General features: G+C 39.4%; 1 protein-coding gene and 3 non-coding genes across 4 annotated transcripts; 3 read left to right on the top strand and 1 right to left on the bottom strand.

Moving 5' to 3' along the window:
- The first annotated feature begins 2,487 nt into the window (after nt 1-2,487).
- Nucleotides 2,488-2,561, top strand: trnai-aau (transfer RNA isoleucine (anticodon AAU)). The gene has a single exon. It is a non-coding gene; the product is annotated as a tRNA-Ile (tRNA).
- A 31,862-nt stretch (nt 2,562-34,423) lies between these two features.
- trnai-aau (transfer RNA isoleucine (anticodon AAU)) lies at nt 34,424-34,497 on the top strand. The gene has a single exon. It is a non-coding gene; the product is annotated as a tRNA-Ile (tRNA).
- Nucleotides 34,498-58,248: 23,751 nt separating this feature from the next.
- On the bottom strand, nt 58,249-131,358 carry LOC145657964 (uncharacterized). The gene is made up of 17 exons (XM_081714844.1): nt 131,345-131,358; nt 105,670-105,823; nt 105,457-105,576; nt 105,185-105,331; nt 104,154-104,351; nt 103,824-103,970; nt 103,429-103,665; nt 102,368-102,472; nt 102,147-102,283; nt 61,839-61,992; nt 61,626-61,745; nt 61,348-61,500; nt 60,312-60,509; nt 59,982-60,128; nt 59,587-59,823; nt 58,524-58,628; nt 58,249-58,431 (listed from the first exon to the last, which is right to left on the bottom strand). The coding sequence occupies exons 1-17, from the start codon at nt 131,356-131,358 to the stop codon at nt 58,249-58,251; spliced, it is 2,556 nt and encodes an 851-aa protein (XP_081570970.1).
- Nucleotides 72,137-72,210, top strand: trnai-aau (transfer RNA isoleucine (anticodon AAU)). Its single transcript has one exon. It is a non-coding gene; the product is annotated as a tRNA-Ile (tRNA).
- Nucleotides 131,359-144,179: the final 12,821 nt, after the last annotated feature.

Below are 144,179 nucleotides of genomic sequence, written 5' to 3'. Positions count from 1 at the left end.
GGATCGGTTCGTTATAATCACCATTCTGCATTTTTTAACAGCAGCAACAGCATAAAATGGTTCAGGTAAGGGTGCATCATTGGAAGACTTTCACTAAAATATGTCCTCACCATGTCTCAAATACAGCAATACCTCATAGAAGCCATTGTACTGCACACAGAATGGACAGTCTCAGCAGTTTCTGTTCTCATATGGAACCTCAGTGTTTTGATTACAGAACCAGCAATTCACAATGACATGAACTGGTTTCTTCCCATTGAATAGGGAGTTTATATATATAACTGAATTTGATCAAACTATAGCAATGATTGTGAGCAAGGAGCTTTCATTTTACAGCCTAAAAATGAAAGTGGCAAATAAATGTATGTTACAAATAAACCAAACTTGAAACGTTATATGAATAGCTTCATGTTGAATAAACACAGTTAATCAGTCATTACAAACTACATTCTATTAATACAGAATGTTTATGAAAGTTAATTTAATCTAATTAACAATAAATGAACAGTCGAATATTGTAGTTCAAACAGTCCGATAGCTGTAGTAATGGCTTAACTCATTTTGCTTATTTAGAGAGAACGATACATTTGAAAACCCACAGGTTTGTGAATTTGGGTCTCTAAATCATACAAAAGTAGGTTTTCTATTGCTGAACAGTTAGCTAGCTAACAAACTACCAGCACCTAAACGATCAAAGTTGAAAGCTGAACAATGAAATGGTTCCACAAGGAATGGTTTATAGCCCCGAGTTTCACACTCGCTGACCTCAACTGTTAGCTAGCTAACTAGCGTATCGCTGTGATAAAGCGATACAATCTTTAGCAATGAGGACATGAATAAAGTATCCTTTACAATTTTCACAATATTGTGAAATTTAATTTGCTGGCATTGGAGGTTATTAAATATTCACAATATCAATAATAATTCCTTGGCTCACAGAATCAGACATTACATTTTTGCTGTTATGGCAGCTGTTATAAAGATCATATTTATACAGAACCCTGTTCAGTTAGTGCTAGTATTGAGGAACCATTGCATAACTAATAGCGGTACAGAGACAGAAACATCATGTGTTCAGATGAATAACTGGATGTGTGTGAGACAGTCTGTGAGAGGTTTGCATTTGTGTGTTGCATGACTATGAGTGGGAAAACCATATAAAGGTAAAAACATTACCTCTGCAACAAGGATCTCTTCTATTTGAAGGAAAGGTTTAAGTTAGACACAGTCTCAACAGAGTAAGTTAAATCTGTCTGTGTTAAGACCAGTTGACATATCAGTGGTTTATCACTGATTATGTCTGCCACTGAGATACCACAAATTAAGCTTTCCAGATTCCAAGACATACAGTTGTGCAGTGTGAGCCATACATCAATTTGAAAACTTCAAAAGTCACGTAATGTGTGCATGGCATAAGCGTATTAGCAGGTCCCGAAAACATTTGCTATCAGAAAGGATTTCATCATAGAAAAAAAACTACAAATTCTAGACTTGAGAATGTGAGCATCAATCCCACTAACACTCACATACTAAAAGAGCACTCTACCACTTGACCTAGTTCTCCTAGAGTGGGACTTGTTTGCAGATCGGACAAAAGCTGAAGACACAGTGGAATGGCAATTCTCTAGGAGATCATACCAAATCCTGCATCCACCCTAAATATTTCATCTAGCTGTGAAGTCAAAAAAGCTTATTCCTGAAATGATAGGAATAGTTCTTGCAGATTCTGATATGCTATGCAAACACTATAAAATGTGAGCTATGTTAGATCTGGCAGCCATTGGCTCTAACTGTCTCTTTTTATTGAGTTAAGCAATGCTTACAGAATAACTTTCTATGGCTTCAAATACTTCCAAGAATTAAACCTTGCAGAGCTCTGTAGCTAGACACATTGTCTCTGTAGGTTTGACATGTTCATTTGACAAACTAGCTAAAATAGCATCTTTTGGTTTGAATAAATTGCCCCTTAGACCCAGACAAAAAATTGCTCAAAATCTTTCTGCTTATTCATGCAGCAATGACACAGATTTCCAAAGAAAGAGGACGTATGGTTAAAGCTAGAAAAAAATGCCTACTCTGTGCTCAGGCAGAAAATCTGATATTTTAAATATGTCCCTAAAAGGTTTATATTCCTTGGCTCACAGAATCAGACATTACATTTTTGTTGTTATGGCAGATTTCATGGTGTAATAGACAGCACTATGTAACTCGCAGCAATAAAGCTCAGTGGACTTTGCAATTGATGATTTCGTCACTGTGTACAACTGCACTGAATTGCTCTTTAACAAAAGCTTCTCCACATTTGCTTTTGAAGTTTAATTCAAAAGTTGGCTACAGAATAACCATTTGTCAGAGGGAACAATAAGTGTCAACTTTCACCTATGCTCGGTCGAAAAAGTGGCCGTAATCTCGTTGACACCAAGTCTACAATTTCATGGAAAGGTTCCCTTCAGTGCTGCACCAAAAACTGCGAAATGAACGGAGAAAGGCCGATTAGCCCAGTTGGTCAGAGCGTGGTGCTAATAACGCCAAGGTCATGGGTTCGATCCCCATATGGGCCATGTGGGTTTTGTTTGATGAATGACCCCTTGTCAACAAACCACCTGTTTGAACTTGTGTTGCTTATAACATTGCTTGTAAATCACAATCTGCTAAGACATGTTCCAAGTACATGAGAGTGTGTTCTTGATTACAAAACTTTACCCATGGATTTGTGCTTGTTTACAAATCTTGGACAATGCAGAGAAAAGTATGAAATCAGAGGGACTCTGGCATTAGTGTAAGGCTCTCGATCGCTGTGTGAATAGGTCAAAGAAGCAATTCCAGAGGCATGCAGACAACCTGCATCCTCCCCATCAAATTATAGCCAGTTAGGTGTCTGGCAGTGCCAGGGAGTTCAAATCCTTTAGTCTGAAATGTGTTGGGATATGATTATGCCTGCCACTGAGGTCTGACAGCTCCACAGTTGCCTTGTGAAAAGAATACAGTATAGACCGGCACCCACATACATTACTGTACACATCAGAGATCAGCGCAGGAATATCAGTTTGTAAACCCGCCAAATCTGCCCCCACAGGCTCCCTGAGTTCTACTAATCGCTCCAACACCTTGTTTCAACCTCAGTTTCTTTTTTTTTGAAGCGCATGAGGCAGCTTCAGCTATTTCCACAGGCAATCATATTAGATGTGCCATCAGTAACCAGACATGTGACTTTATTTTATTCCCCATTGTTCCATAAGAGAGGATTTCACACAGGCCAAATTTTCAGCCGTATGCGCCTGCAGGAATTTCACAACACCAAGTAGTGTAGACTTCAGAAATGTGTTGTCATCTATAAAATGGCAGGTCACAGCCAAGAAGGCATCCACATTAAGAGATGTCCACATATCTGCTGACAAACTCATTGCAGGAATTTTCTGGACCTCAGCTTTGGCCTTCTCTTTCTCTTATTGACATTTGGCCTCAACCATGGCCTTTACAGTCTAAAGGGAAGGAAGAAAATAATTATATATATTTTTAATACTACTCTCATAATGTATCCATGTCACCACACATACCTTCCTAGTTAGGAGAATATAAGTTGAATCCAATTTTGCTACCAAGTCCCTGAAGCTTTTATCCTCAACTATGCTAAATGGCTGTGTGTCTCTAACTATCATGGGGACCAAAGCCTCATCCAGGTCTTCCTTTCTGGTCACTGCTTTGTAAAGATTAGATTATACTTTGTCACCAAAAAATATAGTACTCACCAATGAAATTCACTTTATAATCCAATCCAAACTGCAAATAACATGTAAGGTGCAGAGAATAATGCAATATATATATATATATATATATATATATATATATATATATATATATATATATATATATATATATATATATATATATATATATATATATTATGTATATAGAGTATATACACATTTTATATACATGTGCATAATAACGTTAACACCTTGTGACAACTGATAAATAAGCCAAATGACATTGGCAAGGGTGACAGTAGGAAAAACTCACTGGAATGGTGGAAGGGACTTGGAAGGTGTCAGACTCAAAAGGGAACTCATCCTCCTTCGGTTAACCCTGGATAAACCTGGGCAAAGATGAGTTGGGTAGAGGATGGCTGACAAATTGTAAGCATGAAAGATACACTACAGCATTCCTACACAAAGACATCATAGGAGATAGAAACAGAGCACAGTTCACCTGGATAGAACACCTGGGTAGAAATACAGTAACTCATTATTATAACAGTACAAAGAAATGAAATGTGGATCATCCAGGTGAGGTTCATCTGCTAATCTGCACATAAATATTGTTTGTGACAGTGCAGAATGTTGCAGGTAAATGGAGGGCAAGGTGCTGTCATTTTAAGCATTTTAAGGCAGGTCCAGGAAGGAGAAACCCCAGCAGGTAGGAAAAGTTAGTGGGGAGCACAGATAGCACAGCACTCCAGAATCATGTACTGGAGCATGGTGTGTCCACTGGGAGGAGGTGGGGTGGTTGGAAGAGCATAAAAGACTGTTGTTACTGCAAAGATTCATTTAGACCTTTCAGTTGGACTGTTATTCTTTTTTTAGGGGGCGGGGGGGGGGGCATGTATTTAATGAAATAATAACGAAAAATTAATAGATGAATTCATACCAACTCAAATTTGCTGGTAAAGAAATCATTTGTAAGGTAAAAGTTATTTTAAGAGTGATGTTAAGGAATTTTTTTAAATGTTAATTATAATTTCATTAGAATAATTCTAACATCTACGGGATGATCTGAGGGTTAAAGAAAAAAGAGGTGGACCTTATGGGCAATAAAGCAAAAGTCGTTATTGTAGTACAAGACCCTTTGTTCTAGCTAAGTGATCTGCTGCATCTCAGTTTGAGTCATGTAGAATTCTAAAGACAGAAAGTCTTTATTCTGGCATAAAATAAAACTGAAGGGGGAAACATACTTTGAGTTAGTACCAGTAGTTATTGATTGTACACAAAGTCCAGTATGCATCCAAATGTAATCAAGAGATATCTGTTGGAGCTGAACATCTCCAACTCGTACAATGCAATGTTTCTTCTTTGTGTCAAATGAACTTAACAATTCAAACATCCATAACTGGCCGTGTTTCTTGCCAACATACTGGTGTTTGGACTTATGGGATTACATGTCTGTTGCCTTCAATAGCTTAGTTGGTAGAGTGGAGGACTGTAGAATTTAAAACTGTTATCCTTAGTCTGTCAGTTAAAATCTGACTCAAAGGAAGTTTGTTTTTTCACATACAAGCTTCTTTTTTAAGTGAGCAAAAAGAGCGTCCCCTGACCAGGAATCAAGCCCAAGTCGCAGTGGTGAAAGTGTTGAATCCTAGCCACTCACCCACCAGCAATAAAGCTCAGATGCTTCTGACAAACATTTTTCAAACTCTGTATTCCTAGTATACTGACGATGTTTGTATGCATACTGGACTTGGTATGCATGAGCATTAGGAGGTCATAAAGAGAGGTATTCATATTTCTTTTTATTCCACATAAAAATTAAGTTTGAAAGAGAATCCTAGCCACTAGCTCACCAGGGATAAAGGTGACAGTTTCCTCTGACATGAACATGAGCTACATTCATTGGTAACATTTTGATCGAAACCAGGCAAAAGTATTTAGTCACTAGCTGAAATAGCTCAGCTGGGTGAGTGTTAGATTGAATATCAAAAGACTCCTAGTTCAGTCCTGGGTTTTGGTAGCTGTGCAAGACCAAGCTCCTCATCAAACTGTCCTCTTTTTAAGAATATTTCATAAACTTTTACATTCCTTTCCTAAAAACGAATGACATTACTGTTTTTACGCTATTGTTAGAAGTCATAGTGTAATAGTGCTCTAGACTTTGAATTCAGTGATCCTACTTAAACTTTAGTGGAATTTGCACTTCCTTATGATATGTTTCCTCACTGCACAGAGAGCCATTTGAACATTGGCTTCTGTATAAACGCTTTTGAAATGTTTTTCATTAGTTGTCTACTGGCCAAACCACTGGACAAGGGGAGGGTAGGTGTCAGCTTGCATGTATGCTTGTGTTGGTATCCTGGTTCACACACTCCCTGTGTTTTCATGGAATGGGGCCTACCTCAGCTTCCTTTGGCTCATGGATGGGCTTTGTCCTACCAAAAAAGGTGATGCAAATAAGTCATCTGCTTACTAAAGTTCTTGAAAATCACACTCTGCGAAGAGGCATTGCATAATGCAAAAAAACCTTCAGAAACAATACACTCTAATGACAGCAACCAACATACTTAATACAGGAGTGACCTCAGGGGTGATCTCATCCAAAGGCCACAACAGGAACAACAGGCTTAAGAAGGGACACATGAAATGACCTCAAAACACAAAAGTGAGCAGGTAAGTTGAGTTGATATGTGACTTCATTAATGTGCTTGGTCATTTCATATGGACCGATATACTTGGGACCTAACCTGCGACATGACCCCGGCTTGCGGTAGTCCTGTGTAGAGAGCCACACTCTGTCACCAGGTTGGTATATCGGGTTCTCCCCTCTGTGCCTGTCCGCAATTTCCTTATACGTTCAGAGAACTCATACAATACACTGATCTGTTTCCTCCCATACCCTTTCGCTCCGCTGCATCCATTCATCCACAGCGGGGAAACCAGCTGATATGGAAGTCCATGGGACATTTGAGGCTGATAACCTAAAATACAATAAAAAGGAGTCAAGCCAGTGGATGAACTAGTAAGTGAATTTTGGGCCATTTCTGCCAATAAGAGGAACTTGGACCGGTCTGATGGATTGTTCATATAAAAACAATGTAGGAATTGGCCATTTGACTGTGGATGTAAAACTAATAGCTACCCCGATGTGTTCAATATAGGAAGCCCAAACTCGAGATGTGAATTGATGTCCCCAATATGATATTATGTCCTCTGGGATGCCAAATATACGGAACACCTGGTTAAACAAGGCTTCCACAGTTTGGCAGGCTGTAGGCATACTCGGAAACACAATGAACCACACACCCCTGGAGAATCCATCAACTACAGTGAGGACAGAGAGGTCAGTAACGCAATCTAAGGTGATGTGAGACCAAGGACTTTCTGGTACGGGAAGAAGCATGAGCTTTCCTGTGGGTAGGGTCTTAGGCATCTTGCTTTGACTGCAAATTGAACATGAAGAAACATACTTATAAATATCGCTTGTCATAGCCCTGAACCAGCGAAGAATGAGCCCACTTCAACAGATGGTCACAGCACAAGGTAGGTAATGTTTTCCCGACAGACATTCCATTGGGATGACTGTGTCTTGTATGGCTTGTTTATTCCATCATCTATTTTATATACACTTGTCTATTTAATCATCTATTGTAACTTGGACTTGTCGTATCGTTGTGAAAGTACAGCTCCTACCCCGATGTTAGCAGCATCAGCTTCCACGACAAATGGAATGGAAGGATCAGGATGTCGACGTATGCTAGTCGTGGTAAAAGCTTCTTTCAGTTTCCTGAATGCTTGATCAGCCTCCTGATTCCAAAGTAGCTTGGTCATTGCTCCTTTCAGGAGGGCTGTGAGAGGAGCTGCAATGCTGCTAAAATTCCATATGAAGCATCGGTAAAAGTTTGCAAATCCCAAGAATCTCTGGAGTTTTTTAACTATAATAGTAATGGGCCACTGGAAGATGGCTTTGATCTTCTTATCATCCGTAGTGATTTCACCATGGCTGATCACGTATCCTAGAAAAGTTATAGTTGGAAGGTGGAACTCACATTTCTTTCCCTTTACAAACTCAATAAACTTTTACTCTTTACTACTCAATGCATAAAGCTGTCTGTGTTTGATGTGCTCTCATTTTCCCACCACATCCATTTAGCAGTACTTCTGAATAACCGAAATGGCTTAAAACAGCTGAGGGGATGTTTGAAACTGAGTGATAAGATGTTCAGCAATTTATATATCATAATACAAGGCAGTAAATTAAATTGGGCTGAACTGGACAATAGTACCTGGCATGAAAAGTATGTCGTAGAGAGAGTAACAAAAAACTCAACCTCTCACCTCGCGCTCTGAGATGTCTCCGTCACTGTCTGTAGTGTCCTCTAGGATACTGCTGCCCTCACTAAAGTGTGTCACCCTGACCGGGTCAAACATCTCTTGAACATAATAACTACACAATGGAAAATCAGCTTCAAGTGCTGCATTGAGCAAGAGTGCACTGTAAATGGCCAGATATAAATGGCAATGTCAGTAGTAAATTTATATATGCAGTCATGGAACAGGACCTAGCTGTAGAGCACAGCTTTAAGGTGCATATTATGATGTGCTCTTACCAATCATCCTCCTGGCTGTGTCTTGCTCTTCTGGCTAAATGTTTCTCTTCCAAAGCAGACAGACCAGACTCACTGCATATTACTCCGTGCACTATAAATAAACCACATGTATAATGCCTTGTAAACAATGGAAGAAGGGAAATTTGAATTGTGACTACTCTGTTAAAGGGGCGGATAAGGCACCCCACCCAAACCCCCCGAAAGCTGTTCTGTTATCCCTAATTGCTATGCAATAGTCCTGTGATTAACTCAAAGGCTGGAGAAGTTTCACCTTTCTCTACTTGAATCCTGAAGGCTGTTTGGTTCTGTAGCCCACAATCCATCCTGTGTAATTAAACATTCACATCATAACTCGACCCCGTGCAATAGGGCAAACTCACTCGGATGGGGGAAAGGATCACAGACTACCTGTACTGCTGCCGCAACTCTGCGGCCATTCCAACAACATCCACATACATTCCAGCAACATCCTATTATAGGACACAGTGGGCTTAAGTACACCCATTTAATAGCATGTTGGACCTTCTTTGGCCTCCAGAACTGCAGAAATTCTTTCTGGCATAGTTTCCACTATGTGCTGAAAATACTCTGCAGGAATCTTGGTCCAATCTTCATAGGATATTTTCTCTCAAATTACATGGAGGGACTGACATGTTCTAAACTGCCTGTTATACTCTTACAGCCGCTTTGAAATACAAAAAAAACATATTTATCTTCCACTCCACTCAAGGATGGCCACACTTGGAATTTCCCTTGGCACATTTAAAACATTGTGTGAGCCAGATAGCTTCTGATTTCAACCTTCCAATGCTCTGAGTATTAGTGTTCCATGCATATGAGTTGCTTCAACACGTCCATGCGTGTTGTAAAGAAACACAGTGTAAGCAGTATTAATGAAAGTGCATCTCTACCTCAACAGTGCATCTCTACACTTTCGAAATGCGCTGCAAATTTAGAAAACGCATACAACTTCAGGAACAAAGTATCAAGCACAGATGAAGACGTTTCTATGGTTATCTCGGTTTTATAAATATTAGCCTATAGAGTTGGGCTTAGTACGTGAATAAAAGATGGAATTAAACATGCATAAATTACGGTGTCCTGGAAAACCCATCGTGCTGCAAATAAACAAAGCATATTCATCAAAGTGGTAACACACTTTAGAAATGCGGTGCAAATTTAGAAAACGCATACAACTTCAGGAACAAATCCTGTCACAACATAACGGAAGTGCTGTTTCCGGAGGACATGGAAAGGGGTGGACTTCTATGAGATTAGCGTGAAGTCTATTGGAAGTAGTGACAACTGAGTAAAAAGGGTTGTTTTTTTCCAGTTACCACGGTGTTATCAAGGGTAGGTATGTGATACAGAATTGAAGACTGACCTATTCATGCTCTGCATTCTTGCATATTTATTTATATATAAGGCAGCCTTAAAAACATGGGATGGAAATCCCATTTAACACAATATGCACTGTTTTACAGTCAGAGTGAAATGAGTAACATTCTCCTTTTAATATATATATTTTAAATGTTAAAATTCTTAACTATGTCAGTTAAGCTGCCAAAAATGCCCCTTTTGAAATTTGTATTTCTAATGTCACAAGAACACTTTATTGACCTATCTCTGCCTATTCAGCCTATAGAGGTTTAGCACACCCACTTAAATTGCCTTTCTCAGGCATTTCAGCTCTGAGTACCTTTTGAATGAAGCACAATACAGGGCAGCCAATCATAAAGGAGCTCATTTATCTTACATCCGTCTTAAAGGTGCAGTAGCAACTGTTGAATTCCAAGCGATATATATAGAGAGGTTGGAAATTGGTTGTGCAAAAAAAAAAAAAAACCAGGCTGAAAACGAGTCGTTTCCGCTCTGTGAATTGGGAGAAAGGGACAGTGTGTGGAAGCCCAACCCCAGTCATATAGGTTTGCTTCTAACAGTACCATTACCATCACCCACTCTGGTGCACTAGTTTGAGTGTATTAGAACTAGTAGCAATGCTGAAGCATTACATGTATCTATAACAAATATTCTGACCATGATGAAGTGATAGGTTTGTTAAGGCAAACTGTGTATGCAATACATGTTGCTTAGGTCACTTGCTCTAATTGTACACAACTCTAAAGCTACACAACTGTACATTAGTTAAAGTCTACACAGTGTCAGTCATGTGAAGTACAACTGAAAGTTCCCCTGTTGTATTCTTCCAACAATCAAGTTCTGCGTAAGTTGGGGCAAAATAATATGAGCTTCACATCAAAGAACATTTTAAACAAATGGACTGTATGTACATCTTTTTTCTAATGTTACAATTGAAGTCTAAAGTTATATCTCTTATCAGTGGAGGATGCACTTGCTCAAGCCTTTCCTTTAGATTCCTTTTGTACACACTACAGACTGTGACCTCGAGATGCTTGAATGAATGTTGAACATTCACACTTGTGTATGAGTGCCGACTGTTAGCTAATGCATCATGATGAGCCTATCCTTTTTGAGTTACTTATTGAGATCATTCTCATAGCGAGTTCATTACACCTTGTGTACTCGATGTAGTGCGGTGAGCAGTTTCAATCTTAGTTACAATCTTAGTTATCAAAGACTCACTCCACCGACCAAAGCCTCTTCTCTTAGACAACATGACAAAACCATTGCAGCTTGAGAGCAAAAATCGAGCCTTGTAAGAGGTGTTATGTTCCATAGGCAGATTGACATCTTAATGCGATACACATGAACTCAATTTTCTTTGCATACATGTACATTGCACTTGTAATGTTTCTGATATTGCTTCTATCCTGAATAGCTCAGTCAGTAGAGCATCAGACTTTTAATCTGAGGTCCCTGTTCAAGTGAAAATATTGTTCTTTGCCACTAAAGTGCGCTTGAGAAGTTTCTTGAAATACCTCTAGATCAACCTAAGTCAAGGGACAGGACCCTGTTGCCTTGAGCCTTGTCGGTAGCCGACAAGCTCGCAAAATACACCAAGCCCGTTGTCATAGCAACCAGCACTTAGCTTGCTCGGACTAGCCTAGCTAAGATAGCCTTAATGGGCTAACAAAGACTCATTTCTACGCCAGGCGCACATACTACAAATGCATATTAGCTACATAACTGTTCCAATAAATGCGTGTATTACCATGCTATTCATTAATTTTCCTGTATGTGCACAACTGTAGACCGGGGGTTCTTTAACGTAATCCTCTTCGCAATTAGCTTAGCTAGCTAATAAAGCTAAGCTAGTTAGCCAGCCTAGCTAACTAACTGATATGTTTCAATGTGGAGACGCAGTAAGAGTGTCTCTAATAATTTGAGTTTGTTTTCAGTCGGTACGTACGCTCAAACGGTGTCATACAGTTATTGAATAAATCAGCAGAAGCTGTTATTAAAATAAATTTCTGCGTCTTTTCGAGGTCTTATCTTGACAGTGGTGAAGCTTAGCAGTGGTAACCTACATACGATTCGCATTAAATAAATTAAATACAAAAAAAACACAAACATCTTTCTACGGTCAACTGAGAAGTCCATGTCTTTGTGAAATTTATTCTATGAGAATAATTTAATACTACTTGCTTTGGAAAAAGCAAACACTTCATGCCAAACTTAAGGTGTGCACGGCACAGTAATTGCTGTAGAAGACACATACATGTATTTTCACAATACACAGGCTGTTCATGTCTGTTCAGTACATGTGGTTATATTACACCTTGGTTATGTGTAATATGGATATAAATGTTAAAATGTTCTATTACAGAACACGACACCTGTTGCGTTTTATATTGGTAAATCTCTGATATGACCACTGTAACATAAAGTTGCGGTTATAAATACGTGAAACATTTTTGATCGACTGAAATGTAGCTGTATGTACATGCAATATATTTGTGATTATGTAAATTAAACAGCTATTCTTATTCTTATGGCTAGCTAAATAAATTGCAATTTCGTCGTCTTCAAGGCATGGCATGGTGTTTATTCATTCTTCGGCATACAAAATGACGCCTTTTCACGTTGTGGAACTACAAATATGGCGGCCTTTTTTCTTTAGCATTTTAATGACGTAAAAGCAGAGTCTCACCGTAAAGTCGGGCAGGAGGAGCTGGACTCATTTATTTCTTCGTATCTTTCCCCATCTAGCGGTCAATAACGGGTAGTCTTGAATTGATTTCTATCGCGTAATACTTTGGATATAAATGTTTAAATTTCCTGTTGCAGGACAGACAAAGTATAGTCAACCAGTTCTAACCTTTTGATAAAAACTTGAACTTCAAAGTAGGTGAATCTATTTCCTTAAACCAATCAGATCACAGTTCATTTACATAACATCAATGCTTTGAGTGCTTTAGATATGAGAACATCACAGTGATCTTTCTGCTCAAACATCAGTCAGTCTCTAATTCTGTATTATGTGTTTTTATAGCTTCCAACTTTCATGAGTTCCTTGAATCTGTGGAGAAAAGTGCAGACCAATGTAGTTTCTTATTTGTGAACATTTATACATTCATTGTAATTTATTTATCATTTAAATGTTTTATTACTTTTAATTTATAGACATAAGGACACAGAAAACAGTTCATATACTGAATGAATTGTTACAAGGTAATATTTTCTAGATTGTGTTTACCATATGTTTTTATTTCTAAACGTTAATGCAGTGTGTTAATCTGTCACACCGAGGCAGAAGGGGTGAATCTGATATACCCCTCTTCCATTGTCAACTATTCAGAGTCCTCCAGTGGAGCTCATACAACTAAAGAAACACATACAGAGGTCACTGGAGGTTCTAAGTTACATCTAAAGTGGTCTAGTTGTGACGTTGCGAGGATAAGCAGGATGCGGGGACGAGGCACGATGAAACGCACTTTTATTTTTGCAAACATGCAAAACATACAACAAAGCTCAAATACTATGCACATCTCAAACACCAACACACGTACTATGACACACGAGACATATATACACCCAAGCCGATTACACATAACAGAGAACAGGTGAACGACACGAGAGGGTGTGGCAACACAGACGAACACACACACACCAAGATGTTTGAGGAGGGGGCGGGGCCACAACATGACACTAAGCCTGTACAGCCTGTACACACTGTTCCAACACTACCCTGTAGGGCACCATCTCCATGGAAGTATATTTTTAAAAGCATGTTTGATAACCATATTTATACTGGAACAATTTAATCAAATGAGTTGTGTTTTTTGTTCCTCTCTAAGACGGTTCGGATGCCGATATTGAGATTTGAGTCTGAGCAAGTTGAGAAACCCACTGTGAGGGTTTCTGGGTGCTCTGGAGGAGCACCCAGAAGTCGTACACCTGCACCAAGCCTGAGACCCCTCTGCCCCTGACACAATTGCCCAGGAATGCGGGCATGTACCTAGACTATGAGGATGGACAGCTGTCTTTCTATTACATACTAACATATCTACATATTTATCGGAAACCTCCGGGAGAAGAAGCTGTATCTCCTCTTTGCGCTGCTGGACAGACACACTTATGACACTGTACTCATCAAAAGCAGCACCAGAGATGCACTGAGTCATATCCCGCTACACACCTCTCAGGCCAGCTTGTTTGCACATTTTGTCATAAAACTTAAGCTGTCATTTGTTGCTGTTATATATAAAATTACCAAATTAAAAAATAAATAAATCAAAAAGTACTTGTGGCTAGAGAAGCACAGCCAATCACATAAACAAGATATAATGTCAGTAATGTTTGCGGCAGGTGTTTCAAATGTGCCCAGACTCATATTCAAAAATATCCATGTTTCAACAGTTTGAAGGTGGCCATGACACTAACAGTTTGGTGGAAATTCCACAAGATATCAAACTCCACACTCACACGAACTATTCATTCTCCCATTTGGAACAATCCAGGCTTTACCATGAACAAAAATATTAAACTTTACATCTTGGACAGAAAAAGGCATTACAAACCTTAAACATATTTATCCTAAGACTTGTTTCATGTCACGCCCACAACTAGCCCCAAAATATGCTATAGAAAGCCCCCAGTTCCTACAATACCATCAGCTAAGATCACCTATGTGTTCAAAAATCAATTCCGATACCTACATCCATATCAGAATTTATAAACAAACATTCTTAATACAAAAAACCTATTATCTAAGATATACAAAATAATAGTGAAATCAAATCTCACAGTTACTCTCCCATTGAGACAATAGGAGGAACATTTATTACTAGCCCATGACGCTGCAGTTTGGATTAAAATGTGTAACAATAATTACCACATGACAGCAACACTGACCTACAATGCATTCAGTACAAAATAATACAGAGTACATTATACTACACATTGGATGTTTAAAATTGGTTTCACAAGCTCAGCAATCTGTACATACTTTACTCAAATCACAGTTGACGATTACATTCACGCCACGTGGCAGAGCACACCTATCAAGCAATTTTGGCAAGTCGTCATCAAGTTCGAGTTCAAGTGGTTTTATTGTCATTTCAGCTATATATACAAGTACACAACAAAAACGAGACAACGTTCCTCCAGGGCCATGGTGCAACATAAAAACAACAGTGCAACAGACAACATGCTACACAAGTGCAAACAGTCCAATATAGTGCATCACCAACATATCCCATGCTTTAAATAACCATATCCATCCAACACCCTCTTTATGTCTCCTAGGAGACATATCATCAACCAATATGACAGGATACTATGTATAACATTATTATATTGATATAATAAAAATATTCTTGCAAAAAAACAACAAACAAAAAAACATATTCATGAACTGGAAAACAAAAAATAATATTAGTGTCACCCAATAGAAAAATCTATTGATAGAGTATATATATCAATAGAATAATTCTCAGAATTAATCAATAACAGAACCAATAATCTAGAGTGGACACCTTTGATAAAATCCATACAGAGCCAATCCATAAACGATAAATATCACACTCTAATACGTGTACATATACAATCCAACATACATGTACTCACACATAACCATATACATAGATACATACATACATACATACATACACACACACACACACACACACACACACACACACACACACACATCATTCCTGTAATGGTGCAGATGGCGAATACTTAAAAATATTATATATACATTTTGCGTTTGTCTGTTCATCTGTCTGTCTTATTTTTAATAATAAAGCTCTAAAGGTCCACTGATGGGGGGTAATAAATTCATATATTTATTTCTCCAGATTTCTAACTCTGAGAGAAAAAAAACGTCCTTTTACAAATTGCACCTCGTTGTGGACCTCGGCTAGGTTTACATTCCAGGTGATTATTTTTAAGTTATAAATAAAAAGAAATAAAAAATAAAGTGTAACAGTTCCCGATGAGGCGGTATGGTGGAAGCGGGCCAAAAAAATCAAAATCTTCAATATGTCGCATGTAATTTACTCTAAATAAAAATATTTAGATATGATTTACATACGAGTTATATTTTTAGGCCTACTAAATGTATACTTTAAATACGTTTATTAATTAGCACAGATAATATATCTGCTCTTTATACTTGGATTTCTAACCTACATATTTAAAAATTTAACTGATGTATTTATTTCTGCAGATTTCTATCTCTGAGAGAAAAAGACGTCCTTTTACAAATTGCACCTCGTTGTGGAACTCTACTAGGTTTAATTCCAGGCGAGTATTTTTAAGAGGCTAGATTTGTGCTCACAAGCTGCGATGGTGGTTTTTTCATAGCTTCTAAAAGAAGAGGCTGTGGTCAGGGTGGAGTGAATCTTTGATAACCAAGATTGTTGTTGTTTTGGCCTTCGAATAGACAATGGCATTATCCAGTGTCAGGTCTTTCTCAGTAAACTGCAGAGAATGATATAGTGGGCAAGAAATGGTCAAGCACAGTTTAATTGGTTGTGTGTTTGTGAAAAACACTAGAGCTCTCTGATACATTTTTGGTTCAAGATTTAATAATCATGCAAATGATTGTGATTAATGCTTTGTCTGTTTAATTCAAATATTATACTATAAACCTAATATTTTAATAGGGTTGGCAACTTTCTAGATCCGATTACTACATGTGTTGTTCATGTAACTGTGCAAATAAACTGCAAACACAATTACTTTTAGAAGTATCATCCAGTTTGTTTTCACAATTGCCAAAATGTAATGAATCACAGCCAGTGTTCTAAAACAGAGCTGGAATGTATTCCTGGTTGATGTGCCCTGTTTCTGGTTATATATATAAAAAAAAAAATAATAAAAATAAAAATAAAAAAATTGGTGGATGAATTTTCAATGAAAGTGCTTCACTCAGCAGCCATTAATGATTCTTATATCCAGTATGAATAAATTGAAATTCCTATCCTTGTATCAGGTGCAGCAATTATGTGTAACAATTGTGAAGCAAAAAAGCAAAAGCAAAATTGTAATATAACAATATAGGTAATATAGAACTTGATCTAATGATATTAATTAGGCTATGCAAATAAAACAACTACTTCGGTAGCACATCATTCATGCCTGTTGAATAGGCAGTTTTTTGCTTTGCAGATACTTGAAATCTTTTACTAATCTTTCCCCAAATCCAGTAGGAGCTGCCTTTTACATTAACATGCCAGGATACACACTCACTGGATGTTTAATCTTTCTAGTGGTTAAGCTATATTCTTATAGTCAAGAAAGATATTTTTTAATTATTAATCAGTTAAAAGGATTTCTTACTGTAGGCCTATTATAAACAACATGGAGGAAATTAAAATAAAAATACTTGAGTTAGACAGTGGACACAGGTTGCTAATAAATCAAGTAAATGAAACTGGATGGACTGCTTAATTATGTAACAACACAACATTTATGGCGACGAAGATGTTTCACACATATACATTCTTACGTGATGCTGACCTCGATATCCATATTTCACATTGATACTGTAACACTATAGATGAACCTAAACCTCACATTCTCGTCACGTTGATAAGCTTTTTGAAAGTTTGATCATGATCAAAGATCATGATCTTTGTTTTCTAAGTGTGTTTCCAAATTGCCTTTGACTGCTGTATGCCTAATTGCGGCATTTAGCACCTCATTTCGTCTCTAATTTTTGACATGTACTCTTGACATAAGTCTTGCATAAGTGGAAAGTCAATCAGCCCCCGTTTAAAAATGGTAAGCTTTTACTGTCACGTTAATAACATCACACACACGCACACATAATGCTTCGACTGTCCTACACTTTAAATATCTTTTGCACATTATGGAGGGTGAGCATAGTTACCAGTTCCCTTCATGCAAAAGGGTTGTCTTAGGTTACTGTAAAGTCTAATGCACATTTGGAATTATTAAAAGTAGTTTATAATCAATACGAAATTTTACTGGGAGCTAAAGTAAAGTAGCTAAGATATGATTGATGTGATCAAATTTTCTAGCTCTATTAAGAACTATGGCTGCTGCATTTTGAACTCGCTAGGCACTTTAGGCACTTAATAGCACAGCTAGATAGTAAGGGATTACAGTAGTCCAATATTGAAGTAATAAATGCATGGACTACCTTTTCTGCATTATGTGTGGCGAGCATGCTCCTAATCTTTGAAATGTTTCTAAGGTGGAGAAAGGGGGTCCTAGAAACATTATTTATTTACGTGAGCTTCGAACGAGAGACTGGGATCCATAACTCCAAGATCTTTAACTGTTAGAGAAGATGTGATTGGGAGACCATTGAGGTTCATTGAGTAATTAGAGAGTGGAGACCTAGCTGACTCTGGGCTTAATAGAAACACCTCTGAATGTCTCTGAATGTTAGAAATTAATTAAAAATACTAATGTCAATGTATTTACAACGCATGTATTTAGGACGTAATTTTTTCAATCACAACAAAATATGTTGTTGTATTTTTTGCATTATGCTTACTACAGAATTAACAGTCAACTGTTCAGTGACTGCATGTAGAGTTGTAACACTGCTTATTACTAGAACTGTGGCTAGAATCAAAATCAACGCTAGTGTCGTTCCTAAATCCCCAATCAGCTAGTCGTAAAGTTAACATTCAAATAGAAAATAAAGATGCAGACTTCAGAATTAGTTAAAGAGAATAGCTGAGAGAATAGAATAAATTATCCATTACTACCCCTGTCTTTTATCATCCTTCCATCCCTCCATCCCATGCCATCTTCCTCTATTATTTGCTTTTCTATTTTGTTCTGGTATCTCCTTATCTCTTTTTAAAAAAGACATTGGCCAAAAGACTAACTAAAACACTGACATACTTAAGACCTTTAATATTTTTATAAAATATAACATTAAAAGGAGAATGTTACTTATTTCACCCTGACTGTCCACTTATATATCTGTTTTGAGTATGATTTTCCTTGTTCAAGTGAAAACAGTAACAAATGTAGCATGTCACAAATATATACATTACTATGTATGAAAAATGAAAGACATCAACATGAAACACCGGAGCTGATTTCAGTTAAGCACCTAGTTATGGAAACTATAAAGACTAACATTGTCATAAAAATGTTGTGAAAGTTAATGCTTAGAAGATTACAAGTGGCTAAGACATACGTTGTTATAGGCTGTGCTTACTGATGTACACCAGGTGGACATAGTGTCAAAGCAGAGGGTCTGATGGAGCAGGTGGAACATCAACATTTAAAACAAAAATGAACTGCTTGTACTTAGTGAACTAAATAAAGCATAAGCGTCCTATGCATGGCATACAGATCCATATAAGCTTTGATAAAATCCATCCTCATGTAAAAGATGTATTGTCCCAATCATAGTAAGTGAAAACTATGACATAAAAAACTTTCCTTACCTAATACAAGCAGGCAATTATCTTTTAATTTGACCTACCCCAGTAAATCACGGTACCTAAGTTGATGAATAACAGGAATAATCACAAACTTCTAATGAAGCAAAGTAATATATAATTACAATTATAAAGGACTAATTTGGTTTGTCTCCCCCAAAGGCATTAGAATGTTCTTTATATAACAGGTGAAAACGACCTACACCAATGTGATATACAAACCAATCCTGCTTTTATTACACAGAAGAGCTGAGCAATTATGGGGAGGCACCCTAAAAAGTTGAGGGTGGAATTACCTGTCAATAAACAAAGTACAGAATAGATAAGCAAAACTATTCTGTTGCATCATCTTTGAAATGACTCTGCAAGCAAAATGTTGATATGAATAAATGCTTGTATTCCTTTCTGATACAAGTCAAAAAATATCTTTAAAGTGGCTCAAACATGAGAACTATGTGCATTCCTTCACAAACATATACAAATCAATGAAAAAAATCTCCCCTATGTTTATATACACAAGTGTCTGTGGGAGCCCCAAAGCTATATTATGCATTCAAATAACAAAATATATATCACAGTCCCTACAAAAAATGAAAGTAAAAAAGCTAACAAACAACAAAAAGGGGAAAATCATAAATGAAAATATCCCATTTACTAATGTCATGTTTGTAAGCAGCCCTGCTTTCCTGCTTCCTAAAATGGTGACATATTTTAGGTACTCAGGCCACTGGAAACAAAAATATACACAGCAGTTCTTCCACACATTTAGAGGAACCTGATTTTTTTGTTAGATAAATATGTGTCGGTTATGACCGTTAAAAAGACCTGAACAAAAAAAATGTTTGGATTTTTATTCGCTGTCACCTTTCATCACGGGCAACATAAAAATTCACACTACTGCAATATCGCTAACATGTTACTGGCATGCGAATAAGACACCTGAGCACAGAGAGAAACCCAGTGTTATGAGTACAGTTGACATTGGAACTAGCTAGATAGCTCATATTAAGACACTTCTTTGGAGAACACGTGCTAAAGTGTTTTCCCCACAATCTATATGCACAATTTATTTGCCAACTGTGACCAGAGAGAGAACATACCTTACTCACAGCCTAGGACATGCATGGATTTTGATGAGGACTGCATATGCCTGGGATCAATTCAAACACGTCATGACGATGATATAAAACCTGATGAAACAAGCTTGACAAGCAGCAGTTCCGTTTTTCCGTGAAAGTATCAAGCACAGATGAAGACGTTTCTATGGTTATCTCGGTTTTAGAAATATTAGCCTATAGAGTTGGGCTTAGTACGTTAATAAAAGATGGAATTAAACATGCATAAATTACGGTGTCCTGGAAAACCCATCGTGCTGCAAATACACAAAGCATATTCATCAAAGTGGTAACACACTTTAGAAATGCGGTGCAAATTTAGAAAACGCATACAACTTCAGGAACAAATCCTGTCACAACACAACGGAAGTGCTGTTTCCGGAGGACACGGAAAGGGGTGGACTTCTATGAGATTAGCGTGAAGTCTATTGGAAGTACTGACAACTGAGTAAAAAGGGTTGTTTTTTTTTCCAGTTACCACGGTGTTATCAAGGGTAGGTGTGTGATACAGAATGGAAGACTGACCTATTCATGCTCTGCATTCTTGCATATTTATTTATACATAAGGCAGCCTTAAAAACATGGGATGGAAATCCCATTTAACAAAATATGCACTGTTTTACAGTCAGAGTGAAATAAGTAACATTCTCCTTTTAATATATATATTTTAAATGTTAAAATTCTTAACTATGTCAGTTAAGCTGCTAAAAATGCCCCTTTTGAAATTTGTATTTCTAATGTCACAAGAACACTTTATTGACCTATCTCTGCCTATTCAGCCTATAGAGGTTTAGCACACCCACTTAAATTGCCTTTCTCAGGCATTTCAGCTCTGAGTACCTTTTGAATGAAGCTCAATACAGGGCAGCCAATCATAAAGGAGCTCATTTATCTTACATCCGTCTTAAAGGTGCAGTAGCAACAGGTGCCTGTTGAATTCCAAGCGATATCTATAGAGGTTGGAAATTGGTTGTGTAAAAAAAAAAAAAAAACAGGCTGAAAACGAGTCGTTTCCGCTCTGTGAATTGGGAGAAAGGGACAGTGTGTGGAAGCCCAACCCCAGTCATATAGGTTTGCTTCTAACAGTACCATTACCATCACCCACTCTGGTGCACTAGTTTGAGTGTATTAGAACTAGTAGCAATGCTGAAGCATTACATGTATCTATAACAAATATTCTGACCATGATGAAGTGATAGGTTTGTTAAGGCAAACTGTGTATGCAATACATGTTGCTTAGGTCACTTGCTCCAATTGTACACAACTCTAAAGCTACACAACTGTACATTAGTTAAAGTCTACACAGTGTCAGTGATGTGAAGTACAACTGAAAGTTCCCCTGTTGTATTCTTCCAACAATCAAGTTCTGCGTAAGTGGGGGCAAAATAATATGAGCTTCACATCAAAGAACATTTAAAACAAATGGACTGTATGTACATCTTTTTTCTAATGTTACAATTGGAGTCTAAAGTTATATCTCTTATCAGTGGAGGATGCACTTGCTCAAACCTTTTCTTTAGATTCCTTTTGTACACACTACAGACTGTGACCTCGAGATGCTTGAATGAATGTTGAACATTCACACTTGTGTATGAGTGCCGATTGTTAGCTAATGCATCATGATGAGCCTATCCTTTTTGAGTTACTTACTGAGATCATTCTCATAGCAAGTTCATTACACCTTGTGTACTCGATGTAGTGCGGTGAGCAGTTTCAATCTTAGTTACAATCTTAGTTATCAAAGACTCACTCCACCGACCAAAGCCTCTTCTCTTAGACAACATGACAAAACCATTGCAGCTTGAGAGCAAAAATCGAGCCTCGTAAGAGGTGTTATGTTCCATAGGCAGATTGACATCTTAATGCGATACACATGAACTCAATTTTCTTTGCATACACGTACATTGCACTTGTAATGTTTCTGATATTGCTTCTCTCCTGAATAGCTCAGTCAGTAGAGCATCAGACTTTTAATCTGTGGTCCCTGTTCAAGTGAAAATATTGTTCTTTGCCACTAAAGTGCGCTTGATAAGTTTCTTGAAATACCTCTAGATCAACCTCAGTCAAGGGACAGGACCCTGTTGCCTTGAGCCTTGCCGATTAAACTGACATTTCACATCCGTTTCCCCCAGCTGTGATGCTGTGCATTGGCTGTCATCCCAGGTTAGGCTAGCTAGTTCTGCTGGCAAGCTTGAAATATCAAAATCCTTCCTACTTAAAAAAAAAAAAAATCACTTCTGAGCCTATCCTTTTTGAGTTAATTACTGAGATCATTCTCACAGCAAGTTCATTAGACCTTGTTCACTCATTGTAGTTCGGTGAGCAATTTCTATATTGGATGAGAGAAGGAGCAGACTTGTTCAAGTCACAGAATCCATTCACACTTAAACAACAGGAGCTTGTCAGTGGAGGGTATACTTGCTCACACCTTTCTTTTCAATTCCTGTTGCAGAAGGGAATAAGGGACAAGGGAAGTCATTTTGGAACAAACCTGTGAGGCAACTGTCTTTGAGGCAAAGTGTCTGTATCCAGGGAAGAACATGCACATGTTCAAGTGCTTGCCCTGTACTTCATTCTCTGAAGTTTACTGAGAAAGACCTGACAGCAGTTGAACACGTTTGGTTGTTGTCTGCTACCTTGTCTCTGTCTCTCTCTGTGTTCGCATGATAGGCACCACTGCATGCCATGCACCAGGCCTCCTTTCTTGTGAGGCTGTCCCTCATGACATCTATGGAGTGCATAATTGAAGACTAAGTGAAAGGATTCCCTTAAGATCTGAATACCTTTGGTTGTTGTCGTACATCGTCTCTGTCTCTCTCTCTATGTGTTAAATGCAAACTGCTCAGGTCATGGTTTTGACAGCTTCTAGTATTTTCACTAGATCCAAAGCAGTGTCAAACCTGTTTTTACATTTAAATGTTTTCACTTGGTTTTACATTTTAATGTTAACAAAATAAGAAACAATACACATTATAAATGTTAGATAGCTACATATTTGTACTTCTTGTACAAACTAAGAAAATAATAGAACACTAATTTAGTTATGTGACATATTGACACCTGAGCAAGACATGGGTGAGGGATAAAAAGGCAGGATATTAGTCACACAAAGCACTGCCAAAAAGTTTTAAAAACACAGATGTGGGGAAGCTCATGAAGACAGGCTCAGCTTTAGTCCACAGTATGCTAAATGGGAAACACTGGAGGATGGTACATGAGGGGTTTAAATAGGGAGAGAGTTAATTAGAAGCAGGTGATCGTGATGGTTGATAAGTGTGTGATTGTGAACCGAGCAGTGGTCGTGGTAGGTGATTTGTGCGGATATGTGTGTACATGTCTGTGTCTGCGTTCCTGGTTCGGTGCGGACCAGAACCTGACAACTTGTTTCCACTTGATATCAGAATTAGTTGAAGAGAATAGCTGGTCCTGTCCTTTATTGCAACTTAAATATAAACATGCTTTTGAGGGACCCTCTGGAGATTGTCTGAGGGGTACACAAGAGTTTAATTCTTATAAACTTTTTCAAGGGCAATTATGTAAACAACCCTCCTTTTTTTTCCATATTGTTCTTTGAAGTTTCCACCATTATGCTCAAATTACACATGACATTATAAAAGCTAGTCACCTATGAACCTGCGGGCTTATATAGAAGGGAAAATAAACTATGGACTATTTGTGCTCTGCATTCTTGCGTATTTATTTATGCTAGGCTGTACATAATGCAGCCTTAAAAACATAGGATAAAAATCCCCATGTAACACAATTCAGGTTCTGTCTAAATACATGGCTAGCTAGTTAGTTATTTTACAATCCCATTTAGAACATATATCGTCGTGAATGTCCTGAACAAAACACGCTGTACCTAATCCCCATAAATGACATATCTCTCAATGAATAAAAACTTGTATGCTTCAACAGTATACAGTGGTAGAAATGGCGATCACCTTTAAAAGGATTTCTTACTGTAGGCCTATTATAAACAACATGGAGGAAATTAAAATAAAAATACTTGAGTCAGGTGTCTGTTGAATTCCGAGCGATATATATATAGAGGTTGGAAATTGGTTGTCTAAAAATGAATTGTGATTGTTAAGTTACATAGATGTAAGTGGACATGAAGGGAAAAAATAGTGTGGGTGCCAAGTATGGTGATTGTATTTTTAAAGCTGTAGGAAATGTTACATTCAGAATGTTTGTGAGACAAAAAAAAAAAAGATATAATTACTATCCATGGTATAATTGACTGTGTTGCAGACAACATAGGCAGGGATTAGACTGAAAAATGTCAGAGTATTTTTAATGCTCTTTATTGCTGTCATCAGAGGTTATGCAGCCATATCCTCCCGAGCAAGTACGGCTTCTAATCCTAACAGTTTGGCCGCCTGCAGACACAAATACCGTGTTGAGCAATATTTAATTACATCTACTTGAAATGCATATTTAATTGCATTGTTAGTATTTATGGAAAACAAGTGTTAGGATTGCTCTGCTGCATTGCAGACTTTCTCACTCTAGCAACTGTGGATTCCATCTCCTCAATCAGTTGGCCCATATCATGTTCACAGGAACCATATTCCATCTTTATAATAGAATTCAGTTTCACCTCCAACTATGAAGAGAAACAGTGTTAAGCAATATTTAATTACATCTACTTGAAATGCATAGTTCATAGCATTGTGAGAATTTATGGAAAACAAGCGTTAGGATTGCTCTGCTCCACTGCAGACTTTCTCACTTTAGCAAACACGGCTTCCAGGTCCTCAATACACTTATCCCTCTCGTTGACATTCATATCTTTAGGTTCCACCTGTAGATATGAGTAGAAATATTGTTGAACAGTATTTAAATACATTTAATTCAAATATGACTTTAATTACATTTTGATACATTTGTAATTTATAATTTGTATTGGACTGGAAAGGAAACAAATACAATTTTTATCGCATAGCCGTTATCACATAGCCTGCAGGCCTAATGATGTAAAAATGTGCCCCCAAACATCAAATGTTCAACAGAAATAACAGGACCTGACACACTAAGGTACCGTAGACCCATTCAAATTGTGCTATTGGAATAATAAATTCCAATGCATTCAGTCATTTTAGCTAGTGTTGATTTTGATTCTTGCCACAATTATACTAATAATCAGTGTTACAACTCAGCATGCAAAGTCACCGAACAGTCGACTGTTAATTCTATAGTAAGGAGAATGTAAAACAAACAAACAAAAAACCCACCAACAGTATTTTTTTTTCCTGTAACTGACAAAGATTGCATATGCTAAATGTATGCTTTTAATAGGACAAGACAATGAAAGCCAGCCAAACAACCAAACAATCAGCTCAGAGCTTATTATGAGGGAGGACTAGATGAGAGAGAACTTTGACCTGTGGAGTGGATGACGCGAAGCAGCGGCCTGCAGCCGATCAGGGGCTCGGGCTGTGGGACTGAATGGCTTACCTGTGGAGCAGTAGGGGTAGTGCAGGGACGTCCCACTGGTGGGCTTGTGTTCTGGGTAATGCCTACTCCTGACATGATCTCCTCTGTGATATCCTTGCCATCCTGGTTAGGGTCTCGGATACGGATCTTAGCGAACAGCAAGTTATTTGCATCTATTAAGTCAATCTACAATTAAATTAATTCCACCTCTGAGGCAGGGGGAATACTCACTGTTTTCTTTACCCTCTTAGTGGGTGGAGGCTGCTGAGCTGTATGCACTATTATGGATGGAGATTTGGTGTATATGGTCTGGCCAGGATAGTATGACGGCCCTGCCACTAGTGGTGACCAAAAAAAAGCACTGGTTTCAGTTAGAGAGCAAACGAAAAAGCAGTTTCAGCCAGCGGGAATACCCAGAAGAAAGGTCTCTTTATCGGTGAGAGCACGCGTGTGGGTTTCCCAGGTGGGGGTAGAGAAAGGGAAGTCCAAACTCACCATATGCTAGTGGGCAGTCTGCAGGAAAGAGCCCAGGGTAGAATGTACTGGGTCCTGTGGGCTGGACGGAGTACTGCTGGGGATATCCCACGTAGGGAAGGCCACTGTGGTGATACTGAGAATGAAACAGAACAGCAGAGGTAAAGGGCCTAGCACCAGACATGGCCATTCATATAGGACACTCCTAAAAGAGATATTCGAAGCAGTAAACAAACAAAAAATACAAAAACATTTAGTTTTTACACTGAAAAAAAACTAAACTAGAACTTCTCATTTCTGCTTCCAAGATAAAACATATTTTTATCTACACATTTTAGGAGCAGTTTATTTATTGCTGGCCAACCTGTTTATAGACAGATTTTCAACCCATTTGCTACACTGTGTACATATTTGCACAGGCGCTTTTCTCTGCTCTGGGTACCTGAGGCACGTAGTACTGGAGTACGTAGTACTGGCCGGTCTGGGATGAGGTGAAGGGCATGGGTGTCAGGAACATCATGATGGGCTGGCTGGACACGGGTCGAAAGGAAGCGCTGTTAATTGGAATGGCAGGCTGGGCTGTCTGCATCTGAGGGATCTGGAAAAGCTGGGAGAGGAGAGGAGTGGAGAGTGAGGGTCACAGAGCAGCGTGGCGTATGCCGCAGCAGCCGGCTCAGACGCTCGGAGTGAAGACTTTAGTCAAGAGTTGAGTCGTGGACTCTACAGCAGTTGTACTGGGAATGTTGAGGAGATACATACATAAAAAAAAAAAAAGTTTAAAATTTAAGGGATTTTGAATGTCCTATTATGCTAGGCATGCAAGATACAAAAAGAAAACCTTTCAAGAGTCTGTTTCACATGAATGGCACTAATACAAGGGTGACTGAACTAGCATGAAAAATTAAACAATTACAATGACGGATGCAGCTAATTAGCCATGATTGCAGGAGAGGGGATATATATGTAAAAGACAACTTATCTTGAATGTAAATTTGTACCGATAACCTGAGTCTATCAAAGCCAATGCTGACAAAATATGACATGAGCTAGAATTCAGAATGTGACAAACCCCCATCCCAGTTGGCTTTGATGCTCAGAATGGGAACATAGTGAGGGAATTCCTTCTACATGAGAAACAGTAAAATGAGCCTAAGAGGTGATTCTCACATACTGTCTCCCACCGAGCTGTTGCCATCTTAACATTTTCTGGACATAAAATCCTCCCTCCAGCAGTTATGCAGGCAGGCAGAAATGAACCTTTGTATGGGCTCCTGGGTAATGGAGCAGCCATACCATGTCCAAAACAGATTATTAAAAAGCACTGGAGTCCAAAGGAAATAAAGAGAAACAGACTAAAAAAGACTAAACATAAAAGACTAAACATAGGTGCTGGCATCCTCCGAACTGGGGAGCAGAGTGGAGCGCAGGTGCACCACTGAGCTACTGGAATGTCTTTCAATGCATTTTTTGAAGACTGCAAAATTACCTGAATGGATCTCAATCCTCCCTTGAATATTGAAGCAGGAACGAGAGAGAAGCTAGTGGAAGAACGCACTAATGGGTGTGGAGGGTCAGAGAGACTGTAACACGCTCACATACACTGGCACACACAATTTAAACAAATCTTTAAACAAATTTAAACCAAAACAAGTTTGTTTGTTTTTTTTAAATGACGGAATTGAACACTGTTGTTACAGTGGAATTGTGAGGTCAGAGGCAGAGCAAATGTGTTCCACTAACCTTCCTGGCCCTTTAAGTGCACTACTGCAGATAGACTGAAAACAAATTTCACCTAAATAAAATCACACTGCAACACTGAAAACATAAACACAGACAAGCACTGAATGAGTGGTAAAGGGCATTAAAGCCTAAGTATTACATGGAGATCACCGCTCACATTTTCAATTCTTTCCTTTGACAAAACAACTCACATCAACAGCCAAGGCACTGCACTGCCTTTCTAAAAGGAGATGGCAGATGGCACTATCAATTAGCTTCACTCAAAAATGGGAGAAAACAAGGAATGCGGCATGTTATGCGCTCGTGCACATAGTTCGGTCACACGTCTCTGCTATGGTCTTCCAACGTACACTGCCCTTGATATGAGGCAATATGGCCACCTACTGTAAGCTCAACCTTGGGTCACGATATCATGCAGAGCCTTCATAATACCCTATGCTTCTGTGCATGTGCTAGTCGGATTCAAGCTCAAATATCGTCTCTCTCAGCTAGCACAGCCCGGCCTCATCTGTCTACAAAACTTCCAAGAGGTCTCCGGTACACTAGACAAATGTTGCTGTTTTGTATTCACAGAGAACATTTATCCAAGTATGTGTACTATTCAAAAAGCTGGGATGCGGCTGGGAGACAGGAATCCATCTGCCTCTGAGATTGATGTGTGAGTTGGGGAGGGGAGTGCAGTGGCTAGAACACTAAACTTGGCGAGGTTTTACCACAGGCACACAGAGGAGCATGCAGCATACAGTGGGAGGTGCTGCGCTGCGGCGGCGGACATTAGCTGCTGGTGGGCAGGATGAGAGAGCAAACTGGGGGTGGAGGAGGGTGGGGGGAGCCAGTCAGAGACTGTGGGGGCAGGATGCGTGCAGACGCATGTCACATGCTGCAGGAATCTGGGCCATGTTGCTGACAAGTTCATTGAATGTTTTGAAGCCAACTACAGCACATGCATGTCTGTGTTGTATCTGGGCTTGGTGTAGTAGGGTCAAGGAAGACTTATTTTTAGCTGAAGATGTGTTTCAATAGCAACACACCTGCAGATAACCATATTTACTGCTAAACTTTGGCTGACATCTCAAGTGAGGCGCACTTCATACAGAATGAATACAAGAGTTAATTTACTGTCTTGTGCAGTTCAATATAACAAGCTCATGGTTCATTGCAGGTGGAGCCACCGTCCTTGTTGATTGAAAACCTTAAGAAGCAGAAGCAACAGTCCTATTCCAAGCTAGAGAAAAAAGGCACAGGACTCTCACACAGCAGACTCTGAAATGGAGGATCTCTCACATTAAGGTATGGCTATGCAGCCTTGAATTTTTATCTCCAGACATTCTTGTGTGGTTCCTAGATTTTTCCCACATTCCAGTCCTTTTCTCAAGTACACTTTAAATAGAAAATAAAGTAATTAATTGAAGGGAATAGCCGGTGCCATCTTTATTCTGAGCTCAATGTTGCATACAGACGAGGTATTGACCACAGAATGTCTAACAGTCTCAGGTGGGTTCAATATTTATACATTTTCATCAAGTTACAAAACCATTTTTTTTTTAAATTGTACCTTTAGGTGGTATCCTGGCCTCAATCCTGGACTTGCCACAGAGGCCATATTTGGTCATTCTCACTTCCTGCTTACTTCTGAAGCCTAATTTGGTCTTTTACAATTCCTGCCATCATATTATTACATTAATAATTTCATTTTATTACCTCACTTGAGTACACCTCTAGCTGGATATTGAACCACTTGGTTGTAATCCTAAATGAATCATGAATGATACAATCAAAGGATCACTGCTTGAAGCCAAGCAAAAAAGTTTGATTTTTCACATTCACAGACATGAAGAACCAGCAGGACGAATCAAGACTCATGTGAACTGTGTGGGAAAGTAGACTTTGCACATACTGTAGAACAAAACCGCTTTGATGAAGTTGTAAGCAAAGAGCTATTAAGAACATAAGCCTGTGTAAATCCTGATAAGCAATTGTAGTTCAGAAGTGTTTGAATATGTGTATTGTTTGTTTGTATTTTCACAGGCCAAAAACAAGTACTGATTAGCAAGATTTACTACCTCCCAGTACACCATTTCTTTTTACTGCCTGAGTAGATGTTGATGGAAGTCAAAAGGCCAACAGAAGCAACAGCCATCTGGTGGTTGCTTCCAGACTACCAGATCAGCTTGATATTCTCTATTGCCTCTCTCTGGCAGAATACCCACCAGGTCATTCCACATTTGCATAGTGTTGGTGATGCTCTTTGCTTTGGCTTCAGTGTCACTTTGGTGGGCTTCTTTGGGTGGGATGATTCCCCCGATGAGAGTGTGCGGGCTGTTGTGGAGAGAGGATGTGTCTCCAGAGTCACATCCAGACCCACATATGGCCAGCGCAACCAGAAAAGCACAGGTGAGGAAGGCAAGGCTTCTGAGAGCTACCAGCCAAGCAGGTGTGGACAGAAAAGAGGTGCTCTGTAGCAAAGAGAAAGGAAGCTGATTGCTTGGTATGTAAAAGGACAGAAACCTGGAAGCTGGTGTGGATAGTATGAAACCCACCAAAAATGAAAACAACAGCTTCATTTGGAAAGAAAACAAAACAAAAAAAACAAAAAAAACCCCACAAAATGCAGCAAGAGAGAACAGGTCTTTGCTTATCTTAGATAAATCAATGTTTGAAATAATCAATGCTTTAAAAAGCATGGTAGCCAGGAACAAAAAAGTAACCAAAAGTATTCAAGTATCCATTTTTTTATATCAATTTTTATCTCTGACAAGGAAGATGTGGAGGGGAACCTGGGAGCCTGTTGGACAGGGTAATGAACTGGATTGCAGGCTCAAACACTGTATGCACTTTTATATGCACTTGAAGGACAGTGTTCACTACCAGTTCCGTGTATGCCTTTTTTTCTATCGTCACTTTGCATCAACTGGGAAGGAGCAACTGTCATTCACACCCAACAGGAATGCAGCTAGATGTGATCTTGAGAATTCTTGGCTATAGAATCGCCAAAAACTATCTTAAGCACTTTAGCACCATTCTAAGACAACCATTGACAATAATTACTCACCTTAATGAATTCTTTGTCTGCATCTTGGCTGCATCTGAGCTGGTGGTTGAAAAGCAGGGCCCGCAGCTGTCGGTTCTGGTGCTGGATGTCATACTGCTTAGCTGTCTGACAGGCCCGCACAACTCGTAGGTCTGTTCAAGGTGGCACTTGTACACCTCAATTTCCATCGTAATTGTCCTGTACAACCAACAAAAAATTTGACAGAAGTTAAAAAACAGCAGAACGGTTTGTTACAACTGGAAAAAAATAAATAAGAAAATATTGTTTGTTGTTGTACATGAAAGTCAGAGAGCCATGAGGATAAGCCCTCTTGTCCAAAGTTCTGATCAGCAGTTATGACCTCCTAACACTGCAATCAAAATGCACGGGCAAAAGATGCATTACTGAAAAAACACTCTGCAGATCTGGATTTCATGTCACCACAGTCAAAGTTGAAGGCTTTGTTCGGTGAAAAGAAAACAAATGTATCAAAGTTGACGTTATACTCAGTAAGAACTCAGTACAGTAAGAAACTGCAAAATACTCAGAAAACTCTGTGCATGAGTCAGTGGCTCAATAGTCCAACTAAAATCAGCCAGGACCACAGTTTAGTTGGGTTAAACATGAGTCAACTAAATCCTTAGTCAGAGAATGATATTCTGTCTTTGCTGCTTACATGATCAGCTTCTTTCAAATAGCCATGTAAACTTACTTATTTAGGAATAATATCAAACTACATGTGGGCCATCAGATCCTGTTTGCCCTTGAAGACCCACTCACAATCTTTGCCCAAGTCCAGCACTGGACATGCATTACCTTGCACAGTTTCACAGCTCTGGCACTGCAATCAACAATGCATACGTCTTAACTAAGAAGGCAACAGTTCAAATGGAAAACCTACTTCCTCTCTGGGAGTGAAGGAAGCCAGCTGCTTGATCTTCAGTGTCTCGTTGAGTCTTGGATGCATCAAGCACAGGGACACCAGCTGATACCCCATGGTTGAGGTGCTCCATATATTGTGCAAGGATCGGTTCGTTATAATCACCATTCTGCATTTTTTAACAGCAGCAACAGCATAAAATGGTTCAGGTAAGGGTGCATCATTGGAAGACTTTCACTAAAATATGTCCTCACCATGTCTCAAATACAGCAATACCTCTTAGAAGCCATTGTACTGCACACAGAATGGACAGTCTCAGCAGTTTCTGTTCTCATATGGAACCTCAGTGTTTTGATTACAGAACCAGCAATTCACAATGACATGAACTGGTTTCTTCCCATTGAATAGGGAGTTTATATATATAACTGAATTTGATCAAACTATAGCAATGATTGTGAGCAAGGAGCTTTCATTTTACAGCCTAAAAATGAAAGTGGCAAATAAATGTATGTTACAAATAAACCAAACTTGAAACGTTATATGAATAGCTTCATGTTGAATATACACAGTTAATCAGTCATTACAAACTACATTCTATTAATACAGAATGTTTATGAAAGTTAATTTAATCTAATTAACAATAAATGAACAGTCGAATATTGTAGTTCAAACAGTCCGATAGCTGTAGTAATGGCTTAACTCATTTTGCTTATTTAGAGAGAACGATACATTTGAAAACCCACAGGTTTGTGAATTTGGGTCTCTAAATCATACAAAAGTAGGTTTTCTATTGCTGAACAGTTAGCTAGCTAACAAACTACCAGCACCTAAACGATCAAAGTTGAAAGCTGAACAATGAAATGGTTCCACAAGGAATGGTTTATAGCCCCGAGTTTCACACTCGCTGACCTCAACTGTTAGCTAGCTAACTAGCGTATCGCTGTGATAAAGCGATACAATCTTTAGCAATGAGGACATGAATAAAGTATCCTTTACAATTTTCACAATATTGTGAAATTTAATTTGCTGGCATTGGAGGTTATTAAATATTCACAATATCAATAATAATTCCTTGGCTCACAGAATCAGACATTACATTTTTGCTGTTATGGCAGCTGTTATAAAGATCATATTTATACAGAACCCTGTTCAGTTAGTGCTAGTATTGAGGAACCATTGCATAACTAATAGCGGTACAGAGACAGAAACATCATGTGTTCAGATGAATAACTGGATGTGTGTGAGACAGTCTGTGAGAGGTTTGCATTTGTGTGTTGCATGACTATGAGTGGGAAAACCATATAAAGGTAAAAACATTACCTCTGCAACAAGGATCTCTTCTATTTGAAAGAAAGGTTTAAGTTAGACACAGTCTCAACAGAGTAAGTTAAATCTGTCTGTGTTAAGACCAGTTGACATATCAGTGGTTTATCACTGATTATGTCTGCCACTGAGATACCACAAATTAAGCTTTCCAGATTCCAAGACATACAGTTGTGCAGTGTGAGCCATACATCAATTTGAAAACTTCAAAAGTCACGTAACGTGTGCATGGCATAAGCGTATTAGCAGGTCCCGAAAACATTTGCTATCAGAAAGGATTTCATCATAGAAAAAAAACTACAAATTCTAGACTTGAGAATGTGAGCATCAATCCCACTAACACTCACATACTAAAAGAGCACTCTACCACTTGACCTAGTTCTCCTAGAGTGGGACTTGTTTGCAGATCGGACAAAAGCTGAAGACACAGTGGAATGGCAATTCTCTAGGAGATCATACCAAATCCTGCATCCACCCTAAATATTTCATCTAGCTGTGAAGTCAAAAAAGCTTATTCCTGAAATGATAGGAATAGTTCTTGCAGATTCTGATATGCTATGCAAACACTATAAAATGTGAGCTATGTTAGATCTGGCAGCCATTGGCTCTAACTGTCTCTTTTTATTGAGTTAAGCAATGCTTACAGAATAACTTTCTATGGCTTCAAATACTTCCAAGAATTAAACCTTGCAGAGCTCTGTAGCTAGACACATTGTCTCTGTAGGTTTGACATGTTCATTTGACAAACTAGCTAAAATAGCATCTTTTGGTTTGAATAAATTGCCCCTTAGACCCAGACAAAAAATTGCTCAAAATCTTTCTGCTTATTCATGCAGCAATGACACAGATTTCCAAAGAAAGAGGACGTATGGTTAAAGCTAGAAAAAAATGCCTACTCTGTGCTCAGGCAGAAAATCTGATATTTTAAATATGTCCCTAAAAGGTTTATATTCCTTGGCTCACAGAATCAGACATTACATTTTTGTTGTTATGGCAGATTTCATGGTGTAATAGACAGCACTATGTAACTCGCAGCAATAAAGCTCAGTGGACTTTGCAATTGATGATTTCGTCACTGTGTACAACTGCACTGAATTGCTCTTTAACAAAAGCTTGTCCACATTTGCTTTTGAAGTTTAATTCAAAAGTTGGCTACAGAATAACCATTTGTCAGAGGGAACAATAAGTGTCAACTTTCACCTATGCTCGGTCGAAAAAGTGGCCGTAATCTCGTTGACACCAAGTCTACAATTTCATGGAAAGGTTCCCTTCAGTGCTGCACCAAAAACTGCGAAATGAACGGAGAAAGGCCGATTAGCCCAGTTGGTCAGAGCGTGGTGCTAATAACGCCAAGGTCATGGGTTCGATCCCCATATGGGCCATGTGGGTTTTGTTTGATGAATGACCCCTTGTCAACAAACCACCTGTTTGAACTTGTGTTGCTTATAACATTGCTTGTAAATCACAATCTGCTAAGACATGTTCCAAGTACATGAGAGTGTGTTCTTGATTACAAAACTTTACCCATGGATTTGTGCTTGTTTACAAATCTTGGACAATGCAGAGAAAAGTATGAAATCAGAGGGACTCTGGCATTAGTGTAAGGCTCTCGATCGCTGTGTGAATAGGTCAAAGAAGCAATTCCAGAGGCATGCAGACAACCTGCATCCTCCCCATCAAATTATAGCCAGTTAGGTGTCTGGCAGTGCCAGGGAGTTCAAATCCTTTAGTCTGAAATGTGTTGGGATATGATTATGCCTGCCACTGAGGTCTGACAGCTCCACAGTTGCCTTGTGAAAAGAATACAGTATAGACCGGCACCCACATACATTACTGTACACATCAGAGATCAGCGCAGGAATATCAGTTTGTAAACCCGCCAAATCTGCCCCCACAGGCTCCCTGAGTTCTACTAATCGCTCCAACACCTTGTTTCAACCTCAGTTTCTTTTTTTTTGAAGTGCATGAGGCAGCTTCAGCTATTTCCACAGGCAATCATATTAGATGTGCCATCAGTAACCAGACATGTGACTTTATTTTATTCCCCATTGTTCCATAAGAGAGGATTTCACACAGGCCAAATTTTCAGCCGTATGCGCCTGCAGGAATTTCACAACACCAAGTAGTGTAGACTTCAGAAATGTGTTGTCATCTATAAAATGGCAGGTCACAGCCAAGAAGGCATCCACATTAAGAGATGTCCACATATCTGCTGACAAACTCATTGCAGGAATTTTCTGGACCTCAGCTTTGGCCTTCTCTTTCTCTTATTGACATTTGGCCTCAACCATGGCCTTTACAGTCTAAAGGGAAGGAAGAAAATAATTATATATATTTTTAATACTACTCTCATAATGTATCCATGTCACCACACATACCTTCCTAGTTAGGAGAATATAAGTTGAATCCAATTTTGCTACCAAGTCCCTGAAGCTTTTATCCTCAACTATGCTAAATGGCTGTGTGTCTCTAACTATCATGGGGACCAAAGCCTCATCCAGGTCTTCCTTTCTGGTCACTGCTTTGTAAAGATTAGATTATACTTTGTCACCAAAAAATATAGTACTCACCAATGAAATTCACTTTATAATCCAATCCAAACTGCAAATAACATTTAAGGTGCAGAGAATAATGCAATATATATATATATATATGTATATGTATATAGAGTATATACACATTTTATATACATGTGCATAATAACGTTAACACCTTGTGACAACTGATAAATAAGCCAAATGACATTGGCAAGGGTGACAGTAGGAAAAACTCACTGGAATGGTGGAAGGGACTTGGAAGGTGTCAGACTCAAAAGGGAACTCATCCTCCTTCGGTTAACCCTGGATAAACCTGGGCAAAGATGAGTTGGGTAGAGGATGGCTGACAAATTGTAAGCATGAAAGATACACTACAGCATTCCTACACAAAGACATCATAGGAGATAGAAACAGAGCACAGTTCACCTGGATAGAACACCTGGGTAGAAATACAGTAACTCATTATTATAACAGTACAAAGAAATGAAATGTGGATCATCCAGGTGAGGTTCATCTGCTAATCTGCACATAAATATTGTTTGTGACAGTGCAGAATGTTGCAGGTAAATGGAGGGCAAGGTGCTGTCATTTTAAGCATTTTAAGGCAGGTCCAGGAAGGAGAAACCCCAGCAGGTAGGAAAAGTTAGTGGGGAGCACAGATAGCACAGCACTCCAGAATCATGTACTGGAGCATGGTGTGTCCACTGGGAGGAGGTGGGGTGGTTGGAAGAGCATAAAAGACTGTTGTTACTGCAAAGATTCATTTAGACCTTTCAGTTGGACTGTTATTCTTTTTTTAGGGGGCGGGGGGGGGGGCATGTATTTAATGAAATAATAACGAAAAATTAATAGATGAATTCATACCAACTCAAATTTGCTGGTAAAGAAATCATTTGTAAGGTAAAAGTTATTTTAAGAGTGATGTTAAGGAATTTTTTTAAATGTTAATTATAATTTCATTAGAATAATTCTAACATCTACGGGATGATCTGAGGGTTAAAGAAAAAAGAGGTGGACCTTATGGGCAATAAAGCAAAAGTCGTTATTGTAGTACAAGACCCTTTGTTCTAGCTAAGTGATCTGCTGCATCTCAGTTTGAGTCATGTAGAATTCTAAAGACAGAAAGTCTTTATTCTGGCATAAAATAAAACTGAAGGGGGAAACATACTTTGAGTTAGTACCAGTAGTTATTGATTGTACACAAAGTCCAGTATGCATCCAAATGTAATCAAGAGATATCTGTTGGAGCTGAACATCTCCAACTCGTACAATGCAATGTTTCTTCTTTGTGTCAAATGAACTTAACAATTCAAACATCCATAACTGGCCGTGTTTCTTGCCAACATACTGGTGTTTGGACTTATGGGATTACATGTCTGTTGCCTTCAATAGCTTAGTTGGTAGAGTGGAGGACTGTAGAATTTAAAACTGTTATCCTTAGTCTGTCAGTTAAAATCTGACTCAAAGGAAGTTTGTTTTTTCACATACAAGCTTCTTTTTTAAGTGAGCAAAAAGAGCGTCCCCTGACCAGGAATCAAGCCCAAGTCGCAGTGGTGAAAGTGTTGAATCCTAGCCACTCACCCACCAGCAATAAAGCTCAGATGCTTCTGACAAACATTTTTCAAACTCTGTATTCCTAGTATACTGACGATGTTTGTATGCATACTGGACTTGGTATGCATGAGCATTAGGAGGTCATAAAGAGAGGTATTCATATTTCTTTTTATTCCACATAAAAATTAAGTTTGAAAGAGAATCCTAGCCACTAGCTCACCAGGGATAAAGGTGACAGTTTCCTCTGACATGAACATGAGCTACATTCATTGGTAACATTTTGATCGAAACCAGGCAAAAGTATTTAGTCACTAGCTGAAATAGCTCAGCTGGGTGAGTGTTAGATTGAATATCAAAAGACTCCTAGTTCAGTCCTGGGTTTTGGTAGCTGTGCAAGACCAAGCTCCTCATCAAACTGTCCTCTTTTTAAGAATATTTCATAAACTTTTACATTCCTTTCCTAAAAACGAATGACATTACTGTTTTTACGCTATTGTTAGAAGTCATAGTGTAATAGTGCTCTAGACTTTGAATTCAGTGATCCTACTTAAACTTTAGTGGAATTTGCACTTCCTTATGATATGTTTCCTCACTGCACAGAGAGCCATTTGAACATTGGCTTCTGTATAAACGCTTTTGAAATGTTTTTCATTAGTTGTCTACTGGCCAAACCACTGGACAAGGGGAGGGTAGGTGTCAGCTTGCATGTATGCTTGTGTTGGTATCCTGGTTCACACACTCCCTGTGTTTTCATGGAATGGGGCCTACCTCAGCTTCCTTTGGCTCATGGATGGGCTTTGTCCTACCAAAAAAGGTGATGCAAATAAGTCATCTGCTTACTAAAGTTCTTGAAAATCACACTCTGCGAAGAGGCATTGCATAATGCAAAAAAACCTTCAGAAACAATACACTCTAATGACAGCAACCAACATACTTAATACAGGAGTGACCTCAGGGGTGATCTCATCCAAAGGCCACAACAGGAACAACAGGCTTAAGAAGGGACACATGAAATGACCTCAAAACACAAAAGTGAGCAGGTAAGTTGAGTTGATATGTGACTTCATTAATGTGCTTGGTCATTTCATATGGACCGATATACTTGGGACCTAACCTGCGACATGACCCCGGCTTGCGGTAGTCCTGTGTAGAGAGCCACACTCTGTCACCAGGTTGGTATATCGGGTTCTCCCCTCTGTGCCTGTCCGCAATTTCCTTATACGTTCAGAGAACTCATACAATACACTGATCTGTTTCCTCCCATACCCTTTCGCTCCGCTGCATCCATTCATCCACAGCGGGGAAACCAGCTGATATGGAAGTCCATGGGACATTTGAGGCTGATAACCTAAAATACAATAAAAAGGAGTCAAGCCAGTGGATGAACTAGTAAGTGAATTTTGGGCCATTTCTGCCAATAAGAGGAACTTGGACCGGTCTGATGGATTGTTCATATAAAAACAATGTAGGAATTGGCCATTTGACTGTGGATGTAAAACTAATAGCTACCCCGATGTGTTCAATATAGGAAGCCCAAACTCGAGATGTGAATTGATGTCCCCAATATGATATTATGTCCTCTGGGATGCCAAATATACGGAACACCTGGTTAAACAAGGCTTCCACAGTTTGGCAGGCTGTAGGCATACTCGGAAACACAATGAACCACACACCCCTGGAGAATCCATCAACTACAGTGAGGACAGAGAGGTCAGTAACGCAATCTAAGGTGATGTGAGACCAAGGACTTTCTGGTACGGGAAGAAGCATGAGCTTTCCTGTGGGTAGGGTCTTAGGCATCTTGCTTTGACTGCAAATTGAACATGAAGAAACATACTTATAAATATCGCTTGTCATAGCCCTGAACCAGCGAAGAATGAGCCCACTTCAACAGATGGTCACAGCACAAGGTAGGTAATGTTTTCCCGACAGACATTCCATTGGGATGACTGTGTCTTGTATGGCTTGTTTATTCCATCATCTATTTTATATACACTTGTCTATTTAATCATCTATTGTAACTTGGACTTGTCGTATCGTTGTGAAAGTACAGCTCCTACCCCGATGTTAGCAGCATCAGCTTCCACGACAAATGGAATGGAAGGATCAGGATGTCGACGTATGCTAGTCGTGGTAAAAGCTTCTTTCAGTTTCCTGAATGCTTGATCAGCCTCCTGATTCCAAAGTAGCTTGGTCATTGCTCCTTTCAGGAGGGCTGTGAGAGGAGCTGCAATGCTGCTAAAATTCCATATGAAGCATCGGTAAAAGTTTGCAAATCCCAAGAATCTCTGGAGTTTTTTAACTATAATAGTAATGGGCCACTGGAAGATGGCTTTGATCTTCTTATCATCCGTAGTGATTTCACCATGGCTGATCACGTATCCTAGAAAAGTTATAGTTGGAAGGTGGAACTCACATTTCTTTCCCTTTACAAACTCAATAAACTTTTACTCTTTACTACTCAATGCATAAAGCTGTCTGTGTTTGATGTGCTCTCATTTTCCCACCACATCCATTTAGCAGTACTTCTGAATAACCGAAATGGCTTAAAACAGCTGAGGGGATGTTTGAAACTGAGTGATAAGATGTTCAGCAATTTATATATCATAATACAAGGCAGTAAATTAAATTGGGCTGAACTGGACAATAGTACCTGGCATGAAAAGTATGTCGTAGAGAGAGTACTCAACCTCTCACCTCGCGCTCTGAGATGTCTCCGTCACTGTCTGTAGTGTCCTCTAGGATACTGCTGCCCTCACTAAAGTGTGTCACCCTGACCGGGTCAAACATCTCTTGAACATAATAACTACACAATGGAAAATCAGCTTCAAGTGCTGCATTGAGCAAGAGTGCACTGTAAATGGCCAGATATAAATGGCAATGTCAGTAGTAAATTTATATATGCAGTCATGGAACAGGACCTAGCTGTAGAGCACAGCTTTAAGGTGCATATTATGATGTGCTCTTACCAATCATCCTCCTGGCTGTGTCTTGCTCTTCTGGCTAAATGTTTCTCTTCCAAAGCAGACAGACCAGACTCGCTGCATATTACTCCGTGCACTATAAATAAACCACATGTATAATGCCTTGTAAACAATGGAAGAAGGGAAATTTGAATTGTGACTACTCTGTTAAAGGGGCGGATAAGGCACCCCACCCAAACCCCCCGAAAGCTGTTCTGTTATCCCTAATTGCTATGCAATAGTCCTGTGATTAACTCAAAGGCTGGAGAAGTTTCACCTTTCTCTACTTGAATCCTGAAGGCTGTTTGGTTCTGTAGCCCACAATCCATCCTGTGTAATTAAACATTCACATCATAACTCGACCCCGTGCAATAGGGCAAACTCACTCGGATGGGGGAAAGGATCACAGACTACCTGTACTGCTGCCGCAACTCTGCGGCCATTCCAACAACATCCACATACATTCCAGCAACATCCTATTATAGGACACAGTGGGCTTAAGTACACCCATTTAATAGCATGTTGGACCTTCTTTGGCCTCCAGAACTGCAGAAATTCTTTCTGGCATAGTTTCCACTATGTGCTGAAAATACTCTGCAGGAATCTTGGTCCAATCTTCATAGGATATTTTCTCTCAAATTACATGGAGGGACTGACATGTTCTAAACTGCCTGTTATACTCTTACAGCCGCTTTGAAATACAAAAAAAACATATTTATCTTCCACTCCACTCAAGGATGGCCACACTTGGAATTTCCCTTGGCACATTTAAAACATTGTGTGAGCCAGATAGCTTCTGATTTCAACCTTCCAATGCTCTGAGTATTAGTGTTCCATGCATATGAGTTGCTTCAACACGTCCATGCGTGTTGTAAAGAAACACAGTGTAAGCAGTATTAATGAAAGTGCATCTCTACCTCAACAGTGCATCTCTACACTTTCGAAATGCGCTGCAAATTTAGAAAACGCATACAACTTCAGGAACAAAGTATCAAGCACAGATGAAGACGTTTCTATGGTTATCTCGGTTTTATAAATATTAGCCTATAGAGTTGGGCTTAGTACGTGAATAAAAGATGGAATTAAACATGCATAAATTACGGTGTCCTGGAAAACCCATCGTGCTGCAAATAAACAAAGCATATTCATCAAAGTGGTAACACACTTTAGAAATGCGGTGCAAATTTAGAAAACGCATACAACTTCAGGAACAAATCCTGTCACAACATAACGGAAGTGCTGTTTCCGGAGGACATGGAAAGGGGTGGACTTCTATGAGATTAGCGTGAAGTCTATTGGAAGTAGTGACAACTGAGTAAAAAGGGTTGTTTTTTTCCAGTTACCACGGTGTTATCAAGGGTAGGTATGTGATACAGAATTGAAGACTGACCTATTCATGCTCTGCATTCTTGCATATTTATTTATATATAAGGCAGCCTTAAAAACATGGGATGGAAATCCCATTTAACACAATATGCACTGTTTTACAGTCAGAGTGAAATGAGTAACATTCTCCTTTTAATATATATATTTTAAATGTTAAAATTCTTAACTATGTCAGTTAAGCTGCCAAAAATGCCCCTTTTGAAATTTGTATTTCTAATGTCACAAGAACACTTTATTGACCTATCTCTGCCTATTCAGCCTATAGAGGTTTAGCACACCCACTTAAATTGCCTTTCTCAGGCATTTCAGCTCTGAGTACCTTTTGAATGAAGCACAATACAGGGCAGCCAATCATAAAGGAGCTCATTTATCTTACATCCGTCTTAAAGGTGCAGTAGCAACTGTTGAATTCCAAGCGATATATATAGAGAGGTTGGAAATTGGTTGTGCAAAAAAAAAAAAAAACCAGGCTGAAAACGAGTCGTTTCCGCTCTGTGAATTGGGAGAAAGGGACAGTGTGTGGAAGCCCAACCCCAGTCATATAGGTTTGCTTCTAACAGTACCATTACCATCACCCACTCTGGTGCACTAGTTTGAGTGTATTAGAACTAGTAGCAATGCTGAAGCATTACATGTATCTATAACAAATATTCTGACCATGATGAAGTGATAGGTTTGTTAAGGCAAACTGTGTATGCAATACATGTTGCTTAGGTCACTTGCTCTAATTGTACACAACTCTAAAGCTACACAACTGTACATTAGTTAAAGTCTACACAGTGTCAGTCATGTGAAGTACAACTGAAAGTTCCCCTGTTGTATTCTTCCAACAATCAAGTTCTGCGTAAGTTGGGGCAAAATAATATGAGCTTCACATCAAAGAACATTTTAAACAAATGGACTGTATGTACATCTTTTTTCTAATGTTACAATTGAAGTCTAAAGTTATATCTCTTATCAGTGGAGGATGCACTTGCTCAAGCCTTTCCTTTAGATTCCTTTTGTACACACTACAGACTGTGACCTCGAGATGCTTGAATGAATGTTGAACATTCACACTTGTGTATGAGTGCCGACTGTTAGCTAATGCATCATGATGAGCCTATCCTTTTTGAGTTACTTATTGAGATCATTCTCATAGCGAGTTCATTACACCTTGTGTACTCGATGTAGTGCGGTGAGCAGTTTCAATCTTAGTTACAATCTTAGTTATCAAAGACTCACTCCACCGACCAAAGCCTCTTCTCTTAGACAACATGACAAAACCATTGCAGCTTGAGAGCAAAAATCGAGCCTTGTAAGAGGTGTTATGTTCCATAGGCAGATTGACATCTTAATGCGATACACATGAACTCAATTTTCTTTGCATACATGTACATTGCACTTGTAATGTTTCTGATATTGCTTCTATCCTGAATAGCTCAGTCAGTAGAGCATCAGACTTTTAATCTGAGGTCCCTGTTCAAGTGAAAATATTGTTCTTTGCCACTAAAGTGCGCTTGAGAAGTTTCTTGAAATACCTCTAGATCAACCTAAGTCAAGGGACAGGACCCTGTTGCCTTGAGCCTTGTCGGTAGCCGACAAGCTCGCAAAATACACCAAGCCCGTTGTCATAGCAACCAGCACTTAGCTTGCTCGGACTAGCCTAGCTAAGATAGCCTTAATGGGCTAACAAAGACTCATTTCTACGCCAGGCGCACATACTACAAATGCATATTAGCTACATAACTGTTCCAATAAATGCGTGTATTACCATGCTATTCATTAATTTTCCTGTATGTGCACAACTGTAGACCGGGGGTTCTTTAACGTAATCCTCTTCGCAATTAGCTTAGCTAGCTAATAAAGCTAAGCTAGTTAGCCAGCCTAGCTAACTAACTGATATGTTTCAATGTGGAGACGCAGTAAGAGTGTCTCTAATAATTTGAGTTTGTTTTCAGTCGGTACGTACGCTCAAACGGTGTCATACAGTTATTGAATAAATCAGCAGAAGCTGTTATTAAAATAAATTTCTGCGTCTTTTCGAGGTCTTATCTTGACAGTGGTGAAGCTTAGCAGTGGTAACCTACATACGATTCGCATTAAATAAATTAAATACAAAAAAAACACAAACATCTTTCTACGGTCAACTGAGAAGTCCATGTCTTTGTGAAATTTATTCTATGAGAATAATTTAATACTACTTGCTTTGGAAAAAGCAAACACTTCATGCCAAACTTAAGGTGTGCACGGCACAGTAATTGCTGTAGAAGACACATACATGTATTTTCACAATACACAGGCTGTTCATGTCTGTTCAGTACATGTGGTTATATTACACCTTGGTTATGTGTAATATGGATATAAATGTTAAAATGTTCTATTACAGAACACGACACCTGTTGCGTTTTATATTGGTAAATCTCTGATATGACCACTGTAACATAAAGTTGCGGTTATAAATACGTGAAACATTTTTGATCGACTGAAATGTAGCTGTATGTACATGCAATATATTTGTGATTATGTAAATTAAACAGCTATTCTTATTCTTATGGCTAGCTAAATAAATTGCAATTTCGTCGTCTTCAAGGCATGGCATGGTGTTTATTCATTCTTCGGCATACAAAATGACGCCTTTTCACGTTGTGGAACTACAAATATGGCGGCCTTTTTTCTTTAGCATTTTAATGACGTAAAAGCAGAGTCTCACCGTAAAGTCGGGCAGGAGGAGCTGGACTCATTTATTTCTTCGTATCTTTCCCCATCTAGCGGTCAATAACGGGTAGTCTTGAATTGATTTCTATCGCGTAATACTTTGGATATAAATGTTTAAATTTCCTGTTGCAGGACAGACAAAGTATAGTCAACCAGTTCTAACCTTTTGATAAAAACTTGAACTTCAAAGTAGGTGAATCTATTTCCTTAAACCAATCAGATCACAGTTCATTTACATAACATCAATGCTTTGAGTGCTTTAGATATGAGAACATCACAGTGATCTTTCTGCTCTAACATCAGTCAGTCTCTAATTCTGTATTATGTGTTTTTATAGCTTCCAACTTTCATGAGTTCCTTGAATCTGTGGAGAAAAGTGCAGACCAATGTAGTTTCTTATTTGTGAACATTTATACATTCATTGTAATTTATTTATCATTTAAATGTTTTATTACTTTTAATTTATAGACATAAGGACACAGAAAACAGTTCATATACTGAATGAATTGTTACAAGGTAATATTTTCTAGATTGTGTTTACCATATGTTTTTATTTCTAAACGTTAATGCAGTGTGTTAATCTGTCACACCGAGGCAGAAGGGGTGAATCTGATATACCCCTCTTCCATTGTCAACTATTCAGAGTCCTCCAGTGGAGCTCATACAACTAAAGAAACACATACAGAGGTCACTGGAGGTTCTAAGTTACATCTAAAGTGGTCTAGTTGTGACGTTGCGAGGATAAGCAGGATGCGGGGACGAGGCACGATGAAACGCACTTTTATTTTTGCAAACATGCAAAACATACAACAAAGCTCAAATACTATGCACATCTCAAACACCAACACACGTACTATGACACACGAGACATATATACACCCAAGCCGATTACACATAACAGAGAACAGGTGAACGACACGAGAGGGTGTGGCAACACAGACGAACACACACACACCAAGATGTTTGAGGAGGGGGCGGGGCCACAACATGACACTAAGCCTGTACAGCCTGTACACACTGTTCCAACACTACCCTGTAGGGCACCATCTCCATGGAAGTATATTTTTAAAAGCATGTTTGATAACCATATTTATACTGGAACAATTTAATCAAATGAGTTGTGTTTTTTGTTCCTCTCTAAGACGGTTCGGATGCCGATATTGAGATTTGAGTCTGAGCAAGTTGAGAAACCCACTGTGAGGGTTTCTGGGTGCTCTGGAGGAGCACCCAGAAGTCGTACACCTGCACCAAGCCTGAGACCCCTCTGCCCCTGACACAATTGCCCAGGAATGCGGGCATGTACCTAGACTATGAGGATGGACAGCTGTCTTTCTATTACATACTAACATATCTACATATTTATCGGAAACCTCCGGGAGAAGAAGCTGTATCTCCTCTTTGCGCTGCTGGACAGACACACTTATGACACTGTACTCATCAAAAGCAGCACCAGAGATGCACTGAGTCATATCCCGCTACACACCTCTCAGGCCAGCTTGTTTGCACATTTTGTCATAAAACTTAAGCTGTCATTTGTTGCTGTTATATATAAAATTACCAAATTAAAAAATAAATAAATCAAAAAGTACTTGTGGCTAGAGAAGCACAGCCAATCACATAAACAAGATATAATGTCAGTAATGTTTGCGGCAGGTGTTTCAAATGTGCCCAGACTCATATTCAAAAATATCCATGTTTCAACAGTTTGAAGGTGGCCATGACACTAACAGTTTGGTGGAAATTCCACAAGATATCAAACTCCACACTCACACGAACTATTCATTCTCCCATTTGGAACAATCCAGGCTTTACCATGAACAAAAATATTAAACTTTACATCTTGGACAGAAAAAGGCATTACAAACCTTAAACATATTTATCCTAAGACTTGTTTCATGTCACGCCCACAACTAGCCCCAAAATATGCTATAGAAAGCCCCCAGTTCCTACAATACCATCAGCTAAGATCACCTATGTGTTCAAAAATCAATTCCGATACCTACATCCATATCAGAATTTATAAACAAACATTCTTAATACAAAAAACCTATTATCTAAGATATACAAAATAATAGTGAAATCAAATCTCACAGTTACTCTCCCATTGAGACAATAGGAGGAACATTTATTACTAGCCCATGACGCTGCAGTTTGGATTAAAATGTGTAACAATAATTACCACATGACAGCAACACTGACCTACAATGCATTCAGTACAAAATAATACAGAGTACATTATACTACACATTGGATGTTTAAAATTGGTTTCACAAGCTCAGCAATCTGTACATACTTTACTCAAATCACAGTTGACGATTACATTCACGCCACGTGGCAGAGCACACCTATCAAGCAATTTTGGCAAGTCGTCATCAAGTTCGAGTTCAAGTTCAAGTGGTTTTATTGTCATTTCAGCTATATATACAAGTACACAACAAAAACGAGACAACGTTCCTCCAGGGCCATGGTGCAACATAAAAACAACAGTGCAACAGACAACATGCTACACAAGTGCAAACAGTCCAATATAGTGCATCACCAACATATCCCATGCTTTAAATAACCATATCCATCCAACACCCTCTTTATGTCTCCTAGGAGACATATCATCAACCAATATGACAGGATACTATGTATAACATTATTATATTGATATAATAAAAATATTCTTGCAAAAAAACAACAAACAAAAAACATATTCATGAACTGGAAAACAAAAAATAATATTAGTGTCACCCAATAGAAAAATCTATTGATAGAGTATATATATCAATAGAATAATTCTCAGAATTAATCAATAACAGAACCAATAATCTAGAGTGGACACCTTTGATAAAATCCATACAGAGCCAATCCATAAACGATAAATATCACACTCTAATACGTGTACATATACAATCCAACATACATGTACTCACACATAACCATATACATAGATACATACATACATACATACATACACACACACACACACACACACACACACACACACACACACACACACACACACACACACACATCATTCCTGTAATGGTGCAGATGGCGAATACTTAAAAATATTATATATACATTTTGCGTTTGTCTGTTCATCTGTCTGTCTTATTTTTAATAATAAAGCTCTAAAGGTCCACTGATGGGGGGTAATAAATTCATATATTTATTTCTCCAGATTTCTAACTCTGAGAGAAAAAAAACGTCCTTTTACAAATTGCACCTCGTTGTGGACCTCGGCTAAGTTTACATTCCAGGTGATTATTTTTAAGTTATAAATAAAAATAAATAAAAAATAAAGTGTAACAGTTCCCGATGAGGCGGTGTGGTGATAGCAGGCCAAAAAAATCAAAATCTTCAATATGTCGCATGTAATTTACTCTAAATAAAAATATTTAGATATGATTTACATACGAGTTCTATTTTTAGGCCTACTAAATGTATACTTTAAATACATTCATTAATTAGCACAGATAATATATCTGCTCTTTATACTTGGATTTCTAACCTACATATTTAAAAATTTAACTGATGTATTTATTTCTGCAGATTTCTAACTCTGAGAGAAAAAGACGTCCTTTTACAAATTGCACCTCGTTGTGGAACTCTACTAGGTTTAATTCCAGGCGAGTATTTTTAAGAGGCTAGATTTGTACTCACAAGCTGCGATGGTGGTTTTTTCATAGCTTCTAAAAGAAGAGGCTGTGGTCAGGGTGGAGTGAATCTTTGATAACCAAGATTGTTGTTGTTTTGGCCTTCAAATAGACAATGGCATTACCCAGTGTCAGGTCTTTCTCAGTAAACTGCAGAGAATGATATAGAGAGCAAGAAATGGTCAAGCACAGTTTAATTGGGTGTGTGTCTGTGAAAAAGACTACAGCTCTCTGATACATTTTTGGTTCAAGATTTAATCATCATGCAAATGATTGTGATTAATGCTTTGTCTGTTTGATTCAAATATTATACTATAAACCTAATATTTTAATAGGGTTGGCAACTTTCTAGATCCGATTACTACATGTGTGTGAAGTACAGGTGCTGTAGCTATACGGTATACAATTGTCCACAGTAGCCTAATTATAATATATACAACTAAAAATGCATCTAAAATAAACACCAGAAACCTGGACTAAGGGTGATGTACATAAGTGCATTAAATCTAGGTAGGACTGCTCAATAGGTAGGATAACAGCAGAACAATTGTCCCACCATATAAGCAAAATGAGAGCCTGCTAAGGCCGCCAAGAGGGTGCCAAAGACCATGTATTTATTTCTATTTGTTTTTTACCGATGTTATGTCAGTGGCAGCTCAGATTTCTGCATAGGGCCCCACACAGGCTTGGGCCAGCCCTGGTATCACGGTGTCGTGCACTGGAAAACCATCAAGCCTGTTGACTATGCTACCAGTGTTGTTCATGTAACTGTGCAAATAAACTGCAAACACAATTACTTTTAGAAGTATCATCCAGTTTCTTTTCACAATTGCCAAAATGTAATGAATCACAGCCAGTGTTCTAAAACAGAGCTGGAATGTATTCCTGGCTGATGTGCCCTGTTTCTGGTTACAAAAAAAAAAAAAAAAAAAAAAAAATTGGTGGATGAATTTTCAATGAAAGTGTTTCACTCAGCAGCCATTAATGATTCTTATATCCAGTATGAATAAATTGAAATTCCTATCCTTGTATCAGGTGCAGCAATTATGTGTAACAATTGTGAAGCAAAAAAGCAAAAGCAAAATTGTAATATAACAATATAGGTAATATAGAACTTGATCTAATGATATTAATTAGGCTATGCAAATAAAACAATTACTTCGGTAGCACATCATTCATGCCTGTTGAATAGGCAGTTTTCTGCTTTGCAGATACTTGAAATCTTTTACTAATCTTTCCCCAAATCCAGTAGTTGCTGCCTTTTACATTAACATGCCAGGATACACACTCACTGGATGTTTAATCTTTCTAGTGGTTAAGCTATATTCTTATAGTCAAGAAAGATATTTTTTAATTATTAATCAGTTAAGGAAGTCAAGCTATTGCATTTTGCTGAGATGAAGGAATATTGCATAACCCTGTACTGGCCAAATAATTAGATTTGATGTTCTATTTTGTGGATTAATCCCATAACTGAATTATTCACATGGTTTTATAGCCATGGTTAATACTTGCTGTCAAAATGCTGAGGTTCATAAGAACCTCTTTCCTTCATAAGGAAGCTTCCTGTTTTTGAAACAGGTAGTTTCAGCATACTAGCTCTTACTGCTCTCTATCTGTTTAACAAATGTTTTGTTGGATTTAACTACTTTCTACCTGGAAACTGGCAACTTCCATGGAAAACTATTTTATCATCACAAACTATATCTAAGGAACTACCACAAACATGAGTAATGTTAACATTTTGCTTTTTCATCATGACTTATGTTCTGCTTCAGAGCACTGAATGCAGCATGTTTATTCTTCGTCATTAGTGGCAGTTTTATCTGTGAGAAGTGTAGATGAATTGCTAGTCTGACAGACAGTACGCATCCAGACAGCAAGGCGAAAGGGTGACGTTACGGCAAAGTAGACGAGCTTCCACCAGCTCATGGGACCACTACACATCCCCAACATTAAGTAACAAAATCCCAGAGTCCTTCTGCCTGTGCTGGCCAGACTTCAGATCAGAAGGTGAGAGAATACAGTCATGTGTTGTGTGGCTCAGATTGTTCACACAGTTAGTAACAGTCCAAACACTTTAATTATACTGTACAGTATGAGACCTGGAAATGTGTGTCTGTGTCTGTGTTTTTGTGTGTGTGTGTGTGTGTGTGTGTGTGTGCCTTCTCCCCAGGCTGAGCTCCAGCTTTGTACTGTCCATCATCAGAGAGATCTATCAGACTGGCTCTGCTCACTGTGTGTCCAGCTTGTTGAATTCAGCAGAGAACTGCATCAACCTGAACAGCAGAGAGCTGGACTCTGTCCACTGTGCTGCCCTGCGCTTCACCCTCCAGCACTGCACAGCAGTCTCTCTCAGCCTGCTTTTCACCTCCATACCAAAGGCAGAGCTGGAGAGCATTGAGCCACTGCTCTAACACGTCTCCCGTCTCAGGCTTGAACTTTTCTCACAATCAGAATTTTAACACAGAACTGGTCTGTTTAGGGAGTGTTATATAAACGTTTTTTATGTACGTTTATGTGTTTTTCACGAGTTTCCTCAAAAGTCATTTTGTGCCAGCATCACTTAGGTTTTACTGAGACTCCTGTCAGGTAATCAGCAATATCCATGAATATTTACTTCAAAATAAAATGACTTTCTGGAGGAAATTGTTAAATTTAGGTGAAATATTTATATTCCCCATTTTACACACAGTCACCCTTCAGTAAGCCACTGACTCAACACCACACAAACTAGGGAAACATTCTGGAAAAGGGAAAAGAATTTTATCATTTGAAACAAAATGTGTGTAAATAGCATTAATGTTAGTAGTTATGTGAGTGTGTTAGTGTTTTGTGACTCTACATGTTGGAGAATGTTGAGTGTGTTCAGCTGCAATAAAGCCATGCTGCTCCAGTTCCTGTCTCTTCTCTGTGTGGGGACTGATATGGCCTGTAGGTCACTGGCGCTGTTTCTGGAACATTCTGAAGGGCTGTCAGAACTGGACCTTAACCACTGTCAGCTCACTGACCACTGCCTGCAGCTGCTGTTCCCACACCAGCACAAAGCCCACATCCTGGAGTGAGTGGACAAGCGGGAGGAGGAATGTGTAGAGAGTCTTGATTGTTGAGTGCACAGTGAACACTAACATAGATATAACACATTTTACTCTTTTTCTCACAATTTAGCATAAAATTTGGAAGGGTGACTGAACATAGAAGCTGTGTTTGTTCATTGTAAAGCATTGTATGTTCCTTGAAAGGCTCTATATAAATGTAACTTTGCTCATTCAGTCATATCCTTTGTTCCTTCAAGGACTTATTTTTCTCAAAAGCAAACAGCAAAAAGCTTGATTTTCTTGGTGATTTTATTTGGAAATGACGACCTCTCTCACTGGCTGCCTGGATCACTGATCACTGCCTGTACTTGGCAACATGGACCTCTGTGGTCTACAAAATATCCAGACTGCTTGTTGAAACACATGTTCTCATTAAAAAGAGAAATATGACATAACAGACTCTATCATTTACAGTTTCATGCCTGATAGATAACAAGTCATGTGTACAAGAACTGAAATAAATGATATTTTGTTTAAAATGTCAAAATGCATAATTATCTGGCCATTAATGACTCAGGTCCACTGACACAAATATACTATTTATTTCTTTGCTTATTCATTCATTTGCTAATTCAGTCATTCGTTTATTCATTTAATTCATTGATATATAAATCTACAGGTGTTTGTACTACTACACGGTGATTTAGTAGAGGGAGGTGTGTTTGGGAATCCTGAACAATGTGGTAATTATAATCCATCTAATTTCAACCTCAGTCACAATGACATCACTGATGTGTCAGCAAGGAGGATCTATGATACTTTCTCCACCAACAACAATATTCACACTGTGAGGTAACTGTGTGTGTGTGTGTGTGTGTGTGTGTGTGTGTGTGTGTGTGTGTGTGTGTTTAGGCATTTAAAATAAGGCTGTATTTATTTGAGTTTAAAATTTCAAATTTAAAAGCCTATTTTGATTTTATAGGCTCTTCAACAACAGAATTACAGGCATACAAATCTTCCTCTCAGACAAGTGCTTTGAAGTCTGGTGATGTTGATGTGTTGTTGGCACTGTAATGATGAGATTTGATTTTTCTAGATTATTGGGACTATCCAAATTATATTTTTGTTTTAAGTGAAAAAATGTAATGATTAAAAAACAAATTTTAGTTATCTTATACATTTTAAGATTACATATAAAAATCAAATACTCAAAATGTATTTATAAAGTACTTTTTAAAATTGTATTTTATTTTATTTTATTTACAACAGGTGCTATTACAAAGCAGCTTTTCAAATGTCCAAGTCCAAGCCCCCAGTAAGCAAGCCAAGGGTGACAGTGGCAAGGAAAAGCTCCCTAGAGCATGAAGAAGAAACGTCGAGAGGAACCAAGACTCAAAGGGGGTCCCATCCTCCTCTGGCTGTTTAAAGAGAGACATAAATTAAAAAATGAAATAAGCATTTAATGTTTAGTCCAACTTTCTGGAGGTTCTAGACTTGTGTGCATGTGTCCGAGACCCAAGTCGCAAAAGAACGTCCATTAAGGGCAAAAGAGAGTAGCTGGTTGGGGAGGAGGTGGTGTGGGCTACAACAGGGGACATCAGGGGATGATGGGAGTAGCCAAGGCATCTGAGACAGGATGAGGCTCAGTAACATCACAACATCAGGGGTAGGTGTACCTCAGCAGAGTCCACTATCAGTCCAGTGTATTAGAGCAATGATGTTTGATTCCTACTCAAAGAACATGTGATATTTCCAACATTCACTTTAGGTATCAATGAAGTTGTGACATCAAGCAAAGGAGGACAGTGAGACATGAGTAGACAAGCACAAGTTGGACCTATTAGGGACAATGAAACAAAACCTGAAGACAAGAAAACAGAAATGAAAGCCTGAGTGAGCTGAACTGAACTGAGTCAAACTCCTACCGCTATATGGACCTAGCTCTGTAATATAGTTGAAACTGTAAGTTGCTATAGATAAGCGTGTCTGCCAGATGTAAACAGGAGATCACATTAAGCAGTGAAGTTGTGCAGTGTGAACATGACATCTGTCTTTTACAGCAAAATCAGATAATTTTATTATTCTTTAAATGTCTTCATGGTCTAGCAACTCATAATGGCATTAGCACTTGAAAGCAAAAAAACAGAAAAAAAAAAAAAAACAACAGCAAAACAAAAACATCTCAAAACACACTTATTGCATTGAGTTCTGTTTAGATGACTTTTGATTTTATATTAACACATCTACTGTTATCTATTTACCTTTTCCTTTTATCATTATATATGTCATTTTATTTTTTATCCTTTGGGCAATTAGTCTCTTCTCAATGCGTTTTATTTTTTGTGTGCAGAGAGAAGGGGTAAGAAGATGCATATACAGAGGTCTGGACTAGCCGTGCTGTCAAAGGTTAGGGGAAATGAAATAAATAAATGTTCCAAAATGTTTTTTTAAATAGTTTAGTATCCAACATTTTAAATTCTAACATTTATGGTTACCCCCAGCAGTGATCAGTGGTAGCTCAGTGGTTAAGATACTTGACATGTAGTCAGAAGCTTACCGGTTCCAGCCCTACTGCTGCCAAGTTGCCACTGTTGGTTTGCTGAGCAAGGCCCTTAACCCTCAATTGCTCAAGATATACTCACTCGTAAGTCACTTTGGATATAAGTATCAGGTAAATGTATGATTGTGTTTTTTATAATCTTGTACACATAAATGTCATATTCAACCAGAATATGTAAAACACACTGTCAAATCGTGTTTATAAAAATACGTTTTAGTTTTAATTAATTTCTATAACTTCACTTATGTTGATATGGTTGTTGGCTCAGACAACAATGGCCACAAGAGGGAGACAAAGAGCTTCCCTAGTAATCAATGAAAACAGGAATACCCTGTAACTGTATGCTATACTATTCTTTTATTTTATATTTTTCCTTGATGTCCACTTACAATGTTTGCATGGCTTTATGTTCCAAAAATAATCATAATCTATTTTACACAAATATTTTCCAACCTGTTTATCTTGTAGAATTAAATAGGACATGTATTACATTACGAATAAAGAATTCTGCGCTGCATACACTTAGACATCGGTAATATAACTTGCAGTTATATAACTTCTAGTGAAAATCCTTGAAGCAGTCAACACCATCATCTGAGTGAGCTCCATTTAACCCTCTGAAGTTAAACAAAGAATTGCAGCTAAATGTGTGAACATTATCACGTGTCACTTCATAACAAGTTAAGCTTCATAATAAGTCACGAAGTCAAGACAATTCATACCTAAGCATTACCTTGTTTGATGTGTTTATTGATGTATTTGGGTATAACCAGGTCATTTGCCTGTTTTTATGTATTGATCTTTATTGCTCCAAAAAACTACTCACGTCTTCCAATGTTCTTGATCCCCACTTCTAAGAAATAGTAAATGGACTAATCCTAGTTGTGGATAAGTATAAGACTAAACAGCTGTGAACTAATTCCACACGAGGGGAGTCATCACTGGAAAGGTGTCCTGGTGCGAGGTGTGCAGTGGTCCCTGTCCTGTGAACACAGAGAGACACAGAGGTGAGATACCAGTTAAAAAGGTTTGAGAAAGTACATCCTCCACTGACCAGATTCTGTTGTTTAAATGTAAATGGTTCTGTGACTTGAACAGGTCTGCTCCTTCTCTCAGCCAATATAGAAACAGCAAACTGCACTACAACAAGTACACAAGGTGTAATGAACTTGCTATGAGAATGATCTCAGTAAGTAACTCAGAAAGGAAAGGAGCTTCTCCTTCCTGTTTTCTTTGTTCTCTTCTTGTTAGTGTTTGTATTTGCTCTTTCAAAACACTCCTGCACTCATTCCTCACACTAAAACATGAACCTGGTGTTGTTTACACAGTGACTTGGTGTGAGGCATCTGATCCATGATTTCCCCCTGGGGTCACAGGTCTCGTTTGTCGCCCTTTTTTTTCTCCTTAAGACAAAAACAAATTAAAATAAGAGCAGAAAAACTGAGCAGAAATAAACAACTATTAAAATTCTAGATGCACTGTGGAATGTTCAGAGAAAAACAAGACACTCCAGTCTCTATTGTATTTAATATGTGGTATTTAACTGTCAATATGGGGACATTACGACAAGGGAGTGGGCTCAGCTGACCTGTCTATGATTTTATTATTATTATTTTTTTAATCCTAGTCTTTGATTAAGTTAAGGCATTTTTCTTTCAAAGAAAAGAAAAGGAATGGAACATGTGAAACACAAACAGAAAAATAGGTATGCATTTATCTAATAAACTGATGACTACGATTAGGTGAGACAAGTTTTAGGATATTATTTAGAATAATATTTAGGCATATTATTTAGAAATAAAGAAGAACTTGGTTATTATTTGGTTATTAGGACACATGAGGAAAGAATTTCAGTTGCATTCATTTAGCCAAAGACATCCATGACTGAAACAAGCTTCCTGTCACCACTGACCACCCTCCTAGCGTTCATGTCTCCACGGTTTCCCTGTCTAGTGTCTTTATTTTGATTTACTCCCTTGTTGTGGTTCCATTCCTTCGTTTCGTTTTCTGCACCCCTCATAATTTGCACTTGTGTCTGGTTTAATGCTCATTTGACCATGTTTTTAAGCCCTGTTTTAGTTTAGTCTTGTTGCTATTTATTGTAAGTCCAGCTGCTGTTTGTTAATCGAGGCTTCCGTGCATGTGAATATAAGCCTGAATGTTTATCCTCGCCCCAATGTTATAGCCTGCATCCCTGGTTTGTCTTCGTGCACTTTTCTTTACTTTAGTTTATCATGAATTCTCGGACTCTCCATGTTAATAATTTGACCCTGGACTTTGGATTTGCCCCTAATAAATCTCACTCTTTTCCACACACTGCTCATCGTTACACTTCCCCAACCTACTATATTTACATTAAAACTCCGTCAACAGCAGTCTTTAGCGTTGAGGGTTTTTTTAATCTGTGTAAAATTACATAATTTCTGCTGTTTCAGAAGTGAAGGATTTGCGTGCTCTAAATTTTCATAATTCTCGTATTGCATAAGACATTTATTTCCATTATATGTTTTAGCATTCAGGTGGTCATTTTTCTTTTCAACAGTTATTGGCGTGATCCAATAGATCCAAAGTCAAACGAGTACGCACATCATGTGTTGAACCTATCCATAGTATTTTTCTGCTTATCTAATATGCCAATATTTTCTCGTAACCATCCCACCAAGTACGAAAAACACCCAAACCTAAATGCTTAGTAACTAAAGTAAAGCTTGTGTCAGTGTCTTAATTTATATTCTGCATTAGTTCATCAAATGGTTATTTATTGAGAGTGAGTCTGTATTTTGTATTTGAAAAAAAATAAAACTGTCAGCATTAAGCAGGTTTGTTGTCAGGTTTGAAGGCTGTGGTTGTGCTATTTTTCTGGCCTTTCTGGTCAACTAATTTCTGTACCCAGTCATTCCATCAAGGGAGGTGTGTTGCTATTGAAATGTCTAACTTCCTTCATCTAGGGAATTCATGACATACATTAGAATTACATTTATTATAGCTGCAGGTGGCAAGTAAAGGGTCCAATCATTTTATCACATCTGCACAACTTGGTTGCTGATGACATCCCATATAAAGTTCACCAGCCTTTGTGGTTGGTTTTGAGGTTTTGTTTCCAGGAATGTTGTATTTTGAAACCAATCTCTCAATTTTCTCTGCTGAATTGCTTTATATAAATATTATTTTTCTGTTTCGACATGACTAAGAAATATAGTTCCCCCAGAAGGTCAGTTCACCCCAAATGTACTTGCATTCACAGTATGTTCATATACACCATTGAAGTTTGGTGATAATCTAACACTCTATGGCTAAGTTTTAGCCTATTAATAAAAATCCTGCTCTTGGGGATTGATAGTTAAATACACATATTTTTGATCATTATTTACAAGAAGATCTGCATTTTTTACATTTAAAAGGTATCTCTAGATCAAAAGGTCACTGACTTGTTTGAAAGGTGCATTTGCCCAACTAATTTAGGTATCAAAAATCAGGCAAAAAAAAGGTTTACGAAACGTATTGAACTTTTTTTATGAAATAGTCACAAAGTATTGCACTGTATAAACTGCATTTCTCATGCACAATTGGTACACAATGGGATTGACTCATTTTTCTTTTTTTAAATACCTTTTCATATGTCAGAGGGGCTCTGTTGGCAAAAATGTCCTATAATTCCCATGCTAGCTCAAAGTCCATAAATCAATACTCATGTCAAGTTTCATAAGAATTACTCAAAGAAGTCTTAATTTTTTTTCAGCTGTTTTGAATGAATCAGTACACCTTGGAAGGATTGATAGGTATGTAAGTGCCATAAACCATACAAATATCAACATGTTTCAGTCTCATCAACATTTTGATACCAAATTTGTGAAGATTGGAGAAAGGTCCTACGACTAGTGTGTTACAGTTCATCAGCAACATAAAAAGTAGTAGGATATTTAAATTTAAAGTAATTTCTACAAGAATCAACGTTATAGAAGTCCACTGAAGCCAGTTCTATGATTAGCCCATTACCTGAAAAACATTAGCCAATGTTTGAGTCATCCTTAGGAATCCTTCAGCTTGCTTACAGAAGCAGTATGCAAAATTTCATCTTGATCACAAGAGCAGTCATTGAGAAACAGTTATTTGCATATTATAATGCCCCATATTGACAAAACTGCTACATTTGGTAAGCTACCTCAAAGTCAATACTGGTATAAGTCTTTTAAATTTCATGAAATCTGAACATGTCGTTCAGGAGTGACAGCTAGTTAAAGTTAAAGTTAAAGCCTGACCTTTGTACTACTAATTTGTACTACTAATATTAGACTGGAATAGGACAGCTGTATTTTTTATGTCAGGTTTTTTGTTTAAATAATTATTGAGATTCAGACTCTTGCAAATATTTTGACACCAATTTCATTCAGATTGTGTGAAAATCCTAGGACTGGTTTGAAATTAGCAAAAAAATAAAAAAACAAACAAACAAAAAAGTGAAATCTAATGGGCAGAGCCTATCTGAATTCAGGAGAAGCCAAGGAAGAATTAAATAAAAAATAAATAATATTATTTCTATATTCACCTCCGTCTTTTCTTTTGAACATCTGCAAATGTTAAATATAGTTTTGTCTGCAGTTCATAAAGGAAAAAGCAAAAATACATTAGAGTCAGAACTTTTGTTTCTTTGTCACACAGTTTTATTATTTTTTTGAATTCTTGTATTGTCTTTTAGCACACATTGGCAAATGTGTCCATCCTCCTGTCGATTGTCCTTGGACTTGTCCTCGGCCTCACACAGCCAGGTGAAAAAGGCTGTCACGGAATTGAGGGCCACACCTTTGCCTCTTGTTGTGCTTGGACAGCAGCTGCTGGTGCACCTTCCTCTGCTCCTCCTGCTCCTCAAGTTTGGCCTCCTTATGAATCTGCTCAATGGTCTTGGGCCCGTGGTCAGCTCGCCGCGACACCCAGTTATTCTAGAAAAGCAAAATCAGCAGATGCATACTTTTGCATCACCATGCGCTGGAATGGCAAACACAAACACACAAACACAGGCAGAGTCTCTAACCAGTCGCAGGTCGATGACGTCCTGGAGCAGGAACCGAATGCGTGAGGAACCCCTCCTCTCCTTCACTGTCTTTTCTATATATTTAAAGTAATGATCCATTTTTGGCTGAGAGAGAGAGAGAGAGAGAGAGAGAGAGAGAGAGTGTAAGAGAAACGTCGACAAATTTCAGATATTCTTCACCTTTCGATTCGATCAGGTGTGCTCTCAGCTGAACTCATGTCACAAGACGTTTATGACTCTTATGTAAACCCTGCTGCCTTGCACGTTGGTCAGTGCTGTAAAGCAGTTCACTGCCATTGTGGGTGTAGCTGTGCTGTCATCAGCTGCACTTGGCTTTGGGGAATCCAGGGTGCAGCAGCAGGAGGTGGCAAACGTGGAGGAGGCTGTGAGAGCAAAACCTTCTAACAGCTGACCAGTCCTGAATAAAAGCCTTTCATTTTGTCAGCTGCAGTAGGAGCAGAGCTAACAACCACACTAACAACTTCTCTAAACAATATGAACTTGGACACTTTTAAAATCATTGCCAAGGCCTAATAATACACTGATATCAGCACAGCATGCTAGTCGCACTATAGATGATGATCCTAATTAGTTGGCTACCCTGTAGTCAGAGTGCAGGCAACAGGCAAGCAACAGAAAACACTGACGGCAAAACTTTTATAAACAACATTTCAACATGCTTGTTTTTTGGTTAAAAGCGTGCATGGAAAAAAAAAAACACAATAAAAAAGACCAGGAAACTTGAACACAAATAACTGTCACACTAGTTGGTGACTGAACTGTCAACATCACAACTGCCATTCCTACTAGAGACAAAATTGACAGTCAATATACAATATCCAAAACTTCTTCATCCAGTTTCGATGTGTAAAGTACTTGTTGTGAAAAACGCAACACAGACCAAATCTGGACAAAATCCGCACAGCCGCTGCACTGCACACTAGCACTCATCTACACATGCGCCGTAAACCTTTACATGACATATTAAAGATAAACCGATGCAAGTGCTGAGCATCTGCTGAGAATATTAAATCAACCCAGACCAGGCCCGCGGCCTGCTTACCCTGGCCTTCTCCAAGTCCAGGTCTTTGCCGATGGCTGTGAGGAGGTGGCACAGACGCTCCAGGCTCTCCTCGCTGTGGTTCATGAACAGCTTGACCACACAGTCGTGCATGATGGCCTCTGACAGCATGTGCAGCTTGAACAGCTCCCCGATGAACTTGATGTTACCGATGGACCTCCTGTGGGCCTTGTCCTTCGCCTCCTCCAGATCCTCCTCCAGCCTCTCCCGCTCGCTGGCCTTGCGAGGAGTAACCAGAACAAAGACAAAAGCAAGAAACAGCGCGTTTGGACCCGATAACGACCAGGCCGCCTCCCAGCACTGCTGCCGATTTCAGTCCCCTTTCTCCTGATCTGTGGGTTGGTGAGTCGGGTAAACTAGACAGGAGTGCTGCTTACTGAAGTGGCCGCTTCCAGCTGGTGCCGCAGCTTCTCCAAAACATCATCGTTGACCTTGTCCTTCTCAAACTCCTTCTGACAGCGGTTCAGCAGCAGCTTTTGGAAACCCACAGTGCTGGTGGGCTTGTCTGCCATGGGCACTTTTAACTACACAGGAAAGACATGTAGGAGAAACACTTGGGTATAAGACAGTGTTGAGAGTTCTGTTACTAAATAGAAGCTGATTAAAGCTCCATGTCAGTTTAGAGTGGTTCAAACAGAGTTCACTTCTGTGTAGCATTTGCCTTTGTATGGAACTTCAGCAGCAATGTATGGGAACATGTTACTCACCATAGCCAGGCAGCTGCACATATTGCCATAGACCATAGAGAAGCTGGGCTCATCGATGGCTTTTTCAAAAACCAGATCAACCACGCCTTTGAGGCGCTCCTCTGTGTCGATGGTGAGGTCCATCACCTGCTTCATCAGCTGGTTAAACATCTGCGGTGTCAGTTTGTTCAGGATACTGCGCACCTTCTGGAAAAGCTCCTGGAGAGGAAAACAGACTACCGACTAAGCTTTCCATTACAAAGATCCCAATCTTTTGTTAAATTCAGCAGTTCTTCCACATAATGACTAACTCCTCACTTTCACCAAATATTTACTCTGCCATTTGGAACTTCGTCATGAACAAAAATACACTCAACTTTGCTATATAGACCGATAAAGGCATCATACATCAATCACACTTTCCGAGAAGTGTAGCACTGGCAGCAAACAGTTTATCAAATCTTATCAACTAAAACCCCTCATGTGCTCCAAATTCAAATTAAAAGAAAACCCATTAGAACCAGCTACAAGAATTTAAGATTTAATCAACATATAACTCCTACAAAAATATATATATATATATATACATAATAACCAAATCTGATCCAATAATAACCCTACCGACCAGACAATGCAATGAAGATCTGTCAATCTCTCCAAATGCTGAATTGCACACAAATTTGCAAGAATATTTTTAACACAACCATTGGGTGTTAACCTATAATATATACAAGATCATCCACAGAATACACTACAATATCTACAATACTCTCTCACCAAAATCAACACCACAATCAACACAAGGAACAACAAGCACACAAGATCTGGTCCTCAGTATCATCACACCCCCTGTTTACACTAGAAACCAATGTCCCCCTGCATAGCTACATTCGTGCACACTCCCCGCACACCCACCCAATTAAACAACGACTCTATAATTTAAATATCCAATTCTTGAAGAGCATATCGCAAATAAAATTAAGTAGCTTTCAAGCCAACCATAACAGGCTGTGACTCTGAAATCTGAAAACAGGGCATGGCGGAGTGAGGTGCTGACCTGAGTTTTCTGGGTCTCGGGGTTCTGGGTGTTCTCCCTTTTCATGCCAGGCTTCCAGGCATTCTCGGCCTTCTTCAGCTGCACCTCGTCGTTCATGGACACGTTGGTGATGATCTTGCGGGGAGGCAGCCGTCTCGGGCCTACACTGAGCAGCTGAAGCAACAAATGGGTGCTCTTTATTATGGGCGGTAACATTGTCACAAAGACCTCGGTCACAAAAGATGACCAGGCGCTCATTTATTTGTGACAGAAGAGAAGGGATGAGCGGAGAGACCCACCGGTGCACCCCTGCCTCCAGGAATTGCCCTGCTGAAGTCTGCAGAGGCTGGGTTGAAGCCTGGGTCTCTGGCGATAAGGCGAGGGCCCACCTGCTGCAGGGGCAGCTTGTTTTGTTTGATCTAGAAAAGAACAGAGTCAAGTCGAAGTCCATCAGCCCCTCTCCATGGAATGGTTTTAAAGCTCCCCTAAGGCCAATGTTTTAGCAGGCTTACCTTGTCCAGTACCACATCAGAGATGGGAGGAAGCCCCTCTGGCTTCTGCATGCAGGCAGGCATGAACTGGAAGGCCAACAGGAAGTCTCTATCATACTGCCTCTTCCCATCCTTCAGCTCTGGCTCTGCATGCAGAGAGGGGTACAGTGAGCACCTGGAGAGAGGAATCACCTCTCTGTCAGGACACTGGGCCTGCCCCACAGGAGTGTCCTCTTTTGGCTTCTTCCAGGTGTTGGATAAACTAATAGCTGTAAAACATAACAAATCGGTCTGGTGTCTTTTTAGTGTCCTAACATAGCATGTCATGCATGTGGTTATTTACCTTGACTCAAGCTTTGCCTAAGCTTGGACTGTAAGATGGACTCCACTTTATCCTCCAGCAAGACCTCTGGCTCCTTCCCAGTCTCTTTCAGCTCTGCCCCAGTGGAGGCTCCACAGGCCTGGACTGCCTCTATAACAGCCTGGCCTGGGAGAGTGAGGCCTGAAGGAGCAGCAGTGCTGGAAGGCAATGAGGGCGTCAGCGTGCCTGAGGCAACTGCCTCTCCGGCTGCTGGACTTGCAGCCTTCGCCGGACAGTGGGCCTCCAGGGCCAGGCTGACACTGACATTCCCCTGCTCTGCTACCTGGCTGTTCAGCTGCTGGGATTTGAGGTAGAAAATGCGAGGATAATGAGGGTGTGGACATAAAAACTAGCAAAAGACAGAAAAGATGGAGAGAGAGAGATAGAGAGAGAGAGAAAGAAAGAGAGAGAGAGAGAGAGAGAGATACTGCACACACATGCAGAAGAAGGGGAATGGCAATGAGGGTGGGGGGGTGAGCACAGCACAGCACAGCACAGCACAGCACAGCATAATTAGAGAAGTGAGTAGAGAAAGAGACAAAGAGAGAGAGAGGAAATGAGAAAGCACAAGAGGGCAAAAGATCCAGCCGCAAAGGCACAAAATGTGTGTGTGTGTGGAGGAGGGGGGGGGGGGTGAAGACACAAAGACAGCAAGAGATAGCAGACAAGCATGGGGTGCTTAAATAAATGGGCAGGAGAAATAGAGAAAGAGAGGAAAGAGGAACACTGTTAACATTTAGGGAAAGAGGACACAAAGTAAGTGCAACAGCGCAGTAGTGAGTGTTCCCTTTACAGAGAGGCCTTTCCTCAGAGGAGCTGAGGTGCTCAGGGTTTGGCTGAATCCTTCTTACAGGGCCTTTACGTGGGCTGTCTGTGTAGAGGGAACACGAGGGAAGATCAGGAGGATTCGAGTGGCTGTGAGGGAGAACTAAGATGGAGGCAGACGAAAGAATAGGCACGGCAAGTCGGAACATCAAAACACATCTGAGAAGCCTTCTTAAATCAGAACAGCCACAATCACACAAGCTACTGGAACCAGTCAAATATGACGGAGGAGGGTCAACGGTGTGACCGAATCACTGAAGAAGGAAGAGAGAATGGCCGGAAATCAAACTACACCATCAGATTTTGTTGCTGATTGTATGATGCTTTTAATAGGACAAGACAATGAAAGCCAGCCAAACAACCAAACAATCAACTCAGAGCTCATTATGAGGGAGGACTAGATGAGAGAGTACTTTGACCTGTGGAGTGGATCACGCGAAGCAGCGGCCTGCAGCCGATCAGGGGCTCGGGCTGCGGGACTGAATGGCTTACCTGTGGAGCAGTAGGGGTAGTGCAGGGACGTCCCACTGGTGGGCTTGTGCTCTGGCTAATGCCTACTCCTGACATGATCTCCTCTGTGATATCCTTGCCATCCTGGTTAGGGTCTCGGATACGGATCTTAGCGAACAGCAAGTTATTGCATCTATTAAGTCAATCTACAATTAAATTAATTTCACCTCTGAGGCATGGGGAATACTCACTGTTTTCTTTACCCTCTTAGTGGGTGGAGGCTGCTGAGCTGTATGCACTATTATAGATGGAGATTTGGTGTATATGGTCTGACCAGGATAGTATGAAGGCCCTGCCACTAGTGGTGACCAAAAAAAAGCACTGGTTTCAGTTAGAGAGCAAAAGAAAAACCAGTTTCAGCCAGCGGGAATACCCAGAAGAAAGGTCTCTTTATCGGTGAGAGCACGCATGTGGGTTTCCCAGGTGGGGGTAGAGAAAGGGAAGTCCAAACTCACCATATGCTAGTGGGCAGTCTGCAGGAAAGAGCCCAGGGTAGAATGTACTGGGTCCTGTGGGCTGGACGGAGTACTGCTGGGGATGTCCCACGTAGGGAAGGCCACTGTGGTGATACTGAGAATGAAACAGAACAGCAGAAGTAAAGGGCCTAGCACCAGACATGGCCATTCATATAGGACACTCCTAAAAGAGATATTCGAAGCAGTAAACAAACAAAAAATACAAAAACATTTAGTTTTTACACTGAAAAAAAACTAAACTAGAACTTCTCATTTCTGCTTCCAAGATAAAACATATTTTTATCTACACATTTTAGGAGCAGTTTATTTATTGCTGGCCAACCTGTTTATAGACAGATTTTCAACCCATTTGCTACACTGTGTACATATTTGCACAGGCGCTTTTCTCTGCTCTGGGTACCTGAGGCACGTAGTACTGGAGTACGTAGTACTGGCCGGTCTGGGATGAGGTGAAGGGCATGGGTGTCAGGAACATCATGATGGGCTGGCTGGACACGGGTCGAAAGGAAGCGCTGTTACTTGGAACGGCAGGCTGGGCTGTCTGCATCTGAGGGCTCTGGAAAAGCTGGGAGAGGAGAGGAGTGGAGAGTGAGGGTCACAGAGCAGCGTGGCGTATGCCGCAGCAGCCGGCTCAGACGCTCGGAGTGAAGACTTTAGTCAAGAGTTGAGTCGTGGACTCTACAGCAGTTGTACTGGGAATGTTGAGGAGATATATACATAAAAAAAAAAGTTTAAAATTTTCAAGGGATTTTGAATGTCCTATTATGCTAGGCATGCAAGATACAAAAAGAAAATCTTTCAAGAGTCTGTTTCACATGCATGGCACTAATACAAGGGTGAATGAACTAGCATGAAAAATTAAACAATTACAATGACGGATGCAGCTAATTAGCCATTATTGCAGGAGAGAGGATATATATGTAAAAGACAACTAATCTTGAATGTAAATTTGTACTGATAACCTGAGTCTATCAAAGCCAATGCTGACAAAATATGACATGAGCTAGAATTCAGAATGTGACAAACCCCCATCCCAGTTGGCTTTGATGCTCAGAATGGGAACATAGTGAGGGAATTCCTTCTACATGAGAAACAGTAAAATGAGCCTAAGAGGTGATTCTCACATACTGTCTCCCACCGAGCTGTTGCCATCTTAACATTTTCTGGACATAAAATCCTCCCTCCAGCAGTTATGCATGCAGGCAGAAATGAACCTTTGTATGGGCTCCTGGGTAATGGAGCAGCCATACCATGTCCAAAACAGATTATTAAAAAGCACTGGAGTCCAAAGGAAATAAAAAGAAACAGACTAAAAAAGACTAAACATAAAAGACTAAACATAGGTGCTGGCATCCTCCGAACTGGGGAGCAGAGTGGAGCGCAGGTGCACCACTGAGCTACTGGAATGTCTTTCAATGCATTTTTTGAAGACTGCAAAATTACCTGAATGGATCTCAATCCTCCCTTGAATATTGAAGCAGGAACGAGAGAGAAGCTAGTGGAAGAACGCACTAATGGGTGTGGAGGGTCAGAGAGACTGTAACACGCTCAGATACACTGGCACACACAATTTAAACAAATCTTTAAACAAATTTAAACCAAAACAAGTTTGTTTGTTTTTTTTAAATGACGGAATTGAACACTGTTGTTACAGTGGAATTGTGAGGTCAGAGGCAGAGCAAATGTGTTCCACTAACCTTCCTGGCCCTTTAAGTGCACTACTGCAGATAGACTGAAAACAAATTTCACCTAAATAAAATCACACTGCAACACTGAAAACATAAACACAGACAAGCACTGAATGAGTGGTAAAGGGCATTAAAGCCTAAGTATTACATGGAGATCACCGCTCACATTTTCAATTCTTTCCTTTGACAAAACAACTCACATCAACAGCCAAGGCACTGCACTGCCTTTCTAAAAGGAGATGGCAGATGGCACTATCAATTAGCTTCACTCAAAAATGGGAGAAAACAAGGAATGCGGCATGTTATGCGCTCGTGCACATAGTTCGGTCACACGTCTCTGCTATGGTCTTCCAACGTACACTGCCCTTGATATGAGGCAATATGGCCACCTACTGTAAGCTCAACCTTGGGTCACGATATCATGCAGAGCCTTCATAATACCCTATGCTTCTGTGCATGTGCTAGTCGGATTCAAGCTCAAATATCGTCTCTCTCAGCTAGCACAGCCCGGCCTCATCTGTCTACAAAACTTCCAAGAGGTCTCCGGTACACTAGACAAATGTTGCTGTTTTGTATTCACAGAGAACATTTATCCAAGTATGTGTACAGGTCAAAAAGTTGGGATGCGGCTGGGAGACAGGAATCCATCTGCCTCTGAGATTGATGTGTGAGTTGGGGAGGGGAGTGCAGTGGCTAGAACACTAAACTTGGCGAGGTTTTACCACAGGCACACAGAGGAGCATGCAGCATACAGTGGGAGGTGCTGCGCTGCGGCGGCGGACATTAGCTGCTGGTGGGCAGGATGAGAGAGCAAACTGGGGGTGGAGGAGGGTGGGGGGAGCCAGGCAGAGACTGTGGGGGCAGGATGCGTGCAGACGCATGTCACATGCTGCAGGAATCTGGACCATGTTGCTGACAAGTTCATTGAATGTTTTGAAGCCAACTACAGCACATGCATGTCTGTGTTGTATCTGGGCTTGGTGGATTAGGGTCAAGGAAGACTTATTTTTAGCTGAAGATGTCTATCAATAGCAACACACTTAACTGCAGATAACCATATTTACTGCTAAACTTTGGCTGACATCTCAAGTGAGGCGCACTTCATACAGAATGAATACAAGAGTTAATTTACTGTCTTGTGCAGTTCAATATAACAAGCTCATGGTTCATTGCAGGTGGAGCCACCGTCCTTGTTGATTGAAAACCTTAAGAAGCAGAAGCAACAGTCCTATTCCAAGCTAGAGAAAAAAGGCACAGGACTCTCACACAGCAGACTCTGAAATGGAGGATCTCTCACATTAAGGTATGGCTATGCAGCCTTGAATTTTTATCTCCAGACATTCTTGTGTGGTTCCTAGATTTTTCCCACTTTCCAGTCCTTTTCTCAAGTACACTTTAAATAGAAAATAAAGTAATTAATTGAAGGGAATAGCCGGTGCCATCTTTATTCTGAGCTCAATGTTGCATACAGACGAGGTATTGACCACAGAATGTCTAACAGTCTCAGGTGGGTTCAATATTTATACATTTTCATCAAGTTACAAAACCATTTTTTATTAAAATTGTATCTTTAGGTGGTATCCTGGCCTCAATCCTGGACTTGCCACAGAGGCCATATTTGGTCATTCTCACTTCCTGCTTACTTCTGAAGCCTAATTTGGTCTTTTACAATTCCTGCCATCATATTATTTACATTAATAATTTCATTTTATTACCTCACTTGAGTACACCTCTAGCTGGATATTGAACCACTTGGTTGTAATCCTAAATGAATCATGAATGATACAATCAAAGGATCACTGCTTGAAGCCAAGCAAAAAAGTTAGATTTTTCACATTCACAGACATGAAGAACCAGCAGGACGAATCAAGACTGATGTGAACTGTGTGGGAAAGTAGACTTTTCACATACTGTAGAACAAAACCGCTTTGATGAAGTTGTAAGCAAAGAGCTATTAAGAACATAAGCCTGTGTAAATCCTGATAAGCAATTGTAGTTCAGAAGTGTTTGAATATGTGTATTGTTTGTTTGTATTTTCACAGGCCAAAAACAAGTACTGATTAGCAAGATTTACTACCTCCCAGTACACCATTTCTTTTTACTGCCTGAGTAGATGTTGATGGAAGTCAAAAGGGCAACAGAAGCAACAGCCATCTGGTGGTTGCTTCCAGACTACCAGATCAGCTTGATATTCTCTATTGCCTCTCTCTGGCAGAATACCCACCAGGTCATTCCACATTTGCAGTTTTGGTGATGCTCTTTGCTTTGGCTTCAGTGTCATTTTGGTGGGCTTCTTTGGGTGGGATGATTCCCCCGCTGAGAGTGTGCGGGCTGTTGTGGAGAGAGGATGTGTCTCCAGAGTCACACCCAGACCCACATATGGCCAGCGCAACCAGAAAAGCACAGGTGAGGAAGGCAAGGCTTCTGAGAGCTACCAGCCAAGCAGGTGTGGACAGAAAAGAGGTGCTCTGTAGCAAAGAGAAAGGAAGCTGATTGCTTGGTATGTAAAAGGACAGAAACCTGGAAGCTGGTGTGGATAGTATGAAACCCACCAAAAATGAAAACAACAGCTTCATTTGGAAAGAAAACAAAACAAAAAAAACCCAAAAAAACCCACAAAATGCAGCAAGAGAGAACAGGTCTTTGCTTATCTTAGATAAATCAATGTTTGAAATAATCAATGCTTTAAAAAGCATGGTAGCCAGGAACAAAAAAGTAACCAAAAGTATTCAAGTATCCATTTTTTTATGCACTTTTATATGCACTTGAAGGACAGTGTTCACTACCAGTTCCGTGTACGCCTTTTTTTCTATCGTCACTTTGCATCAACTGGGAAGGAGCAACTGTCATTCACACCCAACAGGAATGCAGCTAGATGTGATCTTGAGAATTCTTGGCTATAGAATCGCCAAAAACTATCTTAAGCACTTTAGCACCATTCTAAGACAACCATTGACAATAATTACTCACCTTAATGAATTCTTTGTCTGCATCTTGGCTGCATCTGAGCTGGTGGTTGAAAAGCAGGGCCCGCAGCTGTCGGTTCTGGTGCTGGATGTCATACTGCTTAGCTGTCTGACAGGCCCGCACAACTCGTAGGTCTGTTCAAGGTGGCACTTGTACACCTCAATTTCCATCGTAATTGTCCTGTACAACCATTAAAAAATTTGACAGAAGTTAAAAAACAGCAGAACGGTTTGTTACAACTGGAAAAAAATAAATAAGAAAATATTGTTTGTTGTTGTACATGAAAGTCAGAGAGCCATGAGGATAAGCCCTCTTGTCCAAAGTTCTGATCAGCAGTTATGACCTCCTAACACTGCAATCAAAATGCACAGGCAAAAGATGCGTTACTGAAAAAACACTCTGCAGATCTGGATTTCATGTCACCACAGTCAAAGTTGAAGGCTTTGTTCGGTGAAAAGAAAACAAATGTATCAAAGTTGACGTTATACTCAGTAAGAACTCAGTACAGTAAGAAACTGCAAAATACTCAGAAAACTCTGTGCATGAGTCAGTGGCTCAATAGTCCAACTGAAATCAGCCAGGACCACAGTTTAGTTGGGTTAAACATGAGTCAACTAAATCCTTAGTCAGAGAATGATATTCTGTCTTTGCTGCTTACATGATCAGCTTCTTTCAAATAGCCATGTAAACTTACTTATTTAGGAATAATATCAAACTACATGTGGGCCATCAGATCCTGTTTGCCCTTGAAGACCCACTCACAATCTTTGCCCAAGTCCAGCACTGGACATGCATTACCTTGCACAGTTTCACAGCTCTGGCACTGCAATCAACAATGCATACGTCTTAACTAAGAAGGCAACAGTTCAAATGGAAAACCTACTTCCTCTCTGGGAGTGAAGGAAGCCAGCTGCTTGATCTTCAGTGTCTGGTTGAGTCTTGGATGCATCAAGCACAGGGACACCAGCTGATACCCCATGGTTGAGGTGCTCCATATATTGTGCAAGGATCGGTTCGTTATAATCACCATTCTGCATTTTTTAACAGCAGCAACAGCATAAAATGGTTCAGGTAAGGGTGCATCATTGGAAGACTTTCACTAAAATATGTCCTCACCATGTCTCAAATACAGCAATACCTCATAGAAGCCATTGTACTGCACACAGAATGGACAGTCTCAGCAGTTTCTGTTCTCATATGGAACCTCAGTGTTTTGATTACAGAACCAGCAATTCACAATGACATGAACTGGTTTCTTCCCATTGAATAGGGAGTTTATATATATAACTGAATTTGATCAAACTATAGCAATGATTGTGAGCAAGGAGCTTTCATTTTACAGCCTAAAAATGAAAGTGGCAAATAAATGTATGTTACAAATAAACCAAACTTGAAACGTTATATGAATAGCTTCATGTTGAATAAACACAGTTAATCAGTCATTACAAACTACATTCTATTAATACAGAATGTTTATGAAAGTTAATTTAATCTAATTAACAATAAATGAACAGTCGAATATTGTAGTTCAAACAGTCCGATAGCTGTAGTAATGGCTTAACTCATTTTGCTTATTTAGAGAGAACGATACATTTGAAAACCCACAGGTTTGTGAATTTGGGTCTCTAAATCATACAAAAGTAGGTTTTCTATTGCTGAACAGTTAGCTAGCTAACAAACTACCAGCACCTAAACGATCAAAGTTGAAAGCTGAACAATGAAATGGTTCCACAAGGAATGGTTTATAGCCCCGAGTTTCACACTCGCTGACCTCAACTGTTAGCTAGCTAACTAGCGTATCGCTGTGATAAAGCGATACAATCTTTAGCAATGAGGACATGAATAAAGTATCCTTTACAATTTTCACAATATTGTGAAATTTAATTTGCTGGCATTGGAGGTTATTAAATATTCACAATATCAATAATAATTCCTTGGCTCACAGAATCAGACATTACATTTTTGCTGTTATGGCAGCTGTTATAAAGATCATATTTATACAGAACCCTGTTCAGTTAGTGCTAGTATTGAGGAACCATTGCATAACTAATAGCGGTACAGAGACAGAAACATCATGTGTTCAGATGAATAACTGGATGTGTGTGAGACAGTCTGTGAGAGGTTTGCATTTGTGTGTTGCATGACTATGAGTGGGAAAACCATATAAAGGTAAAAACATTACCTCTGCAACAAGGATCTCTTCTATTTGAAGGAAAGGTTTAAGTTAGACACATTCTCAACAGAGTAAGTTAAATCTGTCTGTGTTAAGACCAGTTGACATATCAGTGGTTTATCACTGATTATGTCTGCCACTGAGATACCACAAATTAAGCTTTCCAGATTCCAAGACATACAGTTGTGCAGTGTGAGCCATACATCAATTTGAAAACTTCAAAAGTCACGTAATGCGTGCATGGCATAAGTGTATTAGCAGGTCCCGAAAACATTTGCTATCAGAAAGGATTTCATCATAGAAAAAAACTACAAATTCTAGACTTGAGAATGTGAGCATCAATCCCACTAACACTCACATACTAAAAGAGCACTCTACCACTTGACCTAGTTCTCCTAGAGTGGGACTTGTTTGCAGATCGGACAAAAGCTGAAGACACAGTGGAATGGCAATTCTCTAGGAGATCATACCAAATCCTGCATCCACCCTAAATATTTCATCTAGCTGTGAAGTCAAAAAAGCTTATTCCTGAAATGATAGGAATAGTTCTTGCAGATTCTGATATGCTATGCAAACACTATAAAATGTGAGCTATGTTAGATCTGGCAGCCATTGGCTCTAACTGTCTCTTTTTATTGAGTTAAGCAATGCTTACAGAATAACTTTCTATGGCTTCAAATACTTCCAAGAATTAAACCTTGCAGAGCTCTGTAGCTAGACACATTGTCTCTGTAGGTTTGACATGTTCATTTGACAAACTAGCTAAAATAGCATCTTTTGGTTTGAATAAATTGCCCCTTAGACCCAGACAAAAAATTGCTCAAAATCTTTCTGCTTATTCATGCAGCAATGACACAGATTTCCAAAGAAAGAGGACGTATGGTTAAAGCTAGAAAAAAATGCCTACTCTGTGCTCAGGCAGAAAATCTGATATTTTAAATATGTCCCTAAAAGGTTTATATTCCTTGGCTCACAGAATCAGACATTACATTTTTGTTGTTATGGCAGATTTCATGGTGTAATAGACAGCACTATGTAACTCGCAGCAATAAAGCTCAGTGGACTTTGCAATTGATGATTTCGTCACTGTGTACAACTGCACTGAATTGCTCTTTAACAAAAGCTTCTCCACATTTGCTTTTGAAGTTTAATTCAAAAGTTGGCTGCAGAATAACCATTTGTCAGAGGGAACAATAAGTGTCAACTTTCACCTATGCTCGGTCGAAAAAGTGGCCGTAATCTCGTTGACACCAAGTCTACAATTTCATGGAAAGGTTCCCTTCAGTGCTGCACCAAAAACTGCGAAATGAACAGAGAAAGGCCAATTAGCTCAGTTGGTCAGAGCGTGGTGCTAATAACGCCAAGGTCATGGGTTCGATCCCCATATGGGCCATGTGGGTTTTGTTTGATGAATGACCCCTTGTCAACAAACCACCTGTTTGAACTTGTGTTGCTTATAACATTGCTTGTAAATCACAATCTGCTAAGACATGTTCCAAGTACATTAGAGTGTGTTCTTGATTACAAAACTTTACCCATGGATTTGTGCTTGTTTACAAATCTTGGACAATGCAGAGAAAAGTATGAAATCAGAGGGACTCTGGCATTAGTGTAAGGCTCTCGATCGCTGTGTGAATAGGTCAAAGAAGCAATTCCAGAGGCATGCAGACAACCTGCATCCTCCCCATCAAATTATAGCCAGTTAGGTGTCTGGCAGTGCCAGGGAGTTCAAATCCTTTAGTCTGAAATGTGTTGGGATATGATTATGCCTGCCACTGAGGTCTGACAGCTCCACAGTTGCCTTGTGAAAAGAATACAGTATAGACCGGCACCCACATACATTACTGTACACATCAGAGATCAGCGCAGGAATATCAGTTTGTAAACCCGCCAAATCTGCCCCCACAGGCTCCCTGAGTTCTACTAATCGCTCCAACACCTTGTTTCAACCTCAGTTTCTTTTTTTTTGAAGCGCATGAGGCAGCTTCAGCTATTTCCACAGGCAATCATATTAGATGTGCCATCAGTAACCAGACATGTGACTTTATTTTATTCCCCATTCTTCCATAAGAGAGGATTTCACACAGGCCAAATTTTCAGCCGTATGCGCCTGCAGGAATTTCACAACACCAAGTAGTGTAGACTTCAGAAATGTGTTGTCATCTATAAAATGGCAGGTCACAGCCAAGAAGGCATCCACATTAAGAGATGTCCACATATCTGCTGACAAACTCATTGCAGGAATTTTGAAGAAAATAATTATATATATTTTTAATACTACTCTCATAATGTATCCATGTCACCACACATACCTTCCTAGTTAGGAGAATATAAGTTGAATCCAATTTTGCTACCAAGTCCCTGAAGCTTTTATCCTCAACTATGCTAAATGGCTGTGTGTCTCTAACTATCATGGGGACCAAAGCCTCATCCAGCTCTTCCTTTCTGGTCACTGCTTTGTAAAGATTAGATTATACTTTGTCACCAAAAAATATAGTACTCACCAATGAAATTCACTTTATAATCCAATCCAAACTGCAAATAACATGTAAGATGCAGAGAATAATGCAATATATATATATATATATATATATATATATATATATATATATATATATATATATATATTTATGTATATAGAGTATATACACATTTTATATACATGTGCATAATAACGTTAACACCTTGTGACAACTGATAAATAAGCCAAATGACATTGGCAAGGGTGACAGTAGGAAAAACTCACTGGAATGGTGGAAGGGACTTGGAAGGTGTCAGACTCAAAAGGGAACTCCCCCTCCTTCGGTTAACCCTGGATAAACCTGGGCAAAGATGAGTTGGGTAGAGGATGGCTGACAAATTGTAAGCATGAAAGATACACTACAGCATTCCTACACAAAGACATCATAGGAGATAGAAACAGAGCACAGTTCACCTGGATAGAACACCTGGGTAGAAATACAGTAACTCATTATTATAACAGTACAAAGAAATGAAATGTGGATCATCCAGGTGAGGTTCATCTGCTAATCTGCACATAAATATTGTTTGTGACAGTGCAGAATGTTGCAGGTAAATGGAGGGCAAGGTGCTGTCATTTTAAGCATTTTAAGGCAGGTCCAGGAAGGAGAAACCCCAGCAGGTAGGAAGAGTTAGTGGGGAGCACAGATAGCACAGCACTCCAGAATCATGTACTGGAGCATGGTGTGTCCACTGGGAGGAGGTGGGGTGGTTGGAAGAGCATAAAAGACTGTTGTTACTGCAAAGATTCATTTAGACCTTTCATTTGGACTGTTATTCTTTTTTTAGGGGGCGGGGGGGGGGGCATGTATTTAATGAAATAATAACGAAAAATTAATAGATGAATTCATACCAACTCAAATTTGCTGGTAAAGAAATCATTTGTAAGGTAAAAGTTATTTTAAGAGTGATGTTAAGGAATTTTTTTAAATGTTAATTATAATTTCATTAGAATAATTCTAACATCTACGGGATGATCTGAGGGTTAAAGAAAAAAGAGGTGGACCTTATGGGCAATAAAGCAAAAGTCGTTATTGTAGTACAAGACCCTTTGTTCTAGCTAAGTGATCTGCTGCATCTCAGTTTGAGTCATGTAGAATTCTAAAGACAGAAAGTCTTTATTCTGGCATAAAATAAAACTGAAGGGGGAAACATACTTTGAGTTAGTACCAGTAGTTATTGATTGTACACAAAGTCCAGTATGCATCCAAATGTAATCAAGAGATATCTGTTGGAGCTGAACATCTCCAACTCGTACAATGCAATGTTTCTTCTTTGTGTCAAATGAACTTAACAATTCAAACATCCATAACTGGCCGTGTTTCTTGCCAACATACTGGTGTTTGGACTTATGGGATTACATGTCTGTTGCCTTCAATAGCTTAGTTGGTAGAGTGGAGGACTGTAGAATTTAAAACTGTTATCCTTAGTCTGTCAGTTAAAATCTGACTCAAAGGAAGTTTGTTTTTTCACATACAAGCTTCTTTTTTAAGTGAGCAAAAAGAGCGTCCCCTGACCAGGAATCAAGCCCAAGTCGCAGTGGTGAAAGTGTTGAATCCTAGCCACTCACCCACCAGCAATAAAGCTCAGATGCTTCTGACAAACATTTTTCAAACTCTGTATTCCTAGTATACTGACGATGTTTGTATGCATACTGGACTTGGTATGCATGAGCATTAGGAGGTCATAAAGAGAGGTATTCATATTTCTTTTTATTCCACATAAAAATTAAGTTTGAAAGAGAATCCTAGCCACTAGCTCACCAGGGATAAAGGTGACAGTTTCCTCTGACATGAACATGAGCTACATTCATTGGTAACATTTTGATCGAAACCAGGCAAAAGTATTTAGTCACTAGCTGAAATAGCTCAGCTGGGTGAGTGTTAGATTGAATATCAAAAGACTCCTAGTTCAGTCCTGGGTTTTGGTAGCTGTGCAAGACCAAGCTCCTCATCAAACTGTCCTCTTTTTAAGAATATTTCATAAACTTTTACATTCCTTTCCTAAAAACGAATGACATTACTGTTTTTACGCTATTGTTAGAAGTCATAGTGTAATAGTGCTCTAGACTTTGAATTCAGTGATCCTACTTAAACTTTAGTGGAATTTGCACTTCCTTATGATATGTTTCCTCACTGCACAGAGAGCCATTTGAACATTGGCTTCTGTATAAACGCTTTTGAAATGTTTTTCATTAGTTGTCTACTGGCCAAACCACTGGACAAGGGGAGGGTAGGTGTCAGCTTGCATGTATGCTTGTGTTGGTATCCTGGTTCACACACTCCCTGTGTTTTCATGGAATGGGGCCTACCTCAGCTTCCTTTGGCTCATGGATGGGCTTTGTCCTACCAAAAAAGGTGATGCAAATAAGTCATCTGCTTACTAAAGTTCTTGAAAATCACACTCTGCGAAGAGGCATTGCATAATGCAAAAAAACCTTCAGAAACAATACACTCTAATGACAGCAACCAACATACTTAATACAGGAGTGACCTCAGGGGTGATCTCATCCAAAGGCCACAACAGGAACAACAGGCTTAAGAAGGGACACATGAAATGACCTCAAAACACAAAAGTGAGCAGGTAAGTTGAGTTGATATGTGACTTCATTAATGTGCTTGGTCATTTCATATGGACCGATATACTTGGGACCTAACCTGCGACATGACCCCGGCTTGCGGTAGTCCTGTGTAGAGAGCCACACTCTGTCACCAGGTTGGTATATCGGGTTCTCCCCTCTGTGCCTGTCCGCAATTTCCTTATACGTTCAGAGAACTCATACAATACACTGATCTGTTTCCTCCCATACCCTTTCGCTCCGCTGCATCCACTCATCCACAGCGGGGAAACCAGCTGATATGGAAGTCCATGGGACATTTGAGGCTGATAACCTAAAATACAATAAAAAGGAGTCAAGCCAGTGGATGAACTAGTAAGTGAATTTTGGGCCATTTCTGCCAATAAGAGGAACTTGGACCGGTCTGATGGATTGTTCATATAAAAACAATGTAGGAATTGGCCATTTGACTGTGGATGTAAAACTAATAGCTACCCCGATGTGTTCAATATAGGAAGCCCAAACTCGAGATGTGAATTGATGTCCCCAATATGATATTATGTCCTCTGGGATGCCAAATATACGGAACACCTGGTTAAACAAGGCTTCCACAGTTTGGCAGGCTGTAGGCATACTCGGAAACACAATGAACCACACACCCCTGGAGAATCCATCAACTACAGTGAGGACAGAGAGGTCAGTAACGCAATCTAAGGTGATGTGAGACCAAGGACTTTCTGGTACGGGAAGAAGCATGAGCTTTCCTGTGGGTAGGGTCTTAGGCATCTTGCTTTGACTGCAAATTGAACATGAAGAAACATACTTATAAATATCGCTTGTCATAGCCCTGAACCAGCGAAGAATGAGCCCACTTCAACAGATGGTCACAGCACAAGGTAGGTAATGTTTTCCCGACAGACATTCCATTGGGATGACTGTGTCTTGTATGGCTTGTTTATTCCATCATCTATTTTATATACACTTGTCTATTTAATCATCTATTGTAACTTGGACTTGTCGTATCGTTGTGAAAGTACAGCTCCTACCCCGATGTTAGCAGCATCAGCTTCCACGACAAATGGAATGGAAGGATCAGGATGTCGACGTATGCTAGTCGTGGTAAAAGCTTCTTTCAGTTTCCTGAATGCTTGATCAGCCTCCTGATTCCAAAGTAGCTTGGTCATTGCTCCTTTCAGGAGGGCTGTGAGAGGAGCTGCAATGCTGCTAAAATTCCATATGAAGCATCGGTAAAAGTTTGCAAATCCCAAGAATCTCTGGAGTTTTTTAACTATAATAGTAATGGGCCACTGGAAGATGGCTTTGATCTTCTTATCATCCGTAGTGATTTCACCATGGCTGATCACGTATCCTAGAAAAGTTATAGTTGGAAGGTGGAACTCACATTTCTTTCCCTTTACAAACTCAATAAACTTTTACTCTTTACTACTCAATGCATAAAGCTGTCTGTGTTTGATGTGCTCTCATTTTCCCACCACATCCATTTAGCAGTACTTCTGAATAACCGAAATGGCTTAAAACAGCTGAGGGGATGTTTGAAACTGAGTGATAAGATGTTCAGCAATTTATATATCATAATACAAGGCAGTAAATTAAATTGGGCTGAACTGGACAATAGTACCTGGCATGAAAAGTATGTCGTAGAGAGAGTAACAAAAAACTCAACCTCTCACCTCGCGCTCTGAGATGTCTCCGTCACTGTCTGTAGTGTCCTCTAGGATACTGCTGCCCTCACTAAAGTGTGTCACCCTGACCGGGTCAAACATCTCTTGAACATAATAACTACACAATGGAAAATCAGCTTCAAGTGCTGCATTGAGCAAGAGTGCACTGTAAATGGCCAGATATAAATGGCAATGTCAGTAGTAAATTTATATATGCAGTCATGGAACAGGACCTAGCTGTAGAGCACAGCTTTAAGGTGCATATTATGATGTGCTCTTACCAATCATCCTCCTGGCTGTGTCTTGCTCTTCTGGCTAAATGTTTCTCTTCCAAAGCAGACAGACCAGACTCGCTGCATATTACTCCGTGCACTATAAATAAACCACATGTATAATGCCTTGTAAACAATGGAAGAAGGGAAATTTGAATTGTGACTACTCTGTTAAAGGGGCGGATAAGGCACCCCACCCAAACCCCCCGAAAGCTGTTCTGTTATCCCTAATTGCTATGCAATAGTCCTGTGATTAACTCAAAGGCTGGAGAAGTTTCACCTTTCTCTATTTGAATCCTGAAGGCTGTTCGGTTCTGTCACCCACAATCCATCCTGTGTAATTAAACATTCACATCATAACTCGACCCCGTGTAAAAGGGCAAACTCACTCGGATGGGGGAAAGGATCACAGACTACCTGTACTGCTGCTGCAACTCTGCGGCCATTCCAACAACATCCACATACATTCCAGCAACATCCTATTATAGGACACAGTGTATCTGGCTTAAGTACACCCATTTAATAGCATGTTGGACCTTCTTTGGCCTCCAGAACTGCAGCAATTCTTTCTGGCATAGTTTCCACTATATGCTGAAAATGCTCTGCAGGAATCTTGGTCCAATCTTCATAGGATATTTTCTCTTAAATTACTTGGAGGGACTGACATGTTCTAAACTGCCTGTTATACCTTTACCCAGGGATGTTCTATAGGATTAAGATCTGGGGACTGTGAAGGCCAGGCAAACATTGAAAATTTGCTGTCTTGATACTGGAACAAATCCGTGATTATACAACCCTTGCGGAAGGGTTTCTTCTCTTGTTGAAAGTGTCCTTCTGCCATAGTTTAAGCAGCTGCATGAAGGGATGCACTTGGTCACAATACATAGGTAAGCCCTTCTGTTCAAACATCTACTGATTTCAGAGGACCCATGGTGTGCCTTCAGACATGTTAGTTGGAGCAACAGCATTGTATCTGGTTGCAATTTGCTTGACCGTGCGCCACATGATCATCAGAATGATTCTTGATGTCATCCTCTTCTGATCCCTTTCAAAATATTGGTCCTGGCTAGTCTGTTCCATGCCTCGTTCGCAGTTCGCTTCGCTCAGACCGCTTGATTTTCCCATTCTAATGTTTACATGGCGTTTTTTGCAATTAGTCAAAACTGACCTTTCATGACCTTCATTATAAACTTTTCTAAGCAGTCATGACCTCACCCTGTCATAATATTTACTATCAGATCTTCCCTGTGTCCAAAGTGATCTCATGGCAGGAATTTTCCCAAGTGTTTACATTAAAGGAATCTGACTATACTGATTACTCTTCGCCAGCTAACAGCAAATAAAAGATGCTAGATTTTGGATTATGTGAGTATATAACACGTGACTGTGTTTGTGTCAGAGAAGGGAGAGGAGAGGCTTTGTCTCCAGCCTCCCGCTGCTTGCCGCTGTTCAGCTTCTCACTCCTGAGATCCTTCTCGTTCTCCTTCTCACCATTGCGTCCCACTCCGCCAATGCTGCTGCAACTTCAAACGCTGACAAAGTGCACCGGCTCAAAGCGTGGTCTAGAGTCAAATTTGAACACGGGCATCTTCCTCATTGGCTCATCTCCTCAGAGGGGCAACACATGCACAGTTTCAGCTCCTATCGATACCCACGTAGAACCTTATAAAATCAAACTGACAATGACAAGGAAACCATATTTTCAACACCTCCAGCACAACAAGTAGTAGTTTTTAGCAATGCACTACTTTTAATGGTTGTTGAGCATCTGGAAAGAATGCAAGTCACCAGGGTAACATCATCAAGAAGCCCTTTTAGACTTACTTCCATCAGATGAATTCGGCCTCTTTTTTGCTTCAGTATTTGGGACTAATTCGTAGGAGGGCATTTTGCCAACATGAATCCCCTCTGCCATGTCATGCACTCTCTGCATCAGTTGTGGGCCATATCTGCTAGACCAAACATTTACATTCTGAATACTTTGGCTGAAGTTGTTAAAATGTTAGTATAAAAATCAACACTTTTATCTGTATCTTAATTTCAGGCTGATTTAACAAGTAGATAAGATAACGTAGTGTGCGGTTGTCTTGGCTTGTCCTAATGGTAGTCAGGGGCCAAAACACTTACTGTAACACTTTATACTTATAACACATTTTCCTTAACTATTACAGATGCCGTTTAACAATGTTCTATTTTTAAAATATGGAAACAGCAACTCAGCACAGAAGGCGTTAGACCCTACCTGCATCCTAAGAACACATGGGTCACCCACACCATCGATAGAGACAACAGCTGATCTAAGTCTCTTGTTTCGTAATTTTCAACGTGCTTGTTTATGAATAACTTTCGAGCTAACCACTGCTTATCACTTTCAAAGTGTTGTCAGAATTTATTGATATGAAAGACTCTCGTCATGCTGATAATTGTCTGGTAGGACCAACTGACGTTATTGCCCGGACATACGCTCGGTGAGAAAAGCATTGTGGGAATTTCAAATATGGCCTGTGCAATGCTCGGTTTGCCTGCTAGTGTCGGCTTTCCTTGGACATTTACATTTACTGCATTTAGCAGACACTCTTATCCAGAGCGACTTACAAAAGTGCTTTGTTATTTATTCATAGAATACATCCTAGCCAGTCCAATAGGTTAGAGTCCAATATAGCAATGATCTAGAATACTGTAGAAATACAGGGATTACTGCTGATGCCTAGAAGTGTTAGATACTGGAGCCTTTCTCTATTCAGGCACCCAACGCAAGGTCTCTGCCTATCAGCCATGACATGGCGGCTTGACCACAAGCTGGTCGCCCTAGGTCATCCGCTCCCTCTTCTTGTCTCCTTTACCCCTCCCTTTCTCTCTCTCCGTCTCTCTTTAAGCACAGGAGTGGCTAATGGCGGGCAAGGGAACAGCTCGTGGCTCGTTCATGCAGAGAACATCTAATCTTTAATAACCTTGTCCCTTTCCTTTCTACGTAGACCCTTAGAACATGCCTCACTTTTCCCCATCATCCTGTAGATTTAGATAGTAGATATAGGACACATATATACTCTGTGCTTTCCTCAATAAAGTTGAACTCTCTTGATTCACTACCTTGGTGTCAGTATCTCTTGACTTCCCCGGATCCGGCTACAGAGGACGGAGGGCAGAGGGTAACTCGGAGGAGATTGAACCTGAAGGACTTGTCACTTTGAACCAGTTCCTAACAAGAAGTACAAAATACATAAGGTCTACCTTAAACATTGATAAGTGCAATAAACAATAAGTACTAGAGTACTACTAGACCAGCAAGTAGTAAGTTGCAGTAGTTTAGCTTTGAGATCACAAGAGACCGCACAAACACCTGGGTAGCTTCCTGCGAAAGAAAGGGTCAAATCCTTCGTATGTTACAAAGGGGAAATCTGAAACATGAGTTGAGAATGACAACTGGTTGTCCAAAGTTATGATCGTGATACCAGGGAGTTCTCAAAGGGAACTGTGGGGTCCTGATAAGGGCTGGGAGTACCCGGGATGTACAGAAGGTTGCATGTTAGCTAGGACAGCTAGCTGGCTCATTCGCTTTCTAGCCATCTTAAAACTGCCAAAGTCTCGAAGTAAACATAACTAGTGAGTTATTCTACACTTCTGGCATTAGCAGAGTGTTACAATAATAACAGTTCACCGCAGCAGTAAAGCAATAAACACTTGTCTTATGTAGCCGACAAGCTCGCAAAATACACCAAGCCCGTTGTCATAGCAACCAGCACTTAGCTTGCTCGGACTAGCCTAGCTAAGATAGCCTTAATGGGCTAACAAAGACTCATTTCTACGCCAGGCGCACATACTACAAATGCATATTAGCTACATAACTGTTCCAATAAATGCGTGTATTACCATGCTATTCATTAATTTTCCTGTATGTGCACAACTGTAGACCGGGGGTTCTTTAACGTAATCCTCTTCGCCATTAGCTTAGCTAGCTAATAAAGCTAAGCTAGTTAGCCAGCCCAGCTAACTAACTGATATGTTTCAATGTGGAGACGCAGTAAGAGTGTCTCTAATAATTTGAGTTTGTTTACGTACACTCAAACGGTGTCATACAGTTATTGAATAAATCAGCAGAAGCTGTTATTAAAATAATTTTCTGCGTCCTTTCGAGGTCTTACCTTGACATTGGTGAAGCTTAGCAGTGGTAACCTACATACGATTCGCATTAAATAAATTAAATACAAAAAAACATGTCCATGTCTTTGTGAAATTTATTCTATGAGAATAATTTAATATTACTTGCTTTGGAAAAAGCAAACACTTCATGCCAAACTTAAAGTGTGCAGGGCACAGTAATTGCTGTAGAAGACACATACATGTATTTTCACAATACACAGGCTGTTCATGTCTGTTCAGTACATATGGTTATATTACACCTTGGTTATGTGTAATATGGATATAAATGTTAAAATGTGCTATTACAGAACACGACACCTGTTGCGTTTTATATTGGTAAATCTCTGATATGACCACTGTAACATAAAGTTGCGGTTATAAATACGTGAAACATTTTGATCGACTGAAATGTAGCTGTATGTACATGCAATATATTTGTGATTATGTAAATTAAACAGCTATTCTTATTTTTATGGCTAGCTAAATAAATTGCAATTTCGTCGTCTTCAAGGCATGGCATGGTGTTTATTCATTCTTCGGCATACAAAATGACGCCTTTTCACGTTGTGGAACTACAAATATGGCGGCCTTTTTTCTTTAGCGTTTTAATGACGTAAAAGCAGAGTCTCACCGTAAAGTCGGGCAGGAGGCTCTGGACTCATTTATTTCTTCGTATCTTCCGCCATCTAGCGGTCAATAACGGGTAGTCTTGAATTGATTTCTATCGCGTAATACTTTGGATATAAATGTTTAAATTTCCTGTTGCAGGACAGACAAAGTATAGTCAACCAGTTCTAACCTTTTGATAAAAACTTGAACTTCAAAGTAGGTGAATCTATTTCCTTAAACCAATCAGATCACAGTTCATTTACACAACATCAATGCTTTGAGTGCTTTAGATATGAGAACATCACAGTGATCTTTCTGCTCACACATCAGTCAGTCTATAATTCTGTATTATGTGTTTTTATAGCTTCCAACTTTCATGAGTTCCTTGAATCTGTGGAGAAAAGTGCAGACCAATGTAGTTTCTTATTTGTGAACATTTATACATTCATTGTAATTTATTTATCATTTAAATGTTTTATTACTTTTAATTTATAGACATAAGGACACAGAAAACAGTTCATATACTGAATGAATTGTTACTAGGTAATATTTTCTAGACTGTGTTTACCATATGTTTTTATTTCTAAACGTTAATGCAGTGTGTTAATCTGTCACACCGAGGCAGAAGGGGTGAATCTGATATACCCCTCTTCCATTGTCAACTATTCAGAGTCCTCCAGTGGAGCTCATACAACTAAAGAAACACATACAGAGGTCACTGGAGGTTCTAAGTTACATCTAAAGTGGTCTAGTTGTGACGTTGCGAGGATAAGCAGGATGCGGGGACGAGGCACGATGAAACGCACTTTTATTTTTGCAAACATGCAAAACATACAACAAAGCTCAAATACTATGCACATCTCAAACACCAACACACGTACTATGACACACGAGACATATATACACCCAAGCCGATTACACATAACAGAGAACAGGTGAACGGCACGAGAGGGTGTGGCAACACAGACGAACACACACACACCAAGATCTTTGAGGAGGGGGCGGGGCCACAACATGACACTAAGCCTGTACACACTGTTCCAACACTACCCTGTAGGGCACCATCTCCATGGAAGTATATTTTTAAAAGCATGTTTGATAACCATATTTATACTGGAACAATTTAATCAAATGAGTTGTGTTTTTTGTTCCTCTCTAAGACGGTTCGGATGCCGATATTGAGATTTGAGTCTGAGCAAGTTGAGAAACCCACTGTGAGGGTTTCTGGGTGCTCTGGAGGAGCACCCAGAAGTCGTACACCTGCACCATGCCTGAGACCCCTCTGCCCCTGACACAATTGCCCAGGAATGTGGGCATGTACCTAGACTATGAGGATGGACAGCTGTCTTTCTATTACATACTAACATATCTACATATTTATCGGAAACCTCCGGGAGAAGAAGCTGTATCCCCTCTTTGCGCTGCTGGACAGACACACTTATGACACTGTACTCATCAAAAGCAGCACCAGAGATGCACTGAGTCATATCCCGCTACACACCTCTCAGACCAGCTTGTTTGCACATTTTGTCATAAAACTTAAGATGTCATTTGTTGCTGTTATATATAAAATTACCAAATTAAAAAATAAATAAATCAAAAAGTACTTGTGGCTAGAGAAGCACAGCCAATCACATAAACAAGATATAATGTCAGTAATGTTTGCGGCAGGTGTTTCAAATGTGCCCAGACTCATATTCAAAAATATCCATGTTTCAACAGTTTGAAGGTGGCCATGACACTAACAGTTTGGTGGAAATTCCACAAGATATCAAACTCCACACTCACACGAACTATTCATTCTCCCATTTGGAACAATCCAGGCTTTACCATGAACAAAAATATTAAACTTTACATCTTGGATAGAAAAAGGCATTACAAACCTTAAACATATTTATCCTAAGACTTGTTTCATGTCACGCCCACAACTAGCCCCAAAATATGCTATAGAAAGCCCCCAGTTCCTACAATACCATCAGCTAAGATCACCTATGTGTTCAAAAATCAATTCCGATACCTACATCCATATCAGAATTTATAAACAAGCATTCTTAATACAAAAAACCTATTATCTAAGATATACAGAATAATAGTGAAATCAAATCTCACAGTTACTCTCCCATCGAGACAATAGGAGGAACATTTATTACTAGCCCCCGACGCTGCAGTTTGAATTAAAATGTGTAATAATAATTACCACATGACAGCAACACTAACCTACAATGCATTCAGTACAAAATAATACAGAGTACATTATACTACACATTGGATGTTTAAAATTGGTTTCACAAGCTCAGCAATCTGTACATACTTTACTCAAAACACAGTTGACGATTACATTCACGCCACGTGGCAGAGCACACCTATCAAGCAATTTTGGCAAGTCGTCATCAAGTTCGAGTTCAAGTTCAAGTGGTTTTATTGTCATTTCAGCTATATATACAAGTACACAACAAAAACGAGACAACGTTCCTCCAGGGCCATGGTGCAACATAAAAACAACAGTGCAACAGACAACATGCTACACAAGTGCAAACAGTCCAATATAGTGCATCACCAACATATCCCATGCTTTAAATAACCATATCCATCCAACACCATCTTTATGTCTCCTAGGAGACATATCATCAACCAATATGACAGGATACTATGTATAACATTATTATATTGATATAATAAAAATATTCTTGCAAAAAAACAACAAACAAAAAAACATATTCATGAACTGGAAAACAAAAAATAATATTAGTGTCACCCAATAGAAAAATCTATTGATAGAGTATATATATCAATCGAATAATTCTCAGAATTAATCAATAACAGAACCAATAATCTAGAGTGGACACCTTTGATAAAATCCATACAGAGCCAATCCATAAACGATAAATATCACACTCTAATACGTGTACATATACAATCCAACATACATGTACTCACACATAATCATATACATAGATACATAGATACATACATACATACATACATACATACATACATACACACACACACACACACACACACACACACACACACACACACACACACACACACACACATCATTCCTGTAATGGTGCAGATAGCGAATACTTAAAAATATTATATATACATTTTGCATTTGTCTGTTCATCTGTCTGTCTTATTTTTAATAATAAAGCTCTAAAGGTCCACTGATGGGGGGTAATAAATTCATATATTTATTTCTCCAGATTTCTAACTCTGAGAGAAAAAAAACGTCCTTTTACAAATTGCACCTCGTTGTGGACCTCGGCTAGGTTTACATTCCAGGTGATTATTTTTAAGTTATAAATAAAAATAAATAAAAAATAAAGTGTAACAGTTCCCGATGAGGCGGTGTGGTGGTAGCAGGCCAAAAAATCAAAATCTTCAAAATGTCGCATGTAATTTACTCTAAATAAAAATATTTAGATATGATTTACATACGAGTTCTATTTTTTGGCCTACTAAATGTATACTTTAAATACATTCATTAATTAGCACAGATAATATATCTGCTCTTTATACTTGGATTTCTAACCTACATATTTAAACATTTAACTGATGTATTTATTTCTGCAGATTTCTAACTCTGAGAGAAAAAGACGTCATTTTACAAATTGCACCTCGTTGTGGAACTCTACTAGGTTTAATTCCAGGCGAGTATTTTTAAGAGGCTAGATTTGTACTCACAAGCTGCGATGGTGGTTTTTGCATAGCTTCTAAAAGAACAGGCTGTGGTCAGGGTGGAGTGAATCTTTGATAACCAAGATTGTTGTTGTTTTGGCCTTCGAATAGACAATGGCATTACCCAGTGTCAGGTCTTTCTCAGTAAACTGCAGAGAATGATATAGAGGGCAAGAAATGGTCAAGCACAGTTTTATTGGGTGTGTGTCTGTGAAAAACACTACAGCTCTCTGATACATTTTTGGTTCAAGATTTAATCATCATGCAAATGATTGTGATTAATGCTTTGTCTGTTTGATTCAAATATTATACTATAAACTTAATATTTTAATAGGGTTGGCAACTTTCTAGATCCGATTACTACATGTGTGTGAAGTACAGGTGCTGTAGCTATACGGTATACAATTGTCCACAGTAGCCTAATTATAATATATACAACCAAAAATGCATCTAAAATAAACACCAGAAACCTGGACTAAGGGTGATGTACATAAGTGCATTAAATCTAGGTAGGACTGCTCAATAGGTAGGATAACAGCAGAACAATTGTCCCACCATATAAGCAAAATGAGAGCCTGCTAAGGCCGCCAAGAGGGTGCCAAAGACCATGTATTTATTTCTATTTGTTTTTTACCAATGTTATGTCAGTGGCAGCTCAGATTTCTGCATAGGGCCCCACACAGGCTTGGGCCAGCCCAGGTATCACGGTGTCGTGCACTGGAAAACCATCAAGCCTGTTGACTATGCTACCAGTGTTGTTCATGTAACTGTGCAAATAAACTGCAAACACAATTACTTTTAGAAGTATCATCCAGTTTGTTTTCACAATTGCCAAAATGTAATGAATCACAGCCAGTGTTCTAAAACAGAGCTGGAATGTATTCCTGGCTGATGTGCCCTGTTTCCGGTTACAAAAAAAAAAAAAAAAAAAAAAAAAATTGGTGGATGAATTTTCAATGAAAGTGCTTCACTCAGCAGCCATTAATGATTCTTATATCCAGTATGAATAAATTGAAATTCCTATCCTTGTATCAGGTGCAGCAACTATGTGTAACAATTGTGAAGCAAAAAAGCAATAGGAACATTTTAATATAACAATATAGGTAATATAGAACATGATCTAATGATATTAATTAGGCTATGCAAATAACACAACTACTTCGGTAGCAGATCATTCATGCCTGTTGAATAGGCAGTTTTCTGCTTTGCAGATACTTGAAATCTTTTACTAATCTTTCCCCAAATCCAGTAGGAGCTGCCTTTTACATTAACATGCCAGGATACACGCTGACTGGATGTTTAATCTTTCTAATGGGTAAGCTATATTCTTATAGTCAAGAAAGATATTTTTTAATTATTAATCAGTTAAGGAAGTCAAGCTATTGCATTTTGCTGAGATGAAGGAATATTGCATAACCCTGTACTGGCCAAATAATTAGATTTGATGTTCTATTTTGTGGATTAATCCCATAACTGAATTATTCACATGGTTTTATAGCCATGGTTAATACTTGCTGTCAAAATGCTGAGGTTCATAAGAACCTCTTTCCTTCATAAGGAAGCTTCCTGTTTTTGAAACAGGTAGTTTCAGCATACTAGCTCTTACTGCTCTCTATCTGTTTAACAAATGTTTTGTTGGATTTAACTACTTTCTACCTGGAAACTGGCAACTTCCATGGAAAACTATTTTATCATCACAAACTATATCTAAGGAACTACCACAAACATGAGTAATGTTAACATTTTGCTTTTTCATCATGACTTATGTTCTGCTTCAGAGCACTGAATGCAGCATGTTTATTCTTCGTCATTAGTGGCAGTTTTATCTGTGAGAAGTGTAGATGAATTGCTAGTCTGACAGACAGTACACATCCAGACAGCAAGGCGAAAGGGTGACGTTACGACAAAGTAGACGAGCTTCCACCAGCTCATGAGACCACTACACATCCCCAACATTAAGTAACAAAATCCCAGAGACCTTCTGCCTGTACTGGCCAGACTTCAGATCAGAAGGTGAGAGAATACAGTCATGTGTTGTGTGGCTCAGATTGTTCACACAGTTAGTAACAGTCCAAACACTTTAATTATACTGTACAGCATGAGACCTGGAAATGTGTGTCTGTGTTTTTGTGTGTGTGTGTGTCTTCTCCCCAGGCTGAGCTCCAGCTTTGTACTGTCCATCATCAGAGAGATCTATCAGACTGGCTCTGCTCACTGTGTGTCCAGCTTGTTGAATTCAGCAGAGAACTGCATCAACCTGAACAGCAGAGAGCTGGACTCTGTCCACTGTGCTGCCCTGCGCTTCACCCTCCAGCACTGCACAGCAGTCTCTCTCAGCCTGCTTTTCACCTCCATACCAAAGGCGGAGCTGGAGAGCATTGAGCCACTGCTCTAACACGTCTCCCGTCTCAGGCTTGAACTTTTCTCACAATCAGAATTTTAACACAGAACTGGTCTGTTTAGGGAGTGTTATATAAATGTTTATGTACGTTTATGTGTTTTTCACGAGTTTCCTCAAAAGTCATTTTGTGCCAGCATCATTTAGGTTTTATTGAGACTCCTGTCAGGTAATCAGCAATATCCATGGATATTTACTTCAGAATAAAATGACTTTCTGGAGGAAATTGTTAAATTTAGGTGAAATATTTATATTAACCTGAAATTAACTGCCCTGCCACTGTCTGTGTGTGTTTTGTTTTCTCCGTGTTGACAGGCTGCTGTTGCTGAGGCTGCTCCACTGCTACAGTGTCTCTGAACTACAGCAGGGGGCAGCAGCAACAGATCTGCTCTTTGCTCTGCAGCACAGACTGGATTTCTCCTGCTGCTCTGCTCTGGACCTCACAGCAGACACACAGAAACACACACTGACTCTGAGCACTGAGGACTGCAGAGTCGTCTCCATGGTCATCCAGAGAGCTCTCTCTCTCTCACACACACACACACACACACACACACACACACACACACAGCTCACTCTACACGGCTGTGAGGGCAACTCTTCCCCATTTTACACACAGTCACCCTTCAGTAAGCCACTGACTCCACACCACACAAACTAGGGAAACATTCTGGAAAAGGGAAAATAATTTTATCATTTGAAACAAAATGTGTGTAAATAGCATTAATGTTAGTAGTTATGTGAGTGTGTTAGTGTTTTGTGACTCTACATGTTGGAGAATGTTGAGTGTGTTCAGCAGCAATAAAGCCATGCTGCTCCAGTTCCTGTCTCTTCTCTGTGTGGGGACTGATGTGGAGTGTGTGAGACGCGCTGTGGCTCTCTCCCGGGCTCTGGGTAAGATGGTGATCCTCCGTCAGACCCGGCTGGACCAGCAGGCCTGTAGGTCACTGGCACTGTTTCTGGAACATTCTGAAGGGCTGTCAGAACTGGACCTTAGCCATTGTCAGCTCACTAACCACTGCCTGCAGATGCTGTTCGCACACCAGCACAAAGCCCACATCCTGGAGTGAGTGGACAAGCGGGAGGAGGGATGTGTAGAGAGTCTTGATTGTTGAGTGCACAGCGAACACTAACATAGATATAACACATTTTACTCTTTTTCTCACAATTTAACACAAAATCCGGCATGTGACTGAACATAGAAGCTGTGTGTGTTCATTGTAAAGCATTGTAAAGCATTCCTTGAAAGGCTCTATATAAATGTAACTTTGCTCATTCAGTCATATCCTTTGTTCCTTCAAGGACTTATTTTTTTCAAAAGCAAACAGCAAAAAGCTTGATTTTCTTGGTGATTTTATTTGGAAATGACGACCTCTCTCACTGGCTGCCTGGTTCACTGATCACTTCCTGTACTTGGCAAGATGGACCTCTGTGGTCTACAAAATATCCAGACTGCTTGTAGAAACACATGTTCTCATTAAAAAGAGAAATAAGGCATAACAGACTCTTTATGATTTACAGTTTCATGCCTGATAGATAACAAGTCATGTGTACAAGAACTGAAAGAAATGATATTTTGTTTAAAATGTCAGAATGCATAATTATCTGGCCATTAATGACTCAGGTCCACTGACACAAATATACTATTTATTTCTTTGCTTATTCATTCATTTGCTAATTCAGTCATTCGTTTATTCATTCATTCGTTCATTAATTTAATTCATTGATATATAAATCTACAGGTGTTTGTACTACTAGGCGGTGATTTATGACATCACTGATGTGTCAGCAAAGAGGATCTATGATACTTTCTCCACCAACAACAATATTCACACTGTGAGGTAACTGTGTGTGTGTGTTTAGGCATGTAAAATAAGGCTGTATTTATTTTAGTTTAAAATTTCAAATTTAAACGCCTATTTTGATTTTATAGGCTCTTCAACAACAGATTTACAGGCATACAAATCTTCCTCTCAGACAAGTGCTTTGAAGTCTGGTGATGTTGATGTGTTGTTGGCACTGTAATGATGAGATTTGATTTTTCTAGATTATTGGGACTATCCAAATTATATTTTTGTTTTAAGTGAAAAAATGTAATGATTAAAAAACAAATTTTAGTTATCTTATACATTTTAAGATTACATATAAAAATCAAATACCCAAAATTTATTTATAAAGTACTTTTTAAAATTGTATTTTATTTTATTTTATTTACAACAGGTGCTATTACAAAGCAGCTTTTCAAATGTCCAAGTCCAAGCCCCCAGTAAGCAAGCCAAGGGTGACAGTGGCAAGGAAAAGCTCCCTAGAGCATGAGGAAGAAACATCGAGAGGAACCAAGACTCAAAGGGGGTCCCATCCTCCTCTGGCTGTTTAAAGAGAGACATAAATAAAAAAATGAAATAAGCATTTAATGTTTAGTCCAACTTTCTGGAGGTTCTAGACTTGTGTGCATGTGTCCGAGACCCAAGTCGCAAGAGAACGTCCATTAAGGGCAACAGAGAGTAGCTGGTTGGAGTGGAGGTGGTGTGGGCTACAACAGGGGACATCAGGGGATGATGGGAGTAGCCAAGGCATCTGAGACAGGATGAGGCTCAGTAACATCACAACATCAGGGGTAGGTGTACCTCGGCAGAGTCCACTATCAGTCCAGTGTATTAGAGCAATGATGTTTGATTCCTACTCAAAGAACATGTGATATTTCCAACATTCACTTTAGGTATCAATGAAGTTGTGACATCAAGCAAAGGAGGACAGTGAGACATGAGTAGACAAGCACAAGTTGGACCTATTAGGGACAATGAAACAAAACCTGAAGACAAGAAAACAGAAATGAAAGCCTGAGTGAGCTGAACTGAACTGAATCAAACTCCTACCGCTATATGGACCTAGCTCTGTAATATAGTTGAAACTGTAAGTTGCTATAGATAAGCGTGTCTGCCAGATGTCTGCTCACATTAAGCAGTGCAGTTGTGCAGTGTGAACATGACATCTGTCTTTTACAGCAAAATCTAATTATTTTATTATTCTTTAAATGTCTTTAAATGTCTTCATGGTCTAGCAACTCATAATGGCATTAGCACTTGAAGGCAAAAAAAAACAAAAAAAACAAAACAAAAACAACAGCAAAACAAAAACATCTCAAAACACACTTATTGCATTGAGTTCTGTTTAGATGACTTTTGATTTTATATTAACACATCTACTGTTATCTAGTTACCTTTTCCTTTTATCATTATATATGTCATTTTATTTTTTATCCTTTGGGCAATTAGTCTCTTCTCAATGTGTTTTATTTTTTGTGTGCAGAGAGAAGGGGTAAGAAGATGGATATACAGAGGTCTGTACTAGCCGTGCTGTCAAAGGTTAGGGGAAATTAAATAAATAAATGTCCCAAAATGTTTTTTTTAAATAGTTTAGTATCCAACATTTTAAATTCTAACATTTATGGTGACCCCCAGCAGTGATCAGTGGTAGCTCAGTGGTTAAGATACTTGACATGTAGTCAGAAGCTTACCGGTTCCAGCCCTACTGCTGCCAAGTTGCCACTGTTGGTTATCTGAGCAAGGCCCTTAACCCTCAATTGCTCAAGTTATACTCACTCGTAAGTCACTTTGGATATAAGTATCAGGTAAAGGTATGGTTATGTTTTTTATAATCTTGTCGACACAAATGTCATATTCAACCAGAATATGTAAAACACACTGTCAAATCGTGTTTATAAAAATACGTTTCAGTTTTAATTAATTTCTATAACTTCATGTCACTTATGTTGATATGGTTGTTGGCTCAGACAACAATGGCCACAAGAGGGAGACAAAGAGCTTCCCTAGTAATCAATGAAAACAGGCATACCCTGTAACTGTATGCTATACTATTCTGTTATTTTATATTTTTCCTTGATGTCCACTTACAATGTCTGCATGGCTTTATGTCTAATCTATTTGACACAAATATTTTCCAACCTGTTTATCTTGTAGAATTAAATAGGACGTGTATTACATTACGAATAAAGAATTCTGCGCTGCATACACTTAGACATCGGTAATATAACTTGCAGTTATATAACTTCTAGTGAAAATCCTTGAAGCAGTCAACACCATCATCTGAGTGAGCTCCATTTAACCCTCTGAAGTTAAACAAAGAATTGCAGCTAAATGTGTGAACATTATCACATGTGTCAGTTCATAACAAGTTAAGCTTCATAATAAGTCACGAAGTCAAGAAAACTCATACCTAAGCATTACTTTGTTTGATAAGTTTATGGATGTATTTGAGTATAACCAGGTCATTTGCCTGTTTTTATGTATTGATCTGTATTGCTCCAAAAAACTACTCACGTCTTCCAATGTTCTTGATCCCCACTTCTAAGAAATAGTAAATGGACTAATCCTAGTTGTGGATAAGTATAAGACTAAACAGCTGTGAACTAATTCCACACGAGGGGAGTCATCACTGGAAAGGTGTTCTGGTGCGAGGCATGCAGTGGTCCCTGTCCTGCGAACACAGAGAGACACAGAGGCAAGATACCAGTTAAAAAGGTTTGAGAAAGTACATCCTCCACTGACAAGATTCTGTTGTTTAAATGTAAATGGAACAGGTCTGCTCCTTCTCTCAGCCAATATAGAAACAGCAAAATTCACTACAACAAGTACACAAGGTGTAATGAACTTGCTATGAGAATGAACTCAGTAAGTAACTCAAAAAGGATAGGAGCTTCTCCTTCCTGTTTTCTTTGTTCTCTTCTTGTTAGTGTTTGTATTTGCTCTTTCAAAACACTCCTGCACTCATTCCTCACACTAAAACATGAACCTGGTGTTGTTTACACAGTGACTTGGTGTGAAGCATCTGATCCATGATTTCCCCCTGGGGTCACAGGTCTCGTTTGACGCCTTTTTTTTCTCCTTAAGACAAAAACAAATTCAAATAAGAGCAGAAAAACAGCAGAAATAAACAACTATTAAAATTCTAGACGCACTGTGGAATGTTCAGAGAAAAACAAGACACTCCAGTGTCTATTGTATTTAATATGTGGTATTTAACTGTCAATATGGGGACATTACGACAAGGGAGTGGGCTCAGCTGACCTGTCTATGATTTTATTTTATTTTATTTTTTTAATCCTAGTCTTTGATTAAGTTAAGGAATTTTTCTTTCAAAGAAGAGAAAAGGGATGGAACATGTGAAACACAAACAGAAAAATAGGTATGCATTTATCTAATAAACTGATGACTACGATTAGGTGAGACAAGTTTTAGGATATAATAATAAGTGTATAATTTCCATCACACTTTTCACCTGAGTCTCCTGTGTTTCTGAATAAAAGAAAGTAATATAACACAAGCAGTTATACAATTTCCGAAAGGCATATTATTTAGAAATAAAGAAGAACTTGGTTATTATTTGGTTATTAGGACACATGAGGAAAGCATTTTAGTTGCATTCATTTTGCCAAAGACATCCATGACTGAAACAAGCTTCCTGTCACCACTGACCACCCTCCTAGCGTTCATGTCTCCACGGTTTCCCTGTCTAGTGTCTTTATTTTGATTTACTCCCTTGTTGTGGTTCCATTCCTTCGTTTCGTTTTCTGCACCCCTCATAATTTGCACTTGTGTCTGGTTTAATGCTCATGTGACCATGTTTTTAAGCCCTGTTTTAGTTTAGTCTTGTTGCTATTTATTGTAAGTCCAGCTGCTGTTTGTTAATCGAGGCTTCCGTGCATGTGAATATAAGCCTGAATGTTTATCCTCGCCCCAATGTTATAGCCTGCATCCCTGGTTTGTCTTCGTGCACTTTTCTTTACTTTAGTTTATCGTGAATTCTCGGACTCTCCATGTTAATAATTTGACCCTGGACTTTGGATTTGCCCCTAATAAATCTCACTCTTTTCCACACAATGCGTCCGCCTCCTTACCGCTCATCGTTACACTTCCCCAACCTGCTATATTTACATTAAAACTCCGTCAACAGCAGTCTTTAACGTTGAGGGGTTTTTTAATCTGTGTAAAATTACATAATTTCTGCTGTTTCAGAAGTGAAGGATTTGCGTGCTCTAAATTTTCATCATGCCAATGCACAGAGGTTTTGGTATGGAGATTTTATCCCGATCTATAGGAGCAAGTGTGATGGACTATAACGTTGACGAGAAAGAAACCATCCGTTTCCCCGCCGTTTATGTCCATAGATGCTGCTATTACCAAAACTAGTACTGCGCTGATTCTTAGAGGACGGTTGATTTGACCGGATGTCGCAGCAGTACGGCCGACTACTCCTGATCATAACGTATTCATGACAACTCAGCCCTTTTTACGACTGAGGTGCTCACACGACAACGCGTGATCTTGCACCTTTTATGTGTTTTAAGAATAACGCTCAGTGTTTTAAAGTGCAGCAGCGAATTTTCCTCTAAGGCGTTACTAAGCTCTGTGAGCAGAGTAATTTCTCCCATTGTGTTGAAATGAACAGGTGTCTGTTAAACTCATTCATGAGCGTATTTTAACGCGCGTTCAATATCGTCCGAGCTGTAATCTTTTGAATTCTGTAACCATGCGGCGTCATACGTATAACATTCTAGTCGCGTGGTGTGATAGCAACTGCTAGTCAGAATAAACAAGACAAACAGTAGTAGAAACATTTAAAAAAGATACGATTACAAAAGTGAGATGCATTTTTGGCAGAACAGCGTTCATCCTTTTGAAGTTAGTTGCAGCAATTCTCCCACTTTAGAGCCGACCTACATTGTAAGACATCCTCCTGTTGAGCTGGATATCAGTGTGTTAAGCAGGTTTCTGTTTTGTAGGAGGACGGTAAGCAGCTGGAAGATTCCACCGTGTCAGCGCATCGTAGAGTGAGTTATCAACACAGCTGGCGACTGTTACAACTAACACACCACTTTAAATTTTGATATGAGCCCTTTTTAGATAGAGATTGCCTTTTAGGGATTAGAATGAGGCTCTGCAACATCTCAGATTGAAAAAGAAAGAAAGAACGCAGAGAAGAACAGAATAACTATATATATATATATAGACTCTTTGTCGGCTGAAGATCTCTAGGGACCGAATACACATTGCTGGGTCATATGTCTCTGTATGTTCCAAATGGGAATCCATAAGGTGGAGGAGGAGTTGAGCAAAGAGACCCTGGGTGAATGTCGGAGAAAGACATGGGAGGACAACCGACGGAAGGCTGCACGTGTGGGGCGGTGTCTTGGAGGTCTAGACCTCGAGCTAGCAGTGCGAGAACTGCAGAGGGAGAATGTGGAGATCAAAGCTGAACTGAGAAGGCTGAGAGCACAGCTTGAGAAAGTAGGAAAAGAGAAACACTTAGTTACACTGCAGTGCACATCCAATGAAGCAATGTTCTGCTATACACAGCAGATGGTTTTAGACTGAAATAAGGAACTATAATTAAAGTCCAGGTAAATAGTGAGCATAAATGTATTAGGGCATATCAACAAATGGATTGCCTATGGCACTACAATATCACTTACATTATATTTTTGATAGTGTATCAAAGTGTGTGCACATGCATGTATTTAATAGTGATGCTAAATTAAATGCTTTTTCACAGTTGGAAAGCCCAAGGCCCAGTTTCCCCCTGGAGTCTCCCAAACCACGAGACAACAGGTTTCCCTCACTCTCCCTCAGACAGCCTACCAGATTTGCACCTGGTGAGCCCCACTGGTTCCAAGAAGCCCCATCATCCAGACCCTACAGGCCTTGCCGTCCACTACTGCCTCACTCAGATGTGAGGCCAGCACCAAATGCACAGGAGAAACAGTTCAAGGAGAAAAAGACACATGGGAAGGAGAAACTGAAACGTCATCAAAAAGACATAGAGCAGACATCGAAAGAAGCGAATGGAGCCTCGGAAGCAAGAACATGTGAGAAGAAGAGATTTCGAATTAGGATTGTATGGAAAGGATTTAAAGGAATTAAGTCTTTCTTTCAAAAATAGCTGTATGGTATAGAATTTCATGTCCTTTCCATATTAACATAACTTTACTCCTTTACTGCATGCAATAAGCCTGCCAAAATAATTTTCCAGGCATTTTTCATAGATATTTAATTGATTTATAATATGAATGTCTAACTTCTCATTTCAAAATGTGCTTATTAGTTCATGTCTGTTTTATAATGTAAATAAAGATATTTTCTTAAATAGGTGCAAAGTCTGGCATCATCTTAATAGGTACAGTTGCATCATTTAAGTCCATTTAAGTTCCAAGTAAGATCATGTCATGATTTATTGACAAAATATTAAAAATGTATAGTTTTGAAAGGATTAACAGCTCAACATTTATTCAGTAAGAGGTTCAGGAGTAGAAAAAATGTTAAGAAGCCCCCTAGTCCCCCAGTCCCAGAGTCACATGCGAGGTTTAACCATCAAATATTAAAACCCTGAGAAATGTTCAGTCTGAGATCTGAATGAATAGTTTAAGGAAGATATTTGTCCAACCGTCCATGTTCTGTCACAAAAATGGGGTTGCGGTCTGGACCTCCTTGACACCAAGAATCGTACAACCGTTTCCCTTTGTAGATGATGAATCTGCCCAACAACATTCCCAGTGATGTGGACGGTTATCTGTTCCCTCCCAATTCCACCTGTAGTCTGCTACATAATCTTACAGGATTTGTCATGGAACAGTGACAAATCCTGTCTCATCTACATTGTAGATATTCTGGGGTTTTGTTGTGAAATCTGTGAGATAAGCATATCAAAGCAGTGGGTGAATATTCCAGTATCAGATGAGGTCCTCACTGTAGCCACAGGAAACTGTTCTGATTTGTGAATGGTCTGCTCAGGATGATCTCACATAAAATAATAAAATCATTTTCTCCCATTGGGGAAAGGGCTCTCAATTCCACTAGCCAGATTATAATCCAGAACAAGATGTAAAACATCTGTTTCAGTAAAGCTCCAACCCCAGTCACACATGACCTGCCAGGATTGTAAGAACACATGGACACATTTGCCTAAGCCATTTTATGATCACATCGTAACTTCATATTTGTCATTCATTTATTCCATCAAACAGCATTTATTTTGCATATCATAATTTCTTACTTGCAGCCAGTACAGTGAAAACTGATGCAAGTTTGTACTTGAAGGAACTCCTCATTAAAACACTCTAAGGTCATCTTAAATGGAGTGTAGTGGGCTTAAATGGTTTCAAAGCGACTAATGGTGAAAATAGACAATGTGTTCATTTTTAAATAAAAGATATATTTACATGCATGGAGCCTAAATATTACGTGGACTAAGAATCATATTATTATTTTGCCCACATACAGAAATATTAATTTATTCTAATTCAAGGATTGCTTGTTGCCTATGGTTGGCATGCTTTTTGTAGTGCTGTATCATTTAAACCCACCTTTTAAAGAATCAAATTTTTGAAAATATTCAGATGTCCAGAAACTAGATGTCTGCTTATTTGTTAATATGTTAATGTAATTAGAAAACTGTGTACACACGTGGTAATGTTTAAATATAGGTGTATCTGCCAGTGAAGTTTATGCTTTGACCTTTAGATTAGCTGTAATGCTGAGACAGGCAGGGCAAGACACAAGCGTGTTGTCGAACTTTGTTTATTAGGAGGAGCAGAAACATTATCCAAGAGCATGTTACCAGAATACATGATAAACAAAAAACAAAGTGAGGCTAACCAGGAAGAAGAAAACATAGAGGTAAAAGTAAGATAACACAGATATTAAGAACACGGGAACGGAGAACAATATGGAAAACGAACAGGCAGAGAAAGAATACATATGGTAGAACTCCAGTGTAGTGATGGGATGTTAGATACTGAGGCATCAAAGCTCACTATTGCAAAGCACATTGATTCAACACTGTATTGAAGATTGTATCAAAGTTACTATTAGCATATGACTAATGAGGTCTAAGCATCAAACGTCGTCTAAACACTGGATGAAGTGGCACTGTTTCACGGGTCTGGCACTGTCCTATAACTTGCAGGCTATAAGAGACTGTAAAATCTCCAGACATCTTTTTCCCACAAAATTTGAAATATGGAAAATATGGAAGCAAATCTTTCCATATGAGGATAAATAACATAAATTGATCAAGTACCATTTCTTAATACACAGAAATTAAAGCATTAAAATCTCATTTGACATAATATAAATGCAGTTACCAAAAAGTGGCTGAAAATAAGCAGGAAACTGGGCGTGTTATAAAAACTTATATACATTTACATACACTTATATATTCATTTATGTGTGTTTTGGAAAGTTTCCAAGATGTCATTTTGTGCCAGCATTGTTTAGGTTTTATTGAGACTCCTGTGTCAGGTAATCAACATATTACAGTCCATGGTAATTGGTAAATTCGGGTGAAATATTTATATTAATCTGAAATTAACTGCCCTGCCACTGTGTGTGTGTTTGTGTGTGTGTGTGTGTGTGTGTGTGTGTGTGTGTGTGTGTGTGTTTTGTTTTCTCAGTGTTGACAGGCTGCTGCTGAGGCTGCTCCACTGCTACAGTGTCTCTGACCTCCAGCAGGGGGCAGCAGCAGCAGATCTGCTCTCTGCTCTGCAGCACACTGGACTTCTTCTGCAGCTCTGCTCTGGACCTGACAGCAAACACACAGACACACACTCTGACTCTGAGCACTGAGGACTGCGCAGTCGTCTCCATGGTCATCCAGAGAGCTCACACATACATACCTACATACACACACACACACACACACACAGCTCACTCTGCATGACTGTGAGATAGAGGAGGCTGGAGTGGAGTTACTCTTCCCCATTTTACACACAGTCACCCTGCAGTAAGCCACTGACAAACAATTTAACACAATATCCAGCATGTGACTGAATGTAGAAGCTGTTTGTGTTCATTGGAAAGCATTGTATGTTCTTTGAAAGGCTCTATATAAATGTAACTTTGCTCATTCAGTCATATCTTGTGTTCTGTCAAGGACATTTTTTTGAAAAAAAACAGCAAAAAGCCTGACTTTCTTGGTGATTTTATTTCTCTTACTGGCTGCCTGGTTCACTGATCACTGCCTGTCCTTGGCAGGATGGATATTGTGTGTCTCTGAAAATGTATTAATATTATTAGTATGTGCCTAACGCTCCTCTCTATTCCAAAGCTGACCCGATTTCCATAATTCTCGTATTGCATAAGACATTTATTTCCATTATATGTTTTAGCAATCAGGTGGTCATTTTTCTTTTCAACAGTTATTGGCGGGATCCAATAGATCCAAAGTCAAACGAGTACGCACATCATGTGTTGAACCCATCCATAGTATTTTTCTGCTTATCTAATATGCCAATATTTGCTTGTAACCATCCCACCAAGTCCTAAGAACACCCAAACCTAAATGCTTAGTAACTACAGTAAAGCTTGTGTCAGTGTCTTAATTTATATTCTGCATTAGTTCATCAAATGGTTATTTATTGAGAGTGAGTCTGTATTTTGTATTTGAAAAAAAAAAAAAACTGTCAGCATTAAGCAGCTTTGTTGTCTGGTTTGAAGGCTGTGGTTGTGCTATTTTTCTGGCCTTTCTGGTCAACTAATTTCTGTACCCAGTCATTCCATCAAGGGAGGTGTGTTGCTATTGAAATGTCTAAATTCCTTCATCTAGGGAATTCATGACATACATTAGAATTACATTTATTATAGCTGCAGGTGGCAATTAAAGGGTCCAATCATTTTATCACATCTGCACAACTTGGTTGCTGATGACATGCCATATTAAGTTCACCAGCCTTTGTGGTTGGTTTTGACATTTTGTTTCCAGGAATGTTGTATTTTGAAACCAATCTCTCAATTTTCTCTGCTGAATTGCTTTATATAAACATTATTTTTCTGATTCGACATGATTAAGAAATATAGTTCCCCCACAAGGTCAGTTCACCCCAAATGTACTTGCATTCACAGTATGTTCATATACACCATTGAAGTTTGGTGATAATCTAACACTCTATGGCTAAGTTTTAGCCTATTAATAAAAATCCTGCTCTTGGGGATTGATAGTTAAATACACATATTTTTGATCATTATTTACAAGAAGATCTGCATTTTTTACATTTAAAAGGTATCTCTAGATCAAAAGGTCACTGACTTGTTTGAAAGGTGCATTTGCCCAACTAATTTAGGTATCAAAAATCAGGCTAAAAAAAGATTTACAAAACGTATTGAACTTTTTTAATGAAATAGTCACAAAGTATTGCACTGTATAAACTGCATTTCTCATGCACAATTGGTACACAATGGGATTGACTCATTTTTCTTTTTTTAAATACCTTTTCATATGTCAGAGGGGCTGTTGGCAAAAATGTCCTATAATTGCCATGCTAGCTCAAAGTCCATAAATCAATACTCATGTCAAGTTTCATAAGAATTACTCAAAGAAGTCTTAATTTTTTTTCAGCTGTTTTGAATGAATCAGTACACCTTGGAAGGATTGATAGGTATGTAGGGGCCATATACCATACAAATATCAACATGTTTCAGTCTCATCAATATTTTGATACCAAATTTGTGAAGATTGGAGAAAGGTCCTACGACTAGTGTGTTACAGTTCATCAGCAACATAAAAAGTAGTAGGATATTTAAATTTAAAGTAATTTCTACAAGAATCAACGTTATAGCAGTCCACTGAAGCCAGTTCTATGATTAGCCAATTACTTGAAAAACATTAGCCAATGTTTGAGTCATCCTTAGGAATCCTTCAGCTTGCTTACAGAAGCAGTATGCAAAATTTCATCTTGATCAGAAGAGCAGTCGTTGAGAAACAGTTATTTGCAATATTATAATGCCCCATATTGACAAAACTGCTACATTTGGTAAGCTACCTCAAAGTCAATACTGGTATAAGTCTTTTAAATTTCATGAAATCTGAACATGTCCTTCAGGAGTGACAGCTAGTTAAAGTTAAAGTTAAAGCCTGACCTTTGTACTACTAATTTGTACTACTAATATTAGACTGGAATAGGACAACTGTATTTTTTATGTCAGGTTTTTGTTTAAATAATTATTGAGATTCAGACTCTTGCAAATATTTTGACACCAATTTCACTCAGATTGTGTGAAAATCCTAGGACAGGTTTGAAATTAGCAAAAAGAAATTAAAAAACAAACAAACAAAAAAGTGAAATCTAATGGGCAGAGCCTATCTGAATTCACGAGAAGCCAAGGAAGAATAAAATAAAAAATAAATAATATTATTTCTATATTCACCTCTGTCTTTTCTTTTGAACATCTGCAAATGTTAAATATAGTTTTGTCTGCAGTTCATAAAGGAAAAAGCAAAAATACATTAGAGTCAGAACTTGTTTCTTTGTCACACAGTTTTATTATTTTTTTTGAATTATTGCATTGTCTTTTAGCACACGTTGGCAAATGTGTCCATCCTCTTGTCGATTGTCCTTGGACTTGTCCTCGGCCTCACACAGCCAGGTGAAAAAGGCTGTCACGGAATTGAGGGCCACACCTTTGCCTCTTGTTGTGCTTGGACAGCAGCTGCTGGTGCACCTTCCTCTGCTCCTCCTGCTCCTCAAGTTTGGCCTCCTTATGAATCTGCTCGATGGTCTTGGGCCCGTGGTCAGCTCGCCGCGACACCCAGTTATTCTAGAAAAGCAAAATCAGCAGATGCATACTTTTGCATCACCATGCGCTGGAATGGCAAACACAAACACAGGCAGAGTCTCTAACCAGTCGCAGGTCAATGACGTCCTGGAGCAGGAACCGAATGCGTGAAGAACCCCTCCTCTCCTTCACTGTCTTTTCTATATATTTAAAGTAATGATCCATTTTTGGCTGAGAGAGAGAGAGAGAGAGAGAGAGAGAGAGAGAGTGTAAGAGAAACGTCGACAAATTTCAGATATTCTTCACCTTTCGATTCGATCAGGTGTGCTCTCAGCTGAACTCATGTCGCAAGACGTTTATGACTCTTATGTAAACCCTGCTGCCTTGCACGTTGGTCAGTGCTGTAAAGCAGTTCACTGCCACTGTGGGTGTAGCTGTGCTGTCATCAGCTGCGCTTGGCTTTGGGGAATCCAGGGTGCAGCAGCAGGAGGCGGCAAACGTGGAGGAGGCTGTGAGAGCAAAACCTTCTAACAGCTGACCAGTCCTCAATAAAAGCCTTTCATTTTGTCAGCTGTAGTAGGAGCAGAGCTAACAACCACACTAACAACTTCACTAAACAACATGAACTTGGACACTTTCAAAATCATTGCCAAGGCCTAATAATACACTGATATCAGCACAGCATGCTAGTCGCACTATAGATGATGATCCTAATTAGTTGGCTACCCTGTAGTCAGAGTGCAGGCAACAGGCAAGCAACAGAAAACACTGACGGCAAAACTTTTATAAACAACATTTCAACATGCTTGTTTTTTGGTTAAAAGCGTGCATGGAAAAAAAAACAAAATAAAAAAGAACAAGAAACTTGAACACAAATAACTGTCACACTAGTTGGTGACTGAACTGTCAACATCACAACTGCCATTCCTACTAGAGACAAAATTGACAGTCAATATACAATATCCAAAACTTCTTCATCCAGTTTCGATGTGTAAAGTACTTGTTGTGAAAAACGCAACACAGACCAAATCTGGACAAAATCCGCACAGCCGCTGCACTGCACACTAGCACTCATCTACACATGCGCCGTAAACCTTTACATGACATATTAAAGATAAACCGATGCAAGTGCTGAGCATCTGCTGAGAATATTAAATCAACCCAGACCAGGCCCGCGGCCTGCTTACCCTGGCCTTCTCCAAGTCCAGGTCTTTGCCGATGGCTGTGAGGAGGTGGCACAGACGCTCCAGGCTCTCCTCGCTGTGGTTCATGAACAGCTTGACCACACAGTCGTGCATGATGGCCTCTGACAGCATGTGCAGCTTGAACAGCTCCCCGATGAACTTGATGTTACCGATGGACCTCCTGTGGGCCTTGTCCTTCGCCTCCTCCAGATCCTCCTCCAGCCTCTCCCGCTCGCTGGCCTTGCGAGGAGTAACCAGAACAAAGACAAAAGCAAGAAACAGCGCGTTTGGACCCGATAACGACCTGGCCGCCTCCCAGCACTGCTGCCGATTTCAGTCCCCTTTCTCCTGATCTGTGGGTTGGTGAGTCGGGTAAACTAGACAGGAGTGCTGCTTACTGAAGTGGCCGCTTCCAGCTGGTGCCGCAGCTTCCCCAAAACATCATCGTTGACCTTGTCCTTCTCAAACTCCTTCTGACAGCGGTTCAGCAGCAGCTTTTGGAAACCCACAGTGCTGGTGGGCTTGTCTGCCATGGGCACTTTTAACTACACAGGAAAGACATGTAGGAGAAACACTTGGGTATAAGACAGTGTTGAGAGTTCTGTTACTAAATAGAAGCTGATTAAAGCTCCATGTCAGTTTACAGTGGTTCAAACAGAGTTCACTTCTGTGTGGCATTTGCCTTTGTATGGAACTTCAGCAGCAATGTATGGGAACATGTTACTCACCATAGCCAGGCAGCTGCACATATTGCCATAGACCATAGAGAAGCTGGGCTCATCGATGGCTTTTTCAAAAACCAGATCAACCATGCCTTTGAGGCGCTCCTCTGTGTCGATGGTGAGGTCCATCACCTGCTTCATCAGCTGGTTAAACATCTGCGGTGTCAGTTTGTTCAGGATACTGCGCACCTTCTGGAAAAGCTCCTGGAGAGGAAAACAGACTACCGACTAAGCTTTCCATTACAAAGATCCCAATCTTTTGTTAAATTCAGCAGTTCTTCCACATAATGACTAACTCCTCACTTTCACCAAATATTTACTCTGCCATTTGGAACTTCCTCATGAACAAAAATCACTCAACTTTGCTATATAGACAGATAAAGGCATCATACATCAATCACACTTTCCGAGAAGTGTAGCACTGGCAGCAAACAGTTTATCAAATCTTATCAACTAAAACCCCTCATGTGCTCCAAATTCAAATTAAAAGAAAACCCATTAGAACCAGCTACAAGAATTTTAGATTTAATCAATATATAACTCCTACAAACAAAAAAAATATATACATAATAACCAAATCTGATCCAATAATAACCCTACCGACCAGACAATGCAATGAAGATCTGTCAATCTCTCCAAATGCTGAATTGCACACAAATTTGCAAGAATATTTTTAACACAACCACTGGGTGTTAACCTATAATATATACAAGATCATCCACAGAATACACTACAATATCTACAATACTCTCTCACCAAAATCAACACCACAATCAACACAAGGAACAACAAGCACACAAGATCTGGTCCTCAGTATCATCACACCCCCTGTTTACACTAGAAACCAATGTCCCCCTGCATAGCTACATTCGTGCACACTCCCCGCACACCCACCCAATTAAACAACGACTCTATAATTTAAATATCCAATTCTTGAAGAGCATATCGCAAAAAAAAATTAAGTAGCTTTCAAGACCACCATAACAGGCTGTGACTCTGAAATCTGAAAACAGGGCACAGCGGAGTGAGGTGCTGACCTGAGTTTTCTGGGTCTCGGGGTTCTGGGTGTTCTCCCTTTTCCTGCCAGGTTTCCAGGCATTCTCGGCCTTCTTCAGCTGCACCTCGTCATTCACGTTGGTAATGATCTTGCGGGGAGGCAGCCGTCTCGGGCCTACACTGAGCAGCTGAAGCAACGAATGGGTGCTCTTTATTATGGGCGGTAACAATGTCACAAAGACCTCGGTCACATAAGATGACCAGGCGCTCATTCATTTGTGACAGAAGAGAAGGAATGAGCGGAGAGACCCACCGGTGCACCCCTGCCTCCAGGAATTGCCCTGCTGAAGTCTGCAGAGGCTGGGTTGAAGCCTGGGTCTCTGGCGATAATGCGAGGGCCCACCTGCTGCAGGGGCAGCTTGTTTTGTTTGATCTAGAAAACAACAGAGTCAAGTCGAAGTCCATCAGCCCCTCTCCATGGAATGGTTTTAAAGGTCCCCTAAGGCCAATGTTTTAGCAGGCTTACCTTGTCCAGTACCACATCAGAGATGGGAGGAAGCCCCTCTGGCTTCTGCATGCAGGCAGGCATGAACTGGAAGGCCAACAGGAAGTCTCTATCATACTGCCTCTTCCCATCCTTCAGCTCTGGCTCTGCATGCAGAGAGGGGTACAGTGAGCACCTGGAGAGAGGAATCACCTCTCTGTCAGGACACTGGGCCTGCCCCACAGGAGTGTCCTCTTTTGGCTTCTTCCAGGTGTTGGATAAACTAATAGCTGTAAATCATAACAAATCAGTCTGGTGTCTTTTTAGTGTCCTAACATAGCATGTCATGCATGTGGTTATTTACCTTGACTCAAGCTTTGCCTAAGATTGGACTGTAAAATGGGCTCCACTTTATCCTCCAGCAAGACCTCTGGCTCCTCGCCAGTCTCTTTCAGCTCTGCCCCAGTGGAGGCTCCACAGGCCTGGACTGCCTCTATAACAGCCTGGCCTGGGAGAGTGAGGCCTGAAGGAGCAGCAGTGCTGGAAGGCAATGAGGGCGTCAGCGTGCCTGAGGCAACCGCCTCTCCGGCTGCTGGACTTGCAGCCTTCGCCGGACAGTGGGCCTCCAGGGCCAGGCCGACATTGACATTCCCCTGCTCTGCTACCTGGCTGTTCAGCTGCTGGGATTTGAGGTAGAAAATGCGAGGATAATGAGGGTGTGGACATAAAAACTAGGAAAAGACAGAAAAGATGGAGAGAGAGAGATAGAGAGAGAGAGAGAAAGAGAGAGAGAGAGAGAGAGAGAGAGAGAGAGAGAGAGAGAGATACTGCACACACATGCAGAAGAAGGGGAATGGCAATGAGGGTGGGGGGGTGAGCACAGCACAGCACAGCACAGCACAGCACAGCACAGCACAGCATAATTAGAGAAGTGAGTAGAGAAAGAGGCAAAGAGAGAGAGAGAGGAAATGAGAAAGCACAAGAGGGCAAAAGATCCAGCCGCAAAGGCACAAAATGTGTGTGTGTGTGGAGGTGGGGGGGGGGGTGAAGACACAAAGACAGCAAGAGATAGCAGACAAGCATGGGGTGCTTAAATAAATGGGCAGGAGAAATAGAGAAAGAGAGGAAAGAGGAACACTGTTACCATTTAGGGAAAGAGGACACAAAGTAAGTGCAACGGCGCAGTAGTGAGTGTTCCCTTTACAGAGAGGCCTTTCCTCAGAGGAGCTGAGGTGCTCAGGGTTTGGCTGAATCCTTCTTACAGGGCCTTTACGTGGGCTGTCTGTGTAGAGGGAACACGAGGGAAGATCAGGAGGATTCGAGCGGCTGTGAGGGAGAACTAAGATGGAGGCAGACGAAAGAATAGGCACGGCAAGTCGGAACATCAAAACACATCTGAGAAGCCTTCTTAAATCAGAACAGCCACAATCACACAAGCTACTGGAACCAGTCAAATATGACGGAGGAGGGTCAACGGTGTGACCGAATCACTGAAGAAGGAAGAGAGAATGGCCGGAAATCAAACTACACCATCAGATTTTGTTGCTGATTGTATGATGCTTTTAATAGGACAAGACAATGAAAGCCAGCCAAACAACCAAACAATCAGCTCAGAGCTTATTATGAGGGAGGACTAGATGAGAGAGTACTTTGACCTGTGGAGTGGATCACGCGAAGCAGCGGCCTGCAGCCGATCAGGGGCTCGGGCTGTGGGACTGAATGGCTTACCTGTGGAGCAGTAGGGGTAGTGCAGGGACGTCCCACTGGTGGGCTTGTGTTCTGGCTAATGCCTACTCCTGACATGATCTCCTCTGTGATATCCTTGCCATCCTGGTTAGGGTCTCGGATACGGATCTTAGCGAACAGCAAGTTATTTGCATCTATTAAGTCAATCCACAATTAAATTAATTTCACCTCTGAGGCAGGGGGAATACTCACTGTTTTCTTTACCCTCTTAGTGGGTGGAGGCTGCTGAGCTGTATGCACTATTATGGATGGAGATTTGGTGTATATGGTCTGGCCAGGATAGTATGAAGGCCCTGCCACTAGTGGTGACCAAAAAAAAGCACTGGTTTCAGTTAGAGAGCAAACGAAAAACCAGTTTCAGCCAGCGGGAATACCCAGAAGAAAGGTCTCTTTATCGGTGAGAGCACGCATGTGGGTTTCCCAGGTGGGGGTAGAGAAAGGGAAGTCCAAACTCACCATATGCTAGTGGGCAGTCTGCAGGAAAGAACCCAGGGTAGAATGTACTGGGTCCTGTGGGCTGGACGGAGTACTGCTGGGGATGTCCCACGTAAGGAAGGCCACTGTGGTGATACTGAGAATGAAACAGAACAGCAGAGGTAAAGGGCCTAGCACCAGACATGGCCATTCATATAGGACACTCCTAAGAGATATTCAAAGCGGTAAACAAACAAAAAATACAAAAACATTTAGTTTTTACACTGAAAAAAAACTAAACTAGAACTTCTCATTTCTGCTTCCAAGATAAAACATATTTTTATCTACACATTTTAGGAGCAGTTTATTTATTGCTGGCCAACCTGTTTATAGACAGATTTTCAACCCATTTGCTACACTGTGTACATATTTGCACAGGCGCTTTTCTCTGCTCTGGGTACCTGAGGCACGTAGTACTGGAGTACGTAGTACTGGCCGGTCTGGGATGAGGTGAAGGGCATGGGTGTCAGGAACATCATGATGGGCTGGCTGGACACGGGTCGAAAGGAAGCGCTGTTACTTGGAATGGCAGGCTGGGCTGTCTGCATCTGAGGGATCTGGAAAAGCTGGGAGAGGAGAGGAGTGGAGAGTGAGGGTCACAGAGCAGCGTGGCGTATGCCGCAGCAGCCGGCTCAGACGCTCGGAGTGAAGACTTTAGTCAAGAGTTGAGTCGTGGACTCTACAGCAGTTGTACTGGGAATGTTGAGGAGATATATACATAAAAAAAAAAGTTTAAAATTTTCAAGGGATTTTGAATGTCCTATTATGCTAGGCATGCAAGATACAAAAAGAAAACCTTTCAAGAGTCTGTTTCACATGCATGGCACTAATACAAGGGTGACTGAACTAGCATGAAAAATTAAACAATTACAATGACGGATGCAGCTAATTAGCCATGATTGCAGGAGAGGGGATATATATGTAAAAGACAACTAATCTTGAATGTAAATTTGTACTCATAACCTGAGTCTATCAAAGCCAATGCTGACAAAATATGACATGAGCTAGAATTCAGAATGTGACAAAATCCCCATCCCAGTTGGCTTTGATGCTCAGAATGGGAACATAGTGAGGGAATTCCTTCTACATGAGAAACAGTAAAATGAGCCTAAGAGGTGATTCTCACATACTGTCTCCCACCGAGCTGTTGCCATCTTAACATTTTCTGGACATAAAATCCTCCCTCCAGCAGTTATGCAGGCAGGCAGAAATGAACCTTTGTATGGGCTCCTGGGTAATGGAGCAGCCATACCATGTCCAAAACAGATTATTAAAAAGCACTGGAGTCCAAAGGAAATAAAGAGAAACAGACTAAAAAAGACTAAACATAAAAGACTAAACATAGGTGCTGGCATCCTCCGAACTGGGGAGCAGAGTGGAGCGCAGGTGCACCACTGAGCTACTGGAATGTCTTTCAATGCATTTTTTGAAGACTGCAAAATTACCTGAATGGATCTCAATCCTCCCTTGAATATTGAAGCAGGAACGAGAGAGAAGCTAGTGGAAGAACGCACTAATGGGTGTGGAGGGTCAGAGAGACTTCAACACGCTCACATACACTGGCACACACAATTTAAACAAATCTTTAAACAAATTTAAACCAAAACAAGTTTTGTTTTTTTTTAAATGACGGAACACTGTTGTTACAGTGGAATTGTGAGGTCAGAGGCAGAGCAAATGTGTTCCACTAACCTTCCTGGCCCTTTAAGTGCACTACTGCAGATAGACTGAAAACAAATTTCACCTAAATAAAATCACACTGTAACACTGAAAACATAAACACAGACAAGCACTGAATGAGTGGTAAAGGGCATTAAAGCCTAAGTATTACATGGAGATCACCGCTCACATTTTCAATTCTTTCCTTTGACAAAACAACTCACATCAACAGCCAAGGCACTGCACTGGCTTTCTAAAAGGAGATGGCAGATGGCACTATCAATTAGCTTCACTCAAAAATGGGAGAAAACAAGGAATGCGGCATGTTATGCGCTCGTGCACATAGTTCGGTCACACGTCTCTGCTATGGTCTTCCAACGTACACTGCCCTTGATATGAGGCAATATGGCCACCTACTGTAAGCTCAACCTTGGGTCACGATATCATGCAGAGCCTTCATAATACCCTATGCTTCTGTGCATGTGCTAGTCAGATTCAAGCTCAAATATCGTCTCTCTCAGCTAGCACAGCCCGGCCTCGTCTGTCTACAAAACTTCCAAGAGGTCTCCGGTACACTAGACAAATGTTGCTGTTTTGTATTCACAGAGAACATTTATCCAAGTATGTGTACAGGTCAAAAAGTTGGGATGCGGCTAGGAGACAGGAATCCATCTGCCTCTGAGATTGATGTGTGAGTTGGGGCGCCAAAAAGTATCTTAAGCACTTCAGCACCATTCTAAGACAACCATTGACAATAATTACTCACCTTAATGAATGCTTTGTCCGCACCTTGGCTGCATCTGAGCTGGTGGTTGAAAAGCAGGGCCCGCAGCTGCTGGTTCTGGGGCTGGATGTCATACTGCTCAGCGGTCTGACAGGCACGCACAACTCGTAGGTCTGTTCAAGGTGGTGCTTGTACACCTCAATTTCCATCGTAATTGTCCTGTACAACCATTAAAAATTTGACAGAAGTTAAAAAACAGCAGAACGGTTTGTTACAACTGGAAAAAAAATAAATAAGAAAAGATTGATTGTTGTTGTACATGAATGTCAGTGAGCCATGAGGATAAGCCCTCTTGTCCAACGTTCTGATTAGCAGTTATCACCTCCTAACACTGCAATCAAAATGCATGGGCAAAAGATGCATTACTGAAAAAAACACTCTGCAGATCTGGAATTCATGTCACCACAGTCAAGGTTGAAGGCTTTGTTCAGTGAAAAGAAAACAAATGCATCAAAGTTGGTGTTATACTCAGTAAGAACTCAGTAGAGTAAGAAACTGCAAAATACTCAGAGAACTCTGTGCATGAGTCAGTGGCTCAATAGTCCAACTAAAATCAGCCAGGACCACAGTTTAGTTGGGCTAAACATGAGTCAACTAAATCCTTAGTCAGAGAATGATATTTTGTCTTTGCTGCTTACATGATCAGCTTCTTTCAAATAGCCATGTCAACTCAGTCAACTTAGTTATTTAGGAATAATATCAAACTACATGTGGGCCATCAGATCCTGTTTGCCCTTGAAGACCCACTCACAATCTCTGCCCAAGTCAGAGACTATTTACAGCTATGATCTTAATTCCAGCACTGGACATGCATTACCTTGCATAGTTTCACAACTCTGGCACTGCAATCAACCCTGCATATGTCTTAACTAAGAAGGCAACAGTTCAAATGGAAAACCTACTTCCTTTCTGGGAGTGAAGGAAGCCAGCTGCTTGATCTTCAGTGTCTGGTTGAGTCTTGGATGCATCAAGCACAGGGACACCAGCTGATACCCCATGGTTGAGGTGCTCCATATATTGTGCAAGGATCGGTTCGTTATAATCACCATTCTGCATTTTTTTTTAACAGCAGCAACAGCATAAAATGGTTCAGTTAAGGGTGCATCATTGGAAGACTTTCACTAAAATATGTCCTCACCATGTCTCAAATACAGCAATACCTCTTAGAAGCCATTGTACTGCACACAGAATGGACAGTCCCAGCAGTTTCTGTTCCCATATGGAACCTCAGTGTTTTGATTACAGAACCAGCAATTCACAATGACATGAACTGGTTTCTTCCCATTGAATAGGGAGTGTGTGTGTGTAATTATATATATATATATATATATATATATATATATATATATATATATATATATATATATATATAAATAAAATTGTGAGCAAGGATCTTTCATTTTGCAGCCTAAAAATGAAAGTGACAAATAAATGTATGTGACAAATAAACCAAACTTCAAACTTTATATGAATAGCTTCCTGTTAAATATACACAGTTAATCAGTCATTAAAAAAACACATTCTATTAATTAAGAATGTTTATGAAAGTTAATTTAATCTAACTAACAATAAATGAACAGTCGAATATTGTAGTTCAAACAGTCCGATAGCTGTAGTAATGGCTTACCTCATTTTGCTTATTTAGAGAGAACGATAAATTTGAAAACCCACAGGTTTGTGAATTTGGGTCTCTAAATCATACAAAAGTAGGTTTCCTATTTCTGAACAGTTAGCTAGCTAACAAACTACCAGCACCTAAACGATCAAAGTTGAAAGATGAACAATGAAATGGTTCCACAAGGAATGGTTTATAGCCCCGAGTTAGACACTCGCTGACCTCAACTATTAGCTAGCTAACTAGCTTATCGCTGTGATAAAGCGATACAATTTTGAACAATGAGGACATGAATAAAGTATCCTTTACAATTTTCACAATATTGTTAACGTAACTGTAATATCTGAAAACGGACCACACAGGAAGGTGTAAAAATGAACAACTGCAAACACCCCGTTCCTTATCTTACCTCGTTAGGTAGCTAAAATAGCTAACCTAGGTTAGACCCTTTAACCATTTAAAGGTCTGAACTGTCAAACTGCGTTTCCGTTAGGCAGATAAATAGTTTGACGCCGTTTGGTGAAACTTATGCAGCCATATAAATGATTTGATCGCCGATACCTTTAGACATCATGGAATAAAAGACCCTTATTTTAGCTGATGTGTGTGTGGAGTTGTTTAGGGGCAGGTATGAGGTGGAAGCTAAGCGTTGGTTCAGTGGATTGTAGCATGGAATAGCTACGATCATAACTCTGCTACAAAATGTATAAATGAGGAAATATACAATTATTTACATTATTACAGCATTTACAGTATTAAAAGCGTGATTTAATGGGATGAATAGTTAACTAGCTAACGTTAGCTATCCTAGCTTGATGGCTATCTTTGCTCACTAACGGTTACTGCATCTTAGGGCCAACTTTATGCTGCACTTCGCCCCCTAGCGGGCCCGCGGGAGAATCCACACTGGCATACTCAAATAAATCACTTTATAACATCCAATATTCTTAAAGTACAGTACATTTTTCGAGATAACATTTCTTAGGAATAAAACAATTACCTGCTTACCGATTTTCAGATGTCTACATGCAGCCTAATTTGGTCTTTTACACTTCCTGCCATCATATTATTACATAAATAATTTCATTTTGTTACCTCAGTGTCAGGAATTCTGTCACTGAGCCACAGTTCTGTGAAAACTAAAGCACAACAGTCTCTACACTCGCGTTGGGTGCTATGCTAGAGTTGACCTGTTGACCAGGGAACAGACATTGGAGAGCAGGATGGACAGTAGAGCTGGTCTGCTAGGGTTAGCTTTTTTTTTTCCAGTGGTAGCTCAGTGGTTAAGGTATCAGAAGGCTGCTGCTTCAAGCCCCCCCACTGCCAACTTACCAATGCTGGGCCCCTGAGTAAGGCTCTTAACCCTCAATTGCTCAAGTTGTACTCAGTCATAATTGTAAGTTGCTTTGGATAAAAATGTGTCTGCTAAATGTAAATCCAGCATGAACTCATGCCCTCTATGCTTTGTTTTTATTCAGCAGTGACTCCTGTCTCTAGGGTTTCTGTTTTTTCATTTGTTAACTGTTCTATGTCGTATGAATTATGTGAAGCGACCTTGAGTATGAGAGAAACATTTTATTTATATATATTACATCTATTGTTATTATTATTATTGTTAGATACTGGAGCCTTTCTGTCTTCAGGCACCCAACACAAGGTCTCTGCCTATCAGCCATGAAATGGCGGCTTGACCGCGAGCTGGTCGCCCGAGGTCTTCCACTCCTTCTTCTTGTCTCCTTTACCCCTCCCTTTCTCTTTCTTTCTCTCCCTGTCTCTCTTTAAGCACAGGAGTACCTCATGGCGGGTACGGGAACAGCTCGTGGGTCGTTCATGCCAAGAACATCTAATTTTTAATAACCTTGTCTCTTTCCTTTCTACATAGACCCTCAGAACATGCCTCACTTTTCCCCGTCATCCTGTAGATTTAGATAGTAGATATAAGACACATATATACTCTGTGCTTTCCTCAATAAAGTTGAACTCTCTTCATTCACTACCTTGGTGTCAGTGTCTCTTGACTTCCCCAGATCCGGCTACAGAGGACGGAGGGCAGAGGGTAACTTGGAGGAGATCGAAACTGAAGGACTTGTCACTTTGAACCAGTTCCTAACAAGAAGTACGAAATACATAAGGTCTACCTTAAACATTGATAAGTGCAATAAACAATAAGTACTAGAGTAGTACTAGACCAGCAAGTAGTAAGCTGCAGTAGTTCATCTTTAAGATCATAAGAGACCGCACAAGCACCCGGGTAGCTTCCTGCGAGAGAAGGGGCCGAATCCTTCGTATGTTACAAAGGGGAAATCTGAAACATGAGTTGAGAATGACAACTGGTTGTCCAAAGTTATGATCGTGATACCAGGGAGTTCTCAAAGGGAACTGTGAGGTCCTGATAAGGGCTGGGAGTACCCGGGATGTACAGAAGGTTGCATGTTAGCTTGGACAGCTAGCTGGCTCATTCGCTTTCTAGCCATCTTAAAACTGCCAAAGTCTCGAAGTAAACATCACTAGTGAGTTATTCTACACATCTGGCATTAGCAGAGTGTTACAATAATAACAGTTCACCGCAGCAGTAAAGCGATAAACACTTGTCTTATGTAGCTGACAAGCTCGCAAAATACACCAAGCCCGTTGTCATAGCAACCAGCACTTAGCTTGCTCGAACTAGCCTAGCTAAGATAGCCTTAATGGGCTAACAAAGACTCATTTCTACGCCAGGCGCACATACTACAAATGCATATTAGCTACATAACTGTTCCAATAAATGCGTGTATTACCATGCTATTCATTAATTTTCCTGTATGTGCACAACTGTAGACCGGGGGTTCTTTAACGTAATCCTCTTCGCCATTATCTTAGCTAGCTAATAAAGCTAAGCTAGTTAGCCAGCCTAGCTAACTAACTGATATGTTTCAATGTGGAGACGCAGTAAGAGTGTCTCTAATAATTTGAGTTTGTTTTCAGTCGGTACGTACACTCAAACGGTGTCATACAGTTATTGAATAAATCAGCAGAAGCTGTTATTAAAATAATTTTCTGCGTCCTTTCGAGGTCTTACCTTGACATTGGTGAAGCTTAGCAGTGGTAACCTACATACGATTCGCATTAAATAAATTAAATACAAAAAAAAACCAAACATATTTCTACGGTCAACCGAGAAGTCCATGTCTTTGTGAAATTTATTCTATGAGAATAATTTAATATTACTTGCTTTGGAAAAAGCAAACACTTCATGCCAAACTTAAAGTGTGCAGGGCACAGTAATTGCTGTAGAAGACACATACATGTATTTTCACAATACACAGGCTGTTCATGTCTGTTCAGTACATATGGTTATATTACACCTTGCTTATGTGTAATATGGATATAAATGTTAAAATGTTCTATTACAGAACACGACACCTGTTGCGTTTTATATTGGTAAATCTCTGATATGACCACTGTAACATAAAGTTGCGGTTATAAATACGTGAAACATTTTGATCGACTGAAATGTAGCTGTATGTACATGCATTATATTTGTGATTATGTAAATTAAACAGCTATTCTTATTCTTATGGCTAGCTAAATAAATTGCAATTTCGTCGTCTTCAAGGCATGGCATGGTGTTTATTCATTCTTCGGCATACAAAATGACGCCTTTTCACGTTGTGGAACTACAAATATGGCGGCCTTTTTTCTTTAGCGTTTTAATGACGTAAAAGCAGAGTCTCACCGTAAAGTCGGGCAGGAGGCTCTGGACTCATTTATTTCTTCGTATCTTCCGCCATCTAGCGGTCAATAACGGGTAGTCTTAAATTGATTTCTATCGCGTAATACTTTGGATATAAATGTTTAAATTTCCTGTTGCAGGACAGACAAAGTATAGTCAACCAGTTCTAACCTTTTGATAAAAACTTGAACTTCAAAGTAGGTGAATCTATTTCCTTAAACCAATCAGATCACAGTTCATTTACATAACATCAATGCTTTGAGTGCTTTAGATATGAGAACATCACACATCAGTCAGTCTATAATTCTGTATTATGTATTTTTATAGCTTCCAACTTTCATGAGTTCCTTGAATCTGTGGAGAAAAGTGCAGACCAATGTAGTTTCTTATTTGTGAACATTTATACATTCATTGTAATTTATTTATCATTTAAATGTTTTATTACTTTTAATTTATAGACATAAGGACACAGAAAACAGTTCATATACTGAATGAATTGTTACAAGGTAATATTTTCTAGACTGTGTTTACCATATGTTTTTATTTCTAAACGTTAATGCAGTGTGTTAATCTGTCACACCGACGCAGAAGGGGTGAATCTGATATACCCCTCTTCCATTGTCAACTATTCAGAGTCCTCCAGTGGAGCTCATACAACTAAAGAAACACATACAGAGGTCACTGGAGGTTCTAAGTTACATCTAAAGTGGTCTAGTAGTGACGCTGCGAGGATAAGCAGGATGCGGGGACGAGGCACGATGAAACGCACTTTTATTTTTGCAAACATGCAAAACATACAACAAAGCTCAAATACTATGCACATCTCAAACACCAACACACGTACTATGACACACGAGACATATATACACCCAAGCCGATTACACATAACAGAGAACAGGTGAACGGCACGAGAGGGTGTGGCAACACAGACGAACACACACACACCAAGATGTTTGAGGAGGGGGCGGGGCCACAACATGACACTAAGCCTGTACACACTGTTCCAACACTACCCTGTAGGGCACCATCTCCATGGAAGTATATTTTTAAAAGCATGTTTGATAACCATATTTATACTGGAACAATTTAATCAAATGAGTTGTGTTTTTTGTTCCTCTCTAAGACGGTTCGGATGCCGATATTGAGATTTGAGTCTGAGCAAGTTGAGAAACCCACTGTGAGGGTTTCTGGGTGCTCTGGAGGAGCAACCAGAAGTCGTACACCTGCACCATGCCTGAGACCCCTCTGCCCCTGACACAATTGCCCAGGAATGTGGGCATGTACCTAGACTATGAGGATGGACAGCTGTCTTTCTATTACATACTAACATATCTACATATTTATCGGAAACCTCCGGGAGAAGAAGCTGTATCCCCTGTTTGCGCTGCTGGACAGACACACTTATGACACTGTACTCATCAAAAGCAGCACCAGAGATGCACTGAGTCATATCCCGCTACACACCTCTCAGACCAGTTTGTTTGCACATTTTGTCATAAAACTTAAGATGTCATTTGTTGCTGTTATATATAAAATTACCAAATTAAAAAATAAATAAATCAAAAAGTACTTGTGGCTAGAGAAGCACAGCCAATCACATAAACAAGATATAATGTCAGTAATGTTTGCGGCAGGTGTTTCAAATGTGCCCAGACTCATATTCAAAAATATCCATGTTTCAACAGTTTGAAGGTGGCCATGACACTAACAGTTTGGTGGAAATTCCACAAGATATCAAACTCCACACTCACACGAACTATTCATTCTCCCATTTGGAACAATCCAGGCTTTACCATGAACAAAAATATTAAACTTTACATATTGGATAGAAAAAGGCATTACAAACCTTAAACATATTTATCCTAAGACTTGTTTCATGTCACGCCCACAACTAGCCCCAAAATATGCTATAGAAAGCCCCCAGTTCCTACAATACCATCAGCTAAGATCACCAATGTGTTCAAAAATCAATTCCGATACCTACATCGATATCAAAATTTATAAACAAGCATTCTTAATACAAAAAACCTATTATCTAAGATATACAAAATAATAGTGAAATCAAATCTCACAGTTATTCTCCCATCGAGACAATAGGAGGAACATTTATTACTAGCCCCCGACGCTGCAGTTTGGATTAAAATGTGTAATAATAATTACCACATGACAGCAACACTAACCTACAATGCATTCAGTACAAAATAATACAGAGTACATTATACTACACATTGGATGTTTAAAATTGGTTTCACAAGCTCAGCAATCTGTACATACTTTACTCAAATCACAGTTGACGATTACATTCACGCCACGTGGTAGAGCACACCTATCAAGCAATTTTGGCAAGTCGTCATCAAGTTCGAGTTCAAGTTCAAGTGGTTTTATTGTCATTTCAGGTATATATACAAGTACACAACAAAAACGAGACAACGTTCCTCCAGGGCCATGGTGCAACATAAAAACAACAGTGCAACAGACAACATGCTACACAAGTGCAAACAGTCCAATATAGTGCATCACCAACATATCCCATGCTTTAAATAACCATATCCATCCAACACCATCTTTATGTCTCCTAGGAGACATATCATCAACCAATATGACAGGATACTATGTATAACATTATTATATTGATATAATAAAAATATTCTTGCAAAAAAACAACAAACAAAAAAACATATTCATGAACTGGAAAACAAAAAATAATATTAGTGTCACCCAATAGAAAAATCTATTGATAGAGTATATATATCAATCGAATAATTCTCAGAATTAATAAATAACAGAACCAATAATCTAGACTGGACACCTTTGATAAAATCCATACAGAGCCAATCCATAAACGATAAATATCACACTCTAATACGTGTACATATACAATCCAACATACATGTACTCACACATAATCATATACATAGATACATACATACATACATACATACATACATACATACACACACACACACACAGACACACACACACACACACACACACACACACACACACACACACACACACACACACACACATCATTCCTGTAATGGTGCAGATGGCGAATACTTAAAAATATTATATATACATTTTGCGTTTGTCTTTTCATCTGTCTGTCTTATTTTTAATAATAAAGCTCTAAAGGTCCACTGATGGGGGGTAATAAATTCATATATTTATTTCTCCAGATTTCTAACTCTGAGAGAAAAAAAACGTCCTTTTACAAATTGCACCTCGTTGTGGACCTCGGCTAGGTTTACATTCCAGGTGATTATTTTTAAGTTATAAATAAAAATAAATAAAAAATAAAGTGTAACAGTTCCCGATGAGGCGGTGTGGTGGTAGCAGGCCAAAAAATCAAAATCTTCAAAATGTCGCATGTAATTTACTCTAAATAAAAATATTTAGATATGATTTACATACGAGTTCTATTTTTTGGCCTACTAAATGTATACTTTAAATACATTCATTAATTAGCACAGATAATATATCTGCTCTTTATACTTGGATTTCTAACCTACATATTTAAACATTTAACTGATGTATTTATTTCTGCAGATTTCTAACTCTGAGAGAAAAAGACGTCATTTTACAAATTGCACCTCGTTGTGGAACTCTACTAGGTTTAATTCCAGGCGAGTATTTTTAAGAGGCTAGATTTGTACTCACAAGCTGCGATGGTGGTTTTTGCATAGCTTCTAAAAGAACAGGCTGTGGTCAGGGTGGAGTGAATCTTTGATAACCAAGATTGTTGTTGTTTTGGCCTTCGAATAGACAATGGCATTACCCAGTGTCAGGTCTTTCTCAGTAAACTGCAGAGAATGATATAGAGGGCAAGAAATGGTCAAGCACAGTTTAATTGGGTGTGTGTCTGTGAAAAACACTACAGCTCTCTGATACATTTTTCGTTCAAGATTTAATCATCATGCAAATGATTGTGATTAATGCTTTGTCTGTTTGATTCAAATATTATACTATAAACCTAATATTTTAATAGGGTTGGCAACTTTCTAGATCCGATTACTACATGTGTGTGAAGTACAGGTGCTGTAGCTATACGGTATACAATTGTCCACAGTAGCCTAATTATAATATATACAACCAAAAATGCATCTAAAATAAACACCAGAAACCTGGACTAAGGGTGATGTACATAAGTGCATTAAATCTAGGTAGGACTGCTCAATAGGTAGGATAACAGCAGAACAATTGTCCCACCATATAAGCAAAATGAGAGCCTGCTAAGGCCGCCAAGAGGGTGCCAAAGACCATGTATTTATTTCTATTTGTTTTTTTACCAATGTTATGTCAGTGGCAGCTCAGATTTCTGCATAGGGGCCCACACAGGCTTGGGCCAGCCCTGGTATCACGGTGTCGTGCACTGGAAAACCATCAAGCCTGTTGACTATGCTACCAGTGTTGTTCATGTAACTGTGCAAATAAACTGCAAACACAATTACTTTTAGAAGTATCATCCAGTTTGTTTTCACAATTGCCAAAATGTAATGAATCACAGCCAGTGTTCTAAAACAGAGCTGGAATGTATTCCTGGCTGATGTGCCCTGTTTCTGGTTACAAAAAAAAAATAAAAATAAAAAAAAAATTGGTGGTTGAATTTTCAATGAAAGTTCTTCACTCAGCAGCCATTAATGATTCTTATATCCAGTATGAATAAATTAAAATTCCTATCCTTGTATCAGGTGCAGCAATTATGTGTAACAACTGTGAAGCAAAAAAGCAAAAGCAAAATTGTAATATAACAATATAGGTAATATAGAACTTGATCTAATGATATTAATTAGGCTATGCAAATAAAACAACTACTTCTGTAGCACATCATTCATGCCTGTTGAATAGGCAGTTTTCTGCTTTGCAGATACTTGAAATCTTTTACTAATCTTTCCCCAAATCCAGTAGGAGCTGCCTTTTACATTAACATGCCAGGATACACACTCACTGGATGTTTAATCTTTCTAATGGTTAAGCTATATTCTTAAAGTCAAGAAAGATATATTTTAATTATTAATCAGTTAAAAGGATTTCTTATTGTAGGCCTATTATAAACAACATGGAGGAAATAAAAATAAAAATACTTGAGTTAGACAGTGGACACAGGTTGCTAATAAATCAAGTAAATGAAACTGGATGGACTGCTTTTTATGTAACAACACAACATTTATGGCGACGAAGATGTTTCACACATATACATTCTTACGTGATGCTGACCTCAATATTCATATTTCACATTGATACTGTAACACTATAGATGAACCTAAACCTCACATTTCCCCAAATCCAGTAGGAGCTGCCTTTTACATTAACATGCCAGGATACACCCTCACTGGATGTTTAATCTTTCTAGTGGTTAAGCTATATTCTTATAGTCAAGAAAGATATTTTTTAATTATTAATCAGTTAAAAGGATTTCTTACTGTAGGCCTATTATAAACAACATGGAGGAAATAAAAATAAAAATACTTGAGTTAGACAGTGGACACAGGTTGCTAATAAATCAAGTAAATGAAACTGGATGGACTGCTTAATTATGTAACAACACAACATTTATGGCGACGAAGATGTTTCACACATATACATTCTTACGTGATGCTGACCTCGATATCCATATTTCACATTGATACTGTAACACTATAGATGAACCTAAACCTCACATTCTCGTCACGTTGATAAGCTTTTTGAAAGTTTGATCATGATCAAAGATCATGATCTTTGTTTTCTAAGTGTGTTTCCAAATTGCCTTTGACTGCTGTATGCCTAATTGCGGCATTTAGCACCTCATTTCGTCTCTAATTTTTGACATGTACTCTTGACATAAGTCTTGCATAAATGGAAAGTCGATCAGCCCCCATTTAAAAATGGTAAGCTTTTACTGTCACGTTAATAACATCACGCACACGCACACATAATGCTTCGACTGTCCAACACTTTAAATATCTTTTGCACATTATGGAGTGTGAGCATAGTTACCAGTTCCCTTCATGCAAAAGGGTTGTCTTAGGTTACTGTAAAGTCTAATGCACATTTGGAATTATTAAAAGTAGTTTATAATCAATACGAAATTTTACTGGGAGCCAAAGTAAAGTAGCTAAGATATGATTGATGTGATCAAATTTTCTAGCTCTATTAAGAACTATGGCTGCTGCATTTTGAACTCGCTAGGCACTTTAGGCACTTAATAGCACAGCTAGATAGTAAGGGATTACAGTAGTCCAATATTGAAGCAATAAATGCATGGACTACCTTTTCTGCATTATGTGTGGAGAGCATGCTCCTAATCTTTGAAATGTTTCTAAGGTGGAGAAAGGGGGTCCTAGAAACATTATTTATTTACGTGAGCTTCGAACGAGAGACTGGGATCCATAACTCCAAGATCTTTAACTGTTAGAGAAGATGTGATTGGGAGACCATTGAGGTTCATTGAGTAATTAGAGAGTGGAGACGTAGCTGACTCTGGGCTTAATAGAAATACCTCTGAATGTCTCTGAATGTTAGAAATTAATTAAAAATACTAATGTCAATGTATTTACAACGCATGTATTTAGGACGTAATTTTTTCAATCACAACAAAATATGTTGTTGTATTTTTTGCATTATGCTTACTACAGAATTAACAGTCAACTGTTCAGTGACTTTGCATGCAGAGTTGTAACACTGCTTATTACTAGAACTGTGGCTAGAATCAAAATCAACGCTAGTGTCGTTCCTAAATCCCCAATCAGCTAGTCGTAAAGTTAACATTCAAATAGAAAATAAAGATGCAGACTTCAGAATTAGTTAAAGAGAATAGCTGAGAGAATAGAATAAATTATCCGTTACTACCCCTGTCTTTTATCATCCCTCCATCCCTCCATCCCATGCCATCTTCCTCTATTATTTGCTTTTCTATTTTGTTCTGGTATCTCCTTATCTCTTTTTAAAAAAAACATTGGCCAAAAGACTAACGAAAACACTGACATACTTAAGACCTTTAATATTTTTTTAAAATATAACATTAAAAGGAGAATGTTACTTATTTCACCCTGACTGTCCACTTATATATCTGTTTTGAGTATGATTTTCCTTGTTCAAGTGAAAACAGTAACAAATGTAGCATGCTTTGATAAAATCCATCCTCATGTAAAAGATGTATTGTCCCAATCATAGTAAGTGAAAACTATGACATAAAAAACTTTCTTTACCTAATATAAGCAGGCAATTATCTTTTAATTTGACCTACCCCAGTAAATCACGGTATCTAAGTTGATGAATAACAGGAATAATTACAAACTTCTTATGAAGCAAAGTAATATATAATTACAATTATAAAGGACTAATTTGGTTTGTCTCCCCCAAAGCCATTAGAATGTTCTTTATATAACAAGTGAAAATGACCTACACCAATGTGATATACAAACCAATCCTGCTTTTATTACACAGAAGAGCTGAGCAATTATGGGGAGGCACCCTAAAAAGTTGAGGGTGGAATTACCTGTCAATAAACAAAGTACAGAATAGAAAAGCAAAACTATTCTGTTGCATCGTCTTTGAAATGACTCTGCAAGGAAAATGTTGATATGAATAAATGCTTGCATTCCTTTCTGATACAAGTCAAAAAATATCTTTAAAGTGGCTCAAACATAAGAACTATGTGCATTCCTTCAAAAACATATACAAACCAATGAAAAAATCTCCCCTAATATGTGTATATACACAAGTGTCTGTGGGAGCCCCAAACCTATATTATGCATTCAAATAACAAAATATATATCACAGTCCCTACAAAAAATGAAAGTAAAAAAGCTAACAAACAACAAAAAGGGGAAAATCATAAATGAAAATATCCCAAAAATAATTTGCTAATGTCATGTTTGTAAGCAGCCCTGCTTTCCTGCTTCCTAAAATGGTGACATATTTTAGGTACTCAGGAACCTGATTTTTTGTTAGATAAATATGTGTCGGTTATGACCGTTAAAAAGACCTGAACAAAAAAAATGTTTGGATTTTTATTTCCTGTCACCTTTCATCACGGGCAACATAAAAATTCACACTACTGCAATATCGCTAACATGTTACTGGCATGCGAATAAGACACCTGAGCACAGAGAGAAACCCAGTGTTATGATTACAGTTGACATTGGAACTAGCTAGATAGCTCATATTAAGACACTTCTTTGGAGAACACGTGCTAAAGTGTTTTCCCCACAATCTATATGCATAATTTATTTGCCAACTGTGACCAGAGAGAGAACATACCTTACTCACAGCCTAGGACATGCATGGATTTTGATGAGGACTGCATATGCCTGGGATCAATTCAAACACGTCATGACGATGATATAAAACCTGATGAAACAAGCTTGACAAGCAGCAGTTCCGTTTTTCCGTGAAAGTATCAAGCACAGATGAAGACGTTTCTATGGTTATCTCGGTTTTATAAATATTAGCCTATAGAGTTGGGCTTAGTACGTGAATAAAAGATGGAATTAAACATGCATAAATTACGGTGTCCTGGAAAACCCATCGTGCTGCAAATACACAAAGCATATTCATCAAAGTGGTAACACACTTTAGAAATGCGGTGCAAATTCAGAAAACGCATACAACTTCAGGAACAAATCCTGTCACAACACAACGGAAGTGCAGTTTCCGGAGGACACGGAAAGGGGCGGACTTCTATGAGATTAGCGTGAAGTCTATTGGAAGTAGTGACAACTGAGTAAAAAGGGTTGTTTTTTTTCCAGTTACCACGGTGTTATCAAGGGTAGGTATGTGATACAGAATGGAAGACTGACCTATTCTTGCCTATTTATTTATACATAAGGCAGCCTTAAAAACATGGGATGGAAATCCCATTTAACAAAATATGCACTGTTTTACAGTCAGAGTGAAATAAGTAACATTCTCCTTTTAATATATATATTTTAAATGTTAAAATTCTTAACTATGTCAGTTAAGCTGCCAAAAATGCCCCTTTTGAAATTTGTATTTCTAATGTCACAAGAACACTTTATTGACCTATCTCTGCCTATTCAGCCTATAGAGGTTTAGCACACCCACTTAAATTGCCTTTCTCAGGCATTTCAGCTCTGAGTACCTTTTGAATGAAGCGCAATACAGGGCAGCCAATCATAAAGGAGCTCATTTATCTTACATCCGTCTTAAAGGTGCAGTAGCAACAGGTGCCTGTTGAATTCCAAGCGATATCTATAGAGGTTGGAAATTGGTTGTGTAAAAAAAAAAAAAAAACAGGCTGAAAACGAGTCGTTTCCGCTCTGTGAATTGGGAGAAAGGGACAGTGTGTGGAAGCCCAACCCCAGTCATATAGGTTTGCTTCTAACAGTACCATTACCATCACCCACTCTGGTGCACTAGTTTGAGTGTATTAGAACTAGTAGCAATGCTGAAGCATTACATGTATCTATAACAAATATTCTGACCATGATGAAGTGATAGGTTTGTTAAGGCAAACTGTGTATGCAATACATGTTGCTTAGGTCACTTGCTCTAATTGTACACAACTCTAAAGCTACACAACTGTACATTAGTTAAAGTCTACACAGTGTCAGTGATGTGAAGTACAACTGAAAGTTCCCCTGTTGTATTCTTCCAACAATCAAGTTCTGCGTAAGTGGGGGCAAAATAATATGAGCTTCACATCAAAGAACATTTTAAACAAATGGACTGTATGTACATCTTTTTTTCTAATGTTACAATTGGAGTCTAAAGTTATATCTCTTATCAGTGGAGGATGCACTTGCTCAAACCTTTCCTTTAGATTCCTTTTGTACACACTACAGACTGTGACCTCGAGATGCTTGAATGAATGTTGAACATTCACACTTGTGTATGAGTGCCGATTGTTAGCTAATGCATCATGATGAGCCTATCCTTTTTGAATTACTTACTGAGATCATTCTCATATCAAGTTCATTACACCTTGTGTACTCGATGTAGTGCGGTGAGCAATTTCAAACTTAGTTACAATCTTAGTTATCAAAGACTCACTCCACCGACCAAAGCCTCTTCTCTTAGACAACATGACAAAACCATCGCAGCTTGAGAGCAAAAATCGAGCCTCGTAAGAGGTGTTATGTTCCATAGGCAGATTGACATCTTAATGCGATACACATGAACTCAATTTTCTTTGCATACATGTACATTGCACTTGTAATGTTTCTGATATTGCTTCTCTCCTGAATAGCTCAGTCAGTAGAGCATCAGACTTTTAATCCGTGGTCCCTGTTCAAGTGAAAATATTGTTCTTTGCCACTAAAGTGCGCTTGAGAAGTTTCTTGAAATACCTCTAGATCAACCTAAGTCAAGGGACAGGACCCTGTTGCCTTGAGCCTTGCCGATTAAACTGACATTTCACATCCGTTTCCCCCAGCTGTGATGCTGTGCATTGGCTGTCATCCCAGGTTAGGCTAGCTAGTTCTGCTGGCAAGCTTGAAATATCAAAATCCTCCTACTTAAAAAAAAAAAAAATCACTTCTGAGCCTATCCTTTTTGAGTTAATTACTGAGATCATTCTCACAGCAAGTTCATTAGACCTTGTTCACTCATTGTAGTTCGGTGAGCAATTTCTATATTGGATGAGAGAAGGAGCAGACTTGTTCAAGTCACAGAATCCATTCACACTTAAACAACAGGAGCTTGTCAGTGGAGGGTATACTTGCTCACACCTTTCTTTTCAATTCCTGTTGCATAAGGGAATAAGGGACAAGGGAAGTCATTTTGGAACAAACCTGTGAGGCAACTGTCTTTGAGGCAAAGTGTCTGTATCCAGGGAAGAACATGTGCATGTTCAAGTGCTTGCCCTGTACTTCATTCTCTGAAGTTTACTGAGAAAGACCTGACAGCAGTTGAACACGTTTGCTTGTTGTCTGCTACCTTGTCTCTGTCTCTCTCTGTGTTCGCATGATAGGCACCACTGCATGCCATGCACCAGGCCTCCTTTCTTGTGAGGCTGTCCCTCATGACATCTATGGAGTGCATAATTGAAGACTAAGTGAAAGGATTCCCTTAAGATCTGAATACCTTTGGTTGTTGTCGTACATCGTCTCTGTCTCTCTCTCTATGTGTTAAATGCAGACTGCTCAGGTCATGGTGTTGACAGCTTCTAGTATTTTCACTAGATCCAAAGCAGTGTCAAACCTGTTTTTACATTTAAATGTTTTCACTTGGTTTTACATTTTAATGTTAACAAAATAAGAAACAATACACATTATAAATGTTAGATAGCTACATATTTGTACTTCTTGTACAAACTAAGAAAATAATAGAACACTAATTTAGTTATGTGACATATTGACACCTGAGCAAGACATGGGTGAGGGATAAAAAGGCAGGATATTAGTCACACAAAGCATTGCCAAAAAGTTTTAAAAACACAGATGTGGGGAAGCTCATGAAGACATGCTCAGCTTTAGTCCACAGTATGCTAAATGGGAAACACTGGAGGATGGTACATGAGGGGTTTAAATAGGGAGAGAGTTAATTAGAAGCAGGTGATCGTGATGGTTGATAAGTGTGTGATTGTGAACCGAGCAGTGGTCGTGGTAGGTGATTTGTGCGGATATGTGTGTATGTGTCTGTGTCTGCGTTCCTGGTTCGGTGCGGACCAGAACCTGACAACTTGTTTCCACTTGATATCAGAATTAGTTGAAGAGAATAGCTGGTCCTGTCCTTTATTGCAACTTAAATATAAACATGCTTTTGAGGGACCCTCTGGAGAATGTCTGAGGGGTACACAAGAGTTTAATTCTTATAAACTTTTTCAAGGGCAATTATGTAAACAACCCTCCTTTTTTTCCATATTGTTCTTTGAAGTTTCCACCATTATGCTCAAATTACACATGACATTATAAAAGCTAGTCACCTATGAACCTGCGGGCTTATATAGAAGGGAAAATAAACTATGGACTATTTATGCTCTGCATTCTTGCATATTTATTTATGCTAGGCTGTACATAATGCAGCCTTAAAAACATAGGATAAAAATCCCCATGTAACACAATTCAGGTTCTGTCTAAATACATGGCTAGCTAGCTAGTTATTTTACAATCCCATTTAGAACATATATCGTCGTGAATGTCCTGAACAAAACACGCTGTACCTAATCCCCATAAATGACATATCTCTCACTGAATAAAAACTTGTATGCTTCAACAGTATACAGTGGTAGAAATGGCGATCACCTTTAAAAGGATTTCTTACTGTAGGCCTATTATAAACAACATGGAGGAAATTAAAATAAAAATACTTGAGTCAGGTGTCTGTTGAATTCCGAGCGATATATATATAGAGGTTGGAAATTGATTGTGTAAAAATGAATTGTGATTGTTAAGTCACATAGATGTAAGTGGACATGAAGGGAAAAAATAGTGTGGGTGCCAAGTATGGTGATTGTATTTTTAAAGCTGTAGGAAATGTTACATTCAGAATGTTTGTGAGACAAAAAAAAAAAAAGATATAATTACTATCCATGGTATAATTGACTGTGTTGCAGACAACATAGGCAGGGATTAGACTGAAAAATGTCAGAGTATTTTTAATGCTCTTTATTGCTGTCATCAGAGGTTATGCAGCCATATCCTCCCGAGCAAGTACGGCTTCTAATCCTAACAGTTTGGCCGCCTGCAGACACAAATAAAGTGTTGAGCAATATTTAATTGCATCTACTTGAAATGCATATTTAATTGCATTGTTAGTATTTATGGAAAACAAGTGTTAGGATTGCTCTGCTCCATTGCAGACTTTCTCACTCTAGCAACTGTGGATTCCATCTCCTCAATCAGTTGGCCCATATCATATTCACAGGAACCATATTCCATCTTTATAAAAGAATTCAGTTTCACCTCCAACTATGAAGAGAAACAGTGTTAAGCAATATTTAATTACATCTACTTGAAATGCATAGTTCATAGCATTGTGAGAATTTATGGAAAACAAGCGTTAGGATTGCTCTGCTCCACTGCAGACTTTCTCACTTTAGCAAACACGGCTTCCAGGTCCTCAATACACTTATCCCTCTCATTGATATTCATATTTTTAGGTTCCACCTGTAGATATGAGTAGAAATATTGTTGAACAGTATTTAAATACATTTAATTGAAATATGACTTTAATTACATTTTGATACATTTGTAATTTATAATTTGAATTGGACTGGAAAGGAAACAAATACAATTTTTATCGCATAGCCGTAATCACATAGCCTGCAGGCCTAATGATTTAAAAATGTGCCCGCAAACATCAAATGTTCAACAGAAATAACAGGACCTGACACTCTAAGGTACCGTAGACCCATTCAAATTGTGCTATTGGAATAATAAATTCCAATGCATTCAGTCATTTTAGCTAGTGTTGATTTTGATTCTTGCCACAATTATACTAATAATCAGTGTTACAACTCAGCATGCAAAGTCACCGAACAGTCGACTGTTAATTCTATAGTAAGGAGAATGTAAAACAAACAAACAAAAAACCCACCAACAGTATTTTTTTTTTCCTGCAACTGACAAAGATTGCATATGCTAAATGTATGTGTTCTAAATATATTCTAAATACATTTACATTAGTGTTTTTAATTAAATTCTCGAACATTTGTTGAAATGCATTTGTAATTTATATTCAGAGACATTTCAGTGTACTTAAGTACAAGCATTCAATTAGCATCACTGTTCACCATAGCTGTTTTTCCATTTTTTGTGGCTTTTGTCCATTGCCACAGTATGGCTTTAAATCATTTGTCTTGGTTTTACTTTACTTACTATGGCTGATTGAGTTCCCTCAGTAGTGAAGTCATTCTTCATTAAAGAATTTGTTCTAGTATCTGTTTAAAAAGTAACAGAAAATGTCTTATTAGCATTGTATAGATACTTAGAACACTTCTACGTAGATCTCTCTCTCTCAGACAAACACACACACACACACATTTCATCCAAGTGGTGGCTGTGCTCAGAACTTACCTTTAAAGAAGTCATCCTCTATTCTGGCAGGGATCTGGGCTCGTGTTTTTTTGTTTTTCTTTTTCCCATATTTACCAAATATCCCGTGCTTTTCCTTTTCATATTTCTCAGAAGGAACATGTTCCTTGCGTCTTGGATTGCAATTGTAACTACCGCACTGACCCATAATAAATTTAGTGTACCCGTTATCTGTGATCTGTAGTCTAAAAATGGGTCACAGAAATTGTTCATTTGAAAAATCTGTTCTTTGACTACATCATAATCGCTTAATTGATGCGGCTGCATTATGACATCACACGCCACCCACTGAAATAAAAGCTGAGGATGTCATTGCAGAGGTAGGAGGAGCCAGAGTAGAATATTAAAGAATATTACATTGCTTGAATAGTGGCTCTGTCTGCCCTGGGGGTATTATTGAAACCCAAAGGCTGAAGGGATGGGGAGAGAGACAGTGAGAGAGAGAGAGCGAGCGAGCGAGCATGTGTGAACATATTCTTGTCATGGTACGCCCCCCCCCCCCCCCAAACGTCTCCCCGTGTGTGTTTGCTTGTGTGTGTGTGTGTGTGTTCATCCGTGTGGCCATGCTCCCTTGTGTTTCACGGCTGCCCTTCATTGTGTTGTTATTGTTTGCGTATATAAGTCCTTTGTGTAAAGGTTAACGTTGTCAGTGTTTGATCCCACGATAGCCTTAGTGCTACGTTGTCTTCCATGTCTCTAAATAAACATCGTTGTATGCATCATTGCTCTTCTTTTGTATCCTGCCAAGCCTCCCTGTGTTACAATTATGATAAAATGTGATAAAATACTAGATCATAGTTTGCAGTCTGAAGTACTTTTGACCTGCTGAGAGTTAGCCTGATTTGACTTAGCCTGTTCCTAACCTTTGTTTAGTATGTTGCATAAAAGCTCATGGAAATATTTCAGATGTAACATACATGTAACTGACCTAGTAGAGCAAAATTACAGAATTGTAAGGAGGAAGTGACGTTCTTGGGGCATATCATTAAAGGGGGAAATACACACAAGCTGTCTCAAAACCGACCACAAGCCATAATTTCGCTACCTAAACCATAGTGGCATACTCCCCTCTTACTGTTTTAGTCCCACACGCATTACACCGAATACTGCAGGACCAAAGAGTGTCACACTTATCAGCCCAGTGGTAGCTGAGATACCACACCACCCTCTTAGATATGCCTAATATAACTGTCAAAAGGTGTATAACACTGAACCCAGCTACACTCCTTCCTACGGAGGAGGATGGAGATCCACAAGACTGCACAGCAGTCTTAGCTGAAGTATATATACCGCGGGTTGATCTCTTTGAAGAAGCCATAAGTAACCCAGACCTATGCCTCAATGTGGATGGGTCAGCATGCAGGGACGACACAGGGGTCAATAGGGAAGCATACGTGGTAGTAACAGATCATGAAATACTTAAAACAGAAGTATTACCATCCTCCTATTCAGCGCAGGCTGCTGAACTAGTAGCACTGACGGAAGCATGCAAACTAGCTGCAGACAAAACTGTTAATGATTTTGGAGCCATATGGAAACATAGGCAATTCCTGACAAGCTCGGGTAAATATATTAGACATCACCATCTTGCTAGAAGCCATTTCGCTGCCAAAGACAATTGCAGTTGTTAAGTGTGCAGCTCACAGGACTACAGAAGACCAAATCAGCAAGGGGAATACTTTTGCAGATAGAGTAGCAAAGGCAGCTGCAACTAAAACCGCTGTGCAAGAAATACAGGAAACTGCTGCTACCCCGCAGGCCACATTACGGGAAATTCAGTCAGGGGCTACCGCCACTGAAGGCACGAGGTGGAGACAACTAGAACCTCCTGTTAACAACCCACACTGCTGTCAAAATAGAAGGACGAGGAACCTGGGTACATCACACACACTGTAAGAAGGCTCCGACACCAGCCCCAACTCCAAGCAGCAGCACCCAAACAGACTAGGTCGGAACTGTGTTGAGTAGGGTGTTAAAGGCAAGGCCTACCCTTTCGACACTCGGAACCGTCAAGAGACGGTAGAGAAAATCAGACACAGCTAACACAGTCAGAACATAGACTGAATATTAATATGGATGAAGAATCCCATGACTTATGAGAAGACTTGTTACCATTTCAGGGTCCCAACGCCACTGAAGCAGAATGATTAGCAGCTAAATGCCAACAAAATACAGCGTGTATGTCAGCCCTTGTGCATGCCCAACATATCGAGCAAGAGTACCTGGTGTGCCAGCACACCAGTGTTCCAAGGACTGTAATCCCTCTGAAAAACGCAGACGAAGGAGAAGTGAATATGACAATCTCTATGTGCCAGGTTATTAACCAGACCTCAAACTGTCCCAGTCCCACTAACCCCGCACCACCGAAAATGATGCTGCATGTGGCAGCTAGTAAGGGTGAGATATTTGTATAGCAGATGAAGCAGCAGGTGCCGGAAGTCTGGTCCAGATGCATCGATTATGTGCAGGTGCACAGCAATGGCACTTGCAGTGACTCCAATAGCAGTTCCCTGTGGAATTGCTCCATGACAACCCTGCAGGGGTATTGGAATGTAATGTGGGTCGGTGGTTCGGTGGCCTATGGTGAATTGCCACAGAACTGGACTGGTTGTTGTTATCCAGCTGTAGTGCGCACAAGGACGCAGGTGTATACACTTCCCCATGCCAAGCAGCACAGGGTGAGGAGAGACATAACCAGCACAGACTATTGTGGTAGAATTCTGAGGGACCCATGGACCACTCCGGGTGAAACCATTGGTTGGTCCCTTTTCCTGGGCGGTGGCACAGTAGCAGCCCTGCAAAAGATCAATGGCTTAGCTTATCAGTTACTGCAAGTAGTTAATGACACCTTAGCAGCAATAGGTGCCTTAAAGATAGAACAACAAGTGATAAGGGCAGCAGTGCTTCAACATAGAATAGTATTAAATCTCCTAACCATGAAGGAAGGAGGAGAGTGCAAAATGATTAACACTTCCTGCTGTTTTTACATTCCAGATCTCAGCGCTAATATTACTGATTATATGAATCTTATGTGATCTGCCTTCACTCCGCAGCCTACAGTTGCAGTAGCGGCTGTAGCGTTGCCCATTCTGCTACTCATTCTTCTTCTTTTTCTTCTTCTTCTGTGTTTACCTCCTTTTTTGTCATTGCGTGTCAGACGTCTTTCTAGTGTGTTCACCATGCCAGCACTCAGCGGCCATGCCAATGACCAACCGCAGCTCAGTGAAGACATTCTGCTCCCCAAGATGGGCGGTGCTGGTGATCCACATGAAGACATCGTAGTGCTATTTGCTGAATAAATGTGTGATAATGTGTGATATAGAATAAAGGGGGGAAATGTTGTGGGAATTTACCTTACTTCATTTTGTGGAAATTTACTTTGCTTTATTTTACTTTGCTTTATGTTTCTATAGTCACAGCATAACAGTCTGCAGATAAGCATGTGAGTCAGGTACACCAGCTGCTCACATACCGTTCTAACCATAGCGATAGAAGAAGCCTTCAGCGCTCAGGCTAACCAAAACATGAATTAGCCGATACTCTGTAGGAGTCGTTTTTCTTTTTTTTCTCTTTCTTCTGTTCTCTGTATAAGGGGAGGGAGACCGTACTGCGCGTCAGTCCTTTTACTCTGTTATACAGGGGACAGAAATCAATAAAATTTTACTCTTTACTACTCAATGCATAAAGCTGTCTGTGTTTGATGTGCTCTCATTTTCCCACCACATCCATTTAGCAGTACTTCTGAATAACCGAAATGGCTTAAAACAGCTGAGGGAATGTTTGAAACTGAGTGATAAGATGTTCAGCAATTTATATATCATAATACAAGGCAGTAAATTAAATTTGGCTGAACTGGACAATAGTAGCTGGCATGAAAAGTATGTCGTAGAGAGAGTAACAAAAAACTCAACCTCTCACCTCACGCTCTGAGATGTCTCCGTCACTGTCTGTAGTGTCCTCTAGGATACTGCTGCCCGCACTAAAGTGTGTCACCCTGACCGGGTCAAACATCTCTTGAACATAATGGAAAATCAGCTTCAAGTGCTGCACTGAGCAAGAGTGCACTGTAAATGGCCAGATATAAATGGCAATGTCAGTAAAAAAAATTTATATATGCAGTCATGGAACAGGTCCTATCTGTAGAGCACAGCTTTAAGGTGCATATTATGATGTGCTCTTACCAATCATCCTCCTGGCTGTGTCTTGCTCTTTTGGCCAAATGTTTCTCTTCCAAAGCAGACAGACCAGACTTGCTGCATATTACTCCGTGCACTATAAACAAACCACATGTATAATGCCTTGTAAACAATGGAACAAGGGAAATTTGAATTGTGACTACTCTGTTAAAGGGGCGGATAAGGCAACCCACCCAAACCCCCCGAAAGCTGTTCTGTTATCTCTAATTGCTATGCAATAGTCCTGTGATTAACTCAAAGGCTGGAGAAGTTTCACCTTTCTTTACTTGAATCCTGAAGGCTGTTCGGTTCTGTCGCCCACAATCCATCCTGTGTAATTAAACATTCACATCATAACTCGACCCCGTGCAATAGGGCAAACTCACTCGGATGGGGGAAAGGATTACAGACTACCTGTACTGCTGCCGCAACTCTGCGGCCATTCCAACAACATCCACATACATTCCAGCAACATCCTATTATAGGACAAAGTGGGCTTAAGTACACCCATTTAATAGCATGTTGGACCTTCTTTGGCCTCCAGAACTGCAGCAATTCTTTCTGGCATAGTTTCCACTATGTGCTGAAAATACTCTGCAGGAATCTTGGTCCAATCTTCATAGGATATTTTCTCTCAAATTACATGGAGGGACTGACATGTTCTAAACTGCCTGTTATACTCTTACAGCCGCTTTGAAATACAAAAAAAAACATATTTATCTTCCACTCCACTCAAGGATGGCCACACTTGGAATTTCCCTTGGCACATTTAAAACATTGTGTGAGCCAGATAGCTTCTGTTTTCAACCTTCCAATGCTCTGAGTATTAGTGTTCCATGCATATGAGATGCTTCAACACGTCCATGCGTGTTGTAAAGAAACACAGTGTAAGCAGTATTAATGAAAGTGCATCTCTACCTCAAACTCACCAGTGTAACAATTACAGTTTGTGAAATCTAATTTTAAATGGCGATCAGCCTTCTTAACAAATCTCCAATAACAAATAAGCAGAACTCACCTTGTTAAGTGTTTGTGTTTGTGTGTGTGTGTGTGTGTGTGTGTGTGCGTGTGTGTGTGTGTGTGTGTAGTTTTAAGCATAGCAAGGCACTTCAGGGTTGCCAGGTGGAGCCTTCCTGAAGACCCTGATACTGAAACAGCATTAAAAGCTGCAATGGCACTGTAGTTGTATTTATCTGCACTAATACAGCTTTGAACTATTGCACTCTTACATACAGTAAGTTTCTGTGTACCAGTGTACATTTCTGTGTACCTTTAGTAAATAAAGGGATTCTATTCTAATATTACAAGTGCTAGAAGTGCTGAAACTCCAAACAGTGAAGAAACCAGTGGAGCTTAATGACTGGTCAGATGAAGAGAGTGAAGTGAGGAGTTTCCTTCAGTGTCTGCCATGTCCCAGCTGAGGTGAGTGTGAAGCTTTTATTAGTACTATAGGAGTTGTGTTTAACTTTGAAACTGATGGCGTCACAGCCATTTGTGGCCGAGAGTCTAGAAGAGCATAATTGGCTGTACTCTTAGGGAGAGAGGGAGTGGCATACGCTCTCTCCCCTGTCAATTACAGAGACACCGTGCAATCAAGGGCGTCTATAAGTTCACGCGTCAGAAGGGGGAGGAAAAGACTATTTTCTGAGTACTTAGAATAACATTCCGTATTTGTTGGAGAACATTTTCTAGAGTGTTTTCATGTAGAGAGAGAAATGAGTGGCTAAAATGTCAGAAACATTAAGGAGACAAATGGGGAATATATAACAGCTCTTTCCATGTTAGTGACACCAGCGTTCCCTCTTTTCCCAGATGGTAAAAAAGAGCCCTGACTCTTGCAAACTTCATTTTTTTGTAGAACAAAGAGAAAGATGAATAACTCGCTTTATGGCCTTTTTCCACTCATGCATACCAAGTCCAGTATGCATCCAAACACTGTCAGAATAGTAGGAGTGCAGACTTTGAAAAATGGTCTTCTCATGTAAACTCAGCAGCTTTGTCCCTGGTTGTCTAGTGGTTAGGATTCGGCGCTTTCACCGCAGCGGCCAGGGTTCGATTCCCGGTCAGGGAAAAACCTCTTTTTATGCTCATATAAAACGACAGATTCTGCATTAAAACATAAAGTTTGTGTGAGTTGGAGTTGAGCCGACAGCCTAAGGATGACTTTTTTTTTAAGTTTTAACTTCTACTCTACCAACTGAGTTATTGAAAGCGACATGCAAGTAATCCCACATGTCCAAACACCAGTATGTTGGCAAGAAACACAGCCAGTTTTGGATGTTTCAATTGTTAAGTTCATTTGACACAAAGAAGAAAGATCGCATTGTATAAGTTGTTCAGCTACAAACAGATATATCTTTTGATGACATTTGGAATCATACTGGACTTTGTGTACATGATTGGAGAAAGGCCATAAATGGTTAGAATAACATTCAGTGCTTTTGGAGAAAAGTTTCGAGAGTTTTGTCATGTAGTGAGAGAAATGAGTGGCTGAAATATCAGGCATTAAAAGTGCAATTTGCACTCATGGAAAGAAAATTGCTTTCATGTAGACCGCATTGAGATATCGATCTGCCTGTGGAACATAACACCTCTTAAGAGGCTAGATTTGTGCTCTCAAGCTGCGATGGTGGTTTTCTCATGGCTTCTAAAAGAAGAGGCTGTGGTCAGGGTGGAGTGAGTCTTTGATAAGCAAGATTGTTGTTGTTTTGGCCTTCGAATAGACAATGGCATTACCCAGTGTCAGGTCTTTCTCAGTAAACTGCAGAGAATGATATAGAGGGCAAGAAATGGTCAAGCACAGTTTTATTGGGTGTGTGTCTCTAAAAAACACTACAGCTCTCTGATACATTTTTGGTTCAAGATTTAATCATCATGCAAATGATTGTGATTAATGCTTTGTCTGTTTAATTCAAATATTATACTATAAACCTAATATTTTAATAGGGTTGGCAACTTTCTAGATCCGATTACTACATGTGTGTGAAGTACAGGTGCTGTAGCTATACGGTATACAATTGTCCACAGTAGCCTAATTATAATATATACAACCAAAAATCCATCTAAAATAAACACCAGAAACCTGGACTAAGGGTAATGTACATAAGTACATTAAATCTAGGTAGGACTGCTCAATAGGTAGGATAACAGCAGAACAATTGTCCCGCCGTATAAGCAAAATGAGAGCCTGCCAAGGCCGCCAAGAGGGTGCCAAAGACCATGTATTTATTTCTATTTGTTTTTTACCTATGTCAGTGGCAGCTCAGATTTCTGCGTAGGGCCCCAAACAGGCTTGGGCCAGCCCTGGTATCACAGTGTCGTGCACTGGAAAACCATCAAGCCTGTTGACTATGCTACCAGTGTTGTTCATGTAACTGTGCAAATAAACTGCAAACACAATTACTTTTAGAAGTATCATCCAGTTTCTTTTCACAATTGCCAAAATGTAATGAATCACAGCCAGTGTTCTAAAACAGAGCTGGAATGTATTCCTGGCTGATGTGGTTACAAAAAATAAAAAAATAAATAAAAATTTAAATTGGTGGATGAATTTTCAATGAAAGTGCTTCACTCAGCAGCCATTAATGATTCTTATATTCAGTATGAATAAATTGAAATTCCTATCCTTGTATCAGGTGCAGCAATTGTGTGTAACAATTGTGAAGCAAAAAAGCAATAGCAACATTTTAATATAACAATATAGGTAATAGAACATGATCTAATGATATTAATTAGGCTATGCAAATAACACAACTACTTCGGTAGCAGATCATTCATGCCTGTTGAATAGGCAGTTTTCTGCTTTGCAGATACTTGAAATCTTTTACTAATCTTTCCCCAAATCCAGTAGGAGCTGCCTTTTACATTAACATGCCAGGATACACGCTGACTGGATGTTTAATCTTTCTAATGGGTAAGCTATATTCTTATAGTCAAGAAAGATATTTTTTAATTATTAATCAGTTAAGGAAGTCAAGCTATTGCATTTTGCTGAGATGAAGGAATATTGCATAACCCTGTACTGGCCAAATAATTAGATTTGATGTTCTATTTTGTGGATTAATCCCATAACTGAATTATTCACATTGTTTTATAGCCATGGTTAATACTTGCTGTCAAAATGCTGAGGTTCATAAGAACCTCTTACCTTCATAAGGAAGCTTCCTGTTTTTGAAACAGGTAGTTTCAGCATACTAGCTCTTACTGCTCTCTATCTGTTTAACAAATGTTTTGTTGGATTTAACTACTTTCTACCTGGAAACTGGCAACTTCCATGGAAAACTATTTTATCATCACAAACTATATCTAAGGAACTACCACAAACATAAGTAATGTTAACATTTTGCTTTTTCATCATGACTTATGTTCTGTTTCAGAGCACTGAATGCAGCATGTTTATTCTTCGTCATTAGTGGCAGTTTTATCTGTGAGAAGTGTAGATGAATTGCTAGTCTGACAGACAGTACGCATCCAGACAGCAAGGCGAAAGGGTGACGTTACGGCAAAGTAGACGAGCTTCCACCAGCTCATGGGACCACTACACATCCCCAACATTAAGTAACAAAATCCCAGAGACCTTCTGCGTGTACTGGCCAGACTTCAGATCAGAAGGTGAGAGAATACAGTCATGTGTTGTGTGGCTCAGATTGTTCACACAGTTAGTAACAGTCCAAACACTTTAATTATACTGTACAGCATGAGACCTGGAAATGTGTGTCTGTGTTTTTGTGTGTGTGTGTGTGTGTGTCTTCTCCCCAGGCTGAGCTCCAGCTTTGTACTGTCCATCATCAGAGAGATCTATCAGACTGGCTCTGCTCACTGTGTGTCCAGCTTGTTGAATTCAGCAGAGAACTGCATCAACCTGAACAGCAGAGAGCTGGACTCTGTCCACTGTGCTGCCCTGCGCTTCACCCTCCAGCACTGCACAGCAGTCTCTCTCAGCCTGCTTTTCACCTCCATACCAAAGGCGGAGCTGGAGAGCATTGAGCCACTGCTCTAACACGTCTCCCGTCTCAGGCTTGAACTTTTCTCACAATCAGAATTTTAACACAGAACTGGTCTGTTTAGGGAGTGTTATATAAACGTTTATGTACGTTTATGTGTTTTTCACGAGTTTCCTCAAAAGTCATTTTGTGCCAGCATCATTTAGGTTTTATTGAGACTCCTGTCAGGTAATCAGCAATATCCATGGATATTTACTTCAGAATAAAATTAAATTTAGGTGAAATATTTATATTAACCTGAAATTAACTGCCCTGCCACTGTCTGTGTGTGTTTTGTTTTCTCCGTGTTGACAGGCTGCTGTTGCTGAGGCTGCTCCACTGCTACAGTGTCTCTGAACTACAGCAGGGGGCAGCAGCAACAGATCTGCTCTTCGCTCTGCAGCACAGACTGGATTTCTCCTGCTGCTCTGCTCTGGACCTCACAGCAGACACACAGAAACACACACTGACTCTGAGCACTGAGGACTGCAGAGTCGTCTCCATGGTCATCCAGAGAGCGAGCTCTCACACACACACACACACACACACACACACACACACACACACACACACACACACACACACACACACACACACACACACACACACAGCTCACTCTACACGGCTGTGAGGGCAACTCTTCCCCATTTTACACACAGTCACCCTTCAGTAAGCCACTGACTCAACACCACACAAACTAGGGAAACATTCTGGAAAAGGGAAAAGAATTTTATCATTTGAAACAAAATGTGTGTAAATAGCATTAATGTTAGTAGTTATGTGAGTGTGTTAGTGTTTTGTGACTCTACATGTTGGAGAATGTTGAGTGTGTTCAGCAGCAATAAAGCCATGCTGCTCCAGTTCCTGTCTCTTCTCTGTGTGGGGACTGATGTGGAGTGTGTGAGACGCGCTGTGGCTCTCTCCCGGGCTCTGGGTAAGATGGTGATCCTCCGTCAGACCTGGCTGGACCAGCAGGCCTGTAGGTCACTGGCACTGTTTCTGGAACATTCTGAAGGGCTGTCAGAACTGGACCTTAGCCACTGTCAGCTCACTAACCACTGCCTGCAGATGCTGTTCGCACACCAGCACAAAGCCCACATCCTGGAGTGAGTGGACAAGCGGGAGGAGGAATGTGTAGAGAGTCTTGATTGTTGAGTGCACAGTGAACACTAACATAGATATAACACATTTTACTCTTTTTCTCACAATTTAACACAAAATCCGGCAGGGTGACTGAACAAAGAAGCTGTGCGTGTTCATTGTAAAGCATTGTATGTTCCTTGAAAGGCTCTATATAAATGTAACTTTGATCATTCAGTCATATCCTGTGTTCCTTCAAGGACTTTATTTTTCAAAAGCAAACAGCAAAAAGCTTGATTTTCTTGGTGATTTTATTTGGAAATGACGACCTCTCTCACTGGCTGCCTGGATCACTGATCACTGCCTGTACTTGGCAGGATGGATCTCTGTGGTCTACAGAATATCCAGACTGCTTGTAGAAACACATGTTCTCATTAAAAAGAGAAATAAGGCATAACAGACTCTTTATGATTTACAGTTTCATGCCTGATAGATAACAAGTCATGTGTACAAGAACTGAAAGAAATGATATTTTGTTTAAAATGTCAAAATGCATAATTATCTGGCCATTAATGACTCAGGTCCACTGACACAAATATACTATTTATTGCTTTGCTTATTCATTCATTTGCTAATTCAATCATTCGTTTATTCATTCATTCGTTCATTACTTTAATTCATTGATATATAAATCTACAGGTATTTGTACTACACGGTGATTTAGTAGAGGGAGGTGTGTTTGGGAATCCTGAACAATGTGGTAATTATAATCCATGTAATTTCAACCTCAGTCACAATGACATCACTGATGTGTCAGCAAAGAGGATCTATGATACTTTCTCCACCAACAACAATATTCACACTGTGAGGTAACTGTGTGTGTGTGTGTTTAGGCATTTAAAATAAGGCTGTATTTATTTGAGTTTAAAATTTCAAATTTAAAAGCCTATTTTGATTTTATAGGCTCTTCAACAACAGAATTACAGGCATACAAATCTTCCTCTCAGACAAGTGCTTTGAAGTCTGGTGATGTTGATGTGTTGTTGGCACTGTAATGATGAGATTTGATTTTTCTAGATTATTGGGACTATCCAAATTATATTTTTGTTTTAAGTGAAAAAATGTAATGATTAAAAAACAAATTTTTGTTATCTTATACATTTTAAGATTACATATAAAAATCAAATACTCAAAATTTATTTATAAAGTACTTTTTAAAATTGTATTTTATTTTATTTTATTTACAACAGGTGCTATTACAAAGCAGCTTTTCAAATGTCCAAGTCCAAGCCCCCAGTAAGCAAGCCAAGGGTGACAGTGGCAAGGAAAAGCTCCCTAGAGCATGAGGAAGAAACGTCGAGAGGAACCAAGACTCAAAGGGGGTCCCATCCTCCTCTGGCTGTTTAAAGAGAGACATAAATAAAAAAAATGAAATAAGCATTTAATGTTTAGTCCAACTTTCTGGAGGTTCTAGACTTGTGTGCATGTGTCCGAGACCCAAGTCGCAAGAGAACGTCCATTAAGGGCAACAGAGAGTAGCTGGTTGGGGTGGAGGTGGTGTGGGCTACAACAGGGGATATTAGAGCAATGATGTTTGATTCCTACTCAAAGAACATGTGATATTTCCAACATTCACTTTAGGTATCAATGAAGTTGTGACATCAAGCAAAGGAGGACAGTGAGACATGAGTAGACAAGCACAAGTTGGACCTATTAGGGACAATGAAACAAAACCTGAAGACAAGAAAACAGAAATGAAAGCCTGAGTGAGCTGAACTGAACTGAATCAAACTCCTACCGCTATATGGACCTAGCTCTGTAATATAGTTGAAACTGTAAGTTGCTATAGATAAGCGTGTCTGCCGGATGTCTGCTCACATTAAGCAGTGCAGTTGTGCAGTGTGAACATGACATCTGTCTTTTACAGCAAAATCAAATTATTTTATTATTCTTTAAATGTCTTTAAATGTCTTCATGGTCTAGCAACTCATAATGGCATTAGCGCTTGAAAGCAAAAAAAAAACAAAAAACAAAAACAAAAAAAAACAGCAAAACAAAAACATCTCAAAACACACTTATTGCATTGAGTTCTGTTTAGATGACTTTTGATTTTATATTGACACATCTACTGTTATCTATTTACCTTTTCCTTTTATCATTATATATGTCATTTTATTTTTTATCCTTTGGGCAATTAGTCTCTTCTCAATGCGTTTTATTTTTTGTGTGCAGAGAGAAGGGGTAAGAAGATGCATATACAGAGGTCTGTACTAGCCTTGCTGTCAAAGGTTAGGGGAAATGAAATAAATAAATGTTCCAAAATGTTTTTTTAAATAGTTTAGTATCCAACATTTTAAATTCTAACATTTATGATTACCCTCAGCAGTGATCAGTGGTAGCTCAGTGGTTAAGATACTTGACATGTAGTCAGAAGCTTACCGGTTCCAGCCCTACTGCTGCCAAGTTGCCACTGTTGGTTCTCTGAGCAAGGCCCATAACCCTCAATTGCTCAAGATATACTCACTCATAAGTCACTTTGGATATAAGTATCAGGTAAATGTATGGTTATGTTTTTTATAATCTTATCGACACAAATGTCATATTCAACCAGAATATGTAAAACACACTGTCAAATCGTGTTTATAAAAATACGTTTCAGTTTTAATTAATTTCTGTAACTTCATGTCACTTATGTTGATATGGTTGTTGGCTAAGACAACAATGGCCACAAGAGGGAGACAAAGAGCTTCCCTAGTAATCAATGAAAACAGGCATACCCTGTAACTGTATGCTATACTATTCTTTTATTTTATATTTTTCCTTGATGTCCACTTACAATGTTTGCATGGCTTTATGTTCCAAAAATAATCATAATCTATTTTACACAAATATTTTCCAACCTGTTTATCTTGTAGAATTAAATAGGACATGTATTACATTACGAATAAAGAATTCTGCGCTGTATACACTTAGACATCGGTAATATAACTTGCAGTTATATAACTTCTAGTGAAAATCCTTGAAGCAGTCAACACCATCATCTGAGTAAGCTCCATTTAACCCTCTGAAGTTAAACAAAGAATTGCAGCTAAATGTGTGAACATTATCACGTGTCAGTTCATAACAAGTTAAGCTTCATAATAAGTCACGAAGTCAAGAAAATTCATACCTAAGCATTACCTTGTTTGATGTGTTTATTGATGTATTTGGGTATAACCAGGTCATTTGCCTGTTTTTATGTATTGATCTTTATTGCTCCCAAAAACTACTCACGTCTTCCAATGTTCTTGATCCCCACTTGTAAGAAATAGTAAATGGACTAATCCTAGTTGTGGATAAGTATAAGACTAAACAGCTGTGAACTAATTCCACACGAGGGGAGTCATCACTGGAAAGGTGTCCTGGTGCGAGGCGTGCAGTGGTCCCTGTCCTGCGAACACAGAGAGACACAGAGGCGAGATACCAGTTAAAAAGGTTTGAGAAAGTACATCCTCCACTGACAAGATTCTGTTGTTTAAATGTAAATGGAACAGGTCTGCTCCTTCTCTCAGCCAATATAGAAACAGCTAACCGCACTACAACAAGTACACAAGGTGTAATGAACTTGCTATGAGAATGATCTCAGTAAGTAACTCAAAAAGGAAAGGAGCTTCTCCTTCCTGTTTTCTTTGTTCTCTTCTTGTTAGTGTTTGTATTTGTTCTTTCAAAACACTCCTGCACTCATTCCTCACACTAAAACATGAACCTGGTGTTGTTTACACAGTGACTTGGTGTGAGGCATCTGATCCATGATTTCCCCCTGGAGTCACAGGTCTCGTTTGTCGCCCTTTTTTTTCTCCTTAAGGCAAAAACAAATTAAAATAAGAGCAGAAAAACTGAGCAGAAATAAACTATTAAAATTCTAGATGCACTGTGGAATGTTCAGAGAAAAACAAGACACTCCAGTCTCTATTGTATTTAATATGTGGTATTTAACTGTCAATATGGGGACATTACGACAAGGGAGTGGGCTCAGCTGACCTGTCTATGATTTTATTTTATTTTATTTTTTTAATCCTAGTCTTTGATTAAGTTAAGGAATTTTTCTTTCAAAGAAAAGAAAAGGGATGGAACATGTGAAACACAAACAGAAAAATAGGTATGCATTTATCTAATAAACTGATGACTACGATTAGGTGAGACAAGTTTTAGGATATAATAATAAGTGTATTATTTCGATCACACGTTTCACCTGAGTCTCCTGTGTTTCTGAATAAAAGAAAGTAATATAACACAAGCAGTTATACAATTTCCGAAAGGCATATTATTTAGAAATAAAGAAGAACTTGGTTATTATTTGGTTATTAGGA

Source organism: Electrophorus electricus, chromosome 5, assembly GCF_041902795.1.
Source record: "Electrophorus electricus isolate QZ-2024a chromosome 5, ASM4190279v1, whole genome shotgun sequence".
In the NCBI taxonomy this organism is placed as follows: domain Eukaryota; kingdom Metazoa; phylum Chordata; class Actinopteri; order Gymnotiformes; family Gymnotidae; genus Electrophorus; species Electrophorus electricus.
Note: the sequence above shows the minus strand (reverse complement) of the source record. Positions and strands in the feature narration are given on the sequence as shown.

Excerpts from the sequence above, each read along its gene's own strand:
- LOC145657964 (XM_081714844.1), bottom strand. Across the intron at positions 61,746-61,838 it reads CTGATGTGGTACTGGACAAG|ATCAAACAAAACAAGCTGCC; the intron begins GTAAGCCTGCTA and ends GTTCTTTTCTAG. Across the intron at positions 61,501-61,625 it reads CTGGAGGCAGGGGTGCACCG|CTGCTCAGTGTAGGCCCGAG; the intron begins GTGGGTCTCTCC and ends TTGTTGCTTCAG.